Source organism: Chelonoidis abingdonii, chromosome 19 (genome assembly GCF_003597395.2).
Source record: "Chelonoidis abingdonii isolate Lonesome George chromosome 19, CheloAbing_2.0, whole genome shotgun sequence".
In the NCBI taxonomy this organism is placed as follows: Eukaryota; Metazoa; Chordata; order Testudines; family Testudinidae; genus Chelonoidis; species Chelonoidis abingdonii.
Genome location: NC_133787.1, coordinates 5,649,128 through 5,776,720, shown reverse-complemented (window position 1 = coordinate 5,776,720; position 127,593 = coordinate 5,649,128). Strand labels below are relative to the sequence as shown.

The following is a 127,593-nucleotide window of genomic DNA, read 5'->3' as shown; positions in this document are numbered from 1 at the left end:
TGGTGGCAGCGCTACAAGTACTAAGTTGGTAATTGAGCTTAGAGGAATTCATGCTGGTACCCCATCTTTTGGACGCTAAGGTTCAGAGTGGGGAATTATACCATGACAACTACCTAGGGCCAATGTCACACAGGGATAATATTTCTCTATCTCACAGAAGTGCTAAAAACAGATTCATTAGTTTCTGCAAAGTGCTCAGATATTACAGTGTTGGAGTCATGAGTCTCTAGACAGCCAGCTCCCACCCTCTTTATACCCAGCAGTTATTGGGGACTGGGGGATATTCCCCTCTCTAACCCCTACTGAGGCAGCTCTGCATGTTACCCCACTCACCTGCACTTCAAAGGTAAAGTATTTCTTTAGGTTCTTAATGATCATCACCAGGAAGGGCAGTTTGATGCCCAGTGTCTTCTTTGGGTCAGCAGGGCAGGTGATGTACGTGGTACTGGGAAGGAGAGAGAGACACACAATATTTCTAGCTCCTTATGTCAGTCTGCCTGGTACACAGCAGATGTATCAACAGAGCACATTCTGAGACAGATCCATGTGCAAGAAGAGTTAGCCAGGAAGCCCTTATATTAGATTACGCCTTCCAGGTTTAAGGAGTACACAAACCACAGGGTTTAATTGATTCCATATAACTTGGATGGTCTGAAGCTCCCACCCCCTTTGTCTGTCTCCTAGTCACTAGCAGAGGTAAAAATTGCAGGCCACTTAGAGACACTCTTCTGGTTACTATCTTGCATGGATGCGCTATGCTCTCCTGACCCCTTGCAATTTCACACGGTGCACCAGTTCGCTACCCTTTGCTCATATGGGGCACTAAGGAGTGCTCAGCCAATCAGATTACCCGAACACACCTAGCCAGGCAGATCGGACCAGTGGGGGCCTCAGTGAAAGAGTGGACTGTTCCACTCCAGTGGGTGGGGAGGGCTAGGACAAAACCACCATTCAGTTCAAATACACTCTTCCTTCTCCACCAGGTTAATAGGACACTCTACGGTTATCATGAGAGTTTCCTGTTCACACTTCAAGCCCACAGCACTAGACCCTCTCAGCCCTTGATCTAAGCAGGTAGTGCCCCCACAACAAAAGAGAAGCAACTCCCAAGCACTGCACATGTTTAAGGAAGAGTTAGAGCCAAACAGCCCCACAACTTTGGGCCAAAGATCTGACAAGCTCTAAAATTCATGTGTCTTGTAAACAAAAGCCTCTTATATTTCAGCTTCCTGCTGCAAGTCTTTCACTGAGGGAAGGAGTGGGTCTTAGGACAACCAGATGCAAGAGACAGTGCATTGCTTTTGCTACAATTCAGCTCTCCCCTGGCACTAGATAACCCATGGGCTACAATGCCCCAGATTGTCTCTAATAAGAAACACAAGTTATAGAAGGCAAATAAGAGAACAGCTGGATATTACTAGGACTTGCTGAGAGAGGGAAGACATCAATGACAGTCAGAGAGCTCGGTTTGCATCCAGAGCTCTATAAGCATTTTAAAAACTCCAGCAAAAACCAAAATGTCTGGGAATAAAAACAGAGCTAGAATGGGCCATGCCATAACAGTGCTACAGAAGGGGCCACTTGATAGAGAAGAATCTCATCAATAAGCTTTGGAGGAGATTAATAGTCTTTGGGAAAGACGAGATGACTGAAGTGGCACCATGATCGTTCATTCTGTTTGAGGAGCTAACGGCCCATAGCATGTTAGGGGAAAAAATGGCCTCTTACTCTACCTGACGTTTGTTCCTTCAATCTCCAGCACCAGTGACTGGATATCGTTATCAGTGATTCTTTTGATATGGCCATTCCGCACCTAGAACAAGAGAAAGTGGAACAGTTTGTTAGCCACGGGAGAGATGAAAGACAACTGCCATTCCTGAAAAGCAGGCGAGATCTCCCAGCCCAGAAGATCACTCTAGAAAGACATCTCACAAGAACGCCTCTCGGCAGTCACATGCAGAAATCAGATGGCCTCCTTCCGTCATCCCATGCAACTATAATTGCAATCACTACTACAGGACACGCTGCCAGCAAACGCCTTTACTGAGAGTCTGCAAGGTCCAACGTCATCTCCAGATGCTGACGTCAGAGGCCAGAAACAGTACCTTGACAAAGCACATCAATACACAACAAAATGCATGCTGAGTCACTCTGATGCATTTAAGTCTAGTATATGAAGGCTCAAAGAATGCTCAAGCCAGACAAGTACTAAGTTAAACCAAACCAGGGAAAGGAATGCAAGGTTGTAGCAAAAGCTACAGGAAACCCAGGTCTATTTCTTCCTTCATTAATCCATGACCCCTGGAGGCCAGTGCATCCACACCCAGAACACCCTCTCCACTGACAGGACTTTTACCTCCTGTGTGTTACTGCCCATTGGTAGGGCTGGATACTGCCGCCTGGTGCGCTCAGGCAAACAGCAGCAACGGACAAAGAAAGCTTGTTTTAAGTCACACTAATAATGGAGTAAGGCTAGAGGGAAAAAAAACCCCATGACTTAGAGGTGATATGAGCTCTCGAATGATCCAGTAAAGTTACTCACAGCCAGGTCCCTGAACAGTGCAGGAGGCCAGAATAGGAACTGGCACAGTAACTCACACTTACTCTTCTCAACAGCCAACTTATGCTGAATCTCAGGATTTGAGGAGTTCATTTTTTAACGAAAAAGCTCATTCCACATTAAAAAACACAAGATCTGCATTTAACGGCACTTCTGCTAATTAAATCACCCACTTCCTCGTGCAGAGTCAGCACACTGCAACCCTGTGAATCCACGATACCACCACTCTGCTGCTAAAATACAGAACCACATTAAACATCTAATGGGAAGATTCCAGTCATAGGTAATAAAATGATTTACAAAACCAGCAATTCATCTGCAAATTGCTTAGTCAGTTGCTCTAGATGGACCTATAGTGGATAATAATGTGTGTGTTTGCTAAAAGAGAAATAAGAATGGCAAACAGGAGCCCACCTCTCTCTGGTCTTTAAGGATGTCTCTATTCAGATCACCTGAAATGGATGCTGGGAATGGTCGGAATGCTAGCATGGACTGACAGACCACGTTTTTAATCCTATTCCGAGCCATCACAGATAAAGAAGACGTTAAGATGCCAGAGAGACACTCCTCAAGGGACAGTAGCGTATTCTTGTTCTCCAGTCCTATGCCTCTTCTGCATCAAATACATCTCCATTTATAGGTCTGTCTAAAAGAAACTAACATGGCTATGTTCAGATGATTTGATGTTTTTGTCAGCTGCAACTGGAATTATCCATTAGAAGACTAATGTGGAATTCTCTATTTTAGCAGCAGCAATAGGCTCTATCGAAATTAAATCCTGGAAACAAGGATGCAACATGCTGACCGAGCGCTGGGAAAGAACCATGGTTAGCCGGCTTAGAGAACAGCGCTAAGAATACCTGCTCGCAGGCTACATTACAGCTTTCATCATTGGTAGGCCCCTTTGTTTTCGGTTTTGATTTTATTTAATTTTTCCTGGGAATTTATCAGTGTTTATTACCACCACAACAAAAACAGCTGAAAAAAATCAGTGCAAAAAAACGATTAAAAATTGTTCTTGGTAAATATCAGGGTTTAGTTTGGTGGAGAAAGAACAGGGGGAAAAAGTATCCAGTAGATGAATGCTTTAACAGAATTCAATGCAGTTTGCTGCAGAACTAAAACAGAACTCAAAACACAATGTTGCCACTTCTGAGTTTAGGAAAACAAAATCCCTTCAAACCCCAAATAAAACTTTTTGTTTGAATAAACAGTTTACTGTTGTAGACTTAGAACTATATTAACATTTAATAATTGGACCCAATATTTAAAAATATTTATAAACACTCACTATCTTATGTGAAGTCCTTCAGTGTAACTTCCCAAAGTCCTGCGTAGCAGGGGCTCGCAGCAACCTTTTTAAGGAGTCTTTTCTAAGACCCATTCTCCTATAGTCTTGCATGTAGCTGAAATGTGTATGTGGCGGGCATGAGATTCATCAGGACATTCAGATGTGCACGCACTTCAGAGCTTGCCTGCATGCCTGTTTATTTATTGTGTGTATCTTCTAGACTAATACAGGGCCTTACTTCAACAGATGGCTTTGCATATACACAGACTGATATATTATTATAAGACACATCTTATGTAATGTATTTTATTTTCCTAATAAAATAAGTTATTTTTTATATATTTGAAGGACAATAGGGTGAAAATCAGAGGAAAAAAATATATACTTTTTGTTAAACCTGGGATTTTTTTGGTAAAAATCACTTTAAACTGAAAACGAAGGAGCTTAACCATTGGTAATCCCAGGACTGTACCATTGGTAGCCCAAGATTTCTTAGTGATGAAAAGTGGAGATAGGGAAGGTTCAGTGAGACTTCCACTATGGATGATCGTTCATTAGTTAATCAATATTTGACTAGTAAGAGAATGTTCTTTTCCTTCTGCCACCAGGTCAATTTAGTGTAACGTGAATTGACTAGTCATGGTCCACGAAACCCAGTTTTTCTCTCCGAACACAAGAGACACATTGAAGGATCACAGAGGGAATGCGTTTCTTCTCATATGACATTCCTAGGAGCAGGATGGAGAGACAAGAGGAAAGATATAAGGTAGGCAGGACAACAGAGAAAAGCATGGATGAGACAGCAAAGCAGGGTGGAGGGCATAGTTATGGTATGCATCCAAGGGCAGCATACATTAAGAATGACAAAGAATATAGGATGACAATGTTTAGAGATGAACAACAGTTTGCTAGCTAATCAACTCATCTCCTACCCTATCAAAACCAGCGTGGGGTAGACAGAGAGAGCAGCATAACACACACACACACCCTTCTCCAAAGAACTCTATTGGCACTCAGACATCGAGCTCCAGTCCTCCCCTAGAAACTGGGGTAAGTGTGGGGACAACCAACTTGTTTCACAAAGGCCTCCAATGAGTCATCAGAACTAGCTTAACAACCAGAGCTAATTTGACTAATGGCTATTAGCCAGGATGGGCAGGAATGGTGTCCCTAGCCCCTGTTTGCCAGAAGCTGGGACTGGGTGACAGGACATGGCTCACTTGATGATAACCTGTCTGTTCATTCCCTTTGGGGGGCACCTGCCATTGGCCACTGTCAGAGGACAGGATACTGGGCTTGATGGACCTTTGGTCTGACCCAGTATGGCCGTTCTTATGACTCTCAGAAGAGAAGAAAGCTGAAAGGCTCTGGATACCATTACTTAACACCCCACCCCTTGCAAATCACTCCCCCAGAGGCTGACATTCTGATAACAGTTAACACTGATTTCATAGGTTACAGCAGCATTGTTCAGCGAGGGATCTCTCGATGTCATGGAAAGAGAATGTTTATAACTATAGATTACAGCAGATGCTCTGCAACAACCAGTGCACTTAAAGTGAAGGGATTTTTGTCGTCACTTTCAATGCTCAGAAATTACACTTCCAGAAAAACTAATTTTGAGCTAACATTTTCTATACACTGTCACAACCCAAAGACGACTTTTTTGGAAGGAGAGAGAAAAAAACTTCTATCAAGTCCTATTTTATGCAGTTGTGGATACCATCATCCATATCAACATCCTATTCTGAGTTACACTAATTTACTAATTATTAACCTGCCTGCACTCAAGACAATAAAAGCTTATTCACACACTCAAAAATAGCTGGACTACAATCAACTTCTTAAAAACATCAGTTTCGTATGACACATTTTTTACCTACTATTGTTACTAGTAACACCTTAGAACAGTGTAACTAGAAGATTGGAGAAATTTAAGATTAACTCAGCCCTTGCTAGAAGAATTCAGGTTCAGTCCAAGTGGTGAATAGTGAATTAAATAGGCTGAGGGCGACCTCTAGAGGCGCCAACAAGTATTTTATTGCTGTCCAGCATCAGTGCAGACATGGTTAGGTCATTATCTGTGGCTGGAACCATGCTAGCAACAGCTGTGTTTATACTCTGCTGTTGCTAGCACCTTTCCCCTGACCACTGAAGCAGAGATTCTCCTCCCCCTCGAGAACCAAGCTAGTCTGACTGTGCAATATTCCACCCATACATGGGCTATGGCAGCGTTTTCTAATGTGGCTCTGTAGACGAGTGCCTTGTCGCTCGCAGTACAAATCAGCAGAGACCTCAAAACCCAGTGTCCTTTTATTTCCCTGTGTTCGTTCCCACCACCATCTATTCACAACTCTGTACAATTCAATAGGAGTTAGGTAGCCACCTGGGGGACAGCTAGCTCCTGTTGCTGGCTAGCAGCAGCGGTTCCTTGCTCCTCCCATTCCTACCCCCTTTTTCCACTTCCTTCCTGCCAGCTTTATAGACTCTCCCCCCAGCAGGCTCATAGGTGATTACTCTTAGGCTCCTTTAATGAGCCACACCCTGCCAGCTCCAAACAGTTCCCCTGTATGGGAGCTGCGCTAGCAGGTTCTGAGCTAGTAGGGGCTGGTTCAGTGCCTCTTGGGCCAGCACCCTGCTACAGGTTCCCAGAAAACAGGTCCTTCCACACTGGTCAGGGAAACCATGCAAGTAACAGCTATTTCTATTCTGTGGTCAGATTCCAAGAGTTATTTGGTAGTCAGGTGAATACTAAACACTGGCATACACTGCATTGCTAGAGAACAGCATTTGAAATTGCTCTAACTTTGAATCTTTATCTTTCAGTTTAAGGAAAGTCTCAGTAGTTGCGTACTTGGAGAAAGCATCCAGAGAATCAATCGATTTGATAAGTTCCTTTAACGGTTTCCATCCACTGCAGCAGAACAGCTTGCAATGAGTTCCCCTGAGATCCGAGAGCCAAGGGCTCAGGAATGAAGAGAGGTTTTGATTAAATAAGTGTTAAAATGGAGATAGTGACAGTGCCTTGCAAAACAGGTCTCCCAGAAAGGCCCGGATGACTCTGAAATGGCAGGGGATGCACTCCCTGGGTAAGTGATCTGAAGACTGATCCGCTTTGCACAAAAAAAAGTCTAAAAGAGCTAGAAAACACATTCTGTATTTAGGGGGCTCTGGTGGCTGTTCTGGCAGGATGGTGCTGGTTAGCAGCTAGCTCACGGGTTCTCAAACTGGGGGTCGGAACCCCTCAGGAGGTCACAAGGTTATTACATGAGGGGTCGCGAGCTGTCAGCCTCCACCCCAAACCCCGCTTTGCCTCCAGCAGTTATAATGGTGTTAGATATATAAAAAAGTGTTTTTAATGTACAGAGGAGGGGGGGGTCACACTCAGAGGCTTGCTATGTGAAAAGACTCACCAGTACAGAAGATTGAGAACCACTGAGCTAGCGCTTCCCCTATCTCAGGGAGCCAAGGATGTCCACTTCAATCTTCAGCAGCATCATCCACTTTGGACTCCAGAAGCGAAGTCTGTGAGCTTGATGCTAAGTACAGAGCAGATGAGTGAAAGAGCTGCCTCAGTGCCAAACCACCTGCTGAGAGACTAACTGCAGCCCACTGGGGGGTGGGGGGGGAGAGAAAGGGAAGGAATGAAAACTAACTCATAAGAGGAGCTGGAAGCCACACTGTTCACACAGCATAATCAAGGAAAGGTTTCCAGTGTCCACGTTAGTCTCTGTAAAGCGAATGCTTCCAAGATGTTTAGAGAGTCTTTGCCCTCCCCTTCCAGCTACATTAAGAAAATAGTATAGTTACACCAGTATAGGTCTGTGATGTAAACAACCTTAGCAGGGCTAACACCAGTGCAGCTTACTTTATGTTGCCAGTGCCCGTTTCCTTAACGCACGCAACACCTAACAAGACTACTAGCTCTTGACATATTACAAGTGAACCCAGATCTTCAGGAAATGCTAAACATCTCTGAAGACCCCTAACTAGAAGCAGAATAAGAGTGCAGGTGAAAGTGACAAACCCATTTACTTTTAAAAATAGATTATTAAAAGAGCATTTTAGGAGTAGCTGTAAGATGGAAACTGAGGTTCAGCTGTGTAGGGTGCCACAGATGAGAGCAATGTCCTGACTTCAGTCTAGTTCCAATAGACACTGATCCTCTCCCCCCGNCCCGCACATCAGAACAAGCTGGACCAGAGTTCAGCAGACTTCACCATGACAGACAAGTTCCCGAGTGGCCCAGCACTCGGAAGAACAACGGGTCAGCAGGCAAGGTAAGAGCATTTTCACAATTTCCAACCAGACTGTCTCTCTAACCAGCACTGTCACTCACTTAGGCCACGTCTACACTGGGAGGTGGTCGAGTTAGCGGGTCTAGTGAAGACCCAAAAAATTGACCGCACAGCACTCTCTAGTCGACTCCAGTACGAGAAGAGTAAGGTACGTCTACTGGAGAGCATCTCCCGTCGACACAGCATGGTGTAGATACTGCAGTCAGTTGATCTAAGCTACGTCGACTCCAGCTACGTTATTCACATAGCTGGAGTAGTGTAACTTATGTTGACTTACCTGATGGTGTAGACAAAGGTCTTCGAATCATAGAACCCATAGGTTATAAGGGACCGCAAGGGTCATCCAGTCTAACCCCCTGCCAAGATGCAAGACTTGGGAGCCCTTACATTGTAATGAGACCATTACAAAAGAAAAAAGAGAGGCTTATAAACCTCCTGGTTAGCAACATCCCTATGGGCACGAGTATTTTTCTTAGACCAGCACTGCATCCACTGGCTCAGCCTTCCTCTAGATCTGTTCTGTTTATTTCAGCCCTGATCCTGCAACCAACTGCTTGTGAACAGGCTGCTGCTGTTAACTCCAATGATGCTCTAGGCAGGCACAGCAGCCTTCTCACATGCAAGAAGTTGCATGACTGAGGCCTTATAAAGCTAGCATTTCCTACAGCATGGATGTTAGCTGAATAGCATTTAAAAAAAAAAACATTATTTCTTTGCCCTCACAGGCGTTTGCAACACATTCCATTGTAGTATACTCTGAAAGCACTACTGGGCTCTCTTTCAGACCACAAATAGGCCTTGTTTTATTTACTATATTTAGCCCACATCCCTGAAGCAGCACATGGGACATCTGTAACAAAACACACCTCCACTTTAAAGAGCACCTTCAAAAAGGAAAAAAGTTGCACTCTTGCCCCCACCCCACCTGCCTTTTCTTTGTGCTGCTCTATGACGTACAGAGAAGGCCTGAAATGGTTTTATAAATAACAGATGTTTTCCCGCCTGCGAAGTTACACTAGAATTTTAGGTCTTGTGAATGGACAGCTAGTGAAATTATGATGTCACAAAAGACTGAACACTGAAGCAATTGGGAGGAGAAAAGAGATTTAGTCAGACTGTTTCTAACTTATTTTAGGGTTGATTTTTGCAGAACATCAGTGACTAATGAGTACTTTGGGGGAAGGGATGTCTCCGTTAAAGGTTCAACACCTGCAAGAGCTGACAGACATCCCAGAGGCCTAAAAAGCATTGCAGCAAAACCAGGAAAGGCTAAAGTTGACATTCTTGCCATTTCTATGTAGAAAAATTAAAAGACACTTTCAATACTTCCTTATATGTCCTAAAGGGGGAAAAAACACCATTTTAAATGCCCTTTGCAGGCCATTTTTAAAAGGAACATAAACAAAACAAAATATCTTTGGCTGACATCCTACTGTTCCAAGTAACACGCAAGATGACTGTAACTGACAGAGCAAAAAATAATTACCTATTTTTTCCCCAGGTTGTTTACTCTGACCGTTTGACAGCATATTGCTTACAGTCACTTCAATTATTTCACTCTGACTAGCACCCCATGTTTGTGGGAACTGGAAAAAAATCAACTTTTAATAATAGAAACATGCTATTTTCAGACTACAATATTTGGCAAGGAGATTTTGGGGCAGATGTAGAAACTGGTACTTTATTTTAGAAAATGAGATACAAATAACTAGATTTCACACTGACTACTTCATATTTTATAGTGTGCGGAGGGAAATTTTTCTTCTCAAGGAACTCAAAGTGCAGTATGAGTCAAAGAGAAAACTGCAGATACTAAACTTGACATTTCTAAGAGATATTGCCTTCTTAACACACAATCACTCTTGGGACAAGGACAAGATCCCTGTATTGAGGATCAAAGCTGGTAGACGTTCTGAGGACTGTTTCTTATATTTCAGAACACTGTATGCTGCTGCTTATCATTAGGGCTTCTATTTTTCAGAATTTGTATTTAGGAATTCTTCAGTCATACATAGATGCCCAAAAACTGTGTGTGTGGCAGGGTTCCTGAGCTCTCTCTGATATACGGTAATGAGTAATAGTTATATACAATAGCATATACTACAGTAATGTGATGAGTAATCTCTTTGTAATGTCCTCTAGTGCACTTTAACGTAATACTGTTTCAAACAGCATTATTTTAAAGTGCACTAGGGAACCTTTAGTGGCACCAGCAGGGTCATCATGCACCAATTAATGTTCAACACAGTAGTGAGCTTTAGAAATCAAACTGTCACAGTCTGCATTACTACTCTGTGCAGATAAGCCTTTAGATACAAGTAACCATTTCTAGGGTTATGCAACGTAAACCCCTGATTTCTTTTTGGGGAAGGAGTTGGGGGGGGGTGGGCTGTTACAGATTAAAACTGAAAATCAGATGCGTTGCTTACTATTTAGTCAGCAGCCTCCATAACACCTGTAAAGGATGAGGTATGAAGTAGCTACATGGATGAGACAGAAGTTGGCTAGGTTTTGCAGAAGTGGCTCTGCAAAGTAGAAGGTTACAATTCTCTCTCTTTCAATCAAATATAGTCTTTTAAACAATGGTATTTGAATGCTTCACAGCCAGCTCCAGTAACTATGTCAAAGGACAAGTAACACACACGACCTACAAGACAACAGGAGCTCCCAAGTTTCCGTACTGAGACCCAAAGTAAGATCAGTTTGTGAATGTGCTTTCCCCCAATAGAAGACAGCCCTGGCCTGTCCTGGGCCACCTGCCCCATACATGAGGACATATTCCATTTGGAGGGCAGCTCGTCAGGAATTGGCTCACTCCTCCAGGAACTGTCCTGGAGCAGAATAGGCCCCCCCATAAACCTGCCAAGTAACTAGCGATGCCCAGGCCTGGGATGCAGGTTGCCAGGCAGCTTGTTGCCATAGGGACAGCAGATTACCGACCTCTTCGGATCTGACCGGGCACAGACATGGCACCGAGGCCCCTAAGCCCCAGGGGGGGGAGTCCGTGTCCCCCCCCAACACACACACATGTCCCAGGGACCTCAACCTAGAAATCGGAGCCACTAGCGGTTTCTTGCTGCCACCACCCTCGGGAAGTGGTGCCAGGCATTGGAGGAGCCTCCCTGCCCTCGGGGCCAGCCCGCAGACACCTTCTTGTCCCAGATCTGCAAGGGCCCAGCCCCGCCCCCGCCCAGGCCCGGTGCCTTCTTGTCCCAGATCTGCAGGGGCCCAGCCCCCCCCCCGGGCCCGGTACCGGTACCTTCTTGTCCCAGATCTGCAGGGGCCCAGCCCCCCCCCGGGCCCGGTACCGGTACCTTCTTGTCCCAGATCTGCAGGGGCCCAGCCCCCCCCCCGGGCCCGGTACCGGTACCTTCTTGTCCCAGATCTGCAGGGGCCCAGCCCCCCCCCGGGCCCGGTACCGGTACCTTCTTGTCCCAGATCTGCAGGGGCCCAGCCCCCCCCCGGGCCCGGTACCGGTACCTTCTTGTCCCAGATCTGCAGGGGCCCAGCCCCCCCCCGGGCCCGGTACCGGTACCTTCTTGTCCCAGATCTGCAGGGGCCCAGCCCCCCCCCCGGGCCCGGTACCGGTACCTTCTTGTCCCAGATCTGCAGGGGCCCAGCCCCCCCCCGGGCCCGGTACCGGTACCTTCTTGTCCCAGATCTGCAGGGGCCCAGCCCCCCCCCGGGCCCGGTACCGGTACCTTCTTGTCCCAGATCTGCAGGGGCCCAGCCCCCCCCCCGGGCCCGGTACCGGTACCTTCTTGTCCCAGATCTGCAGGGGCCCAGCCCCCCCCCGGGCCCGGTACCGGTACCTTCTTGTCCCAGATCTGCAGGGGCCCAGCCCCCCCCCGGGCCCGGTACCGGTACCTTCTTGTCCCAGATCTGCAGGGGCCCAGCCCCCCCCCGGGCCCGGTACCGGTACCTTCTTGTCCCAGATCTGCAGGGGCCCAGCCCCCCCCCCGGGCCCGGTACCGGTACCTTCTTGTCCCAGATCTGCAGGGGCCCAGCCCCCCCCCGGGCCCGGTACCGGTACCTTCTTGTCCCAGATCTGCAGGGGCCCAGCCCCCCCCCGGGCCCGGTACCGGTACCTTCTTGTCCCAGATCTGCAGGGGCCCAGCCCCCCCCCCGGGCCCGGTACCGGTACCTTCTTGTCCCAGATCTGCAGGGGCCCAGCCCCCCCCCGGGCCCGGTACCGGTACCTTCTTGTCCCAGATCTGCAGGGGCCCAGCCCCCCCCCGGGCCCGGTACCGGTACCTTCTTGTCCCAGATCTGCAGGGGCCCAGCCCCCCCCCGGGCCCGGTACCGGTACCTTCTTGTCCCAGATCTGCAGGGGCCCAGCCCCCCCCCCGGGCCCGGTACCGGTACCTTCTTGTCCCAGATCTGCAGGGGCCCAGCCCCCCCCCGGGCCCGGTACCGGTACCTTCTTGTCCCAGATCTGCAGGGGCCCAGCCCCCCCCCGGGCCCGGTACCGGTACCTTCTTGTCCCAGATCTGCAGGGGCCCAGCCCCCCCCCCGGGCCCGGTACCGGTACCTTCTTGTCCCAGATCTGCAGGGGCCCAGCCCCCCCCCGGGCCCGGTACCGGTACCTTCTTGTCCCAGATCTGCAGGGGCCCAGCCCCCCCCCGGGCCCGGTACCGGTACCTTCTTGTCCCAGATCTGCAGGGGCCCAGCCCCCCCCCGGGCCCGGTACCGGTACCTTCTTGTCCCAGATCTGCAGGGGCCCAGCCCCCCCCCGGTACCGGTACCTTCTTGTCCCAGATCTGCAGGGGCCCAGCCCCCCCCCGGGCCCGGTACCGGTACCTTCTTGTCCCAGATCTGCAGGGGCCCAGCCCCCCCCCCGGGCCCGGTACCGGTACCTTCTTGTCCCAGATCTGCAGGGGCTCAGCCCCCCCCCGGTACCGGTACCTTCTTGTCCCAGATCTGCAGGGGCTTGCTGCCGATGCTGTACAGCACGGAGAGGAAGCCGCTCTGGAACGTGTTCTTGAACATCCCGCCGCCGGCGCAGGGGAAGGGGAAGGGTCTCCCGGCCGGCCAGGCCCGGCTCCCTCCGCTCCTCGCTGCGGCCGCCCCACAGCCCAGGCCGCCCGCTTGCCGCGCGGAGGGAGATGTTGAGCCACTTCCGCTTACAGGGAGGCGAGGAGCCTGCGCGAGATTCTGCCGCGCCTCGCAATGTTCTCTGTGATTGGCTCTATGCCGCTTGGTTCAGCCCCTTCGGTCAGGTCGCGCACTGTCACCAAGGAACTACTTTCCCCCCAGCCGGAACTACTTCCTCCCCCGGCCGAGGGGCCGTGTGTTGTCCGCCTGTGCGCACTGCTATGGCAACCGCCCTGAGCCGGCGCGCCCCGCCCCTCGGGCTGGGTTGGGCGGGGGGAGGCGGAGGAGTCACAGACTCTCAGGGTGGGGAGGGAGCTCGGGAGGGTCTAGTCCCACCCCCAGCTCAAAGCAGGACCAATCCCCAGGGGACTCATCCCAGCCAGGGCTTCGTCCAGCCTGACCTTAGAAACCTCTCAGGATGGAGCTTCCACCACCTCCCTAGGGAGCCCATCCCAGGGCTTCCCCACCCTCCTAGTGAAATGGCGTTTCCTAATATCCAGCCTAGACCTGCCCCACTGCAACTTACAACCATTGCTCCTTGTTCTGTCATCTGCCCCATCCTCTTTGGAACCCCCCTTCAGGTAGTTGAAAGCAGCTATCAAATCCCCCCTCACTCTTCTCTTCTGCAGACTAAACAAGCCCAGTTCCCTCAGCCTCTCCTCATGAGTTCATGTGCCCCAGCTCCTTAATCATGTTTGTTGCGCTCTGCTGGACTCTTTCCAATTTTTCCACATCCTTGTAGTGTGGGGCCCAAAACTGGACACAGTATCCAGATGAGGCCTCACCAATGTCGAATAGAGGGGAATGATCACGTCCCTCGATCGGCTGGCAATGCGCCAACTTATACAGCCCAAAATGCTGTTAGCCTTCTTGGCAGCAAGGGCACACTGCCGACTCATATCCAGCTTCTTGTCCACTGGAACCCCTAGATCCTTTTCTGCAGAACTGCTGCCTAGCCACTCGGTCCCTAGTCTGTAGCACTGCATGGGATTCTTCCGTGCTAAGTGCAGGACTCTGCACTTGTCCTTGTTGAACCTCATCAGATTTCTTTTGGCCCAATTCTCCAATTTGTCTAAGTCACTCTGGACCCTTTCCCTACCCTCCAGCGTTTCTACCTCTCCCCCAAACTTAGTGTCATCTGCAAACTTGCTGAGGGTGCAATCCATCCCATCATCCAGATCATTAATAAAAATGTTGAACAAAACTAGCCCCAGGACCAAGCCCGGGGGCACTCTGCTTGATACAGGCTTCCAGCTAGACATCAAGTCATTGATCACTACCCATTGAGCCTGACGATCTAGCCAGCTTTCTATCCACCTTATAGTCCATTCATCCAATCCATACTTTTTAACTTGCTGGCAAGAATACTGTGGGAGACTGTATCAAAAACTTTGCTAAAGTCAAGCTATATCACGTCCACTGCTTTCCCCTTATGCACAAAGCCAGTTATCTAATAATAGAAGGAGGGGCGGGGGAAGCTGGAGGAAGCAGAGGAGAGGGGGGAGATGGAGGGGAGGGGAAGGCTGGGGTAGACAGAAGAGGGGAGAGAGGGGGAAGCTGGGGGAGGCAGAGGAGGGGTGGGAGATGGCAGGGAGGGGAAAGCAGAGGAGGAGTGGGAGATGGGCAGGGAGGCAGAGGAGGGGTGGGGAGATGGAGAGGCAGGAGAGGCAGGGGGAGATAGAGGTAGAGGAGGGTTGGGGAGATGGAGGGGAGGAGGTGGCTGGGGGGAGGCAGAGGAGGTGTGGGGAGATGAAAGGAAGGGGAAGACTGGGGGGGCAGGAAGATGGAAGGGAAGTAGAGGAGTTAGTTCTAGTTCTCAGTAAGTTTCCCCTGTGGGTTTATCTTCTTCCCTGTTGCGGTTCCTTCCTGGTGTGGGGCTTTGGGGAGGGAAATGGCTGGGCTGGAGCCCTGGTGCTGCATCTTGGGCTGTTGAGACACCTGCATGGGTTATGTTTTTTCCCTGCTTGTTTTAGCCTTCACAGGCTCTGGCAGGACAAGCCTCGCTTTCCTGCTTTTGCTGGGGGTCTCAGTGGAAGACTCAGAGCTGTGAGTGGGAAAGCTCTCCACCCTTATAAAAGGGAAGCGGGCTGCTGAATCTGTGACCAAGAGCTTTTCTCTCAACTTTTTATACAAGTGTTGGAGTTTAAATTAGTTTGTAACAAAACCAACAAAAAGTCTTCATAAGACTCTCATCCTCCCATCCCTAAATCGGGTCTCATGTGCATGCCCCCTCTTCTCCTATCCTACTAGCGCTTTGGTCATCTAGTGCAGGGGGTCTGAACCTTTTTCTTTCCAGGGCTACCCATTGGATTCAGGGGGCCTGGGGTCTTTGGCAGTGGGGGGCAGCAGGGGGCCCCCGGGCGTGTGGGAGGGCAGCGGAGTTTAATCGTTAACTGGAATCGAGAAGCATCAAGCTTATCAGTTAACTGGTTATACCATTACATCCCTACTCTGGGTGGCGGGGGGCAGGCTCGGGGCTTCGGCCAAGGGGAGGGCACGGACGGAAGGGGTGGAACCGTGGACTAGCCTCCCCAAAGGGGGGCTCCACCCGCTGCCCATGGAGACAGCCCCAGTGCGTGCCCCTTGCCCCCATTGCTGGGTCTGCCCTGCAGAGCCATGGGGCTGACACAAGCAGCTGTGGGGAAGCCATGGGGAGCCTTGGCCAGGTCCTGTCCTTTCCCTTAGTCTCCATGAGTAGCTGACTTGCTGGCATGGCATCAGGCTGGGATCCTGTGGGGAGCCAGGCCCGAAGGAGCTTTCCCCTGTCTGAGCCAAACCGGCTAGAGCCTGAACCTACCAGCGTGAAGCCCAGCCACGTGGCAGCCTACCTTGCTTGAACCTCCACTCCAATTGCCTTCCAGTCTAGGACACCTGGGCCTCAGCCAGGCCATTTTCTTTCAAACAGCGGTTGAAAGGAAGGGAAGAAAGTTCTTCTCTGCCAGATAGCCTCCCCCCCCGCCCCCACTTCAACTCTGCTTTTCAATTCAATAACGTCATTTATGAGAGTAAAGAAGCAGGAGGCATGAAACATGTAAAATTAATCTGAGGGGAAAGTGTCCAGATTTGCTATGCTAATAATGTTAAACAGTCTTAAATATATCTGTTCGTTCAGTTAGTGTGTAGGTAGATGGAAAAATGGCTAGCAACAATGAGCGGTTTTGAGGTTCCAGAATACCCCGTTTTACTCAACCTCCTTTTATATTTATTAAGTTGATTTGCTTTCACCACCAGTACAAATAGCTTTGTAAAATTGTGATGAAAATTAACCTGCCCAGACATGCCATCATTCATAATGAAAAACATTTTCCTTACCCATTTTCTTTGTTAAAAAGAAGATTTTGACGGGAAATAAAGTGTTAGAACTATTAACTTTGATGTTTTTCCTCTTTACTTGTAACTGTCAGTAAGACGTGGTGTTTGATCTTTTCTTACATATACTCCTGGGGGAATTCTGTAAGGAATCCATTTGTCAAAAACATTTCCAGAGATTTTTTATGTGGTCTCTATTGTTACAGACATACTTGCTAACAGGTATTTTGAAATAAGCTACCAAAATAACTGAAAGCGGCATGATTATATGGGGTTATTTTGACAAAAATATGCAGAATTTTAAAATATTAAATGCAGAATTTTTAATTTTTTGGCACAGAATTCCCCTAGGAGTAATGCGGGTGCATTTGTCTTGCAGGATCATGGCCTTAGAATGAAAGCTCCGTAGGGCAAGGATTGTCTCGCCTTTATGTATGTGTAAAGCACCCAGTATAATGGGGTCCTGGCTGGAGTCATTAAGTGCTACACCAATATTGTTACATGAGTAACAAGTTCCCTCCCAGGAGCTAAAGCTGCTTTTCTGGGACATATCAACAGGGGCAGGGGTTTATTTTTTAATGTTTTTGTGAAGTGTCTCCAAAATAAACTTAGAAGAGAAAAACACACACAGCCCTCCCCAAGAACCTAGATTCAGGGTCCCCCAGGCTCTCCATTATCTCTCCCCATTTATGAGCTATGAATACATTTCCTTTCCCTACCTGCTCTGCTCTTTGGCAACCCTGTGTTGCTGCAGATCTCTGAAGCACTGAGGTCCATAATTTTCAGGAGTAAAAAGATTCATGTGAAAATTCCTGCTTGATAAACCCAACACAGAGAGAGACCTTAAAAAGAAAATCCGATTTGATGTTTTGTCCCAGTGAGGGGGCACACTCACCTCTTGTGAGCACCTCCTGTCCAGTGTGTGCAAACCTGCACTCTCTTTCTCTGCTCACTGTGCCCCCCATCGCAGTTACCCTTGTCAGGAGGGTTTTCAGTGGCTCATCACATGAAGGAATCCCATCTGGGATAAAAGGTCCCATAGGGCCTATCATAGTGCCCTTGTCAGTATCTGCAGCCCTGTCTCTGGGCTGTTCTCAGCCCCTCCTGGGCTAGCTTTAAGTCTGTGTCTCCCCTGGTATAAAGCTGCATCCCTAGGGCTTTCTCCTTGGAGACTAAGTCCTGCCCTTCACTTCGGCTTCTAAACAAGTATTATCCCCTTCTTGGAGCTTACGCCACCCTGCCACTGTCCAGGACCGAGGCCTGTCCCCAACCCGGGGACCCTACAAATAGCAGCCACGTGCTGCTCCCTGTAATAGTTGCTGCTGCTGTTGTTCCCTGGCGCTTCCCCCGTAGCGCCTTCTACTTCACCCTTATCTCAGGGCTGAAGTTCTTCCTCACAGAATGTCAGTGTCACCAGATCCCTTAAACGCCAGCAAAGAGCACCGATCTTGCTCCTCTGGTCCCCGCCAGGAACTGACTAGCTCAGGCCTCGCAGCGGCTTTTCTCTGAGCCCGCTGAATTCTGATAGGCTGCTTCTCTGCAGCCTTTCTAGGTAGGCCTGAAGGACCCCCCTTTACTAGGACATGGGGGCCTCACGGGGCTCAGGACACCTGATCACAGTCCCCTTAGACACTAGCCAAAGAACCCGGGTCTAAGGAATGAATCACAAGTGCTTGATGCTGGAATGGATACAAGACAAATGCCTACTGATATAGAAGATAGTGTGAAGCAGCAGTTCTCAACCAGGAGTCTGGAACCCCCTGTGGGGTCACAAGCAGGTTTCAGGGGATCTGCCAAGCAGAGCCCAATGGTTGACTCGCTGCGCCTAGGCTGGAAAGCTGAAGTGCTGCTGTGCAGGGCTGAAATCTGGAGCTCTGAGAGCCCCACCCGGGACTGAAGGCAAAGCCTGAGCAAGGCAGCTTTGCAGGGCCTGCTGGGGCATGGTGCCCCAGCCAATTACCCTGCTTGCTACCCCTGAATAGAATCACAGATTATTAGGGTTGGAAGGGACCTCAGGAGACCATCTAGTCCAACCCCCTGCTCAAAGCAGGACCAATCCCCAACTATTGAACTTGAGGCCAATGCTCAAACCACTGAGCTATCCTCCCCCCAAATATAATTTGAGATATACCTATCTCATAGAGCTGGAAGGGACCTTGAAAGGTCATTGATTCCAGCCCCCTGCCTTCACTAGCAGGACCAAGTACTGATTTTGCCCCAGATCCCTAACCAGCCCCCTCAAGGATTGAACTCACAACTCTGCGTTTAACAGGCCAATGCTCAAACCACTGAGCTATTCCTCCCCCCATAATGTAGGCCCTGACTTTCATATGCAGAAAAACAGTTGTTGGGGCACAGGTGGGCTGTGGAGTTTTTATAGCACGTTGGGGGGGTGTTCTATGGGTGGTGGGTGAACCCCTGCTTTAGGGAGACTAGCCTGCCAGCGCCACCCCTTCTGCCCAAGGCCCCGCACCCGCATGCCAGAGCCTCGAACTCCCCTCCCCCTAAAAGGAGCAGCCCCAAGGGGCTCCCGCAATTGGAGAGGAGCTCCAGCATGCCCACCCCAGCCACAATGGGCCAAGCTGTCATCGCCCCCCCAACCCACCGCCCCCTGAGCACCAGGTCAAGCCACCAGCCTCCCTGAGTGCCAGATCTCTCCCAGTGCCGGGCCGAGCCAATGGCCTCCCAGAGCGCCAGCTCCTCCTGCCCCTGAAGGCCCCCCTTTCCCCCACCAAGCTGCTGGCCTCAGCGGCCAGCTGAGCCTCCCCACCCCCCATCCCAAAGAGGAGGGATGTGTGGAGCAGCAGGGACCTCCAGGATGGGGTGTGTGGAGTGGAGGAGGCAGTGGGGGTCTCGGGGAAGGGCTGGGTGTCCAACGGCAGCGCCAGGGAAACGTTCCCTGGCCTATTATACCCGCCACCCACGGGGGGCTCAGAAAGAAAAAGACTGAGAATCCCTGAGAGATGGTTGCAGCACAATGACTCCTAACTGGCTTTGGGTGGTGTCCAAACCTCTTTTTAAGTCTCAGGTCATTGCAAGCGGCCCCTGAGTCATAGCTGTACATTGTAATGACCAACGGACACAGGGATAACCAGACTGTTGAAATGACAGCCTGAGCGTAGACCTCCTGCAGCAGAAATGAACCCCTAAATGCACCATTTAGCCCTGGCTCAGGCAGAGTCTAGCCAACTCTGGCAAGCTGCTGTCTGTGTCAATACACCCCCCTCTGCAGTTTGTTCTGCCAGTAAAGTATTATTGAACTGAACTGAGCTGCAAGAAGCCAAGCCATTTTGGGGCAAGTGTGATCTTTCCCTTCTTGTGTTCACACATCCACGTTTAATAGCACACCAAGCCTGTTCCAGCCCACGTACCCGTGGCCAGAACATTGGAGCTAATGAAATGACTGATCTCATACCTAATGAACACTTATTGCCCTAACACATTGTTTAAATGTCCTACTTTTCCTTTTGCAGCCCCTGGCAGTTTTCTGCAGGAGGGTTTTTTTTTTTTTTTTCTGGTTTGTTGGTTTATAGCTACAGCAGCTCATAATTTTTGATTCCTCAGAGAGCTGTAGCTTCATGTGTTTTCGTAAGGTATCTGCATTCATTTTCTTCTTGCTGGATCAGCATGGAGGTAGCATTTGTGGAATGTGTTTGCATCACTCTAGACTTCACCTAGTCTGGACTTTTATGTAAAATGCCAGTGAATCCGCCAGAAAGTCTAGTTAATAAAAATCAGTCATTTAGACAGAGTGTGACTCAACGATCTGAATTTGAGGTCTAGCCTCTGACTGAACAATCGTAACATCGAGTTTAGCCCCTGGAGGGCAGCATCTCACATTGTTCTCAAATTATTCCCTTATTCAGTTCCACAAAGAGATATTTAAGAGTCAGTTCCTAGACCGCCTTGGCCAGAGGGAACAGGAACACGGGCACCTTTGTTGATGAATAGCAATGACCCTCCCTCTTCTAAATACCCAGTATGCATTTCCTCCAGCAGCTAGGCAATCTCACTGCTTCAGGTTCCCTGCCGGACTGGAGCCCCCTCAAGGCTGCAGCAACATGCCTGAAGCTTTGAAGTTCTCCCAGCCACCGATGCGGCACTAAGGGGAAAGCCTTAACACTGGAGGCTTCTGCCTATTTGGATAAGACTTTTTAAAATCTCTCTAAAACTACTGATTCAAAAACTAAACCAAACCCAGAACCTCCCAAACACTGAACAATGTGCAAAAAGCATCTCGCTGCAGCCTAGCAGTTGGTTCTTACTGGTGCATATCTCTTTAGTGAATTTAGACTACAAGCTCACAAGTGGCTTGATCCTGCACCCACTGACATCAATGGTAAAGCTCTCCTTGGCTTCAATGGGGCTGGGGCTGGGGCCGGCACCACGGAGCATATTACTAGGGAAGTGTTCCATATAAATAATGTTAGTCACGCTAATCCCTTGCCACTGGGAGACACTCCAGTGCCAGGCAAGGGCTGGACAAAGCGCCTAGGAGGGGAGCAATGACAATTTAGAGGCTGGGATGAATTTGGGCCTAGATACAGTGATCTTGTTTTGTTTTGTTCCTACAGCTTTAAATGTATGTAGGTGCATGGCTGGGGAAGTAGCACCAATACTCAGAAGAGCTGATGTGGCACTACAGAATATCAGGGTTGGAAGGGACCTCAGGAGGTCATCTAGTCCAACCCCCTGCTCAAAGCAGGACCAATCCCCAGACAGATTTTTGCCCCAGATCCCTAAATGGCCCCCTTAAGGAGTGAACTCACAGCCCTGGGTTTAGCAGGCCAATGCTCAACCCACTGAGCTATCCCTGCCCCCAAGAGTGATATAAGGTCAACTACAGTCATGGATGAGGTGTGCTTAGGTCTGCAAGTGATGGGCAGCAAGTTACATAAAAGGACTGGACAATCTAGCACCACCATCTTGCCATACAGACACAGGCAACACCCCTTCTCCCTCACCACAAAGAGGCTATTGGAGTAAGTCTCAATAATCCCCTTGCATTTGTTTAGCCTTCAAAGCCCTTTGCAAATATTAATGGACTGAGCCTCAAGACGCGCCTCCTGTGGAGCAGGGAGTATCATTCCCAACATATAGGTGGGAAATGGGGTTCAAGGAGGTCAGTAGCAGGTTCAGACCCCTTACTCACGTGGAGTAGTACCTTACTCTGTGTGTTGTTTCAATTCATTCAGGGGACTATCCACGAAGCAAGAAACTATTACTCCTGTCCCTAGGTGACTTGCCCAAGGTCATTCATTGAATCAGTAGCAGAGCTGTAAACAAAATCCAGGAGTCTTGAGCCCTCCTGTTTTAATCCCTACATAATACTTACTCCCTAGAAAACAGACAAGTGGTTACCTTATTTTTCTCTCTCTCTATTGTGGGCTTTCCATGAAGGTAGTGTTTTTCTTGATGTAATTCAAACAGCTCCTACACAGCCCCCTGAACCAATCTGACTAAACTAGCTATTGCTCTTGCTGAACCAACATGGTGGCTTTGGCAGTGTTCCTGAATCTGGACTCTAACAAAGACCCAGATCTTCCAAGGTAGTTAGGGATCAAAATCCCTTTGAGGGTCTTTGTGCTACTGCATCTGCAGTCATGCTGCCTGGGGATGGTTTATTTCCTCTAAGTCTCCATGGTAGAGGAACACTGTCCAAATCTGTTTTCATATTCAGAAACGTTCCTTATCTGCGTACTATCAAAAACGGTGCAGAGAATTAAACAACCCTGATTTTTCACACTGCTTGGACAGTGAAAGCAGAGTGATCACTTTCACTTTGCTTCTAATCATTTTCACTTTCAGTTTCCAATGCAACATCCCAGTGCTGCTGGATTTGCATTTCACCACTGCAGCTTGGGGAACATTTAAAATATTCCTGTGGAAAAAATCGTCATGCACACATTCCTGCTAGATCCCTAACAAATCCCTTCTCACACCCACCTCACTTTTATAATATGGAAACATCTAATATCCTAGTGCCATAGACAGACACAGCAGTAGAGCTGATTGAAATTCAGAACCTCCGCTTGCGGGAAATGTTGACATTTCACAATTTGTTTTTTTCAGAATTGGAATTCCTGAAAAATAGAAATTCTGGGAAAAAAATTCGACATTTTCCCCACCGAAACTTTGGTCTAAATCAATCCAATTTCACAAAAATGGCAATTTCCAACAGAAGATTCTATTGATAAAAATTTCCCAAGTAGTTTTAAGCATGTCAGTAATTTACATTTAAATTTAAGCATGTAAGTAATTTGAAGCATGTGTGCAGACCCATTGACTTCAACGGCTCTATTCCTGTGGAAAAGTTAAGCATGGAAGTGTTCGCAGGAATGAGATCTAAATTTTGGACACCAAATCAATTGATAGTGTTCCTGTAATTCACAAATCTTTTATATTTAATGATGCAGCATGGATGAGATGGGGTGTGGGGCAGCATGGATGAGATAGGGCAGGGGGAAGAGAACCTTTTAATGAAAAGGATTAGTTATGGGGTAACTGCTGTGCTAGGTACATATTTTGGCTTGACTGTAGCTAATACCTGACTGCCACTTTCCCAATGGAAACAGCTGGTCCCTTTTCAAGACACTGGGTTATAAATAATTTGCCCAATTTCATTTTATTTTTAAGATCAAAACTCTTTTTGAATTCCACCAGAGAAGAGAGCTCTTTAAAAGCGTGAGCATGCTCTGAAAGGTGACTATGGAAAAATGGCAGTTTCTCACTCAGGCTACGTCTACACTATAGGATAAATTCGAATTAGCTTAAACCGATTTTATAAAACAGATATTATAAAGTCGATTGTGCGCGTCCACACTAGGCACATTAATTCGGTGGTGTGCGTCCATGGTCCGAGGTTAGTGTCGATTTCTGGAGCGGTGCACTGTGGGTAGCCACTGTAAAATAATGAGGCCAATAACGTCGATTTGCGTCCACACTCACCCTAATCCTATATAGTAATATCGATTTTAGCTTTACTCCTCTCGTTTTGTAGGAGTACAGAAATCGATTTAAAGAGCCCTTTAAATTGATATAAAGAGCAGTGTAGTGTGGACGGGTGCAGCGTTAAATCGATTTAACGCTGTTAAAATCGGTTTAACAGAGTAGTGTAGACCAGGCCTCAGATCTGCTCTCTTTCTGTAGTAAGAGTCATGCCTGCTAACTTTGGCCCCCATCATGCAAACATTCACATGAGTAACCTTACTCACCCCAAGAGTCCCATTCCAATCAATCAGACTACTCACACCAGCAGAAGTGATTGCAGGATTGGGGACTAAAATACATTTTTTGCTGCTTTTTATACCTTTTAACCCTCCAGAGCAACGCAGCTAAGACAGCATGAGCTGGATTCAATTCCTCCATGTGCATCAACAACAGAACTGTTTACTAAGTTCCAATCAGTTACATCTGAAGGCAATGGGACCACATAGGTGTCACTGAGGACATAATTTAGCCTGCCAAACCTTTATTACTGGCGATGATGCATAAGAAAGATCACAGCTTGACTCTCAAAACCCAGGCTGAGTTTGAACAGCTGGCAGAAGACACCTCCCCCCATCTAATTACTTATAATTAAGCAGATTTGGTCCAGAATCACTGAAAAAAAATGCTAAATGAGGAGCCCCAAAATGCCATTTTTACAATAATTTTTCTGAGTAGACCCATATCTGCAGTTATTAGAGTTTGTCTTAAACAATCATGCATCTATTTCACATCTTTTTAAACTGATTTTTTAAAGCAATCCAGCAAGATCCCTTTGTTGTCAATTTCAGCTTGGAGTGGCATTTTTAAGCAAAAAAAAAAAAAGCTCCCAAAATAATTAAGACAGGTGTCTTTATCAAGACCAACTTTATCAAGACCAACTAGATACCAGGGCAAGATCTAAATGAATTAAGGCCTTGATTCTGCAACAACTTACACACATGCTTAACTTTATACACCTGAGTAGTTCCATTGCCTTCAGTGACAATTCACAGGCCCTGATCCAAAACCCACTGAAGTCAATGGAAGTAAGTCCATCAGTTTCAATTGCCTTTGGATCTAGTCAGCAGTCCTTAAAGTTAAGCACATACATAAATCTTTGCAGGAGCAGGGCCCTAAGTGGCTATTTCATCCCCAGTCACACTCTCTTACTGTCACATCTCTCACAAACCGAACCCACGCCCACCCTCCCCCACAAGTAACTAAAAACACACCAGAAGTAATAACACATTATTTAAAAATTAGAACTATATTTAGTCAATTGGTTAGAGTACAAACACTTTATACAACACAGTTAAATAAATGACTCCATAAATCCAATCTGTTAACACAAGAGATGAGGGCAAATATACAGCTGCCATTCCTGAATAGCCCAGCCCCTCATTCATCCATCGTGCAGATGCTGTCCAGACACTCATCTTACTGCTAGCTGTTTTGCGGGAGCAATATACACGGAAACATTTTGTGTTTTCAAACCATTTGTCCTAGTTTCTCAGTGAATTCTAAAGAAAAATCAAGGCAATTTCAACTTTTATCCAAGGCATCTCCATTCTCTCTCCTCCTCCCAAGAGACGTGTAATGCAGGAAACGATGCTAAAAACAGGCATAAAAAACACAGTCACCTAACGAAATGCTAATGTGTGTCAATATCGAAAGCTGGAATTTGTAAAGAAGCCTAAGGTAGGAAGATAGATCTCCAACACTCATGGAATTGCAATGGGATTTAGGCACCTAACTCCTTTCAGTGCCTTTGAAAATCCCAGCCCAGTATTGCGCTGGAGAGAAAACTGTTTTAACCTGTGTCCCAGTCTGGCTCCCATTTGAACAGGAGTAAGCCCCTAATCTCCATTTGTATAAAGCTGGCCCCTGATCCTGCAGGCTGACCTGGACCCTGTGTCTGTGTGGAGCCCCACTGAAGTCAGTGGGGAGCCCAGATCAGCACGGGCGTCTGCCCACTGGGAAGGATCAGGACCTTGCAGCACTCCCTGAGACCCCCGAAAATGGCAGACGTTTCTGAGTCCATCCGATCACCAGAGAAGCTGTTGGTATATTACACTCTCCCTTTCATTTCCAATGTGTGTGGGCACTGGGTTTTGGCAACTGTGCACTAATTTCTACTATGCTTTTTTCATATTAAATACACTAGGAAGAGGCCTCCATCCTGGCAGAATTCTGTGGCTCTGAGATAGTAAATGAAGGTCCATCTCCAAAAATAAATCCTCCTCCAAATAATTTGTTTTTTTTTCTACAGAATACCCTGGAGATCAGATGACTTTCAAAAAGTGATGAGACCTTCAGGAACCCTCCAAAATACTGGCATAAGACATGTCAAATCTAGGTACCCCTCTGAAATCAAACAGTGCTGGACATGTTTATGGAAAGGACTTATACAGATAATAAATCCTTCCTCTCAATAAATTATTCATCTATTGCTTATCCTAATCATACACACGCTTCACAGGACCTTGTAAATGTCACGTGAGTGAGGGCATGACCCAAAGCCCACTGAATTCAATGGGAGTATTTCCACTGACTTTGATGGGCTGGGGATCAAGCCCTGGCTGTGGAGGTCTGCAAGAAGCAATCGTAACAGAGGTTTTTCAGAATAACTCTGAGTCTTCTTTTCCCCATAAAGAGACGATACATGCTCATTGTCCAAGGACTAGCAACCCCTATACAAAACACAGCTGTGGGCATTATCTTGACCAGCCCTCATACCATCTTTGAAGAGCAAGGAAACAATCTGTATTTAACTACAGGCCAGACAAGCTCAACGTCTTGTTGTCAAAAGGGAGCCAGAAGATTTTCCATTTGCTATTTAATCCTACTGTCATGTGTTTTGCTATAGCGCCTCACGTGGCTCTTGGCTCACAACTGGGCTTGATGTACGTGTTTACTTCCTGCCCACCTTTTGGGATGGTACGGACAGGAGACAATATCTTTAATCTTTGTCCTGGGCAACAGAAAAGCTTAATCTACTCACACAGAGCCTCTATTCCCTCTACAGGGAATAGAACATACCCAAGACCAAACTAACCGGAGAACAAACCTTTGTCTAGAAGAGATACTGGAATCTACGCTGATATAAATGCAGGGATGGTGAAGACAGCAAGATACTTGTTTGCTTGAGCTAAAAATCACCGTGCAACTCACGCAGAGCAGAAATGCCACATGTGGTTTTGAGAGTGGTCATTAATCGCTCAATGAAGAGTGGATAGCATGAACCACCATTATTCCTAATGGAGTTATCTGCACAAGCCAACCAAAGCCAGACCAAAGCTTCTCAGCCACTGAGTCTACAAAAGCCTTAGAAAGGGAGAGAGAGAAACAAGCCTGTTTCTAGGCAGCTTTGTATTCCCTTTATTCTCCAGTTCGAACGCCAGCTGGGATGGAAACAGAAGGTGTTAAGCCTTCTGCTCATGTCTCACCTGAAGTTACAATTATGAGAGGGACAACAGTTATTTGCCCAGCAAATCGCCAGGACGTTATAACTGGTTACCAGCGAAAAAGTAGAAGCAGGAGCAGATTAACTCCAAAATCTTGTTTTCGTGCCACCATCCTTAGCAATAATGAAGGGAAAAATATACGCAGGTGGATGAGACTCCATAATATACCAAAACTTAATGAGATCATGGATTTAAGGGGCCAAAGCAGCAGAGCAAATCTTTGCCTAGAGGATGATGGTACTGGAATCTCACAGCACATTTCTCAGGGGACTTTTTAACAGAGTGTGGCTCAGACTTTTAGGTCTGATGCTTTTAAAGCCAGTAAAACAGCTAGTGTGATAGATGCAGCAGACTTTCATAGTTCAACATTTCAGTGATTTCAACTTGGAAATTAGATTTCTCTTTTTTAAAAAAAAAGTACGTTTACATGGTGACAGGAATTATTTTGAAAAAACGTAAACATTCCCCCCTCCCTGCACATAGTTCATATGCTGGGAACTTTCCGAGCTTGTTGGAATTGTATCCCGGTGGCAAGAGATGAAAAACCAACAAGTCACCATTTAAATGATATAGAGCTTTGACTAATTATAAGGTCTTTGGTTTTGCCAGTTTAATGGCCTGGGGATGCTTGCGAGAACTTTTCCTGGGTGAAGGTGACCACTGCAAAATGCTGCGGTGGTCAACAGGATTTTGAGTTCTACACTTTGTGTTAACTTTGGGGACGGGAACTAAGAAAAGGGAAAACATCGCCGGGCTGGATTTTGAGTGCGTCACCTCGGCTGAGTATCACCTGAACTCCATGAATGGTTCCATTGACTTCGGTGAAGTTAAATACTATTCACCGGGAGAAAAGGGACCAGAAGCTAGGCCCAGATCTACTAAGCTATTTAGGCACCTAATTCCCATTGATTTCACTGGCACCTCTTTGAAGATAAGGTAGAACCTCATGACCACACGGGAGAGAGAATGGATAAGGGCCCATCCAATAAGCAGGCCAAGAAAAGAACTTTGGCGGAAAGGAACATCTACAACATGATGGCAGGAGCAGCTGTCGAACAGATGGCTCCTTACTGATGGGAAAGTTGGACATAGAAAGACTAAGGATGGAGGTTCGGAAACTGTCGCAGTTGCTGAATCCTGACTCGCAGACACTCACTAAGCAGAGCCTGGGACAAAGCAGAGGAGGTGTGTCTGTTGCTGGATAAGAGCTCAAGAAGTTAAAGGGGAACTGTCAAGTAGTCCAAGTTCCAAAATTTGACCTAACTTAAAGATCAGTACTGGCCAGAAGGAAGTTCTCTCTTTTTATGCAGAATTCTTTCCTCTTAAATCCACTTTGTTGCTGAATTATTTTTTTTAGGCTACTTCCTAGTTTCACCAAACCCAGGCAAAAAGATAGATCACCACAGTGCTGCTCCTGCAGCAGCAGCCTATCAGGACAGGGCTAGCCCTGTGCGGACACTGACAAGGCCAGGAAGTGGGGAGGAGGGAAGTCACATTTGCCTGTGCAGGATTCGAAAAGACGAGCGAGAGGAGGAGGAAAAGGCTCAGCATTTTGATAAATGGCAAACAATGATCGTTAGGCAAAGAGCGGTTTATTTCTGGAGCTTCTCTGAGGGTGTTACAAATAAGGGAGTGTAAAAAGAAAATTAAAACGAAAAAAATAGTCAACAGTGCCCCTTTAAAGACAGGCGATTGAGGACGTATCAAGCAGGGGGCAGGGCGCACATGGTGAAAAGGCCGAGCAGAGGAAGGCCGTTGGGAGAAAGGTGAGTGATGAGATGGAGGCTGAGATGCAGTAGGAAGCCACTATCCTACGCAAATTGGCCTATTGTAACTGAAAATAGACCTGTTTCTATGCGGCTTCTGTAACACTCTGTATGGATGGCACATCCAGTTCCTTTCCTTGGTGAAACTGTTTCTCAGGGTCAGGCCATTTTAAGAAGGTGATGTTAAGCATAAAGGGAGGCCTAGGTTGGATTTAAACAGGTTGAGAGTCAGGTTACCGTAGTTACCAGGCTTTCCCATCTACACTACAAGACTACAGTGCTGGGGTACCCAGTTACAACACAGCAGGGCCATGGCATGTTTGTGCTGTGCCTGTGCAGATGGGACCCTGTTCTAACAGGTGTGACTGACACGAGCTACAGCCTGATCGGGCCAACAGTTTAGTTCTAGGTAAACAGGCAAGTCTGAAGCATAGACTGATTGCCTCTGGGGAAGGCTTACTGAAGACATCCCCAGGGACCCTTCCCCATCAGCTCCACGGCCCTGAAAAACCAAGCAGGGCTACCACGTATTCCTGGGAACACAACTAGGAGGCTGGTAAGTGGGGAGCGGCAGAGGCCACAACACATTAAAGGCATAGAGTCCATTTTAAGATTCCACCTGCATATTTTTTCCCCTTAAGCAAATCCCTCAGCTGCACACTCAGTGCCCAGCACTGCCCTAGATACACAGACCCACACGTGGAAACAGATGATAAATACAGAGTTTATATACACACGCACACATACATAGCACCACTTCTATAAGGCTTAGAAGATACTAAACGTACATTACAGGGAGGTGCTTGTTATAAAGAGGTATTTATAATGAGCTTCCAAAGAGCCAGGAGACACAACATACAGCAGATAGCCTTATATCAGAGGTAGCCTTACAACAGACAGCTTCAGTACCAAGGCGCTGGATAAAAACTATGCGAGGGGAGCTGGAGGCAGAGAGGAGGGCTGGAGAAAAGAAATGACAAAGTCCTGCTGGGATTTTAAAAAGTAGCTTCAAGTGTCTGGGTTTGTTAATTTCAAGCTCGAGCTCACTGGCTCGGAAATGCTGTCTGCCCAGTGCAGAGACACAGCTGGGATAAACACTTGACGACTGAGCAGGTGACGAGTTGGCTGCCATGACAGAGATCTCTTCCTTAACCGAGGGTGTTAGGAAATGCAAGTTGCACCTCTACTGCTAGCAGGAAGGTGGTTTGAGATGAGCAGGGTTAGAGGGATGGACGGAGCAGGGAGAAAGCCCTGGTTTACTCCACCAGCCGGTTCGATTCACTACCCAGATGGAGGTGCAGCTCAAGGCAGTGGCCGAGGAGGAAGTGAGAAGCACTCCAGGGAGCAGTCACTGAAGAGGAAGCATTGTGAGCACTGCTGGTTCTGCCCGGGGGTACTTCCAGAGTGGGGGGGGGGGCAGAAAGGAGGGCTCAGTGGTCCCCACAGAGAACTGTGAGGGTAAGGAGTCTACTGTGTTTAGGATTAATGAGAATGCCCCAGCCCTCCTGAGCAGGGGAGAGGCTCAGAGGACTGAAGTCACCCATTGTGTGTGTCCATGGCAGGGGTGTTGGTGCAGACACGGGGGCTATCTTTTTAAATCCAGCTGAGATCTCCAGGCAGCCAGACCCTGAACTAGAGTTGTAAAGGCCTCCCTTGATTAGAACATCTCTTGAGAGACCTCACCCTGTACCACGTCCTTCTCAGCTGGGGTAGGGAAGGAGAAAGCGTTCGCGCCTTTCCTGGCTCTGCCATTCATTCAGAGACAGGGGGGAAGGAGGGGGCAAATGGGATACTAGCTAAAAGTGGCAGCCAGTCTCACCCTCTGCTATGGTGCAGACACCACATGGGGGACCAAGTATCTAGTGTTTATCCAGGCCTCCAAAGGAGCTTAACACTGAGGGAAAGATGGCAGGCCCAGCATGGAGTTTTCATATCGATTTCCGAGCTCCCATCCTCCAGTAGCCCGGCTGCTTAAGCCTGCCCAGTAGTTGGAGGCAGCAGGCTCTAGCCTACCATCGTACAACAGATTCACATTCTTCCTCCCACAGAAAACAAGCAAACGGCAGGAGACAGCGCCAGGAAGGGCTCCAACCAACCTCGGCACCCTCCACAGCAGGGGGTACTCCCCATGGCTCCTTCCATACTGAATACTCTCCATACATTTCTTTTAAAACTTTTATTCAATAATATAGAATTCCTTTAATTATAATATAGAACTGTCCATCATGCCATATTCCTCCCCCCTCCCCCCACTGTCCCCTCCCTGCCGCATCAAATCTGGAGCCAGCTAGTTAATACGTTATGCTGGGGTTCAGGGGGGCAAAGGTCAGCATGGGGGGGGGCAACATTAGCCAACAACCGTTTTGCATACCCTTCACATTTTCCATGCTTTCTGGGTCAGGAAGAGGTCAACAGGAAGTCAAAGGCAGAGGAACCTTTTACATTCAGAAGTAAGGTTTATGTTTATAAACTGGTGAGTGCCATGGAGCCGGTGCGGTCTCTGGTCTCGTCCCCTGCCACCGCAACGCCGTCTGGCCGCCAGCTCCGTACACACGCTGATAAGACGTTTGATTTGGTTCTTGTTCTGCTTATGGAAAATTGGGAGGAACAGCATCGGACCTAGGGAGAGATGGGAAGAGGGAAGTGAGCATCGGAGGCGAGCCGCAGTTGATGCCAATGTGTTGCCAGAACTTTTTCCTTCTTCAGCACCTAGTAGATTGAATGCAGAGCCAAGGAGACAGAAGCAGGTTCTAATCCTTCCCCCACAACTTACTCCCTACAGAGGCTTTGGCATGTCATGGAACCTATGTCCCTCAGTTTCCCTATCTGTAAAGCAGGATAATACTAACCCAATTCCCAAGGGCAGCATGAGTCTTACGTGGTGCTTTGAAGACGTCAGCATTGTAGGAGAGCTAAGTTACTATTGCATGGAATGTCAGGTGAATCAAAATCTGTTTTTTCCACCTTGCCTCCCATACTTATGGTTCGCAATGTCTTCCTGGGATAACATTCTTATTGGGGGCCAGTAGGAGTCTCTCTGTGCCCCCAACATGTTATCTCACCCCACTGAGATGCCTGCATCACCGCAAGCCTCCCCATACACTAGTTCCAACGTCCTCTCAGGCCTTGCCGCTCTTGAGAACAAGGCATCAAGCTCAGATTCTGCACTGCAGCCCATCACAAGGTGCTGTAGCACTGGGCCAGGTTGGTAGGCGGGGAATTTTCACTGCACGTTTGTGAGCTCACCCGTCTCACTGCCATATCTGTGCCAGATTCCTGAGCAAACAAGAAGGGGTGTGGTCAGGGATCTCCCTTGCCCCCTTTCTTTCTGAAGACAAAGCGTTTTTCACCACCATAAGGAAAAGTAGATGTGAAATATTACTAAACAGTGGGAAGTGGCATTTCTGTCTCTGGGCACCTAACATACAAACAGGCTCACAGAGAGAACGGGATCAAGGTAGAGCTGTGTACACACATGTACTACTCACTGTACAGTACAGCAGCAAGGAATGCTAGATTGCAAGGGTATTTCCATAACCATTTCAATCAGCTTGCTCATTTCCTTTTGGGCTGAAGCTTCTCACATTTTGTCTCAACACCAGCTTTGAAGTGAGGAAGGTGGTGGGACTAGGCTGAATTTTCAGGGTGACTGGGGCAAGCCGCTTAACCGTTCTATACCTCACGGTTCCCCTTCTTTAAGACAGGAACATGATTTCTTTGGGATTGGAAAGCATTGCTGAGACTGCAGAGGAAAGGACAAGGTGTGTGCTGCACGTCAGTATGGTTGTGTCAGGGAAGAACGCGTGGAGGTCTATCAATAGGAGGTCTGATGTAGGGTCTTATGACTCTGGACCTCTCCCCCCAGAGCCTTCCAGCCCTTTTCTCTCTTCAGACTAAAAATGGGCTCCGGGTGAAGATTCTATATCCGCCCCCCATTAGTTATCAATGTAAAACAAAGGAGATGGGCAATGCAGATGGTTCCCACTGCAGTACCAACAGCTTGTCCTCACTGCTACAAGAAATGTAAACCCCTTCCTTTCCCAAACGTGCACATCGACACTCACTGAGCATTGGTTTAACGGGTTGGAATTTAATGCTAAATACAAAAAAACTGGAGTTAATGCAGCACTGAGGCTAAGAAGCCAACCAATCAGAAGTTAGGAAATTCCCAATGTTAAAGTCCTACCCAAACACTAACTTGACCTCATTGCCATCCGCTGTTTTACGGGGATAGATCAGAGGTTCCCCTTTCAGAGATACCTGTCTCATGCATGTCCCACTCTTTCTAAGCAAGGGGGGAGGGAATGATGGGTACCTAAGGGGGCACTCACCATGTGGCTGTTGAGGAAGCCACTTGCTACATGCATAGTCTAGCAGCCTTAGCTGCCGGGACACAGCTCCCTGCAAGCCTCCCTCCCCCACTGCGCAGGGGAAGTGAGACCCTTGCTGACCCCAGCCCTTCAAGTGCAGCCACGCCCGCTTCCCATGTAGAAGCTCTGTCCAGCAGGGAAGTGGATGGGACTCTACTCTGAGGCCACACTGAGGGGCCAGCGTCAGCAGAGGGGGGGTGGAGGGGGGGGATCAGCCTGGCAGGGGGCCAGTACTCCCAGGGTGCAGCTGTCAGCTCCCTGCTCAGAGTTCACATCAACTTCCCCAGAAGAGGAGAGTAACTGCCAGTAGGTGGGTGCTGCAGCTGTGCAATGGGGGAGCGAGACTGGCAGGGAGCGTGTTTCTGGCAGCTGAGATGTCTGCACACAGCCCCATCTGCTTCTCCCTGCCGGACAGAGCCCACTCCTGGCCCTTTAGCCTGGCCCCCCCCATCAGCTCCTCGTGTGTCCACTCCACCACGATAAACCTCAATGTGCCCCACAATTTGAAAGCTTCTGGTATAGATCATAGATTCTCAGACTTGGGGTTGTGAACACATCAGGCAATTGCAACTGCTCTGCTCATTTCATGTCTAACAAGGAGATGGGTCCCAGACAGGCAGGAGAGGGAGTGGGGAGGCGGTGGGAGGGATACACTATCCCAGAGTGAACATGGTTGAGAACCACTAGTACAGGTTCAAACAAACAGTCCATTAGAGGGTCATAATTAACAAGGAACCTCCACTTCTGAGATTTTCCAACTTTCAAGGGCTTGAATACTCAATTTGGCCACCGGACTTTTTAAGGAGTGGGACATATTGGGTTTCCTGGAAGGAGCGCTCTAGAAAACAACCCTGGTTTGACGTTTCAGTGGTGAGGGTATGTCTGTAGTTAAATAAAACCACAGCTGGCAGAATTCTGGCTCAGGGCTATAAAACTGCAGTGTCAATATTCAGGCTGGAACCTGGTCTCTGAGACCCTCTCCCAGCCTGAACACCGAGTCAGCCGACATGGGCAGCCGCGGGTGGGTTTTTTTTTTTTTACACTGCAGACATACCCTGAGAGTCTGGCAAGCACAAGAGTTTATTCCCTGGGCATGAGTGACTCCCTTTGAACTCAACAGCAGCTGAAGTGATTTTGTGGAGACTTTCACAGAATTTCACCTTTGGGCTGAGACCAAGCATGAAACGTATCAGGCCAAAAGGAGCTGGTGAGAGGAAGTTAAAGAGCTAGTTCTGATAAAAAGGGAAATTGGAACAGAAATTAGAACTCAACCCTAACTACAGGATGCAAAGCCTTCAGCTGCTCTTCATTTCTGCACATTCCCATAGACTAGAAGACAACAGAAGTTCATACGTATAGATATTTATTGGTTTCAGTGAATTATACAAATGGTTTTGACCTGCTATCAATGTCAATATAACTTTATTGGGATATGGAATGTAAACAGATGTTTCAAATAGAAACATTCTAACCTTATAAAAAAAATTTAAATATTTGACAATGCCGAAGAAGGAAATTCTGTGTTTAGGTGCTGGTGGCAAAACATGATCTCCGGTTTCTAGGTTTAGGTGGTTTCTAGAACTGCTGGATGAAATTACACACAGAACAAGTAGAGGTGGCAACTGTGAGTTGTGGGGCTATAAAGCTACCAAGGGATCGGATGAAAAGCCACAAGCGAACCACCCTGCCCCCCAACAGAATCTTAGTCCCAGAATTCAGCATTTGGTTGATTGTTAACACACTACATGGACCCAAGCTCTGCCTCAGTAGCTATAGTCACCCGAATAGTGCCACTCCCTCCCTGTTCCAACCACACTTCTGCTTCCTGATCCTCCCCCCTTGCTGTTCTCTCTCCTGCATCCCCAAGCTCTCCTACTGCATTTCCTCACATCTTCATTCAATGGTGCTGGCGTGAAACACTCCAGATTCACACTCTGGAATTGTACTTCAACTGGCGCAAGTTGTGTGTGAGCCATGAAATAAGTTACATGGCTGTATCTCTCATTACAGACAGTCTTGCAGGATCAGCTTTCCTGAGGTCTGTGGGAAAATATTTTGCCTGCTACAGAAAAAACCTTCTGCCTCTACATTCAGAACTTTCCATAACAGGCCTATCACATTTTCTGAATGCACTTGCAGGGGTGTTCACCTTTCTCTTAGCAACTTAGAAGGTGGCTGTTGGTTTTAAATGATCCAAACCAATCCTGAGACACACTTTTTCTCCACAACTGAAACCAAAATGAACGGGCCAAACTGGGACCTGGAGTGAGCAAGTGGGACTCCCAGACCTCAGAGTTGCATCTGCTTATACCCAGTCTGAATTTGGCCCCAAGTGTCCAGAGTCCCAAAGGGCTTACTTATATAGATGCATGCTATGGTCCACTGGCAGAACAGCAAATTTGCTCCACCAGCATGGTAGGAAAAGGCTAGACTGGGAAGGAAGAGCAGGCGCCATGGAAATGTGAACAAGAATCAGTCGCCGTGAGCCCTGGGTATCTTGCAAACCATTTGCCCAGGGCTTTGGTACCACAGGTTGAGTTACATTATCCACAACCACCAGAGAGGAACAGAGGTGTTAGCCCCCCACAGGTTAGATTTCTGCTGAGTATAAATGGGGGAGGGGTCTTGGTTAGTCCCTTTACTGTGTGACTGAAGGTTATGTTTTTATTTGTAAACATCTTGAGTTACCCGTTGTTTTCCAGTCTTCATCGTGCTGCTGTCAGGCCACTGGAGAGCACAGCATTTTCTGAGCTGGGCTGGGACTGCTCCTTCACCACTGGGTCTGCAAGAGACATAAGGATCAGCCAGGGATGGGAAGCAGCATTACAACGAGCAATATCAAAGCTTCACTTTCATGAAAGCTTAGGTTCTTCCAAGAACCCCCCTTCAAGCAGCACAAGCTTCCATTAGACTTTGGAGAACCTGGAGTTCCAGCCATCAATATGACAGCAAGATCCATAGGGAGGTACTGAATGGAAGACCCACCTCCCACCTGATCAACAAACTCTTCTTCCCTTTTCCAGCCCAACCATGTGACTCTGACCGCAGGTCTTGCTCCCCCTAGGACTCACAGAAATATGGGTGCTCCATAGCCTCTTTGGCAGTCAATCTCTGTTGATGGTCATATCGCAGAAGTTTGTCCAGAAGATCCAGGACTTCAGGACTGACCAGGTGTCTGTTCTCACTATGGATGAAGTTCTCCCAGCGTTTTCGCGAGTGCCTGTAGCAGAGGGATGTCTGTCACTGTACAGATCAATCTCTGAATGGCACAGCAGCTATCATCAGACCCTAGGAGGGTTCACCTACCACACCCAATATGTAAATTTAAAAAGGGCAGTGTTGGGTTGGAGCTAATTAGAGCTACCTACCAACCCCCTCTACATGCAGAATCCAGCATTTCACTAGTGACAACCAACAAGGGCAGTGCCACTCAAGCTTTTTCCTTCACAACCCAGCATACTTGGCTTTTGGCAGCGCTGGGCTTGAGGGATAGCTCAGTGGTTTGAGTATTGGCCTGCTAAACCCAGGGTTGATATTTCAACCCTTGAGGGGGCCATTTAGGGATATGGGGCAAAAAGTGGATGGATGATTTAATTGGGGATTGGTCCTGCTTTGAGCAGGGTGTTGGACTAGATGACCTCCTAAGATCCCTTCCAACCCTGATATTCTATGATATCCCAGTGAGAGGGAGAGAACCACACAGCAAGGCTAATTTAGACGTGCTCTCTTTATGAGCAGCTTTACAGATGTCCATTGCTGTCAAGGGTTCCATTCAATAAAGAACAGGCATGATTTCCAAACATGGGTGATAGCTAGGTTCTGTAGCCTGCAATGTGCAGGAGGTCAGACTAGATCACGACGGCCCCTTCTGGCTTTAGTCCATGAAATACAAGGATTTCAAAAGCAGGCTCAGAATGGCAAGAATGTCTCTAGTTTGAAGCCAGCCTTGTAAATTTCTACTTGCTATCACAAGAGGTGGATAATTTTACTTTGACAGACCAGTAACAGATCATTATCAAGACTTTAAAAGCAATGCAGTGGATTTTACTGGAAGATGTGTGATTAAATCCCTTGCTCTGTTTAGAAAATATCAACCCATGTTTCTCACTATTATCATGGGAACGGGTGGCCAAGTAGATCCTGGGTCCAGGCTGGCAAATTTGTGTGACACTTCTGCAAACTGAGAGCATGAAGGCAAAGCACGTTCTGGGATCGAAGGAAAGCACAGATAGCCATATGTGGTGTCAAGAAGGAATTTTCCCCCAGATCAGATTGAGAGTGGCCTGGGGGATTTTTCGCCTTCCTCTGCAGCATGTGTTTGGGGGTCACTTGTCAGGATTTCCCCGCCATTGCAGGGGTCTCAGACACTGGTGCACCTCGGTCTCATTTTCTGCCTGCTCGTCTCCAGTGGGCTATAATCCTTTGGTTTAATTTTGGTTGTTGGGGTTAGCAACAGGATGCTGGGTGGTGGTAGTGCTGGTCTGTGATATGCACGAGGTCAGACTAGGATGATATGATGGTCCTTTCTGGCCTTAAACTCTATGACTGATTCGTAGAGGGGACAATTCCCACAACCTGTGTTAGATTCCCCCCAACCCATTTCAGTCATTTTACTGGCATCACGAGGAATAAGAGATGCAGCCCCTAACATGGGGAGAAAAATAAACCTAGACGAGCTCTTGGAACCCAGGAGAGGTAGAGAACCAAATCTACTATGAAAATCTAGTGACTAGTTCAGTGCATAGACAGCCAGAGGATAAAAAAACCCTAAGTTACATCAATAGCTAGATAAGAGGCAGACAAATGACACTGCAGCCTAGGAGACCTAAAGCATCACTTGTGCTTTGGAGTCACTCTTGGGATGGATGTTTAAGGTAAAGAAACCAAAAGTCACGTTTTGCTTCTTGCCTCCCCTACTTACTGTCCCAGGATATCATTGAAGTGTGGATCCAGTTCTATGTGGTACTTCTTCAGATACCCATACAGTTCATCTGTGCCCAGAACCTTAGCAATGCGAACCAGCTGCAACAAAAGACAGATTTACAGAAGCAACAAGAGAAGGGCAGGTCACTGACTTAAGAGAATGTCCTGCCACCACTGTACTGGCTGGCTGGATAGAAGGGCTGCTGCATCCACGTTAACCACAAACAAGAGTGGGAAGTTAGTCTGTTAGGACAGCCAGAGATTAGGAGCTCAGCATTGCGGAAATCCTGCGGTCCAAGGAAAGCTCCCTTGCAAACTTGTTTCTCCAGCACCGCAACAATTTGTGCCACATATCATTGGGCCTTCCAGAAGGCACATGCTTTCTACTGTGCGAGTCCTGACACCTCAGTTCAACCAAATGCATAACAATGCCTTGCCAATCAGATGGTCCCAGCCCAGGAACCTCACCCCCAACCAAAGGAAAGACACAAACAAGAATTCCCCCTTTCAGAATCACAGCATCTCCTCACCTGGTCATAGTTGTCCTGGCCATGGAAGAAGGGCTCCTTTCGGAAGATCATGCTGGCCAGCATGCAGCCTAAACTCCACATGTCTAAGCTATAGTCATACATCTGAGGAGAGGAGAAGAAATAATCAAATGGAGAAAGGCCACACTTACCTTAGGCCCAAGCCCCAAAAGACCCCTAAGTCAAAGGAGGTTCTCAGCTTTCCAACTTCATAGCAAAGCTGCTCTAACCTGGTAACCCCCAGAGGGCAAATGGACAAACCCAAAGTGGCCTGAGTGCAACGACAAGCAACGCACTAAGCAGCAATTTGGATGCAAACTCTTACTTGGTAGTCCACAAGGAGCTCTGGTCCTTTGAAGTACCTCGAGGCCACGCGGACATTGTATTCCTGAGCTGGATGGTAGAACTCTGCCAAACCCCAGTCTATGAGCCGCAACTAAACATGCAATAAAGAGAAACACACAGAATAGGAGCAAACGAGTTTAGTTGCCAAATACAAACAAGTCAGGTGAAGCCAAGTCTGCCAAAGCCTTTTTCAATGGTTTGGTGAAAGCAAAGCCCTTTGTGCAGCGATGCGGTATCGTCTGGACTCTGCTCATGCTATCACCTCACTCTATTATCTGCAGTGCTTTGTAGCATTACCATGGCTCAGAGAATTCTCTGCCTTGCAACCCTAATCAAATAATCTATTGCTGGGTGACTCGTGCTACTAACGCCACCAGTCAAATAAATAGACAGTTAATTGGATGCTAGGGAAAAAGCAGGAACCAGCCGCATTAAACAAACAGCTGGGCGTGAAGGCAGCATCAATGCTAACAGGTGGGAAGAGCTACGAGAGAGTCACAGGCTACAGCAGAGGGGATGAGCTGCCCTTTCAGGTGAGAAATGCAGACTGCACCACACTTGCATGGACCTCCAGATGGCGTTATAATTGCCAGGGAGACTGTCAACCCCTGAGCTGCCAGCATCAGCTGGGAGACAGCTACTGCCGATTCACAGGGAGGGAACTGTGGCTTAGAAGCTCAGGAGAAATGTGCATGTGGGAGGACCCTAAGGCATCACTTGAATTGGGCAGATGGAGGGAAAGACCCTGAGATACCACTATCCCTTTACTATATGCAGCATCAACCCCAAATGGGAAAGGGGAAAAATCAGCAGTTCACTGCCACATGCACATGAAGTTAAGATGGCACTCCAGTGCTGGACATTAGGTTTCTGACACAATGAGCAAGTACCCACTAAGGTATTTTATCCCATGGATTGACCAGTGTCCATCAAAAATGACAGAGGACATGTAGAAAAAGAGGTCACAGTATGGCACATGGCAGGCCAGTGCAGATAAGCCACAGGATTTCACCTAGGAGATCAAGCCAGTCTAGTGACTGCAGGTGAAAGGAGGTTATCCACTAACTTCATCCCATTTAGAAAAGTCATCTGAAACCTACAACAGCTTCAGAATTCAGAGGGGGACGCAGCACTCATGCCAGTGGAGTGAAGTTACTCAAGGGCTCTGAAAATGCTGTGGTCTCACATAATACCACACACAGATGAGCCAGGGCTAGAGCAACATCCTTTACTCTGAGCCTCTTGGCTTTTAGGGATTTAACTGTGGGAAGGATCTTCTACTCAGCAGATTTAAAAACAAACCAAAAGCTAGAGAACTGGTAGATTCCATCCACCCCCATGCACTAGTATCACCTGTCCCTTAGGAAAGCAAAACTCTGTACTGAGACTATAACAGGAGAAGCTTATGGTTCCAGTGTATAAAATCCATGTACTCTTCAGACAAGATAGGATGTCACAACCGATCACAACAATCACACTATCCACCAGAGGAACTTCTGCCCCTCTGTTCTCCCACTGGTGCCCCATTGCCCTCCCTCTATTTCTCTTACTCCTCTGCCCCTAGCTTTCCAGGCGGTAGCAGTAACCCTTCTCTTCTAGCAAAGGTTGGAAACCACTTCCCAAATAAGCAGAGGAATTGGAGTAATTAGAAGCAATCCCCTCCTCATCCTGGCCAAGTCAGACCACTTTGCTTCTGTAGAGCTCAGAGAAAAGGCAGCAGCAGTAAAGTATGCTAGCTCAGACAGACATTCCCCAATACATGCAGAGTACAAGTTATCTCACTCAGGGAGGAGAGAGTGGTTGGGGGTGGGAATAAGAAAGCAGCAGCCTAGACTAAGGACATTGTGGTGGCAAAGTTTCAAGCTGCCCTGAAATCTCGATAACTTTGTGCCCCACTGCAGCAGTACCTTTTTCTGTTGGTGGTCTATCATGACGTTGTGGGGTTTGACGTCCCTGTGCATGATCCCCATGCTGTGACAGTAATCCAGGGCCTGGCAGATAGACAATATACATTCATGTTAGACAGACCAGTAAACACAGACAGAAGTCCAAGATGTAGCACATGGTTCTCCAGCCAATAAAGTAGGTGTGCCCGAATGAAGAGAGTACAGAACCTGAAGGACTACGAACAACCAGGACCCTTGTTTCGCTCACTATCCTAGTTGCGGCAGAAGTGGCATGTTGCTAGTAGAGAACAAGAGGACTATGCAGCTGCCATTCTACACTTGGTTCACTTGTCGTACAACGCCCCAACTCCTGGATCTGTGTTCCCAGCATGTACTTTAGAGCTCAAGAGTCAGTGAGACAGATGTCCCATCAGTAGATAGGTCCACAACCACAAGTGACTGTCCGTCGTTTCCGCTGTCGCTGATGGTAGGAGAGGAACTCCCCAGGAATGCAGTGATTTCTACCATTTACTCAATCTTTCAGGGCCTTTGAGGATGGCTTTTCTTCTGAGCCTCCAGAATTTGCATGGATCTACCAGTAATTTCTGGACAAAGATCACATGCGTGCAAGGCGCATAATGACTTGAACACTATGGGAGGAATGACGCTGTGGTTCAAAGCACAAGACACGAAACACAAGCAGAGAGTGCACAGACCTGAGTTCTACTCTCAGCTTAAGAACCTTGGGCTAGCTTTGTCTCTGTGCAGCTGTTCTCCGTGTATTAAGTGAGGAGTATGCAGCTTCTCTACCTCTAAGGGATGGCGGAGCTAAATCTATCAAGGTTTGTCAAGTGTTCGGAGATCCTCACATGGACGACACTAAAAGAGGAGGATGCATTCTCTACCTTTACTATGTTTGTGAAGCTGAATTCCTTATGCAGTCTGTCTAACCAGCCTTGTTCCTCTCCCTCATTTCTATAAAAACAGAAGCAGCCTGGAGCTTCATAGCATGCCTTGAATTCAATCAGAAGGGGACTTCCCTCCCAGACAGACACAATCATTCCCTGAAAGGACTGGGAACGTGGATGGGTAACCGCAGCTTGGGCTGGCTAGGACATCTATCCCAAGTGGTCCTCTTGAGTCACTGACTCCTGGAGTGGACACTCCAGGGCTCGGACAGCCTTCTCTGACACTTCCAGACCCGAAGCCAGCCCAGAAGGCCTGGAAATGGCAGTTTTAATAATCCATTTGCCCTGCTGGGAGCCAAGACAGACAACAGCGGTTGCCTTGGCAGAGATTCAACAGAATAGTGCCCAGAGCACGGCTTTGAGAACAGAAGTGTTCCACTAGCTCCTTCAGACTGAAGCTTGTCCCATAGAGACAGTTCAGCAGATCTCAAAACCTGCCACATGATAGTACACAAGCCTCTCGAAAGAAGGGATGGGGCAATCTAATGAAACCAGAAGAGCGTAAGGGCACACACTGCTCATTTGAAGATGTCATTCATCCTTTTTCTTCCCTCTCTGTCATTTGGAAGAAGACCCAGCCAAACAGGTGCCTTACTGTAAGTTTCTAGGTCTGGTCTCCAAGGGCCTTAGTTACCCTAACAGAGGCAAGTCAAATACCAGCAGAACCATGAGGGTCTAAAGCCTCAGTCCCACCGACAGAAAAAAACTTCAGGGGCTTTGAAAGATTTCAAAGCATTTAACCAGCCAGCTTGTTTCTGACCCACAGGCTCATTCAGGGGAAGGAAGATTTGAAGCCACCTACCTCCCACCCAACTCCCTAATTGCCCTGGTGACTCTGGACAGTTGAAGCTACCAAATCGAGTTCTGTAAAAGCTCAGGAAAATGCCCTCTTGGGCATGCACTCAGGTTCTGCGATATCAAGACAACACAGGGTTGGTGATCCACCCCCTCTGGCTTTGCATAATGCCAACCACGCCTAGCTCACCTTGGCTACTCCCTTCATCCCACCCACTTCCAGTGCTTGTCCCTGGTGCTTTACTCCCCACTTACCTACACAGTCACTACTGACAGGGAACTCCTTTCTGGAAAAAGACCAGATACCGACAGTATAAAAGACAACTAAAGAGCCCCAGTTCATTTCTGAACTTCCCACATTCGTCTCTCCTCCACGGGGGCTGGTTAGTTTGATCTTCTCATGCCAACACTCCCAAATGGGCTCTGTTATGTGACAACAATTCTGCATCAACTACCAGAGAGGAAACAAGCCGAAGGGTCAATTTGCCAGCGGGCTGCTCCAGGAATTCTGCCATTGCCTCAGAGACATTCATTCCCCCAGCCCAGACTCTTTATGACCATCACTCACCTTGAGCAGCTCATACATATAAAACCGAATATCAAAGTCTGTCAGGATCTGGTACAGTTGCTGAAACAGATTGTGGGAGAGAAAGAGAAGGGAAAAATAAATATTCAGCTCTTGATTGTTTTAGTCTAAAACTGCACCTCTTAGTTCCTAACCTCCACTTCCTCAAGTACTGAAGCCACTCTGCATCCTTTTCTACCACCAGAAGCCAGGGTCTGAACTCAAAGGGAGCGCCAGGGATCCGTGTAGGGTTACTTTGGTTAACAGGATATGGACATGGAGACGTGGGAACAGATTCCACAGCGGGGAATGTTGGCGTCCTACAGACCCATCATTGCCCCTTTGCCTCCCCTAGACTAGATGATCGCCTACAACATCGGAAAGCAGACAGACACGCTTATGAGAATATTAGCTTTCCCATTTCAGATGCATCTCAAGACTACCTATGATAATCAAGAAGGCTAGAGTGACAGCTGCTGCAAAGGGACAGAGAGGGTAACATGGAAGGGAAAGTAGTCCAGAGACTCCATCACAAGGTAGGAAAGACATCACAGTACTGAGTTCCTGACTTGCAGTGTAAATTATATATGCAATCTCACTCTCTCCTATTGGGATTACTAATCACTGCCATTGTAAAGCAGCAGGGGAAGCATTTAAGACCCAGGGTGCACTTTAAGGCACAACTCATCGGCAATACCACTAATATCTTTGTCACCCAGTCACGCCCAGCGTGAGCCACCCCTTGGGTCATGATTAGCACAGATTTAGCATTTCACTTTACATCCATCATCAGCACCTTCCTGTTCCACTGCTCCTACCCCATGGGGGCAGTTCTTCCCAAGAGGCCAGCATGGTGCTAGGAAGCAGCAGCTATGTGAAGCATGACATGCACATTGAGTTTTATAGGAAACAGCAGGATTTAACCTTTTTTTCTTTTTAATAAACAAGCATCTCCTCAAAGCCCAGTCAAATTGTTTGATTTCATTAACTTCAAAGCCAGCTGCTGGCTCAGGGCACTGTCTGGTAGTTTCAAGAAAACCCCACAGTGGCAATTTGAAATTCACATTCCAAGAAACTAGAGCTGATCCTGAATTCTCTTCAACTCTGGAGCTGTGTCCGGTTAAAGGCTGAAGAGTGATGTAAACAAGTCACCGCCTATGCCCAAGGCACCCTCAGCAACACACCTGAGCAGCCCAGCCTTCACCATCCCTGCTCCAATAAGCTGCCTATTCATCCAGCAATGTACAAAGAACATTTACAAGCACAGGAACCGTTTAGTGCCTCTTGGGGTGCAAACTCACTTCTGTTTTCATGAGCTAGGGTGATTCTAACATCCAGACGCAACTCACTGAAGCAGGCACAAGTCAGCAAGGAGGAGACAAAAAGATACAGCAATATGCTACAGCAGGCTGTCTGTTGGCTACTGGGGCTCACCGGAGAACCTTCTGCTCTCCTCCAGCACACCAGCAGCCTCCTTATGTGTGCCCTGGAGCAGATTATTGCTAGTGGAGCACAGCTCTTTCATCTGAAAATTTCTTTAGTTTTCAAACAAGCCAGTTTGAAAAGTTTGGGGGTTTATGAAATTAATCTTTCCATGAAAGACAGACCATAATCATCTTCACGAACATAGCACCTTTCCTCTGTAGATTTGAGACAGCTGGGACAGATTATTCTTCGCATTTTACAGATGGAAAATTAGAGACTAAGGCCCAGATCCTCAAAAATACTTTGGCAACTAACTCCCATTGGTTTTGATGGGAGCGAGGTACCTAAATGACCTTCGGGGCTAAGCAACTTGCCAAAGTAGCACAGAGCATTGATGTCAGATGAGGGGATAGAATAGAGATGGGCAAACTTTTTGGCCTGAGGGCCACATCGGGGTTCCGAAACTGTGCGGAGGGCCAGGCAGGAAGGCTGTGCCTCCCCAAACAGCCTGCCCCCACCCCCTATTTTCCCCCCTCAGAATCCCCAACCCATCCAATCCACTCTGCTCCTTGTCCCCTGATCCACCCTTCCCCAGGATCTCCCACCCTAAGCACCCCCCCAGGACCCCACCCTCTATCCAACACCCCCGCTCCCTGTCCCCTGACTGCCCCAACCCCTATCCACATCCCTGACAGGCCCCTGGGACTCTCATGTCTATCCAACTGCCCCTTATCCAACCCCCGCCCCCCTTCCCACTCCCTTACCATGCTGCTCAGAGCGCCAGGACTGGCGGCTGCACCGCCCGGCCGAAGCCAGCTGCACTGCTCAGCAGGAGTTCACAGCCCCGCTGCCCAGAGCGCTGGCAGCACAGCAAGCTGAGGCTGCAGGGGACAGCAGGGGAGGGGCCAGGGGCTAACCTCCCAAGCTGGAAGCTCAAGCGCCGGGCAGGACAGTCCAGTGGGCCAGATGTGGCCCATGGGCCATAGTTTGCCCACCTCTGGGATAGAACCAAGTGCTCTCATTCCTTAGTCCCATGTCAGGCTGCCTTCTCCCAAGAGCCTGACAAAAGACTTTGTAACTATTATCCCGTCCCAGACCTCTCCCCATACTACTCCCCTGAAGCTAGGCTGCCTTTTCAGCTGAAGTTGGTTGCCCAACAGCCTCTTTCAACACACTTCCTCGTACAAATGGAATACGAAATACAGAACAGCTCCCTACGTTTTTACAAGAGAAAGTCAGAGAAGTTGCTAGAGATGCTCACGCTACTTCTGAATGGACGGCTTGGCACAAGGTTGGAATGGGGCATTTTAACACTCTCTTCCTGAGCATTCCTCTCTCTAGCTGCCTTGTACCGTTTTACGCCCACTGATTGTTTCCACCACCCTTTTAACCTGCTACGCCAGAGCCAAGGTCTCCACAGCATGGTGCATCAACAAGAACATAGCTTTGGGAAATCTCGGTCCACGGAGAGAGAAATAAAATGAACATCCTCCCAGCAGGGTTCCAGGCCCTCTTTTTTAAAGCTATTTACAGAGCACTGGCAGCTCCCTTCATCACCAAGCTCTCTCCAGAGCTCCGTTCTCACACTCTGTTCTCAGTGTGGTTTTAGTCTGGAGGGTGACAAACATCACTGTGTATCTCGATGATTTCAGTTAACATCTGCTCGGTTAACTGCCAGGCCATCAAACTGAACCTGGGCTCTGCTCTGCCAGTCAAACTGGTCCCTTTTCTTCTCGTGCACCAGCACCAGCACCAGCCCCAGCAACAAAGGCTCCACAGGTCAATCAGGCCTTCAGAGGCACCTGTACAGCCCTCAAGGGCTTCCAGTGGGTTTGTACAGATGGAACTGATTGTCGTTGAACAATTCTATTGATGCCCAAGAAGGAACCAGCAGGGCTGAGAGGAGTTAACCAGTAAACACTTTTTCTCACTACAGTAAGCTAGTCTCCCTGCCTACACAGAGGGCACAGATTTCTGGAATAAGGCACTGTTCTTTTTATGACTTTTCAACATAGGACTGCATTTAAGGGGTGCTGCTTGGAGGTGTAAAGCATTCAAATGGGATCACTTGAAAACAATTTGCCTGTTGGCTGCTAGTGTTTATAGCTAAGCTAAGAAACAGTTTTATTTCATGCCTTTATATCCCATGTATGTGCTGCAAATGTAGTGGGAGTCTATATTTATTCTCAATATGCAGAAGTTTGAGTGGGAAGGTGCAGGGAAGCTGTCACTCAAGAGGTGAAAAATAAAACTAAAGGGAATCCCAGGACATAGGACTCCTAGCAGCCTGCCTGCATCACCCAATACACAGAGAAAGAGAAGAGACCAACTATCCCATCCTCATAGTCTATGATCATCTCCATCCTGGGTAGAGATGTAATCCCTGCTGCTCCAAAAGGGATCTGGATAAAGCTCCTTCACTTTTCTTCTACTCTGCCCCATACAGCCTGGCTCTCCCTTCCTGATCTGCTGTGCACCTCTACCATTTCTGCCTCTCAAACACCTCTTCTAAACAGCCTGTCAACTCTACTCCTGCCTTTCAAAGTGGGATCTGCAAAAAATAAGATAGCACAACTTGTGCAGTGCTGCTCAAAAGAGACTCCATCTTTCTCTTCGAGGCAGGCGCCATTATCTTGCAGACCTATGAAGTACCACACATTCCTGCGACTATGCAAATATGCATCATTTGAAGGTTGTTGGGGGAGAAGGGAGGAGTTTGGGAGCATGGAGGCATGTCAGCTGTTTTAACTTCCAGTTGGAAACAGAAAGACAATGGGCACTTTGTGCCTCTACCTACTGACCATTTGCCTGACTTTACCTTAAATTGTGACTTCAAACAAAATGAATCATTTGCGGGTAGCTTGTGATCTCAAAGATAAATTTTGTTCTTACTTATGGTTAAGAGAAATGTTGGCCATTCATTAAGACGCAAGTAGAGACATTTTGTTTCACATGAGAAAATAATTTAAATGTGATTTTTCAAACTCCGGTTCATCAAGCCCGTAGATATACAATGAAGCAGTTTAAGATTATAATTTGACCAATCTACTTAAGGTATTTCTAGGGAAGCCTATCACCACAGAATCCAAATATCATTTTAAAATGTTTAAATTCTTTTGATTCTAAAGTTTGAGAGTCTCTAAATCTGGGAACTCCAGTAGCTCTTCTTTAGGTAGAACCTACTATGTTTTAGGCTTCACTCGCAAAGACAGACCATAAGGCAGCTGAGGGAGTCCAAGCACCACTATTCACAGGGTTATGCAAATACCATTGGCAATGCTTGTGCTCCAAAGAAAGTGAAAATAACCAAGTAGCATAACAAGCAATTAACATTAAGCAAAAATGTCATTTCACTGAAAGCACAAGGGAAAGTATTTGCCAGAAAAGAAGCTCAATAAAGACATTTTCTAGCTTCAAAGAGGATATTACAAATGAGAGAGAGAGAAAGATAAAAATGTAATACTGTAAGGTATTTGGCAGTGGCCCATCATAGTCAAAACAGTCACTTGGAACCAGCTTGAGAACCCTCCACTCATGCTCTGACAACTTTTTCCTGAGACACAGACACAAGGTTGTCACACTGCCATTGGATGTACAAGCAATTACAGCGATCACAAGTTCAAGCATTTAGCATATGGACCAACAGCACCAAAATGAGTAAGAGGACAATTCCCCATCACTCGAATTAGAAACATGGAGCATTGAAAGAAAGAAGGAAAAAACTGAAACAAGTTGGAAAGCTTCCAGTTTAAGTCTCCAAACATCTTATTAACAGGGTTCAAGGAGAGCCAGCGAGAACTGGCATGAGGATTCTTGGACCGGTTGTCACTCAGCCCTCCAAGCACGTTGCTCCTGTCTTAGCAGAGAGAGAGAGAGAGAGAGAGAGAATTTGGGGCTTTATTTTAAAAGGAGAAATCCTCTTGTGTGTTTTTGCATGTGCATCAGCTACATAGGCACTCAGTCTTCTGTGCATGTAAACACATGAACTTGCAAACTCAAAAAGTGCAGGTCCTAAACAAGGACATTGAGGTTTAGGCTACAAATCTACTACTCTCTCTTTGCCAGGCTGAATGTCTCATGATGTAGACAAGATTTTCATATTTTCAGTTTGAAGCAGAGTTTTCCAGGTCTAGCTCATATCAATCAGCAGAAGTCAGACAGTAAAATAAAGAATCTTTAAAATTTGAACTCATATTTGTATCTTGATGAACCTCAAGATTCAGGCTTTTATATTTACTCGTTAATGATTCATTTTAAAACAATTTAATTTCTTCTGATGCAATGGCCACAACTCAGCAATGGAACTTCTGACATCCTGTTCAGATACAAATGACATGGGTAACAATGCACAACTTAGCTTGCAATCACTGGGGAAAATAAAGCAAGCAACTATTCCTGTTCTTGGCGGGAATGACAGTTTGCTAGGAATGTGGCACATGATCCATACCAAACCATCAGGAGAGACCATTTAACTCCCCTGCTACTGAATCCACTGACCATAATACCCAAATCTCTTTATGTTTGGAACAGTCTTTAGGAGACAGCATTATCTGGTAAGAACTGGGTAGGTTTTCATAGAATCATAGAATTGGAAGGGACCTCAAGAGGTCATCTAGTCCAGTGCCCTGCACTCAAGGCAGGACTAAGTATTATCTGGACCATCCCTGACGGGTGTTTGTCTTGTGTTGATAAATGTAATATCTCCCCACCACCACGCTATACCAGCTGGGGAAGTGAGAATCAAATCACTGACTTGGAAATATGCCCTGGTTTGGATTTTTGTGTAGAGACATTATTAGGCACACGTGGCTTTTCAGTATAGCAAGAAGGGATCCTTGTTAGAAATAATTTGATTTGCTACCCTAGGGCTTGGCTTTAGCTCATGCTGTTTGTTAAAAAGTGTAAATGAAGTGTAACAAGTACTGCAAAAGATTTTCAGCCTTCAACCAAAATGGCTATGTCCTGGGGGCCAAATGCCTTGAGGCAGCACGCTTGGTGTGTACAGAAGTCCATAGTTCAGAACAGCACACACTGTTTGCACAATCCAGCTGATTCAAATTAAGGTAATTTTAATTAGCCCAGAAAGGCTGCTGCATAACCCTGCCCCTGTTGCCATTGACTCTAATGGGGCAATGCTCACTCCCCCTCAAACACTCGCAGGACAGATTCTCTTGCATGTTACTATATTCTGGTCTCCCTGCTAAATCCCTACGTGGCGTAAATAATGTCCAAAACGCTGCAGCCAGATTAACCGCCTGCACTGGTTGTGGTCAGCACATTACAGTAGCACTTGACTCACTACACGGACTCCCATGTGATGGAAGCCATGCATGCCATCTTGAACCGCAAGGCTTAGAGAACTTTGCTGGCCATGTGAAAGACCTGCTACTGCTTCCTTATTCCTTCCAGCATGTTTTCAGTGACTGCGGCCAAAGTTGCTAGTAGCCCCATCTTGAGGGAAAGGGTTCCAAGGCTGGGTATGAACCTTCTTGGGAAACCACAGGTTAGCAATGCTATGGGTGGAACACAGGGAACACTTATTCTCTAATCTCCGAACTCAGGAGGTTTCTTCTTTTTACTTCTTCTCCTCCTTTTCCCCATATTCTAGCAACTCTACCTTGAGAGGCCTTGAATTTGAGCTCTTTTGGGACCATCCTGGAGTGCCGAGAAATTCATTAGAGAGCAAAGGGATGCAATGTAATAACCTTGGGACCAAAGGTGTCGAAGCACCAAAGATACATAGAGGTGCCTAGGTGCTTAACTCCCACTGATTCAAATGGGAGCTCATTAGGTGCCTATCTGTATCTTTAGGCACCTACATACCTTTAAAAATCTGTCCCTTGCTGATCGGGGAGTGAAGGACCAAGTTCTGCACCTCTCCATAATAGCAAGTTGTACTGGCAACAGCCCAGTGACATTCCTTGTACATTTCTTGAATACTCTGAGGCCTAAATCCTAAGAAGCGAGCATCTCCTAACAGTTCACACACTCAGTCAAGTTATTCGACATCACAGGACAGTATTTTCCTACATATGGAGTAAGAAAACGGCTCGCAGACACTGGGGTGCTAACTAACAGCTGTTAGAATTAATTATGAATGACTCATTAGAAGGTCATCTCGCACCTGGAGCAAGGAGGGATCACCACACCCACTTCAGAAAGTTACTAACTACACAACTCTTTTGCAGATTAGCTCATTTCCCCATGCCAGAAACTGTCACAGTAGCAAATATACTCACTGATGGACCAACTTAGAGAGGTTCACCAGAGGAAAGAGAAGAGAAATATTCCACTCAGCTCCCCAACTAACAGAAAGGCAGAGAATATAGAGCAGTCTGGAAAAAAGCTTTATGTCTCCTCCAACATAGGTCATGTCAGACCTTGGCTATGATCTTTCCAAGTGAGAAAACTCACTCTCAGACCTTAAGTCACGACTCTACACATCAGCTCCACGGGATTTCTATGCAAATCAATGCCACCATCTCCATCAACAGCCCTGCCATAAATAGAGTATGACAGCAGAGGGATTAACTTGGATTTAAAATACAGCACAGCAGCAGTTGCTATGTTGAGAGAGGGTAACTAGGAAATGCAATAAACTCTCCCATTTTCCTGTATCCTTGGAACTCACACCTCAAAGTCACAAGGAGGGACAGCTGGGCAGCTTAGAGTTTTATTTCTCAGAGCCATACTCGATCTGTGTTGGCTGAAGTTACAAGGGAAGGTGGTGTACAGACCAAATCCATTATTTCCCCCACTGTTGTCAACAGCAACTTGGCTTTTCAAAGGGCCTCCAGTCAACCTGGTGTATGGCAATTTTAGAGGACCTTGAGTCCTCCCACCTCCCCCACTTTGGTACAAAGACAAAGACAGACTCACCTTAAAATCTGTATTATTGATGTACTCAAACACTAAAGCTGGGGTCTTTGACTGCAAGAGAGAAAGGTGAATGGTTTAGCCATCTTCCTGTAAGAGCAGTAACTTCTGCCCTTTCTGAGCCCCGTATTTCTGACTGACCAAAAACACACTTGCATTCACTTTCCTGCCCCAAGCTTTTGCCCACTGTTATGCCCCACACAACAGGGTAGGAACACCATCCCCGCTCTGCTACCGAAGCATGCTGGAACAAATCATGCTTATTACCTACACAGCAAGCATCAGCTAGGCATTTCCCACCTTGCTTTTCCCCCCTCCAGTTGGTTGATCACAGATAGCATAAGATGTTAGTGCACAGCATGGTGAAATTTAGCAGCTCAGCTGTGAGGCGATAAATGAAATTGTATCATTCTCTTGCTAATACTTAGAACTTGCTAATCATTTTCTCTTGTAGTTGTCAATAAACTATAAGGGTCATGTGACCCAGCCCAATGACCCCTTCCCTTACCATCCCCCAATCAACAAAGAAATCATTCTGGGCAAACGTAGCATTTAAATACCAAACCAGACTAAACAAGAGAAGTATTATTTAGGAAGGAAGGAAGGAAGAGGAAATAAGCAATAAGCTGTTAGGTAGGAAGACAACAAGATGTAACCAAGTGGGAGGATGAGCACCCGCTATCAACTCACCTGGACAAATCTTACCATTGTTTAAGCCACAACTGGCCATGATGCAGAGATGGCGTGTGTGTGTGTGTGTGGAGTCACAAAGCCTTCCCCCCACCAATCAATTCAAGAGGCATCATTAGATACCGAAAGGGAATCAAGGATTTTGGGGTACAGGGAAGACTACCAAGTCATCCAAACCACAGTATTCTCAAAAGAACCTAAAAACCCAGAACTACATCTTCCTTCACTGAAGAGCAAACAGCAAGATGAAAACTAAGGTGACAAGATAACCAGCAACAAACAGGAGTTTTGCACTCGAAACATGTATTCTCATCAATTACCCTACAGACTACAGCTCAAGACAAGCCCAGCACACAAGATACCTCAGGACATACTGATACCTACCACTGGATCCTTGACAGTGTCAATCAGCTTAATGATGTTGGTGCCACCTCGCAGATTCTCCAGAATCTTAACCTCTCGTTTTATCTTCTTTTTCTTCACTGGCTTAAATACACAAAAGTGATTAGAAGTGAGACCCTTTCACAAGATACCACCAGTTATCATCCAGTGATTTATACTCAACTACTTCCTGCCTCTTGGGGGAGGGCGAATGAGAACACCCCTAGCAGCAGTTTTCAGAAAAGGCTGACACAGGCAGACCGGCGCCTCAAACAGTGAATTCCCTCTTGTCAGTATGGGTGACTTTCCATTACATGCAATGGCAGAGCACTTTACAGACAAAACCAGCCACCTGTACTGTGGTGGTCATCAAGTTTAAAAGCACTTGAAAACCATACAATACAGAAAAGGTTACAGTTAATTATGCATTATTGCATTTATCATCATATGACAAATATGGCAGATGTTGTACCACAGCCTGCGTTTACTGGTTTAACACATACGATTTTTCATTCCATCACTGTGCAGTTCTTATTTCTTCCGGAAGTAACCTATCTTGAGTCATTCTTCACTTACTTAATTTGCTGAAATTCCAGTTATCAACATTTATGAAGCAGTTTAGACATAAGCGTATAATTACACACCATTTAGTCCTTCAACTACCTCAGGGAGTGTGAATACCCAGTAAAACTGCACCTGTCGACAAGTTATTGCTTTCATACACACTTCAAAATATCGTTACAATTTTTTTAAAAAACTGTTGTAAACTTGTCTTCAAACATACACACTCCAAAAAACCCTTTTTTGGGAGCAAACTTTACAAAGGAGGGTTCTTATCAAATAAAAGGGTTTTTTCCCCACCCAGACTGATCGACTGCCCATTTCAAAACTCAGCATAAGAAGAGTTACAGTTGTTGACTCTCTATTCCTGCCCCCTGCTTGGAGGAAAAAGCAGCACAGCAAGTAAAATTTTAAGACAATGGCTATAAACAATGGTTCATGGGCCAGCAGTGATCTGCAGATGGAGCCATGGAGAACCACAGTCAGGTACTAAGAAGGGGTTTCAGTTCATGAAAAGCACTCTCTCCTACTCACATATTGCTCCCTCCCAAAAAAATGGCTTGTAGAATGAGAAACTTTAGAGATCCACCACCGTAACATTGAATTGAAAAACTTTCCTTTTTCATTTTGGCTGCCTCCTGAAGCACTGAAAGTTAAAGATCCCTGAGAGGCTTTTAAAGTCTAAGTGCTTTCAATCTGAAAACAAAAAAGGACACAAAAACCCCTTACTCACAGGTATGAGCACTAACCCCCGTGTCAGATCCTGCTTATAACAGAAACCATATCATAAACACAAACCAACGAATTCTCAGTAAACAGACTGCTCAAAAAGCAAGAAAGCCAAAGGAAAAAACTGAAGTTTCAGTTAAGACTCCCATTAAACATGTTATATTTAAAATCTACATCAAGAAAACATTAAAGTAGAACCATTAAACACCCACAAATCAGGAAAAGTTAAGTTGCACATACCACCTTAACTCTACCCCCTTGTGAATACACACTATATACAGTTAATCACGATCTCAAATTCTCTCTCAAATTAAGTCATTCTAGGCTTTTGGAAAGATAAAATTCCATACAGTAACTAGTCAAATAGTGTTCTTGTTGCGTGACTGTGTCCTGAACACCTTAGGAGGATCTGGCCAGGTTTGCAAGATGCATATTGAACGAGGCAAGGGCTTCTACGTAGCCCTTTCATAGATTCAAGGACTGGAATGGACCTTGAGAGGTCATCAAGTCCAGTCCCCTGCTCTCACGGCAGGACCAAATAAATACTGTCTAGACCATCCCTGATAGACATTTATCTAATCTACTCTTAAATATCTCCAGAGATGGAGATTCCACAACCTCCCTAGGCAATTTATTCCAGTGCTTAACCACCCTGACAGTTCAGAACTTTTTCCTAATGTCCACTAAACTCCCTTGCTGCAGTTTAAGCCCATTGCTCCTTGTTCTATCTTAGAGGCTAAGGTGAAAAGTTTCTCCCTCCTCCTGATGTACACCCCTTTAGTACCTGAAACTGCTATCATGTCCTCTCAGTCTTCTTTCCCAAACTAACAACCCAATTCTTTCAGTCTTCCTTCATAGGTCATGTTCTCGACACCTTTAATCATTTGTTGCTCTTTTCTGGACCTCTCCAATTTCTCCACATCTTTCTTGAATGCAGTGCCCAGCGCCGAGTAGAGCGGAAGAATGACTTCTCGTGTCTTGTCACACACACCTGTTATTGATCCTAGAATCACATTTGCTTTTTTTGCAACAGCAACACACTGTTGACTCATATTTAGCTTGTGGTCCACTATAACCCCTAGATCCCTTTCTGCCATACTCTTTCCTAGACAGTCTCTTCTCATTCTGTATGTGTGAAACTGATTTTTCCTTCCTAAGTGGAGCACTTTGCATGTCAAACTTCATCCTGTTTACTTCAGACCATTTCTCCAGATCATTTTGAATTATGACCCCATCCTCCAAAGCAGTTGCAATCCCTCCCAGTTTGGTATCATCTGCAACTTAATAAGCGTACTTTCTATGCCAATATCTAAGTCATTAATGAAGTTATTGAACAGAGCTGGTTCCAAAACAGACCCCTGTGGAACCCCAATGGTTATACCTTTCCAGCAGGATTGGGAACCATTAATAACTACTCTGAGTACAGTTATCCAGCCAGTTATGCACCCACCTTATAGTAGCCCCATCTAAATTGTATTTGCCTATTTTATCGATAAGAATATCATGCAAGACCGTATCAAATGCCTTACTAAAGTCTAGGTAGACCACATCCACTGCTTCTGTCTTTCCTTCAGTGTGAACCTGCAGCAAATTTTGCAGTATGTAATTAAATTTTAGATACAGACGTGCTGCAAAGCCTACCTTCAAAGAGTTAAAATATCATCCCATCTTTACTGCATGTACACAAAGAAAGAGTCGGATCTCAAGTCAGTCAAATCAAAACAAACCCCATTTTCACCAGAATTCTCCAAAGCCATTACCCCTCAATAAGGGCTATTTCTCTGCCAGATTACGTTGTTTTCGCTCTCCAACCATTTTAGCTTTAGAGCTGTTCCAAAAGCATTACAACTGTATTTATTTATATAATGAAGCGAGTACCTCCTCTCTCATATGCTGTCAAACACGGCTGAACCATTTTGACTCAAACTTTCCAAAACAGGTCATCTTCCAACAGACACCACAGTTAGAAATTTTTCATTTCAAAAGGTGAAAGCTGCAGAAAGTTAAGAACTACTGAAAACATGGGTTTACTATGGAAACAATTAAGCAAACCCTCACAGAAAACAGTTACTGAGGCTCCCATAACACATGAATTGCAGCACAAGATATAATGCAACCGTATAAAATTGCACCATGCCCATCAGTGCCGCGGACTGTCAAAACTCTCCAGTGTCCAATGGAGAGATGACAATGGAAGGCAAGAGTCACACACGTAACAATGACAGAATTGGAACATCTACAGCAGCAGGGGAAGGGAGCAGTCACCTGTGTGTGTCATGGACCCAGCACTGTAATTAGTGAGAGAGAGTTCTTTGTTTTTAAGTCACCAGGAAGCGGTTTCATTATGGGACTGTAATTCTGTCCATAAGAGAATGGCTACGTAAACCTTCTAGCTTTGTTCCTGTGGTTTGATCATCATCTAAAGACCAAGATGGAATTAAACGGACATAAATCCAGTTACTGTATTTGTCCATCTGTACTCAGGTACATGCACACCCTGTGCTGCTAGTAATTTGAAAGAACTAACTAGGTTGTCACTCCATCCTCATCACAAGCCCATTAAGCCTGGCCACGAACAAAGTCTCAGGACAATGCACAAGCTGCTCCGTCACACACACTTCAATATCTAGGCCCAGCCAGGAAGCTGAAGAGGCATCCTTGACTTGTCAAAAGGATAAAAATGATCTCATTTGCAGTGTGATTGCAGTTGTGTTGGTCCCACAATATTAGAGACACAATGTGGGTGAGGTAATAGCTTTGACTGGACCAACTTCTGCAGATGAGAGAGGGGAGCTTTCGAGCTACACAGAGCTCTTTTTCAGGTCAAAAGCTTGTGTCTCACACTAACAGAAGTTGGTCCCAAAAAAAGATATTATTTCACCCTCCCTGTCTCACTCTCAAAGTGACGTCAGACAGTAAACGTCTATTTCATGTCCTAGTCTAACAGGGTGGAGGTGTAAAACCCACTTTCCCCTGACACTGTATTAACTCCGAGGTCCTTAGCACCAGTCTAAGCAGAAGTACTGTGGTTCCTCCATCCTGAACCTTTTATTAAGAGTCTTCATTACAGCAGCAATGACCACTCTAGTTAATGAAGAAAGGTTTCTAGTCTAAGCCACTTCTCAATCACTCATACACGTCCCAACATCTTGCCTTTTGTCATGAAAATCTCCAGGCTTGGTCTCTGGCTGAAAGTGGTTTTTCTTCTTTTCAAAATGTGAGCCAACACTGTTCGGCCACTTTTCAGATCAGAGAGAGTGACTAAAACCTTTGTAGCTGAAATGGCAGCAGTTAGATGTTGAAATCTGACAGGGTTATCGTTGTCATTAAAAAGAAATTGTTTGGAAAGCTCTAGCAATAACTGGTTTCAACTTGATTGAGTTAGGACCCTTTCAAAACTGCATGCAGTGCGTGTACAGTGCATTTGTACTGCTAAGCTCATGAAGCGTGTAGCTAAGGCCAGACAGTAGAGATAGCTAACTCAGCCCTACACTTTACAAGGTGTGTGTGGACAGAGGCAAGGGCTCCACCCAGCCCTGCAAACCTTAGCACAGTGCCTTGCAAACTTTTATACTGGTGACCCCTTTCACACAGCAAGCCTCTGAGTGCAACCCCTCCTTATAAATTAAACACACTTTTTTATATATTTAACACCATTATAAATGCTGGAGGAAAAGCAGGGTTTGGGGTGCAGGTTGACAACTCGTGATCCCCCATGTTATAACCTCACAACCCCCAAGGGGTCCCGACCCCCAGTTTGAGAACCCCCACCTTAGCAGGTCTCTCCTCCACACAGACAGGAGCTTCTACAGCTGCTGACCTATTAAGGAGCACCAGAGGGAAACCCTGCTCTCATGCTCCTTGGCAATGCCACAGCTGGGGTATAAGCCTGCCCTGCTTAGCAGTATTTAAGGTTAGACGGAGAGGGCTCTCTGCTTGATACTTTATCAAATGATTGGCACAGAGCATTCTGGCAGTATTTAGCTAAATTGACAAGATTATGGCATTTGTGTCTATAAGTTCTCCTTCAAAAAGAAGTCCTAGGAAGTTCCACTAAGTACTACATTAGGGGAATCAAAGGGTTGCACAGTTAATGTTCAAGGGTCAGGAGCTGCCAGCCTGAAGGTCACATGTGTAACTTTCCCTCGACCCCCTTGTACATATGCATTATGCTCACGCTCTCATATACATCATACAGGTTTCTCCTACAACCTTAAATATCTGCATACCCTCTTTTACTACTATGGTACTAGCCTCAAAATGCCAAACAAAGCCCACTTCAGCCCTTTGGCTGAAGAGGACACAAACCGCACATAATACTGGATGTCCCCTTGTATATGCAGAAGGGCACCTCACTTTACAGCTAAGGCTGGGCTACACTTCCAAGTTTAATAGTATAACTGTTCTAGGTAGAGATGTGATTTTTTTCCCCCTCATTCTCTTTCTAACTGAAATAGCTATACTGGTAAAAGCCCTAGTTATACCAGTATTAAGGTGCCTAAGGGTACATCTATACTACCCGCTGAACTGGCAGGTAGTAATTGATCTATCGGGGATCAATTTATTGTATCTTATCTGGATGCGATAAATCAATTCGTGAATCGACGCCCGTACTCCACCTCGGCAAGAGGAGTAAGCAGTGTCGACAGAGGAGCCGCGGCAGTCGACTCGCTGCCGTGAGGACGGCCAGGTAAGTCGAACTAAGATACGCAACTTCAGCTACGCGAAGTATCTTAGATCGATCCCCACTTCCCCCAGCGTAGACCAGCTCTTAGACTGTGATGATTATTCTCTCTCTTGTACAGGAATACCTATTACCACTATAAAGCATCTTTATACCAATGTAAACATGTCCATGCCGGGTGTTGTGTACTACTTTAATGACATCAGTATAGTTAATGCAGCACAACCTTCTAGTGTAAATAGGGCCTCACTTTTGTAGAGAACTGCCTCCTCTCCCAAACTGCGTCTACACAGAGAGGCATTAAGGACTGAAAACAAAATGTGCAGTGCACGTCTGCTGATCACATTTAATATACCTTAGAGCAGGGGTAGGCAACCTATGGCACGCGTGCCGAAGGCAGCACGTGAGCCGATTTTCAGTGGCACCAAACTGCCGGTCCTAGCCACTGGTCCGGGGGCCTCTGCATTTTAATTTAATTTAAATGAAGCTTCTTAAACATTTTAAAAACCTTCTTTACTTTACATACAACAACAACAGTTCAGTTAATATTATAGACTTATAGAAAGAGACCTTCTAAAACGTTAATGTGTGACTGGCACACGAAACCTTAAATTAGAGTGACTAAATGAAGACTTGGCACAGCACTTCTGAAAGGTTCCGACCCCTGCCTTAGAGACGAGAACAACGAGGAGTCCTTGTGGCACTTAGAGACATGTTTTTTGTCTCTAAGGTGCCACAAGGACTCCTTGTTGTTTTGCCAATGCAGACTAACACAACTACCACTCTGAACCTTAAGACAACCTTAGGAAGCTAGAATATGACAAAGACAGTGTAATACATGAGAATGAAAAATACATATGCTGCAGCCTGTGTAACTAAAGTTGTAGAGAATATTGTTTAGGAGAAATATCCTGGCATGCAATTCGAACCTCATCGTAACACAGATTTGCGACTGCATGCGTGATGGAGTGGGGGCTGTCGGTGTGGGGAATGGGAGAGCAGGGGATGTCTTTAGGTGAGGGACAGGATCTTTAAGCCTGTAAAACCCCTTGCAAAAAAGCCCCAAGCGGGGCCAGGGGGGGTGGAAACACCTTTTTTGGGGGGCTTGAAAAAAAAAAAGGGGAAACTGGGAAAAACCCGAAAGGAATCGGCCGGTGGGAGGAGGGGCAGGTCAGTTTGGGTTTTGGGGCTGTGTGGACGGAATTCAGGGTATCCTAGCTAGGATCCAAGCACCCTGAAAGCGCAGAAGGACTCGATGGAGGGGTCCTGACTGTGCCTGCAAGCTCTCCTGTAACCTGCGTTCCTGTTGTCCAATAAACCTTCTGTTTTACTGGCTGGCTAAAAGTCACTGTGGGGACCAGGAAGAGGGGTGCAGGGCCGGACTCCCCCACACTCCGTGACAGCATGCAACTTTAATCACTCAAGGCAGGAAGTGACAACGTTAATCAGGCAAACTAATATTTTCAACCTTTAAAAAAAAAGGAATATTCTTTGTTCTCCAAATCCTATCGGCAGATGCTGTAATGATTCCAACGAATCAGTACGCAAATCTTGGTGTGCAGAGTCCAACCTCAGAAGAACTTGCCTAGCACCCATATGACAATGTTTAATAGGTAGATTGTACTAAAGGCCTGTTTATAGCTAGCAATTGTTACCAAGGGGGTTATAACCAACCTACTAAGCACAACATTGATTGCTCAACAGGGAAACTGGCTTCAGGACAGCTGAATTTATTTTGTCCTTAGCAAATGTTAGCTGGAAAACCAAGTAATACAGATTTAAAGCAGTTGTGAAAATGACCATTTGTTTTAACAATAACTTATGCCTTGTCTGTCTTGCAAAATATCCTTTACAAAAAAGTTAAAAAGTTTCCTTTTAAAGTCCTAAGAGCAGCACGGGGGGTGGGGGGGAAAGCATTTGAAAATCCAAAATTGTTTTTGCCTTTATAATTCTCCTCTCCCACCCTCCAAAGTTGCATACCTGTAGCATTCATCCTTTCCACTGGAGGATGGATGGACAGGGCTCCAGCCAGGACACTTCAAGACTGCTGCACCTGAGATATTCAGGACCCAAACCTGGATCCTCCTTGCTGGACCAGCCTAACAGAACTTATTTACCAAGGTTCTGCCCAATGCGAGTGTGAACAGACTGATTACACACCCACTTTGCAAATGCCCAGCTATGAACACTCTCTTAGTTCTTAACTAACCAATTGATCATGTGGTGTGAAACCAGCAGCTGCTTGGTGCAACTGAGTGACATCTTTGTTTTACCACTTTAAATCGAGTACACAATTTTAATCAACACCACCACCATTCAAAAAATGGGACTCTGGCAACAGAATAAGCTTTAAACCGCACAAGGCTAACAGCCTAGATTGCTACCCCACCTGGGTATCTTGTAGTTTCTCTGGGTATTTTAGCTACACATCAGTGACGTGTTTAAACGAATGTTGTGGAATATGGAACAGGCAGATGACTTGGGCCAAGAGAAAGGAGGCTCATCTTCACAGCACAACTGAAAGAGCAGAGGGGAAGGCATCAAACTTTGGTGTGAGCTCAGTTTTTACGATGGAGATAGTGACTGAGTTAAAAGCTGCAGCCATGAGAAACCAATGACATATCTGATCCTACTCCAGGCTCTCTTCTTCACACCAATATGAAAGTCATTTAAGTATCTTAAAGTTAGTTTCTTCAAAAAGGCTTATAAAGACTCTAACCTTCAAATAAAATCATATAGTGGTTCTCAGAGAATCTAATAAAACAAGACGGATAAGGAGTTTTTCACCCTACTGAGAGGATATTATAACCCAAAAAGATGATAAAATATATGACTGTACAGTAGTCTGTAGTGCCCACTCATCAAAACCGCTGCTTAGAAGTAGCTTTGGATAGGACCGTCCCCCCAGTAACTCTGATGGGGGGGCGGGAATTGACCAAACTGTCACATTGCAATTAGGCGTACGAGCTAATGCAGCAGCTCCAGGGCTGAAAGCACCAAAATGAGCGAGAGAACAATTCCATTCTCGCTAGAAACACAAGCCCTTACACTTTACCACTCGATCCCTCTGCTTTTTATTGCAGCCCTTCCCAATCCTTCATGTGGATGCTGCCTATTCAGACTGTAAATGCCTCAGGGGAGGAACCTTTTCCCTTGTGTGTCTGTAAACACGTAGCAAACTGAACAAAATACACAAATCTAGAGAACAGAAGTGGGAAAAATCCTACATAGAGCTGGATATAGAGATGCTATAGTCACTGCCTTGGGCAGAGACCAGTATTGGAGATAACAGGCACAAGAAAGAACTCAAACTCATAGGCTGTGAACATCAGCAAGGAAGTGGGACTATAGGTGTGCACTGACAACTATAATGGTCCCAAGTATTCCCATCTTCTTTCACTCATTTGTAACTCTCTCAAGGTTTTACCTTTTGGGCTGCAATTTGCTATGCTTATTCTTACCTTCAGAGAAGTGGGAGGAGGGTCTCCCTGCAATTTTAGCCAAAACAGATGAGACATTTTCAGGCACAGAGGGATTGGGGGAAAAAAAAAAAAGTCATTTTCTCCCCCCTTAAGAAAACACGATTGCAGCCAAGTTTTGTGTTGTTTTTTAAAATAGCTTTAGCACCTCAGCAGGTGGTGATGGAAAACTGAAATTTGGTATGTGTACAGCACCTAAATTGTAGATGGGCCTTTCCCTGGTCCAGTGAAAATCCAGTTTGACTGGGTTTGAGTTTTTGTTTTAAACATCATAAGATTTGGACATCTGCACTCGACTATCTTAGATAATTGATATTCCATTGATAACGTGTATGCACATTACATAAAACTTAATGGGAACTGTCACTGAATAGATGATGCCCTGATATTCCTTTGGCTGTGCAGCAGAATTTCAAGGCTCAATCCTTGGTCCAGCTGCGCTGTTCTTGGGCTAGGACCTGAGTGGGAGGCAACAGTGGCCATATGCCATCTTTGCATGTCTCTTGATCCTCAGATTGGTTCAGCCCTTCGCATAAAATTAGCGCATCCTAAGGCTGTTCTAACTTCAATTGCTAATGTCCCCCACCAAGAGGCAGATCACCGGAGCACAGTGGCACCCTGACCATACTCCCCTAAGCTGAAGGACATGCCTTACACACACCCTAAGCTGGCAGAGAACTAAGTACCTCACCCAAAGAATACTCCATACTAGGAAAATCCTCAATAGCCTGGTTCATAGATGGTGCCTGCTTAGGGGGGCCTTACAGATTCTTTGCACCACTGGGAGAGTGCAAAGGCCAAGCAAATGAACCTCACTTTTAACAGCCAATTGCTGTGGAATGTGATCTCTGAAAGCGCATGTGAGACAAGGCAAAGGTTCCTGCCTCACTGACTCTACTTATGTGCACCACCAAGCCTTTAATTGTTGTCTAGCTACAGTGGTATGTGGAGGAACTCATTTTCTTCGTTTGCTTAAAAAAACCCAACCACACACTTAGGACGTTTCATACAAAAACATTACATTAAAAGAGCATTAATGTTGGCAAGTGAAGCATTCAAAAGTCAGGACGTGACAAAGTTAAGGTTACCTGCACAATCTTGTGCAGACGCATTATGACATGCTCCAGGTGAATGAGGCAAGGTTTTGTAGTGAAATGGTATATGGTCCAGAGCATCTTGCCTTATTCACCACACAGTTGTACGGTATGTCTTGAAGTAAAGCTGGAGCCCACAGCATCCTGTTCTCATTCACCAGAATAGTTGTTTGGCATGTAGCAAATGAGGCAAGAGGCAAGAGGCTATGGGAGAAGAATGGTTAAGGCAGAGGACTGGGACTTAGGCAAGAATACAGCCTAGATTTCCTCTTTCACAGACTTTCTGTGCGACTTCTGACAAGTCTCTCTCTCTTCCCACCCTACGCCCTCTGTGGCTCAGTTTTGCATCTGAGAAACCATGATAAACTTCCTGATATCACAGAGGTGAGGTCAGGAACTCAGACATTATGGTGATGAGAGCCACAGAAAAGCGTATAAACACATCCTTTATTCAGTGCAGTGTACAGCAGATAAGACATGGGGCTATATTGAACGGTGAGGGTAAAAATATTGAACACTTGTCTAGTTCACTAAGCATGGTGTCAACTTGCACACTGAATGAGGCATGGGTCCTGCAGTAAAATACTAGGTGATTATGTCATTAGAGAGTACAGCAGCACATACAAACAGCTTTGCACTTCAGGAAACGTTACAAAATTAAGATGTTAAATAAGTTTATCCATCAGCAAGTGATTTTTTTTTAAGCCACACACACAACTTATTAAATTCTGGTTTAATTTTTCCTTTCACAGACTAGAGGCTGAATTCAGAGGGACAGAAAGATGCATCCTATTACTAAAACTCAAGAATACACCAATAGACTTAATTAGTACAGATGTAGTGACAGGAAACTAAGTAATCCATGTAGATCAGATTGTAACATTATCTACACAAGCTATGATTTCGCATCACACACAAGGTGGCAATGTGAAAGTTGCCTTTTACTGATCCAGTTTCCACTCTGAAGAAAGCTCATCTTTATCTTCCTGTACTTTCTGCTTTCACAATGTGACTCCAGGAATGCTGTTGACACACTGAAGTGAACAATGTCAGCCTGAGGCCTAAGGGCAGCACAACACACTGACAGTTCAATCTCACTGCCAGGCCCAGAAGACACTAGGTGCGTTGCGGAAGCAGCACACTCAGACTCTGGGGAGAGGGAACGCCTTGCCTTGCTCAAATGACCTCTCCAACTCACTCACAAGTGATGCTGACAGGCTCCCAAAATGGACATGGATCCAGTCTACAACAGGAAGAAGATATCATCCCACTGCAGGCCCTTTGGCCAGGAAGGGGGAGGAAGAGAGACAGGAAGATTTCAGAAGACCCTTTCCTGGCAACAGTGGCTCACTGGCACCTATTTGCATACAGTGACACATGGGTTCTCCTGGCACTGGATCAGCCATCTGAGATCCACCACCAAAGCCATAGGGTGGATTTGCCAGACTGGTGGTGAATAGAAGCCTATGATTTCCTGTGCTGAGTTAAGTATTTCTTCTTATTTCTAAGAGACATCTCTTCATATAACAATTATATGCTGGCTACCTTTTAATGTTTTCTCTTTAAATGCTGACTTTTCTGCCTCCAGAGTGACAAACAAATTCTTAGACCATGGCAGCAGCACCCAAAAGAGGGACAGGTCTGAACAGTAAACCAAAAAAATTCAGTTACAATATGCAAGCCTCACTTCTATATATGAATATGTCCAACCAGCAAAGTGTTTTGTATGGGGACTCTCACTGAAGATTCATATCACTTTGACACCTTAATTCTGAACCCTAGTTAAGCTATTGAGATAGCTAACTTCTCAGAAGCAGCTGGGAAGTCACACCCTACCCAGCAACTGTTGCCAGGCAGAACATAATCCATGGCAGAACAAGTTGAGCGCGGAGAAGAGGCAGAGGAATCAGAGGCCCTGGATGAGCAGACCACCTGGTCCTGAAGGAGAAAGGAAACGAGCAGAGCCAATGCTAGCTGGCCTGGGCTACCAAGGGGATTTTGTCAGAGCAAACTGTCAGACCTAGTAGCCAGTTCACAGGCTGATAGATACATGCTGCTCTGCTGAAAAGGGCCAGTTAGCTACCAGCCACAGCAGTTGAGGGGCCACTTCCTAAGTACAGCCAGCCTACCCCAACTGTAAAACTGAGGACTGATGCATGTCTGAGTTCTCAGCATTTCTAGTGTTGGAAGCAGGCTTCTGTACATTAGGGGGAAAAAAAGCAAGAAGATGATGGTGGACAAGGACCACAGCTGACAACCATTGTGAAGCCAAAGCATTTTCTTAATTCACCAATCTCTTATTTCTCTCCTCTTTAAATATCCTTCCTTAATCAGCTAAATGGTCTGCTGCTAAATAATGCAGTTATCACTCCTTTCATAGGCTGAGCATGCTGCTTCCAGTGCCCACAGACATCAGTGATACCAGAAACTGCGCTCCCCACATGCCAGTATGGGGCACTTGGCTGTCCCAAACCATTAGGATTTTAATAGCTACTTCTGTAGTTGTGTCTTTAACATGAAACTATCATGGGGATGTTACCATATCAGAACATACCATGCAGTGAGCAACAGTAAACAAGTTTCCTCCTTTGCCTTGATTTTCAATTATGTTTATTCCTAACATTAAATATCCAGGAATTTGCCATCCAAGATACTTTCTAGAGTACCAAATCCAAGATTTAGTTTGCTTTCCCAAAATCTAGGCAGCCTGGCTCTCTCACAGTTAAATGCCAATCATTTAAAGGTTAATGGAAGGATTCCCCCTCAAGGCTTCACATTACTGTTGACAGGACAGTTCGCAAGCCATTTTAGACAAACATTGCCAGATATTATTTACCAAGTTCAGACAACACATCCAGTCCGATTCATATATCAGGACATACAGCATTTCTGTCACAATTGCAATCTGACAAGCAACCCATGACTCCTACTACCCAGGGTGGGAGGGGAGAAAGAGATCAAAACATCACTACAGGACAAGTTGAAAATGTGTTTCCAGAGATGTAATCCAGCACCCCAACATCAGAGAGGGCAGGGCTGAAACCCAGATTTATCAGACACTGAATGAGACTTAAGGCCTCCCCATGCCCCCAATAAACCTAGCAAGATGTCCCCTTCCCTATACGTTTCCAGCTTGAAAAAGACTAATGATCATCAACTGGACACTCACCTTGAGGATTTTCACAACCACTCTCTCATTGTTGGTAATGTTTATGGCCTCAAAGACTTCGCTGTATTTTCCCCTGCCGAGTTTCCGAACCAGTTGGTAGTCGTCCTGATTACTGTGGACAGCAAAAAGGAAAATAACTGACAGGCTACTGGGCTGGAATTCTCCTTTCTCCCTGCCCGATTAGCCCTTCACATCCAAAGCACCTGGAAACAGCTTTGTGCATTAAGTGATCTGCTTTCTGATGAGGGGGCAGGCTTGAAACTGCTACATTCTCTCTAGTTTGAGAGAGAAACTAGTCTCTCTAGGTTGAGAAAAGCTTTTAATCAAATAGCTCAGTTTGCAGCACAGGTGCCCACAACCACCTCCTCTCTGTGTCACAACCCCACAGAGAAGAGGGGAGGGGGCACTGTGACACTCCCTCCCATTCTTGAGCCTGCTCTTTCCACAGCCTTTAATATTCTTCTCAGGGAGGAGGAGACACACACTGGCAGCTCTGAGATCTCCACCCATCCCTGGACATCTGCTCTCACGGGGAGTCTACTACAAGGTTGTTTCCGGGCTGGTTTCGCTGGCAGGTTCACAGAACCGTTATGAGGGGCAGTGCCAACTTCCCTAATGCATTTCCTTGGGGGCTCACTCGGTACCACACTCCACCACCCCACAGTGCGATCTGAGCCAACTCCCACCTGAAGAGCTAGTCATGGGGGGGCGGGGGGCAACTCCCATCCATCCACCCCTGGCCCTGCATCTGGCAAAGGGGCGAAAGCTCAGCACACTGGGCTCCCCCTTGCCCCAGCTCTGCAGTGCGGGTGAAAGCAGCGAGTTCTCCCTAAGACAGGATTTGGGGAGCGAGCCCTGAATCGTGAGAAGGATCTCCAGCCTGCCCCCCTCACTCACCAGATCCCCAGAGCCCCCGCCCGCCATCTCACCCCGGGCTCCCACACAGCGTCTCAGCCCAACCCCCTCACTCCAGTCCCCTGCGCCTCAGCCGGCTCCAACCTGCCCCAGCCCCACTCGCCCCTCCCCGGGCTCCATCCCAGCCCTCCCCCGGCTCAACCCGCCCCCCCGGTCCAACACCGCCAGCTGCCGGCTCAGGGCGGGGGCGCTTTTACCCCCCAGCTCGACGTGCGCCTCGTAGTCCCAGTACTCGCGGCTCCTCGAGCTGTTCACCTCGCGGTAGACCCGGGCCTATGCTGCCGGCGCGCGGGCCGGGCATGGGCGAGCGAGCGGCGCGGGCGGCTGAGGCAGACGGGCGGAGGGGGCCGCGGCGGTGCGAGGCGGGGCACCGGAGCGCAGAGAGGCGCCGGCGTGGGGCAGTGAGCCGGGCCGGCCCAGGGGGGAGCGGGGCGGGCGGCCGGTCCCGGCCCGGGCGGGGAGGGGAGGGGGCGGCGCTGGCGGACGGGCTCCGGTCCGCGCCTGTCTCTGCCCGAGGCCCTCCCCAGCGCGGCGGCGAGCCTGAGCCGGCCCGAGCGCAGCGCAGCGAACCCGGAAAAGGGGCTGATCCGGCGGCCGCGGCCCAGCCAGCAAGAGAGTCCGCGGCGGAGACCGGCTGGGCGGGCGCGCGGGGCACAGCGACCCCTGCGGCTGGGGGGACTCACCGCAGCCGCTCGCGCTCTATTACGCCCATGAGCCCCACCTACCCCTAGAGCCCCGCCCACCCCAGAGCCCTCTAACCCCGCCCCATGACTCCCCACACCCCTCCAACCCCACCCACCCCTAGACAGCTATAACCATGCCCCCAAATCCCCATGAACCCCAGTCTCCCCACCTATCCCTAAAGCCCTATAATCCCTTTTACCCCCAACCTCTGCTCCTACTCCTAGGGACCTGTAACCCTTCTCCAAACCCAAGTGGCATAATCCCTTTTACCCCAAAACCTATAAATCTCCCACATCCCTGCTACCCATAGAGCCCTACAATCCACAGTCTTCTCTGTCCTGCGATTCCCCAAAGACCTACCAACCCCAGTCTCCACCACTAACTTTCAAACACTAAAGCCTTATAACCCCTCACCTCCCTTCCTAATCCCCCTAGTCCTACAGTCCCCTATGCTATTGCCCCAGACTCTGAGCCTTACTGAGTCTCCACTCCATTCCAGCTCCATAACCCTGAAATACATGCCCCTAGAACCCCCTACAAGCCAAAGGTCCCAGAGCCCTGCAACTCCGCATCCAACCAGCCCCCACCCCACGTCTCAGAGCCTAAAAACTCCTTCCCAGTTCTTCAGTCCCCCCAAAGTCTCCATCACACATCCTCCATCACCTACTCCTCCATCTCCATCAAAACTTACTGCTGCTTCTACACCATTACCTCGTGCATATCTCACCACCATTTCAAGCTAAACACCATTGCACCTCTCACACCATCCCCAACATGCAATGGTGGCTAAAAGACACAATGGAGCTCAAAATAAAGGGAACCATTTTAAACCTAGCCTGACCTGGTCTCCTTTGAAGCCTTTCTAAAGTAGTTTAGAAGGGTACCCACCCACTCTTTTCTCTTAGATTACTGCAGTTATTACAGGGAATCCAGGTAATATATAGGGTTCAGTTGGTATTGTAAGCCAAAAAATTATGATCCCCTGATTCCCCTATGGTGTCTCTCAAAGAAGAGGAAATGAAGTTGGCTGATTAATACGTAGCAGGAAATGTTCTCTCTCTGGAACATACGCAACACTAAAGCTTATGCTCAAATAAATCTGTTAGTCTCTAAGGTGCCACAAGTACTTCTGTTGTTTTTGAAACACAATATCAGTAACTACTACCTAACTCGTGGCTGCTGCCCCCAAGTCCCTCTTTGCAGTAAATCAAACACAGAGTTAAGATTGACCGGCAGTGCCATATCCTTCCAGAACATCTAATGCACCTACACTTAAACATCTGAAAACTAGGAAATGCAGCATTGAGATTTGCTATCTGAGATCAATCCCAAGTGGGTGATACAGACTTTAAAGTCAGAAGGGACCATTATGATGATCTTGTCCAACCTCCTGGACAATGCAGGCCACAGAATCTCACCCACCCAGTCCTGTAACAAACCCCTAACCTATGTCTGAGCCACTGAAGTCCTCAAATCATGGTTTAAAGGCTTCAAGGTGCAGAGAATCCTCCAGCAAGTGACTCATGCCCCATGCTGCAGAGGAAGGCGAAAACGCACAGGCTTTCCAATAACCCTAGGTCAGACTGAGAACCTCTTACTCCCACTGGTGAGTAATTACTCACGCAGTCCCAAGGACTTCACTGGGACTGTTTGAAAGAGTAAATGCTCACCAAAGTCAACAAGGGCTCCACAGTCTGACCTCCTACACCCACATCTCTAATTCTGGCTGTTCTGCAGGCTCTTCTTGGTAAGGTCTAACTTTTGCCTAAGTATCTTGTGAAAGTAGGAGGCCTTGCCATTAACTGATGTAGTTTTCTCAAAGTCATGGGTTTCTATTCTATGACTTGTTTTCCTTAGTCTCCAGTGCAACACATTCCACTTCCCCCTGGAACTTATACGTAAAATGTTGCTTTATGCTTAATCCAATTTCTTAGACCTTCAAATGAGTCACTGAACTCTGCGTGAAAGAAGCATTTGTTTTATGTAAGACCTTGAGTCATTCACTCCAGGGAGCCTATACCATGCACTCTTGGTTTCAAATGGGTAAACCCATTATTCTAGTGCCTAGAGCAAATCGGCTTTGAATTCTCTCTCTTTTTTTATTCTCCTTATCTTGACCCAAGGGCTATAAGTTGCCACCATTACTGGGTTATTTCTAGAGCTGCTCAGAAAATGGTGTTTTCTGTGAATAGTTTTGAAAGACATTTTTTTTAATGGTTTTCCATTTGTGGGGGGGAAAATTAAATTTTTGAAAATTTTTTGAAAAGTTTTCAGTTTTACATTGAAAACCAGGAACTTTCTAACACAACAATCTTTTTTTTTCCTGTGAAAATTTTCATTTAGAAAAAAAGGCAATTAAAAAGAAAAAAGGGTTCAATGGAAAATTTTCATTCAACTCTAGTTATTTCTCATTTGACCTGGGAGTTCTTGTTTACTCATATATACGACATCAGATAACATATTGATTAACGCCATCTCGGTCTGTAGGGTGACCAGATGTCTTGATTTTATAGGGACAATCCTGATATTTGGGGCTTTTTCTTATATAGACTCCTATTACCCCCAACCCCCTGCCCCAATTTTTCACACTTGCTGTCTGGTCAGCCTGGCCAGTGAAATGTCTAGCTGAATACCCTGTCTCTTATATTGGCTAGTACCAGCTGCTCCTGGGGAAGGAGCAAGAACCACATAGTGGACAACTATGGAACAATCTGCTCATAAGGGAAAATTCTCCCTAACTCTCTTCAGTTAATGTTTGGCTTTTGTCCTGCAGCATGACAGTTATATTTCTTTTTAAAATTATCCTAACGTATCTATGCATGTTCTCATTATCCATATAAATGGTTCTTTTTTTAATCTTCTTAAACTCTTGAGTTCTATGATGTCCTGGGGTGGTGAGTTCTGCTGGTTAAATAAGGGTACATCTATACTACCTGCCAAATCAGCAGGTAGTGTTCGATGTATCGGGGATTGATTTATGGTATCTCGTCTGGATGCGATAAACTGATTTCTGAATCGACGCCCATACTCCACCTCAGCAGGAGGAGTAAGCGGAGTTGACGGGGGAGCCGCGGTAGTCGACTCACTGCCGTGAGGACGGCCAGGTAAGTCAAACTAAGATACTTTGACAGTTGCATACCTTAGTTCGAACCCCTCCGCTAGTGTAGTTCAGGCCTAAGGTGAAAAGTATTTCTTTGTCTAGACCCACGATTCATTGGTTTGTCTACTTTATCTTGTCCCCTCACCATTCTTCTTCTCTCTGAACTAAGACTGACTGTGGATGTTCCCCTTGATTTTTATTTCTTTGACAAATTTGAGTTGCCTTTTCCTCCTTTCCCATCCATAGCCCTTTGCTTTCCAAGGGCTTCACTTCCATAGCTGCTCCATCTGGTGTTTCTGGCTTCTCTGTTTCCCTTCGATCTCCACGTGCCCCCTCTGTTGCAGGGGGGGAAGCTGGTGCAGGAGTGGCTTTACGCTGAGAGCTCCCCCACCCTAGAAGAGAATTCTCCATTGGTCAGTTAGATCTTTAGTGGGGCATAGGAGGTGGATCAGAAATACAATTCTGGCCTGTTCTTTGAACGCTGGTTTGCAGATGACTACCACTAATCATTGTGTGACAAGGCCCTTGCCCTCACTTAGGCAATGCTCCCACTGAAGTCAGTGAGAGGGAAAAGTGCTAAGGGTCCCATCCCCCATCGTCAGGAGTTTTACCTGAGCCAGCCTGTCAGCACTTGGCTCTGTGACTTTCATGTGCCTGTTTGTTTCCCCCATTCTTGGTGACTCATGTCAGGGAGTTGTTATATCCAGCCTTCCCCACGACCTCATTCTCGGAATGAACATGCAAACGATGTCAAGAGCTTCTGAAAGGTTAAACTGTTGGTTATTTGGCAGCTTTTCCAGCCTCCAGCAGCTGGGTGTGGAGAGAGGCTGACTGAGCTGATGTTTTATCCATTGATGAGGCTAATTTGCAGACACTTAAAACTAGCCCTTCTAAATACAGCCACTGTTTGCTGGAAGCTTCCCAGCTAAGACATCATGATTATCATCTCAGACCTCACGAGGAAGCCCTTTCCTAGAATTCCTCTGATGGAAGGAAGCGATAGGGTGACCAGATGTCCCAGTCTTATAGGGACAGTCCCGATTTTGGGGTCTTTTTCTTACATAGGCTCCTATTACCCCCCACTCCGATTTTTCACATTTGCTGTCTGGTCACCCTAGAAGTGGTGTTGGGGCTGGGAGCTGGCTTTCAGTGACAGGCCTCTGTCATCTGGATTTAGGCCCTGGAGCCCCTCTCAACTGCTAGACATGGAGGAGAGACAGTAAAAATCAAAGGAAAGGTGCAGAAATGCCCCAGAAGCAGCGGATAGAAGGAGTGGGGAGTACAGGCAGTGCTGCTTGTTCCCTGCTCCCCAGGAAGGTCCCTCAGGGTGTGTCTACACTCCAGCTAGGAACCAGCCTCCCAGCTTCAGGAGAGGGATTTCTGCTAGCAGAGCTTGAGCGAATGCGCTAAAGATAGCAGTGTGGATGTGGCAGCTCCGGCTCACAAGCCCTGGGGTTGAGTGGAGCTGCAGCCTGACATGTAATGTTCACACAGCTATTTTGAGCACTCTACTTGAGCCCAGCTAGCGGGGGTCTAGCTCCCTGGGCTGGGACGCTGGGTCCCTGCTGCAGTGTAGACATACCTTAGGCCAACAGGGCTCTGAGGAGGGGTATGTTGGAGGGTGAAGATGTGGAGCACTGCAGACAGTTTATGTGGCGGGTTCCCTAGATTAACCCAGGTAAGTGAAAGCAGCAGGGGTTGTGGCCACTAGGAGCAGCATTAGCTCCGGCTCTGTGCTGTCCTTTCCCAGGGAAGGGCGAATACACTGCATGTGTGGCCAACAGCAGCACTGCTTCTCTGGGAGCTGTGAGGGACCAGGTTCTTGAATCCAGAACAGAGGGGCAGGCAGCCCATCAGTGGGACTGGAACAAACCCATCTTTCTTTCCCCTGGAAGGGGCATGTCCATCAGGATCTCCGTCTAGTAGGCTTGCGATGGATTTAGGGTGACCAGACAGCAAGTGTGAAAAATCGGGACGGGTGGGGGAGTAATAAGAGCTTATATAAGAAAAAGGCCCTAAAATTGGGACATCTGGTCACCCTAGATGTATTCCTGGAGGTTTCATCACATGACATAATCTTTAACTGAAGCTTGATCTTTAGTTCCTGGAGACTCCAGGACAATCCTGGAGGATTAGTAACCCCACTAGGGAACCTCCTGCAGTGTCCTGGGATCTATGTCCAATTCTGCCTTTGGGCTTCATCTCAAGAGGGGACAATATGGACTGGACAAAGGGAAATGGAAAGAAACGGAACAGAAAATAAAGGAGATATGGGGAGGGGGAGCTGGCAAATGGGGACAGAAAACATATGGGGAGAGAATCAGCTTGTTTGGGCATTTCTGTGCTTCCCTGGTGCATCTGTTTTTCAGCATTCGCAAATGCTAATTGGTACAAACTCCACCACGCTGATGCTTTCCATGGGAACGTCTGTCTTCTTTGCCTTTGGCTGGGCCTGGAGATTATGTTTAGGAGTTTTACAAGTACCAAAGGATGGCGCCCTTCATTCTCTACTCAGAAACTAGAGTTCTATTTTCACCTGAAGAAGAAAACAGAACTCACTCATGCTTTGCTTCAACCAGCACCCAAAGACCAATCAAACCAGTGAAACAATGGTCAAGCCAGTGTAGGTGCCATTTGGGACCTGTTACCTAAGGGCTGGGAGACAGAGAGAACCTCTGGCTGTGGTGTGTAAGGCTGTTATCATTTAGAGGGTCAAACTCACTGCTGGTACAACTCCATTGATGCCAGTCATAGAATCATAGGGTTGGAAGGGACCTCAGGAGGTCATCTAGTCCAACCCCTTGCTCAAAGCAGGACCAATCCCCAGATTTTTACCCCAGTTCCCCAAATGGCCTTCTCAAGGATTGAGCTCATAATCCTGGGTTTAGCAGGCCAATGCTCAAACCACAGAGCTATCCCTCCCCCACTGAAATTGAGCCTGCTTGTGCCAGGAACTGCCAATGGTGTAGGGTCTGCTCAGAAAGGAGAGTCAGCCAGAGAACAGATGAAAGAGTAAGTGTCCATCTCTAGCTTCAGAGAGGAGCTGGGGAAAGGAATCAGTATCAGTCACAGCACAGCAATGGCCTTTTTTTAACCCACCAGCCTCTGGTTCCCAATTAACAGGGCTTTAGGAAGTGCAGGGCCCAATTCAAACATTTTCGGCGGGGCCCTGGCAGGTATGACTAAAAAAAAAACCATGTAAAAAACATCCTCTCATTCATTAGCAACCGGTTCCCTCTAAAAAGTTCTGATTTAAGGGATGTGCACAGTATGTATTTTTTGTACAAATAAGGTTCCCATTCATCTGTATTTTTAAAAATTCCTCCCAGATGGCGATTTAAGAACCAAAAAGCCTGACATGTCTGGGAAAATACGGATGTATGTGAACCCTACCTAAAGTTATTTTTTAAAAAGATGGGTCTGAACTAGAAATGAGCTCCGTTTCACATGTGTGGGTCCCTGCCACTCTCTGGGGGTGCGCTAGGGTGACCAGATGTCCTGATTTTATAGGGACAGTCCTATTACCCCCCACCCGTTCCAATTTTTCACATTTGCTGTCTGGTCACCATAGGGTGTGCACATGTGAGTCCCAGCCGCTCCCTGCCCCCGCATTGAAGCAGGTGTGCAGGGTTACTGCCCTGGGAACTGCAGGGCACCAGTGGACATGGGGCCAGCTGGAGGCAGGGCAGGGACTGACTAGAGGTAGGGTCTTGGTGCAGGCAGGGCAAGGGGTGCAGGGCTGGCTGGAGACAGGGGGTGTAGGGTGGGCTAGTTGGCGTCAGGCAGGGCCACAGGGGGGTGCAGCATGGGTTTGCAGGGCTGGAGACAGAGAAGTGCGGGACTGGCTGGAGACAGGGCAGGGGGTGCGGGGCTGGTGCGGACAGGACAGGGGGTGCAGGGCTGGTGCGGGAAGGGCAGGGGATGCGGCAGGGGCTGGCTGCGGGAAGGGGCTGCGGGGCTGGTGCAGGCAGGGCAGGAGTTGCGGGGCTGGTTGGAGACAGGGGCTGGTTATGGGGTGGTGTGGGCAGGGGGTGCAACAGGAACTGGCTGCGGGCAGGGGGGTGCGGGGTAGGGGGTACAGCCCACCCTGTAGGGTAAGTGCCCCCTTCTCCTCCCTTGCCCAATGGGGTAGCAGCAGCAGCCCGGAGCTCGGGGGCTATTTATAGGGCCCGGGGCTCCCCTGCTTCTACTGTCCCAGCCCTTGAAATAGCCACAGGAGCCCTGGGAAGCGGTGGAGCTTCAGCAGCTATTTAAAGGGCCGGGGCGGTAGAAGCATGGGGAGTCCCGGACTTTTTAAATAGCCCCCAGAGCTCCACAGCCCTACCCCAGGGCTCCAGCAGCGGGGCTCTGGTGGCAATTTAAATGGCCTGGGGCTCCAGTCCCCTGCTGGGAGCCCCAAGCCCTTTAAATTGCCCCCTGGGGAAGCTGGGCCACCCTGGTACAGCGCACCGGTGGGGCTTGGGCACGGGGCCCTCTTAGGCATGAGGCCCAATTCAGGGGAATTAGTTGAATTGGCCTAAAGCCGGCCCTGCCAACTAACACACTGTTCTTTTACTGGTAGGTATTTTGGAGCAATGATACGGTATTGTTAGTTACCTGGTATTACAGTGCTTTTGTTCCTGAATAGCCCTGATGCAAACTTAGACTCACCTGCTTCCTATTACTGCTGCTCTGTCAATGAACACCTGGGAGGCATTCAGCCCTGCATAAAGGGACACAACTCTATTGACCTCGAAAGAGCTGTGCCTGCTTATACCAGCATTGCATTTGACCCACGATGATGCAGAGGAATCAATTCTATTTCTCTTCAGTTTGGTGTTTTACACCATGCCCATCAATGAGTCACACTGGTCAGATTTAAAGCTTTGTGCACCTCAAGAAGGAAAGGTGCAATAGTGGCTTTAAGTCAACTTTACTGCCTGCCAATCCTGGGCTTGTCCAAACACCAATTCAAACCCTGCTGGTAATTACAGCAGCCGCGGGGCTGCTCTATTTAATGCTGGCTACCCATAACGCCCATATGGCCTTTCCGGCAATCAGCTCATAGGGGCTCTCTGGCCCAACCTCTTTCCCTGGAGACATCCCATATATTGGAAGCTACAAGGAGGATGGTGTAGGAGCCTTTACAGTGGCTTTATGCTACCCAAGAATTTAGAGCTGCTTTGCACTGCTGGAGGGCCAAAAAGCAGCCATAGTGAAGCCGAGGATCTGGCCCATACAGTACATCAAGTCCTGGAGTGCATTCCCTTACAGAGAAAATAGCATGGAAAAGCACACAGTGGGCCTGATTCTCTTCTCACGCTGGTGTAAGTCCGGAAGAACTCTAGTGAAGTCAGATGAGTTGGATAGTGTGACCCTGATGTGAGATCAGAATCAGGCCCATGGAGACTTCTGGGATGAGAGCCGAGGCAACGTCGGAAATATTTCAAAAAAATAAAAGAGACAAACAGATGGAATCTACCGTGCACCGGATGGCAAAATCCTGTAAAGCTTCCGCTTCTTGAAATTGACTAGAGAACCAAATGAGACTTTATAATAACAGACATCAGGGCCTACCTCGCCCCGATGTGGGACACAGCATTGAAGGGAAATGTCAGAGCTATGTAGCACTTAAAGAGGCCTTCACAAAGGAAATGAAGAGTTGTCCAAGCCCTTGGAAATTGAGGATGAGATGATCAGGTGCTGTGTACGGTGGAATAAGAATCTGAGGGATACAGAAATGCATTATCTTTGCTTTTGATTAGAGAAAGGGATTCAGTGTTTCCTATCAGGGTCAATTAGATTTCATGATAGTGTATGAAAAGGGTTGATTCATACCACCATATGGTGTAAAATAGCTCTGTGATATTGGCATGTCTGAAGTCTTGCTCTTTGTATAGTATAGTAATAAGGCTACAGCAACAATACCATATAGTTGAACAGTGCATATGACACAGGCAATTCTAGCTAGTGATGAACCCAAATCAAAATCCAGATCTAAACACCCTCAGTCCTTGAGAAGGTTTGGATGCAGGTCCGGACCCAGCTTCCCCAAATTCAGTTCCATTCCTGCTTCTGTCCAACACCAGAGCACGCCGATAATATTCCGAACAGTCATATTAGCAGACTGACACAGACTTGTATGTTGCAGCACCTTCAAGTTAACATTAGAGAACTCACATCACCCCATGAACGTAAACAAAGTATGCAGGTAAGTGTGTCTAGCTGCTATGGCTGCATGTGCAGATCGGGCAATTGTACATACAAATGACTAATTATGGTAACTTGCGTGCACAACCACTGACCCGTATGTGCAGAGTAACCAAGCAAACATGTTAGGCATGAAAGTACAAACCTTATTTAAAAATGAGGCTAAAACTGTCCAGCTTTTGGCTACTCTGCTATTTGGAAGTATGTACTTGTACCTATTAGTACAATACCAAGGGATTTTGAGGGACTCACAGAAATATAGGGCCAGTTCCTCAGCTGATGTTAATCATCTAGGGGTGACCAGATGTCCCAATTTTATAGGGACAGTTCCAATTGTTGGGTCTTTTTCTTATATAGGCTCCTATGACACCCCGACCCCGTCCCGATTTTTCACATTTGCTGTCTGGTCACCCTAAAATCAGCATAGCTCCGTTGCATACACTAACATAAATTCCTGGGGCTGGATAAGACTCCTTGCCAAATCTTCCTTCAATACCAGTCTGACTTTCTCCTTTGAACATGCTCTGTTACTTTTTACTGAGGACCAAACTGAACCTTTTGCTTAGCTTGATGTTTGATCATCACCTCTCCATACCCCCAATTTGTTCCCCCTGAATAGTGGATACTTTAATGTCTAAGAATTGACTTACTGTATGTTCTAGTTCTTGATAATTTGGAGGCCCATATTGCACATGGTAACCTCAGGAAGGATCCTGAAGTAATTTTTAGTTAGCTAATGGTTCAGGTCAATGTATATATTAGTTATTAAGGTTGCCTGGCACTTCTCATTATAAGACCCTGTTTTGAGCTGTTTATAACTTTGCCAAACTTTAACCTTTTGGGCTAAAATTTTACATACTGGGTTCCGTCTCAGGCTGATTGTTTTTGGTAAGTTCGAGCCAGAATGGTTCAGCCCCTTCTGAGAACAAGGCCAGGGAAAAAATATATTTTTTTGCCATTTAAAAAGTTTGGATTAACTTTTATTTTTAAAAATGCTAGCATCCCCTTCAGAACATTAAGGTTGCAAAGCACCCAAAGGTTAGGAAATGCCAACCTTGTTTCAGCTCCCTGGACATACATGATCACATACTATTTTTCCACAGGACCTCTGCCTGATGCAATACACAGGATGGACTTGCCTTGGGGATGAATCAGGGTTGTGTAGCGAAGGACGCTGTTGTCTGTAGGACCCCTGCCTCATTTGGAAGGTGTGTAGTAAATGAGGCAGGGGATTGCAGGAAGAGAAAGGATGGTATCAGGTTAAGGCAGTTGAACGCTGCCCTGGATTCTGTCCCTACCTCTGCCACAGAGTTCCTATGTGGTGCTGGGCAAGTCACTTAAACCAGACTTTTCACTAGTGGTTGCTAATTGGGTGTTCCACATTTTCTGGATATCCAGCTCAAGACTCTGAGGTCTGATTTGGAAAAGTACTAAGCATTCACAGTTATGACTGAAAATCAATGGGAGCTGCACTTTGAACGTGTAAGTGGTTTATAATGCTAAGTAATCTGAAAAATCAAGTCCTAGGTGGCTCAAACTGGGCACACAAAATCAATGGATACTTTTGACGTTAATCTCTGTGTGTGTCAGTTCATCATCTGTACAATGGGATTAACACCACCCTCTCACCTCACAGGGGTTCTGTGAAGATCAATTCATTAATATTTGTGGAATACTCAGCTGCTATAGCAATGCACACGATAGAAAAGACCATGAAGAAATGAATAATTCTGTCTGCATAGTGTGAATGGTGTGCAGGCAATAAGGCATAGGGCCACACATTGAACAATGAGGATAAAACAAAATATAGAATAGCTGCTCAGTAATTAAGCACTGTCCATCTTGTGCACTGAACGAAGTTGGGTTCCTATTGAAAAAATAGTATGTGATCATTAATTAAAGACAGGAGGGACAAATTAAGGTTGCGCAAGCATCTTAATTGTGGCATTTCCTAATTTCTGAGAGGTTGATTTTTGCAACCTTAATGTACTTTTAAATTAATTGTTCTGTATGTCCACACACACACACACACTCCCATAACCTTTTTATAGAAAGCGTATCTTAGAAAGCTTTGCTACGTTCATAGCCAGTCTCTATAAGTGATATAAGACCACAAGTAGGTGGCCATCTTGCTGGAATGGTAATGAGGCCACAGAGCTTGTTTCTTTGCTGAAGGATCAGATCCAATTATTCCTAAGATCTGTTTCGTACATGGGTTTTGACATATTCTGGTCATTCTGTGCATATGCAGTATCCTTGCTCGGCTCCTCTGCAAACATGATGTGAACATAATTGTGACACAATAAATCAAGTTTTAGCAACAGACCAGAAATAGGGAGAATGTTGCCACTGTCCTGATCCCACAGTAGTTATATAAATAGATTAACAACACATATCCCAACTCCAGTAGGGCTGGATGAATTTGTCACTGTGCTACGTGCGGAGGACAGTGATGTCTATTTACACTGACTTTGCAAACACATTGTTGGTGCTGCCACTGCCCTCCTACTCAACATAGCTGCGCAAAAGGCCTTGCATCTGCTTACCCCAAGTTTGAATTTGATTCAGTGATATCACAGTGGTGAGACACAGGCCCAGATCTTCAAAGGTAGCTAGGCGCCTAAATCATTGGGAGCTAGGCACCTAAATGCCTCTGAGGATCTGGGCCTTAGATCCTACTCCTGCACACAGTTATTCTTATGCACAAACCCATTGCTCCTGGCAGTCAACATACACACAAAAGGAACTGTTTGCAGAACTGGGCCTTGACAATTTACCTTAATTTTACTACTGGTATCATAATAAACATCAGCTCCATAGTCTGAAACAAAGAGATCTGGGTCAGAGGGTAGCAGGGCTCGGGGGGTGGAGGGGGCACAGGGAGAAGCAGAGCTCTGGGGTCGGGGGCAGGCAGGGCTCGGGGGGCCAAGCAAGGCTGGGGGCACAGGGGGATAGTAAGGCTCGGGGGGCAGCAGGGCGGGGGGCAGCAAGGCTGGGGGCAGGGGGGATAGTAAGGCTCGGGGGCAGCAGAGGGCGGGGGGGCAGCAAGGCTCGGGGGTGGGGGGGGCACAGGGAAGCAGAGCTCTGGGGTCGGAGGCCAGCAGGGCTCGGGGGCAGCAAGGCTGGGGGCAGGGGGGATAGTAAGGCCTCGGGGGGCAGCAGGGCTCGGGGGGCAGCGCGACTGGGGGCAGGGGGGACCACCCAGAGCCCGGGGCAGGCCATTGGTGCGCCAGAGTAGCTCCGCGCGGGCCGGGCCGGGCCGGGCTCCGGGTTCCAGGCCGACTGGGGCAGGGAGCCCAGGGCCGCCGCCGCCGCTGCCATGGTAACCCCGGGGCGCGATGGCGGACGAGGACTCGGAGAGCGTCCGCACCGCGGAGTCCCAGGAGCTCGCAGCCCTGCACCTGCCGCAGCTCGAGGCCGTGGTGCAGGAGACCAGGTACGGGACGGGGCTGGGCACAGCGCCCCCCAGCTCCCTATCCCCTGTGGGGGTGGGCACAGCGCCCCCCAGCTCTCGTGTGGGGTCCATAATGTCCCCAAATCCCACATTGGGTGGGGGTGGATACAGCTACCCCAGCTCTCATAGGGGGTACAAAATGCTCCCTATCCCACATGGGGCCCTGGGCACTGGACCCCCCCCCACACTCTCATGGGGGGGGTACCTTATGCCTCGAATCTCACATGGGGGGAGGGGCGCTGGGCACAGCACACTCCCACTCCATAGAGCACACTCCTACTCAGACATAATCTCCCCCCCAGTCTTTATAATCAGGGCAGGCTGAGGCAATACCTTCCCTATGGCCCTTATATGCAGGACTGTTTGAAAACCCCATCCTCTGTACACAAGAAAGCTGGATTATAACATGCTCCTCTTCCCCCTCAGTCTGTTCATATCAGCACAAGCTTGGCTCAGGTTTAATGTCCTCTGGCCCTGATGAGAGAGGGGTTTGGGGGTTATGTTTTCTATGTAGATCAATGCAAGGCTTGAAGCTGCTTCCATCCCCTTGCCTTTGGGTGCCTGTCCCTGTGATGAAGGGCGAAGCATCGTGATGTATTTGATAGTAAAGGAGGCATCTTATGTGTATTTGTGAGCAAAGTCCATCGTTCCAGACTGTTCAGGAACCATCTGCTAAACATTTTCTTCCCTTTATAATGAGTTCCCAGTAGATGATTCCATCTGTCAGTCGCTGGAAATAAAATGATGGAGCAAATATAATAAAGAGGAAATATACCGGGGACGTGGGTGGGTGGAGCTGTACAAAAGTCATGGATCACATGGGGATTGGGGGTTACTTGTAGTTAATTCTGAGGTCTCAGCACAGCCCCCTCAGAAAGGTGTGAGCCTTGTATGCAGTCAGAAAGCTTTTAAGGCTGGTGGGTTTTTTGATAATTGACAGGAGCCCAGTGGCATTCTTCTGTAATGATGTTCTGGGCTCAGCCCCAATCAGAAACATGAGAAAATAAGATCAGTTACTTTATCTACATCCTGACTGTGTGTGTCACTAGGGTGACCAGATATAAAGTGTGAAAAATTGTGATGCGGTTGGGGGGTAATAGGTGCCTATATACAAAAAATTCCCAAATATCATGACTGTCCCTATCAAATAGGGACATCTGGTCATCCTATGTGTCACTCACAACTGCTGATTTACCAGCTGGGGACATCTCCACAGTGAGTGCTGCTTGTTCCAGCTGGGAACGCCTTACTGGGATCAGGACTACCAGCAGGGATCCTGTATATGAAAGATCAGCCCCAGCTGCCCCAGCAGAAGATTTGAAGGGGTGCATTCAAAGTCCCCTTCCCCTACAGCCTGAGCTTCCATTGACATCCATAGGAAATCTCCCATGGATTTCAGTTTGAACGGGATTGGGGCTTTAATGAGCATGGGCCTGATTCTTTCATTTACCCCACTGTTGCATCAAGAAGAGAGTCAAGTAATTTGTCAAGTATCAGAGGGGTAGCCGTGTTAGTCTGGATCTGTAAAAGCAGCAAAGAGTCCTGTGGCACCTTATAGACTAACACGTATTGGAGCATGAGCTTTTGTGGGTGAATACCCACTTCATCGGATGCATGCTAGTCATTTGTGTGCATCTATGGATGTTTATGGTGCCCCACCTAAAATTTGCACTGCTATGAGCCTTATGTTTCCCCTCTGGTTTCATACACTAACTATAAGCCCTCTAGTCTCTTGTACCTGAAAGTCAGAGCTTGCTCATTCCAACCTCCACCTCCTTGCAGCCATGCCCTCTCCATTCTCAAAGTCGAGACAGAAATGTTTGAAAAATACTACAACAAGATGGAGCCAAAGGATCTGGTCAGCCATTTGTTGCCAGATATACACGGATCCTCGCTGGACCTGGGGCAGGTACTGTACAGAGCTACAGCAATAGTTACTTCTTGTTTGCAATGCAGCATTTCTGGGTCTGCTTGTCAACATGGCTCCGATTATCCAGCCGCCTCCCTCTCGCTGAGATTCTCATTTAATGCTTGCGTGAGAAGGGGTTCAAGGGGAGCAGTTACCCATAAACACATCCAATGGGTTTCCCTTTGCATCTCACCCAGTTTGAAATGTGCCCTGGAATATTTGACAAGAAGTGAGTGGAGCCGGAAAGTGATGTTTACCAGGCAACTTCTCTACTGTACAGCCACAGTGCTCAAATGTCCTAGAAGGGAATTAATCACATACCTGAGGTGAGATGCCGCTGCTCTAGCAGGCATCAGGGTTTGCACTGGCCCTTGCTGCAGCTGGATTCAGTCTGAAGACCAGTCCAGTTTTCAGTTTCCCATTCACCCCAGAGATGCTATTCTTTTCTCTTATACGATAACACTTTGTCCTTCCTGGCACCTGCCAGAGATCTGAAAATACTTTATAAGCACTAATGAATTTCTGTAAGGGAGGTTTATCCACATTTCACAAATCAGGAAACCAAGGCACAACAAGATCAAGAGACTTGTCCGAGGCCACACATCAAATCTGTGACAGGACCCACCTCTCCCAGACTCTCCCTCCTGTGCTCCAGCGAGCACTTTACTTGCCACTGTGACCTGTGATCCATGAGCTGGGCAGCCCCTGAGTTTGAGTTTCACCTTCTCAGCAACGCCTCAAGGAGTGGGAGCTCTGGCACTCCTGGGGGTAGATGGCGCTGTCTCCAAGCCTCGACCTGAGACGGGAGTAGCCTCATTGGCAGCCCTTTCCCAGGTGGAGTGGAGTTTAAACAGCAATCAGAACAGCCCCAGAGGGGTACAGATGGACATCACGACTAAACCGTCTACAAGCCTGATTCTCATTTACTCTAAAGTCACTTTACATTGCTAATTTACACCCTTTTTAAGGCCCCTTTATGCTGCCACTATGGGTCAGGCTTCAATGCAGAGGTGACTCATGATGGGCACCTGGGTTAGAGTAGCGCAGGTGTGAGCAGTCACACTTCAGAGCCCTGTTTGAGTTACTGGGTCCTCACTTGTTCTGCACCCACCTGTATGTTGTGGGGACTTCTGGGGGCACATCCCATGTGTCTTTGTGCTGCAGTGCGCTGAGCTGCTCTGTGAGTCTTTCCCAGTGAATTGGGGGAGAACTTGTCTGTCCTTCTGGATAGCCGGGGGGAATTGTGGGAAGACATTGCAGGAGTATCAGCACTCGAGGGATTTAGTTTTCATCATCACTGCCGAGTGGGTGCATTACCTGCTCATGTGAAAGCCTCCCTCTAACTTTAGCCTACTAGCCCAGGTTGAAGGCACCACCAAATTTGGGTGAGAGAGTTTTGTATGTGTACGGGAAGGGAGTTGGAGCAAGGTGAGGAAGTGCCTGCAGTGAAGACATACTCTAAGTGTAAATGACAATCAGGCCCATCATGTGTCTACAGATCCCTCACAGTCACTGTGGTTATTTCCTGTTCTAAGTATAAGGAGAATACGGTAACCATTGGCAAACATTGACTTTTTAATGGTGACCACTTTGAATGGGTCCTGTCACTGTCTGCTTGCTGCTTCAGTCCTTTGTTTCTCCGGACTGCAGACACGTACCAGACGTAAATCTAAATCCCGCGCTGCAGCAGATCGTTTTATAGGCCTGACAGTGGAGCAGAAGAATGATCTAGCGCAGCGGGAGCTGGATGCGACGAAGGAAGAAATTCAGCAGACCAAGGGGGATTCTGAACGGATTATACAAAACTACCAGGTACAGTTTTCCATGTGTTGTAGAATCTCTGGTGTAGTTAGTAACTTCATTTATCCTACCTCTTTTTAGCCTCATAGCACTTATGTTGTGAAGAAAGGATTGTTCCTCTGAGAAAGATGATTTGCTAGAGAAATGTGTTAATTTCTCTTAGATGCCTATAAATTGCTAACCCAGAGAGGAAGGTTAGTATGATTTATTTAGCTTTAGGGTTTTTTCTTTGACTGCCTTGGAGGATGCAAGTTGAGGATTGGTCCTGCTTTGAGCAGGGGGTTGGACTAGATGACCTCTTGAGGTCCCTTCCAACCCTGATATTCTATGATTCTATGATGCAAGAGCTGGTAGATGAACTAAGACAGACTACAGGAGCACCAAACACTTGCCTCATGCCCCCGTTAGATCATTTGTCATGGTGGCATTCCATTGTGTTACTACTCGTCCAGTTTGCATATCGGCTTCTTTAGGCTGCACAAAGAACAAAGGGGCTGGAATGTCATCATGCCAACATGTAGCATGTGTGCTGCTAAATGCTGTGATCACTCCTCTGTGAGCCTACAGCTAGCTACTGGGCAATAGCAACTTCTCGGGAGGCAACAGGAGGTGCGGGGCTGCTGCTTTAAAGCAGCTGTCCCAAGAACTCTGAAAAGCTGGTCCTGCTTTAAAAATGGCACGCTGGGCTTCCATGTTGTCTCAATGACTCTTTGTCAGTTTTACCCAGTTTACAAGTGTTACCCAGTGTTTTTTCTTAACTTCAGTGTCACAGACTTGCCCAAATCTGAGGGCCAGGCTCAGGGGGAGAAGGGCTCTTGTGCCTCACTAGTGATAAAAGGACAGAATTTTGATCTCACACTGATGATACCAGAGTAACACCATTTAAATCAATGGAGATAGTGGTGGCTCCAGGCACCAGCACTCCAAGTGCGTGCCTGGGGCGGCAAGTGGGGGAAGAGGCGCTCTGCCAGTCCCTGTGATGGCAGCAGTCAGGCCGTCTTCAGTGGCACGCCTGCGGGAGGTCCACCGGTCCCGCGGATTTGGCAGCAATTCGGTGGTGGATACACTGAAGTCGTGGGACCAGGGACCTCCCGCAGGGAAGCTGCTGAAGGCAGCCTGATTGCCATGTGTCAAAGTTAGACTCAGGACTCACAGTTTGTCAGACCACTCTGTTTTATTAGCACAGTGCTCTGCTAATAACTTCCAGATAATGTGAGCATCATGCAAGACACGAACTATCTTATTTATACAGATAAAAGGGCCTGAACTTGACAAGAAAACAAAGGAAGCAGAATCTGATAAGTTTACCTGGGCTAGACATGCATAGTTAATTTCCTTACTAACTTTTACCAGTTTCCGGTTAATGTTTCACCATTAGCTTAAGTGGGCTCATTGTTTATGCCGTAATGTTTCTTTTCCTGAAACCTGTATTTCAACATTTATTTCTGCTTAATTTCTTTAATCCATTCTTATTTTTAATTAATTAATTCTACTTTCACATGTGCTTGGGGTGGCTAAAAAGCTAGAGCCGTCCCTGAATGGAGATACTCTGATTTTTACACTGGCATGGCTGAGATTCATCTCACAATCTATGCCAGGAGTTGCTTACTTGCCACACCTCATAGTTCAGGGGAGGAAATGTTAGGATTTTAAAGAATCACCTTTGCTTAACTGAGTAGGCAGGTTTGCTTGATACAGCGCTGCAAGTGTCAGATCTGCTGATCCATGTGCCCCTTCATCCAATAAGGGTTTGTTTTTTGAGGTCCCTAAAAATTGCAAAAAGGTCTTTAAATGGCAACGCTGCCTGGATCCTAATCCAGAACATCAACACAAATCAATTTGGAAGGGCTTCTTCTACGCCAGAGGTAGGCAATCTATGGCACAGGTGCCGAAGGCAGCACGCGCGCTGATTTTCAGTGGCACTCGCACTGCCCGGGTCCTGGCTATCAGTCCCCGGGGCTCTGAATTTTAATTTAATTTTAAATGAAGCTTCTTAAACATTTTAAAAACCTTATTTACTTTACATACAATAATAGTTTAGTTATATATTATAGACTTATAGAAAGAGATCTTCTAAAAACATTACTGGCACGCGAAACCTTACATTAGAGTGAATAAATGAAGACTCAGCACACAACCGCTGAAACGTTGTCGACCCCTGTTCTACACTATAAAGGCATCTTTCTTTTCTTTCATCCCACCCACTTCTGTGTTGGGAGAGTGAAATAGAAGCCCTTTGATTAAGCTAAATGGTTAGAACCTAACTGTATCATCCTGACAGGTTTCAGAGTGGTGGTAGCCATGTTAGTCTGTATCAGCAAAAACAAAGAGGAGTCCTTGTGGCACCTTAGAGACTAACAAATTTATTTGGGCATAAGCTTCCATAGGCTAAAACCCACTTCATCGGATGCATGGAGTGGAACATGCAGTAGGGAGGTGTAAATACACAGCACAGGACTTCTCATTGTTTTTGTGTCATCCTGAATATTCATATGTTCTTATCAAAAACGGTGTTTTGAACACAACCATTCCTTCAGACTTAGTAGATCTGGAGATATTTGCAAGTCAGGCAGGACTGGTTAACCCTGAAACTCAAGTACAGTAGATGCTTTGCTTTTTTTGTTCTTCAATGAATGAGAGATTGATATTATTACCAAAACATCACTGCCACAGGGCAAATAGGGCAAAATTCACAGATGTCAATGGATTCATGCCAACAGAGAACTTGTCCCACTGTTCCTATATGTTGTTCTCCACCCCAAGGCCCAAAAAATGAATGGGAGATGACATCTCTTTACTATAATGTGACTTTGATTCTACAGGCTGTCATGGAAGAAGCAGATATTCGGTGGGCTGATATTAAGAAAGCCACATGCAACTTTAACAAAGACATTATCCAAACGATATCCAAGAAGAAAGGGAGTGTCATAGCTTCTCAGAAGGTGCTGAGATATCTTGAGGAGAAGAACCACTACAGGGTCAGTTCAGAGTTATGTATTTATACATTTATTATATACCAGGCTAAATAGTTTAGACAAAATCCTGATCCATGAATAATCTCTCCCACGTTTGGGGCCATATGTAGACCTACCTTGGCAAGTCTGTGTGGATATCTCCCATTACCTTGCAATTCACTGTTACAGTAGTGCATTAGAAGCCAGCTTGGGGATTCACCAATGACATATCCAGCTATGACACAGGAGATATGGTACGTGAATGACTTCATAGCTCACCTATGCACAGCCTAGTGGAGGTTGGAGGAGTTACACAGCTGATGCATGTGGGATTTGAGGCAGGGTGCTCTCCCGGTTACTGTCAGAGCATTTCTTATTGATCGATTTATATAGAGGGGCGTGAACGACAGCCTCGTGGGGGTGCTGCCTCCCCTCCTTTTCTGGCCAGTGATAAAGTGTCATGAAAGTTACACCATGGCTTGGAAGAACAGGAGTGTCACAATAAGAAGTGGAGCCCGGGGGCTCTCTCACGTTGGGCCCCACCGTACCAATGATGGAGAGAGAGCCATGACCATGACAGTATATCCCGGTGTCTTTTTCAGGATGCAATGAAAGAAAAATTGCGTTTGAAAAATGATTCTCTCAAAGTGCAGAAGAAAAAGTTGCAGCTGCAGCTCAAGCAGGTGTGTAAAGACCAAAGAGAAACAGGGAAGCTGCAGCCCTTTGAAAATGAAAGGGGCCAATGGCAGCTCGCTGCAAGCAGGCAGGGGGATTCCAGGGGCTCACCTAGACAAGGGGGTCTAATGTTTCTGTGTATTTTCTCTGCTTCTAATCTTAACTCCTGTGACTGGCAGAGATTGTAGTAATCTCTGAGTTTATTAAGAAAAAGCCCCAACCTAGAGCACCTGGTATGTTCGAGGCAGGCCCCAAAGCAGCTTAATACCTGTGAGAAGGTTGTGCAGAGATCCTGCAGAGTGGGGATGTGCAGCCTTTCTGTGCTATGGAGAAGATCTTGGGTGGATTTTTGCAGCTCCTCATGGAAGGGGTAGTGTGGCTGTCGCAGGAGAATAGCCAGTGGTGCTGGAGTCAGGCACTGCATGGACCCTCTGAATGGAAACCCAGATTAAGAAGGAAGCAGCAGGTTATGTCCACTACTCCTCCTCATTCCCTGCGTTAGCAGCCTGGCCAGGTTGAGTTGAGGATTCCATCCTTCAGGGGCCCCCCACGTGCTATCCCCACAGAGCAAAGCCCTATTATGTGGCCTTTAGCCTCAGCTCCGTGATCATCAGCCTGTGTCTTTGCTGGCTTACAGAAAGAAGAGATGGGCGAGGCACTCCATGAGGTTGATTTCCAACAGCTGAAGATTGAGAATGCTCAGTTTTTGGAGAAGATTGATGAGAGGAACCAGGACCTGCTACAGCTAAAACTGACAGCGGGAAACACTCTTCAAATCCTCAATTCCTACAAAGTGAGTCAAGCCCATGGCACCTGCATTCTCTTTTTCTCTTTATCTCCTGCAGGGTAAGGGGGGTGGGGGGAATGCTTAACGCTGTCCCTCTCTCTCACACACACTCTATTTCCAGGCCATCTCTTTCAATCAGAGGCATTTTTACTCCTGTTTAACAGCTGCCTGGCTTGCCTGCGATATACATTGCAGCAGGTGGGGGCTGGGAGTTGGCACCTGCCCTGGAATTTTTGGAACCATTTCTTTGTTGATGGATTTGCCTGCCTACAAAGATCCTTACATTTGCTGTGGCTGCTAGGGTGTGTTCTGATACATCCTCCTGATGTGTGTTTTGTGGCATCCACACAGGGCCATCCTTACCCATACACAAACTATGCAGCTGCATAGGGCACTAGGAAATTTGGGGCACCAAATTGCCCCAAACTTCCTGTGCCTTACACAGTTGCGTGCTGCTCCTGAGGCTGGCCCGATCATCCTGCCGGCTGAGCCGGCCAGGAAAGCTGCCCCCGCCCCTGCTCTGCCTATTCCCCAAAGCTCCGCCCCTGCTCTACCCCAGCCCAGCCCCCGCTCCACCCCTTCCCCTGAACTACATCCTGTGGGACTGCATCAGGGGTCGGCCCTGCACTCACCAGGCGGTGAGAAGTGGAGTGACCTGGCCCTAGCCAACTCCGCTCCGCCCCACCGGCTCCCAGCTACCCCGCCAGTGAATCCTGGGGGGTGGTTCCCCCTTGGCCCCAAGTCCCAAGGCTGGGAGCCAGGGAAGCAGAGCGGAGGGGGCAGGGGCTGGGGGCAGGTCACTCCACTTCCCACCACCCAGTGAGTGGGGGGTCAGGCCCACCCTGCAATCACCAGGCTGCAGAAAGTGGAGAGACCTAGCTCCAACCTGCTCCGCCGGCTTGTGTTGGGAGGGCAGTTTCCTCCTGTCCCCCAAACCTGCTTCTGACCCCCCGCAGAGGCCTGGGGCCAGGCCCCCCCGTGGCGGGGGGTGCTGCATAGGGCACCAAAATGTCTAGGTACAGCCCTGCATCCACATGTGCTGGTGCAAAGCTGCAAACATTGCAGTGTAGTTATTTTGTCCCACAGGGCAGTAAGCAGTAACCTTAGCACTGACCTACCTAGAGACTCTTGTGTATCCTTACTGCTGTGATCTCGTCAGTTACGCAGGGTTAAGACTACCCAGTCCTTGGAGGGATGATCTTCAAGAAAACTCCAGGTGCTGCTGCAGGTGGTGGAGGGGACTCATTAGGTGGAATCCTCCCCTCTGAGTCAGTACTAACGATGGGGCACTGTGCTGCCGCAGATTCTGTCTCTCAGCGGTCATATAAAAAAAGAGGGATGTGGTCATTAAAGGTTCATCCCGTGGCAGTTTTTGCAAGAGTTGGGCTATTGGGCATAGTATCCTGAGCAAAAAACACCTTAGGCATTTCTAGTGCACTTTTCGCTTCCCTTCCACTCCTGCCTGCAGTGGGTTTACTGCATTCCACCCTAGAGCTGGCTGCACCTCTGGGAGAGGAAAAATGAAAAGCTTGTCAGTCCATTGCATATTTTAGGATCCCTGGGTATGGCTACCTTGTAAACCAAGGGGGAGATTTTCACAGGCATGTGCAACTCCCACCGACAGTCAATGGCTCTGGATGCTTTACTCCTGTGGAAATCTTCCTCCGAGTTATTGTTAAACCACACTGGGAAAGGCCAGGGGGAAGATTTTTCCTTTTCCTTTTTCCTGGAGTAAGAAACGTTGGGCTGCAGCAGCAGCTCCACCTCTCACAGTGTTAGGACACAGGCCTACCACTCCTTGATGGCTACCAAGTAACATTGTGCTAGAACGTGTTAAACAAAGGCTAGATCCCGAGGCTGCCATCTACAAGGGAAACTCAGAAATGAGATGCCTCGTTGATGGATGCATTCTGTGACGAACTGGCAGTAGGGAGCGGAGTCCCAGAAGGCCAGCCCAAGATAAAGCTTAAGAGCCTCGGTGTAGTGTAAAAGGACTCCAGCCTTCCTTGGTCACTGATGAGCCGTTGCCCTCCTTTGGGCTCGCTGACTTTACCGCACTGTGCTGTTTCAGAGAAAGCTGCAGAACGCCACCGCAGCATCCGCCCGCCTGATGAAAGATATCTCCCAGAGGAAGGAGGCGCTGGAGAAGATGGAAAGGGAAACCATTCTGGTGGAGGAGGTAGTAGGAACATCAGAAACAATCCATACAGGGGTTGTGGGTTTACTTGGTTTTTAAATCTAGAAATTTCATGTTATGAGACCATTTCTTTTAAGATTTTCTAACACTGGATTACTGCATAGACTAGTAAGTGAGGTTGGTGTTGAATTACACGCACATTTTGATCCCATTTCCACGGGTGTAAGGCTGGAGTAATTCCATTCAAGTCAGTTGCCCCCATTCCGATCACACGCTTGTTTTGCACTGTGGGTAACTGATGACCTCAGCGGAGTTACTCTTGAGTTATACTGATGGGATCACAGTCTGTCCCCACAGCTCTTTGTAAGCTGCCCTTCCCTAGCGTAGCAGTGGGAGTCATTTTCACTCCGGCAGCAGTCGGGAGGGAATTTAAAGCACAAAAACCAGGAGATGAAGGACTGAAGATCTCAGAGCTGTGTTAACTTGGCCACATACTTAGCTTGGAAGCTCTTTGAGGCAGAGACTGTCTTTTTGTCCTGGGCATGATCTCTGATTAGGGCTCCTAGACACAACCCCATACAAATAAGAGATGATCATAATAATATCATAAATTGTCTGTTACATATGTAATTAGCAAAGGAATAGTTCATTACAGTATATTTAATTGTAGTACTAGAAGCTGGGTGCCTAAAGTTATGCTGTGAAATTTACATTCAGGCACCTGCAGGCAAGTGCCCTGGTACCAGAATGCCTGTGTACCTGCAGCTTTGATTGAAGTCAGTAGGATTTAGTGGTGCTCTGAAAACCAATGCTCACTTTAGGTGCTGAAGGATGGAGTTTGGACTTTAACTGCAGGCACCCAGCTTCGGCAAAACTTCCTGCATTTAATATCCTTCCTCTTTTTAGAGGCAATGCCCTTCCCCCTCCAAGGAAGGCACGAAGGAGGGCCCCGGCTGTCACTGTTGCAGGCTGTAGCTCCAGGGAGTTGCCCAGTGAGTTCAAGCAGCTCCGGAGTGCCCCTGGCAGACAGAAAACCGAAACGCTAATATCAGCTGCATTCTGCTCATCTTAGTCACTCGACCTTCAGTTTTAGGAGGATGGGGTTTTTTTTTTGTTTTTTTGTTTTTTCCAAATTGCTGCTTTGCAGAAAGCAGTGTCCCACCTAATCTACCTGCCTTGGATCCTTTTCCTCTCTCAGGAGCGAGCCAAAGCAGAGAGTGTGAATAAGCAGCTGCGGCAGCAGCTCTCAGATTACAGAGTACCCCCAGTGGCGAAGTATGTCAATCAGAAGATGGCCATCTGTGACCTGGAAAACAACATTAAGATATGGGAGAGGAAGGTGGAGATCGCCGAGGTACAGTAAGACAAGAACTCCCGGAGTCTGTAGCTGAGCATAGATGGTGTCTGTGTCCTTCCCTCTACACAGCTGGGGTTTAACTTCAGAGGGCACCTGTCTGTGCCCACCCACGTTCATGTGATTATGGTGAAGGGGTCTGTTGCTTTGCAGCAGGAGTGGGCGAGTTGAGTTGTGGTTTTAACTACAGTATAATTGAAGAACTCAACGAACTTCCTGTTTACAAAGCAGCGATCGTGTCAGAGATTGAACTGAATATATTCAGTGGGCAGAGTGGGTCTCACAGTTGAACTCTGAGGCTGGAACCCAAGGGGTTTTAAGCCAGAACCTGGTTATTAGTGAGTTAATAGGAAGCATCAGCAGTTATTATTATCTTGACCTTTTTAACAGCTATCAAATACAGAAGAGCAGCAGAGTAAACGTCTCACCTCTGCCCATGTAACCAGTGTGGGCCTTTTCAAACACCCACGCTCGCTCGGGACTGTTTGAAAATGTTCTGGGGCTGATTTCTGATCATCTCCGGTAGCACGCTCCAAGCACTTTACAAGCGTTCGTTATCCGTGACTAATCACTACCCCTGTGTCACGCTGGCTGGAGCAGCTGATGACTGGGAGCTCCAGCCTCAGGGCAGATGGTCAAAAAGCAGGGCAGAGACATCCCAAATTGGTGGTATGGTCTGTAATTAGATTTCACCAACCTAGTAACAAGTGTGAACTGCTAAAGCGCTGGAACAGCCTTACCATGGAGTCGCTGACAGTCGCCTTGGGCATTCCAGTTTATCTTGCCACCCAGGGAAACTGGGTTATGTGATAGATAGTCACTGTCACCTGGGGTGGCTGGGGCAGGCCTCACTGGGAATATCAAGGTCAGGGCAGGCTGCAAAGAGGAGAGTGGATCCTCCCGAGACTGGTAGGTGACACTGATGTTAAACTCCCCAACCAGTCACAAACCGTGCTCCTGATCCCCTACATTCGTTATCAAGAAGCAAAAAAATACAGCCCCCTTTCTTGCATTCCAGTTCTCTGGCTCTCAGTCAGCACCTAGGTGCAGCAAGGTGAGGAGTTCTTTAAAAACTCTTCTCACTATACAAACTGTTCTTCTGACCCCAGAGGGCCAGCCACATTGCCAGTCAATATTTTAAGTTGGATCTTACCCTAAATCCCACACTGCCCGCCAATCCTTTAGTATCTAAAACGAAAGGTTTATTATAAAGAGAAAAGAAAGAACAAGAAGAGAGGTGTTAAATAGTAAAGCAGTCACACACATACATAGACTTCAAGGTCCATATATCAGGTTCTTGGTGAGTTTGCTGGCTTAAAAGTCCCTCTGGAACACATCCACAGCTACGGTATATTCAGTACTTTGTTCAGAACTTCAGTTTGTAGCAAAGTTCCTCCAGAGGTAAGAAGCAGGAATGAAGACAAAATGGAGATGATGCAGTTGCCTTTTATAGTCTTTTGCCATGTGGCTTGTATTTCCTTTGTTCCAAACAGAAACTGCCCAGCACATGGCATGGAGGCCTTAACCTTCTCTGTCCACAGGCTTTGCTGCTCACTCATAAGGTGTCTTCCCTGGTTCCTTTCAGTTGAAGTCCCTTGATGGGCCATCAAGCAGGCTAGGCAGTGCAGATGCCAATCTGTCTGGGAGTGTCACCCAGCAACACAGCACAAGCTTGGAAATACAGCTATACCCTACATATCTATAACGCAGAGTACAAAGGAGATACAAACATATAAACAAGATCATCATACTTGGCAAATTGTAACATTTTTGCAGATGCCTCACATGTCATATCTGGCACAGTTCATTGCAATTTTACAATATTGGCATCCAAAATATCATAAAGTGTCTCCCATATTCCATACAGTGTCGCAGTCACTTTCCACCAAAAATCCCAACAATATTCAGGCTGTACGTATCCCAGGCCAATTGTACTCAGATCTCAATGCAAAGACAATGCCTGTAGCCAATCCTGTAATTAACTAACTAAAGATTTATTAACTAAGAAAATAAATGAGAGTTATTGACAACAAGGTTAAAGCAGGAAGCACACACAGTCTTAGATTTTAAACGGTAATATGAGCTTCTATAATAAGCAGCTCTCTGTGTCCTTTAGGGCTGACCCATGCGAAGCAGCACGGCGATCTCTTGCTTATGTTTTGCCTCTCAGAGTCCAGACAATATAAAGAGACCTGGTTCCTCCTTGCCAGGGATTTTTATCCCCTTCCCTCCAGAATCCAAGCTGATGGGATAAGTTCATGCACAGGCCTCTGCTTCCTGGAGGGAGTGAGGAATGCAGTCAACAAGGTTTCTGTCCTTCGATGAAAACAACGAGGAGTCTTTGTGGCACCTTAGAGACTAACACATTTATTTGGACATAAGCTTTCGTGGGCGAGAACCCACTTCATCAGATGCCTGGAGTGGAACATGCAGTAGGGAGGTGTAACTACACAGCACAGGAAAAGATGGGAGTTGCCTTTCCAAGGGGGGGCGGCAGGGGTCAGTGCTAACAAGGCCAATTCAGTTACATTGGATGTGGCCCATTCCCAACACTTGACATCTTGCCCAAATAAATGTGTTAGTCTCTAAGGTGCCCCAAGGACTCTTCCTTGGTTTTGCTGATACAGACTAACACGGCTGCCCCTCTGAAACCTGTCCTCTGGTGCTACACAATGCCTCATTTGTCTTCAGTGGGCCATCTTGTGTGCAGGACAACCATTTTTACCTTAATTAATGCTTCTCTCCCTGTCTGGTGAGTTACACAATTGCAGAGGGTTACAATGCAAACTTATAACTTTATACCATGGGAGACAGATATTGTAAGTTGGATTAATACATGCAGCATCCTACAAGCATTCCAGAAAGTCTAACACTGACATCTGTTTGAACTATACTAACCAGACTGGTTTCTAGCTGCGCATTTGTCAGTGTTCAGTGAGGCCCTGGGCCTTGGCAGGAGCTGGTACCTGGTCTGCCAGCGTCACAGCCCACTTTACTGATGAAGAAACAAGCACGCATGCCATAGGTTGCCTACCCCTGCCTTAGATCATGCCCTGTTACGCAGTGAGCATAACAACAATAAAGGGGAACCTTTTAGTGCCTAGTGGGAAGTTCTCTGTATTGAAACACAACCCTTGCCCCACAGCTAGTGAATTCAGATATGCAGTAGTGTGATGAAACCCGGGCAGGTCCCTAGTAATCTCTTATGTTCATGGTACAATCTCCCCCCCGTTCACTAACGCAGAGAGATGGCCCTATGTTGCATACTTAGGTTGTAGGGTCTTTGGGGCAGAGACCAGCTTTTTGTTCTGTGTGTTGTACAGCGCCTGGCACCATTGGTTCCTGGTTCAGGATAGGGCTCCGAGATACTAGGATAATACCAATAATATTAAGGGTTAGATCCACCCTGGGAGCTGAATCCAGCATTCCCCAAAGTTCAGTGTTATTCAGGTTCAGAGTCCTGAGGTTCAGATCCCAGTATAAACAGCTGTGGGGCATCTCATTGCTTTCTATATAGTGTTCAAAGGAAAGCCTTGGGAGGCAGTACCTACTCAAATGCCCTGGGTTTACAGTATACTCCATGGCAGTTTGCCATTGGCTTCCTATTTCTCCATTTTTACTTCTGCAGATGTCCTTGCAGAGCTACCGCAGAGCTTGGAACAAGGTCAAGGTGGCCAGTAACCAGCTACAGCTTTGTCTCCCCCTGCAAGGTGGCCAATGAGAGATGTGGCTGGGAGCCAGCCACATGAAAAATGAAGCTATGGACTGGGGGAATGCAGAACACTTTCTACTGCAGCTTGGTCTGGAGGGAACCATTTCAGCCCAACTGATAAAGAAATCAAAACCGCCTGGGTTAGGACTCCTTTAGTTTGTCCAGTCCCCTTTGTCGGAGAGGCTGGAACATCCAGTGGGCTCTGGCACCTGGGTTCTTTGTGGGGCTCCTGAGCATCCCTTCCCTCTCAGCTACGTCTGATCAGTTACTCTCTGGCGATTGTATCTGGACATGTTTACAAGCACTGTCCTCTTTGGACTGGCCCTTGGGATAAAAGGAATCAGGAGAGTTTTGGGGGGGAGAAGTTTAAAGTTTAATAGCCTGAGTGAGTGCCAAAATACAGAGGCGGATTCACACACAAGGGCGTTGCTGTGGGGGGAGGACGTGTCAGCACCGTGCACATGGATCATGCCACATAGTCGCTGTCAACAGCACTAAAACGGAGGGAGTGCTGGGAATGGTCCCCGAGGCCAGTCACACAGGTGCCTCGGTTACAGTGTCTCATCTAGTAAAACAGGAGCCCGAGCAGAAGGAAGGCAGAGCTCATTTCCATGAGGCTCGGCGGCAGATGGACGCACCCCTGAGAAATGGGGAGCGTTTCCCCACTGTAGTAATCGTAGTACACTGGGTCGGACTTGCTGTAAGCCCTCGCTAGCCCTTCCTGGGCGGGCTTGATGTCCTTCGGCCGCTGCTTGGCTTGGTCACGGCCAGACCCAGCTTCTGCGATGACTGAGGGTTGAAACACTTTCTCTGCTGACTCAAACGACCCTTCCAGATCCTCAGTCGGAGCTTGAAAAGCAGAGCGCCCTCTGGCAAACGTGGGATATACGGGGACTCCTGCGTCAGCTGTTGTAGCTGAAATCCAGTCGCTGTAATAGGCCACTTTGGTGTAGAGAAATGGTCCGTAGCATCGCATGCCGCCCTGGCTCAGCACTCCATTCAGAACCCAGGCTCCAGTTCCCTTAGCCTGGCACATGACTGGGTTCCCTGGGTCCCCCTTGAGGAGACAAAGGGCAGGTTTCAGTCAAAACACACCAGTTTTCCTCCAACGTGTGCTCTCACTGCTCCTGTATCCCATGGGCACCTCTGTACTAATCCTAAACGGGAAGGAGGACAGATCCCACCAGCTCATTGCTTTATCTGCTCCAACAAGCCACCAGTAAATCAAGGGGCTGGCTCTTCTTAGAACACCCCCATCACCAGGGGCGGCTCTAGGGATTTTGCTGTCCCAAGCACGGCAGGCAGGCTGCCTGAGGGAGGTCCTCCGAAGCCGCAGGACCAGTGGACCCTCTGCAGGTTCGCCTGAGGAAGGTCCGCAGAAGCCGCGGGACCAGCGGACCCTCCACAGGCAAGCCACTGAGGGCAGCCTGCCTGCCCCCCTCGTGGCGCTGGCAGAGCGCCCCCCGCGGCTTGCCGCCTCAAGCATGCGCTTGGCATGCTGGGGCTGGAGCCGCCCCTGCCCATCACAGATGAATTGCCCAGGAATCTGCTCCCCACACATAAGCATGTGGGCTGGACAGGGGCCACGTTCATGCAGGGGGACCCAGTTTAGTTTTCCCAGGCGAAGGCTAGTACATGTGATATGACAAAGCCTCAGGACAGAGGAGAGTGAAAAGTGACCTGTGGAAACGAAGGCCTTTATTATGGCCCAAGGCTGATGCGGGCCCCGGATCTCATGGACAATACAGTAGCTAATTGCGGAATAGTGCGTGTGAGGGAAGCAGAGGCTGCCCCCATTCTTGCAGAGCTCAGATCCCCCTGTAGTTCATACCCTGCATCAGAGTCAGCGGCTGGATCAGTAGAAGCTCCTTACCAAACATCCAGTCACGTTATCAGAGTCCTGGTGGCTGCTGCACTCGGTTGTAACGATTCTCTTCAAGGGGCAGGGATCCACATCCACTACTGAGAGCTTCCTTAGAAAGCTTGCTGCCACGTGTCTTCCTATCTGAGCCAAGAAACCAAGAGATCAGAGACCCCCCCAGTCTAGGGCCTAGGAACTGGAAGTGGCAGCGTCACATGTGCTGCATTTCTTCCTATTGTACCGTACGACTGGAGAATTGCTAACATAGTTCCTATTTTTAAGAAAGGGAAAAAAAGTGATCCAAGTAACTATAGGCCTGTTAGTTTGACATTTGTAGTATGTAAGGTCTTGGAAAAAATTTTGAAGGAGAAAGTAGTTAAGACATGAGGATCCAAGATCTGGGAACAATTACCACATGTTTACAAAAGGTGATCGTCAAACCAACCTGATTCTCTTGAGAAGTGACAGATATCTAGCCAAAGGAAATGCAGTAGAGCTAATTACCTCGATTCAGTAGGCATTGACACGGTCACCTGGGGAATTATTAGGTAAATTGTAAAAGACGGGATCAATATGAAAATTGAAAGTGGAAAGAACTGGTATATACATACGGTCGTCACGAAGGGTGAACGTCAGGCTGGAAGAGGTACTATGGAGTTCCCCAGGGATCAGTTTGGGACCAATCTATTTAACCTTTATACTGACCTTGGCACAAAAGGGGAAGGCAAGAAAGTTGGCGGAGACCCAACTGGGGGTATGCGAACACAGAAAAAGGATACGACAGCAAGACCTGGATGATTAAACGAGTAATAGAATAGATGAAATAATAGAAAGTCGAAGGTCCATTTAGGATAATAATAAGAAAATTTTAGTTAAACTTGAGGACCACATCATGGAAGTAACAGAGGAGAAGGACCTTGAGTATGTATCACGGATACATGAGCACCAATGTGAACTGCTGTTTAAAAAAGCTAATGCGGTGAGGCATCATCAGAGAGGTATTCCAGTAGAGATAAGAGTGTAGACGTATACACGCACGGGAGACCCATCTGGACTAATTGGTGCAGTTCTGTCTCCCATGTTAAGAAGGATGAATTCAACGGAACAGGTGCAGAGAAGGCTCTAGGAGATCCGAGAATGGAACCTGCCTAGAAGAGCCTCAAAGAGCTGCGGGTTGAGCTGGCCAAAAGAAGGTTGAGGGGGGATATGATTGCTCTTTATAAATATATCAGAGGGATTAATATTAGGGAGGGAGAGGAATTATTTAAGCTTAGTACCAATGTGGACACAAGAACAAATGGGTATAAACTGGACTGTAGCAGGCTGGCGTGGCTCCCCTCCTGCCCAGAGCTTTCCTGCCGGAGCTTTCCCACGCCCGCTATTCAGAGGAGCTGCCGGAGCTTCCCCATCCCTGTTGTTACCCCGAGGAACCCCCGGAGCAAGCCTGGCCAGATTTCCCGGAGGAGCTGCCGGACCTACCCCCCAGCCCCGGCCACGAGGAGCCTATGGTGGTGGACTTCCTGGGAGTTGACACCACGGAGCAGGTAGGCCTGGAGGGGGAAATTGGAAGTAGCCCGGGGGCAGCCGACCCCAGTCAGGCTGCAGATTTACCTGTGCCTATGTCAGTGTGTTGCGGTCAGGATCCCCACTGACCGTCAGCGGTGACAGCCGCTCTTAGGGCCGTGGGCTGGAATGCAGTGGAGTGGGAGGGCCTGCGTTCCCCCTGCCACCCTTCCAGGGCTGGCAGACTCCCCCTCCCCCTGGCCTGAGGAGGCCATTCAAACTGGTTGTTTGCTCAGCGCCTCCTGAAGGGCCTGAGCCCTGAGTCGCTTGTTGCCCCGCCCTGAGCCAGGGCCTGGGCTTCTAGACTGTTTGTTTGCTCAGCCCTGAGCCAAAAGGGCCTGAGCTTTGCCTTTGCGTTTGGTGCCCCACCCGAACCTAGGGCTGGGCCCCTAATTGACGGAGTATTGTTGCTCAGCCCTGCAGCAGAAGGTCTGAGTCCCGAATTGACTGTGTGTGGTTGCTCAGCCCCGAGACAGAGGGCCTGAGCTCCCAACAGACTGTATATTGCCGCTCAGCCTTGCAGCAGAAGGCCTGAGCTCCTAAGTGACTGTATATTGCTGCTCAGCCCTGAGGCAAAGGGCCTGAGCTCCCAATTGACTGTATACTGTTGCTCAGCCTTGCAGCAGAAGACCTGAGCTCCTAATTAACTGTGTGTTGTTGCTCCGCCTTGCCGCAGAAGGCCGGAGCCCCCGAGTGACTGTGCATTGTCGCTCAGCCCTGCAGCAAAGGGCAGGACCCGACCACGTGTAGCAGGCCAGTGTGGCTCCCCTCCGCCCTCAGAGAGGATAGAGCCCCAGTCACACACCTCTCCATGGACACTAGGAAGTTTAGACTCGAAATTAGACGAAGGTTTCTAACCATTAGAGGAGTGAAGTTCTGGAACACCCTTCCAAGGGGAGCAGTGGGGGCATGTCATAAATGGATAGGTAGGTAAGGGTTAAGTTTCTTTTACCTGAAAAGGGTAACCGAACACCTGACCAGAGGACCAATCAGAGAACTGGATTGTTTAAAGTCAGGGGCGGGAATTTGTATACTCGGGGTCTTTGTTGTTTTCTTGCTCTTATAATATCTCAGGTTATTTTCTCTGCTGACTCAACGACCCTTCCAGATCCTCAGTCGGAGCTTTTGAAAAGCAGAGCGCCCTCTGGCAAACGTGGGATATACGGACTCCTGGTCAGCTGTTGTAGCTGAAATTCCAGTCGCTGTAATAGGGCCCACTTTGGTGTAGAGAAATGGGTTCCGTGCATCGCGATGCCGCCCTGGCTCAGCACTCCATCAGAACCCAGCTTTCCAGTTCCTTAGCCTGGCACTAATAGACTGGGTTCCTTGGGTCCCCCTTGAGGATACAGGGCAGGTGTTCAGTCAAGAACAAACACCAGTTTTCCTTTCCACTGTGCTCTTCACTGCTCCTGTATCCCATGGGCACCTCTGTACTAATTCCTAAACGGTAAAGGCGGACAGGATCCCACCAGCTCAGTGCTTTATCTCTCCAAACAAGCCGACCAGTAAATCCAAGGGGCGGCTCTTTCTTACGAACACCCCCATCACCAGGGGCGGCTCTAGGGATTTTGCTGATCCCAGCACGCGCAGGGCAGGCTGCTCTGAGGCGAGGCCTCCGAAGCCGCAGGGACCAGTGGACCCTCTGCAGGTTCGCCTTGAGGAAGGTCCGCAAGAAGCCGCGGGACCAGCGGGACCCTTCCACAGGCCAAGCACTGAGGGGCAGCCTGACCTGCCCCCCTGTGGCGCTGGCAGAGCGCCCCCCGCGGCTTCCGCCTCAAGCATGCGATTGGCATGCTGGGGCGGAGACCGCGCCCTGCCCATCACAGATGAATTGCCCAGGAATCTGCTCCCCCACACATAAGCATGTGGGCTGGACAGGAGGGCCACGTTTCATGCAGGGGGACCCAGGGTTTAGTTTTCCCAGGCGAAGGCTAGTAATGTGATATGACAAAGCTCAGGACAGAGGAGAGGTGAAAGTGACCTGTTTGGAAACGAAGGCCTATTATGGCCCAAAGGCTGTGCGGGCCCGGATCTCCATGCGACAATTACAGTAGCTAATGCGGAATTATGCGTGTGAGGGAAGCAGAGCTGCCCCCATTCTTGCAGAGCTCAGTCCCCCTGTAGTTCATACCCTGCATCAGAGTCAGCGCGTGATCAGTAGAATCTCCTTACCAACATCCAGTCACCGTTTATCAGAGTTCCTGGGCTGGCACTCGGTTGTAACGATTCTCTTCAAGGCAGGGATCCACATCCACTACTGGGAGGCTTCCTTAGAAATCTTTGGCTGCCACGTGTTCTTCCTATCTGAGCCAAGAAACCAGAGATCAGAACCCCCCCAGTCTAGGGCCTAGGAACTGGAGTGGCAGCGTCACATTGTGCTGCATTCTTCCTATTGTACCGTACGACTGGAGAATGCTAACATAGTTCCTATTTTTAAGAAAGGGAAAAAAAGTGATGCAAGTAACTATAGGCCTGTTAGTTTGACATTTGTAGTATGTAAAGGTCTTGGAAAAATTTTGAAGGAGAAAGTTAGTAAGGGGAACATTGAGGTCAATTGGTAATGGGACAAATTACAACATGGTTTTACAAAAGGTTAGGATCGTGCCAAACCAACCTGATCTCCTCTTGAGAAGGTTGACAGATTGTATCTAGGACAAAAGGAAATGCAGGTAGATCTAATTTACCTCGATTTCAGTAAGGGCATTTGACACGGGTTTCCACAGGGGAATTAATTAGTTAAATTTGGAAAAAGCGGGATCAATTATGAAATTGAAAGGTGGATAAGGAACTGGTTAAAGGAGCTACAACGGGTCTACTTAAGGGGAACTGTCAGGGCTGGAAGGGAGGTTACATATGGGAGAGTTCCTCAGATGGATCAGTTTTGGACCAATCTTATTTAACCCTTTTTATTATGACCTTGGCACCCAAAAAAGCTGGGAATGTGCTATTAAAGTTTGCGGATGGACACAAAGCTGGGGGTATTGCTAACACAGAAGGAAAGGCATATCGGTACAGCAAAGCATCTGGATGACCTTTGTAAACTGGTGTTTATGTAATAGTAATAGGATGAAATTTAATAGTGAAAAGGTGCAAGGTCCTGCATTTTAGGATTTAATAATTAAGAATTTTAGTTATTAAATTTGAGGACCACATCAGTTGAAAGTAACAGAGGAGAAGACCTTGGAGTGAGTATGGTTGATCACAGGAGACTATGAGCCACCAATGTGATATGGCTGTTAAAAGCTAATGCGGTTTTAGGATGCATCAGGACAGAGGTATTTCCAGTAGAGATTAAGGAGGTGTTAAGTACCGTTATACAAGGCACTGGTGAGACCTCATTCTGGATACTGTGTGGCCATTCTGGTCTCCCATGTTTAAAAAGGATTGAATTTCAAACTGCGAAAAAGGTGCCAGAGAAGGCTGCTAGGATGATCCGAGGAATGGAAACCTGCCTTATGAAAGGAACTCAAAGAGCTTGGTTGTTTTAGCTTTGGCCAAAAGAAGGTTGAGGGGGGATATGATTGCTCTTTATAAATATATCAGATGATTAATATAGGAGGGAGAGGAATGATTTAAGCTCAGTTACCAATCGTGACACAAGAACACAATGGGTTATAAACTCGGACTTGAGGCAGGCTGGCTTGGCTCCCCCCTGCCAGAGCTTTCCTGCCGGAGCTTTCCCACGCCCGCTATTCAGGGAAGCTGCGGAGCTTCCCCATCCCTGTTGTTACCCCGAGGAACCCCCGGAGCAAAGCCTTGGGCCAGATTTCCGGAGGAGGCTGCCGGACTACCCCCAGCCCCGGCCACGAAGCCTTATTTGGTGGTGGACTTCCCTTGGGAGTGACACCACGGAGCAGGTAAGGCCTGGAGGGGGAAATTGGAAGTAGCCCGGGGCAGCCGGACCCCAGTCAGCTGCAGATTTACCTGTGGCCTATTGTCAGTTGTGTTGCGGTCAGGATCCCCACTGACCTCCATGCAGGTGACAAAGCCGCACTCCTTAGGGCCGTGGGCTGGAATGCAGTGGAGTGGGAGGGCCTGCGTTCCCCCTGCACCCTTCCATGGCTGGCAGACTCCCCTCCCCCTGCTCTGAGGAGGCCTTCAAACTGGTTGTGCCTCAGCGCCTCCTGATGGGCCCTGGAGTCCCCATGAGTCGCTTGTTTGCCCCGCCTGAGCCAGGGCCTGAGGCTTCTAGACTGTTTGGTTTTGCTCAGCCCTGAGCCAAAAGGGCTGGAGGCTTTGCCTTGCGTTTGGTTGCCCCACCCGAACCTTAGGCTGGGGCCCCTAATTGACGGAGTAGTATGATTGCTCAGCCCTGCAGCAGAAGGCTGAGTCCCGAATTGACTTGTGTGTGGTTGCTTCAGCCCCGAGACAGAGGGCCTGAGCTCCCCCCCCCCCCAAACAGACTGTATATTGCCGCTCAGCCTTGCAGCAGTAAGGCCTGAGCTTCCTAAGTGACTGTATATTTGCTGCTCAGCCCTGAGGGCAAAGGGCCTGAGCTCCCAATTGACTGTATACTGATTGCTCAGCCTTGCAGCAGAAGACCTGAGCTCCTAATACTGTGTGTTGTTGCTCCGCCTTGCCGCAGAAGGCGGAGCCCCGGAGTGACTGTGCATGTCGCTCAGCCCTGCCAAGCAAAGGGCAGGCACCCGACCACTGTAGCAGGCAGTGTGGCTCCCCTCCGCCCTCAGAAGGGATAGAGCCCTAGTCACACACCTCTCAGGACACTAGGAAGTTAGACTCGAATTAGACGAAGGTTTCTAACCTTAGAGGAGTGAAGTTCTGGAACACCCTTCCAAGGGAGCAGTGAGGGCATGTCATAAATGGATAGGTTAGGTAAAGTTTAAGTTTTCTTTTACCTTTGAAAAGGTAACCGAACACCTGACCAGGAGGACCAATCAGAGAACTGGATGTTTTTTAAAGGTAGGCGGCGGGAATTTGTATACTCGGGTCTTGTTGTTTCTTAGCTATGAGGAAACAATCTTCTTCTAATTCTTCCTAATACTTCTTCTAAATCTTAAGTACTCCCAGGAACCGCAAAGTTAATTCGCTATGATTGGTCTTTGGGTTATTACCTGTATGTTAATTTGTTGTCTGTTTAATGGCTTTTTTAAATCAGACTGTTATCTTTTATTTTCTTATAAGCAAGAGCCTGTATTGAGTTTCTTAATGCATTGATGTTTTATATTTTCTTTTTCTTTTTCTATAAACTTTTCTTGTAACCTGTGAAAGTTCTTTTCCTAGGGAGCAAAGGAAAACCCAGGCTGTGAGCCTATTTCTATTGGGCCAGGAAAGAGCAGACTACGGGGAAGAGCGACGAATTCTCTCTGTTCCTGGGTTACAGTTTTTCCCTCGTTTCCTTGAGCAAGGAGTGTGCAAGCCAGCTGTGGTATTTTGCATCTCCATGTCCTGAGGGGAAGCAGAAAAGCTGTTTCTGGTCACAACGTTAGCCGCGAGCAAGCTGATAGAGGGAAAAAGAGGTATTCCTGCTTTTAGCATCCAAGATTTGGGAATCTGGGTGTCCAGCCAGGAGGGTTGGGGCACCAGGGGGAAGGGGGATAGGCCCCATAGATAATTCCTATCTTGTGGCAGCCGAGAAATCCAAGCTGGTAGTGAGCTTGGGGAGTTTCAGTAAGCCCAATTGGACGCAAAGTCAGGTTTGGACAGGACCAGACTGTGGACACTAAGCAAGGTCTGGACTGGTACGGCAGATTACCACATGGTTGTGCACGGATTGGGAATAAATCCTAAGCCAAGCCACATTAATTATTCCCTGCTAGGCATTCAGCAGTAGGCAGTAGTTTTAGGGCAGACAGGGAAAAAAAAAAATTTTTTTTTCTTTCCCCTGCGTTTCAGCAGTGCGCTTTGTTAGTGGCTCATTAGAGAGAGCCATTAAGAGTTCATTTGAGTTGGAAATAGCCTCCTTTCAGGCTGCTAGCCAATCACACAGTCCAGGAGGAGAGATGGTTTATACGACAGCAAATTTTTTTTCTTCTCCTTGCTGCTCTTGCATCTTACTTTAAAAGCCGGGTTTAAGCGGCTAGAGAGCGTATTTAATTTTTTCCTGAACTCAGCTTGCAATATTTTTTTTCAGTCATTAAGAGGCCCATACGGATCTTTTGTTAAACAATTGAAACTAAGTACCCGCAGGCAAACTCCACAGGAAATACCAGTAGCTTGTTTGTTCAATTCCAATCCAACGTAGGACATTAGCACAGACTCAAGCAGAAAGCAATTCTGACAACAGCGGCAGAGGGCACTCAACACAAGAAAACAAACCATGAGTTCAAAAATGAAGCAGAAAAGAAGAGCCCGGCAACAAGCCCAAGAAACGAAAATAAAACATAGGCACTGGACTAATAGGCCGAACAAGATGCCCAGGAGGCAAGCTCACCGAAGAGATCAAGAGCCAAAAGAGCGATCACGAAAGAAAACAACAAACAACAGGCGTTTTACGAAGAAAACAACAAGAAGAAAATTGCAGTGTTACGAAAGAAACACAAGAAGAAGAGCATTCACAGAAGACAGGTAGAACTCAAAGAGAGGCTCACCAGCAGGGCCTTGGAATGAACGGCTAGCAGCAGACCCCAACAATCCAACTCCGCACGCCCGTGTGTCTGTCACCGCCCAGGAAATTCCCAGCTACAAGGCAGGGGACCCGGAGACTTCTTAAAGAAATTTCGAAGGTCATGTTTGGGACACTCCCTGAAACATTACAATGCTAGAGCTGAGGTCACACTCAGTGGACCCTTCAGATGGCGGCTAAAATGCCAAAGGAACAATGAGATTGATATAAACTGTTTCAAACCCAAACCAGAATCAGACTGGAAACCCCGGATCACGCCCGTCGCGATCAGAAACCCAAAGTGGAACCAGAGGCGGTCCTTTTCCCGACCACGCCCATACCGGTGGAGCATTGCGACGCCTGGAATCAGCCCAGAGTTCAACCTTTGAAGAATGGCCACCTCATATGCATGGAGCAGTTCTTGTGTGTTCCTGAGATAATAACACGTACATCCTAAATGGCAAACCCAACTCTCCCACGGGGAATTGAGCCAAAGATGGCCGTGGCAGAGAGCAAGAATCTACTGTAAAGGGGAGTTAAACCCCAGGAGCCACCCCGAGCAATAAACCCTACAACGAGGCAACCCAAAACCCACCTACAAACAAGAAAAGCCGCAGACACCCTATCCTTCACACTCACCATCTCCAGTACTTCTCTTCAATCATAACCTTATCTGGAAAATGCTATCACTTGTTAATGAACGGGACATTATCAAGGCCAACTGCCGAATAACCCCCACCCTGCAAGTCATGCACCCCCCAGCGACCTAAGACCCGGCCAGTACCTCTCAATCCCTGGAGCAAAGGAAAAGCTGACGACTGGGCGGAAAGAAGGTATCCGCGTGGAGAGACACGAGCCAAGTGTCAGCTATCCACCAATCTCTCGATTCCCAAACTCATCAACCCAGGGGCCAAAGTGACCATTTACCCCTTCATTTCACAACTTGTGGACTTACCTACACTGAACTGCTGTCCAGTTCACAAGGCTGTCAGGAATTGGACTTGCATCTATTGACAATTTATCCCATCCCCCAGCACTGGTGAAGAAGACTGGCCAATCAAGTTTACAGCAGTCCCAAGAGAAGGAAATGTTACACGCAGCCAAAAGACAAGATCCAATACCTTCTATTCCTGAGCTGTCCACAGAAACTGTCTGTGTTACCAAGAACCGACTGAGGTAGTGGACCCGATCCATGTCAACGCTGAACCAGCCACACACCTCCATCCCAGGACCGGAACTGGATACAGCAACCAGCACAAGCAAGCGCAACACACCTTCACCCCATGCCAGAAGGGACCAACAGCTGAACGGCGAAGCAACAACCACCATACCCAAAAGGCTTTCAGCGAGCCTGAAATACCACCAGGTGCACCAGCGACGCGGATCAAACCCAGTCAATTTCTCATTCACAGAGGACCAAGCCCAATTCCCAGCCTGAGGAAGAATTTGGTCCCCAGCTTCAAGAACAGTTCCCGGACTGAGCAGGGAAGCAGTGTAACCTTTCAGCCAGCCTTGAGCGGGGCGCCGGAGCACCACCGCTCTCAGCTCTTATGACCGATCCCGGTTGTATAGACCAGACTTTTTATCAGGGAAATTCTTTTGTGGACGCCAGGAACAAGGCAACTTCACAACGGTTTGGTGGTTCCACTAAATACGGGGGAAGCTCTTGAGCTTAGCCCATGATCATCCCAGTGGTCATGCTGGGGTGAACAAACCAAAGACAGGTTGGGAAGTCTTTCTACTGGGAGGGGATGGGCAAGGGAAGTTGCCCGGTATGTCCAGTTGTGAGCTGTGCCAAAGAGTCGGAAAGCCTCAAGATCCTGGCCAAGGCCCCTCTCCAGCCACTCCCATAATTGAGGTCCCTTTCAGCGAGTAGCTGTGGATTATTCTGGGTCCTTTTCCGAAAAGACACCCAGGGAAGCAGTACGTACTGACTTTCGTGACTTTGCGACCGATGGCCAGAAGCAGTGGCTCTAGGTAACACCAGAGCTAAAGCAGTGTGCCAGGCCCTAACCGACATTTTCCCAGGTCGGTTGGCCCTCTGAATTCCTTACCGATTCAGGATCTAATTTCCTGGCAGGCCACCATGGAGGACCTGTGGAAAAATCATGGCGTGAATCACTTGTTGCCCCCCATACCACCATCAAACCAATGGCCTCGTAGAAAGTTTAATGGAACCTGGGGGCCATGATCCGTAAATCGAAATCTTGAATACTCCAATGAACTGGGACCTAGTATTGCAGCAGTCTTCTTTCTTACAGGCTGTACGCATCCCAGTTTAGGTTCTCCCTTGACTTGTGTATGGCATGAGTAAGGGGCCATTACAGTGGTGAAGCACAATGGAGGGATTTACACCTTCGCCAGGGCTAACATTTCTGGATTTTGTGACAACTTACAAAACACCCTCCGCCATTCTCTAGCCCTCGCTAGAGAAAACCTACAGGATACTCAGGGAGAGCAAAAGGCCTGGTACGATAAACATACCAGAGACCGTTCCTTCAAGACAGGAGACCGGGTTATGTTCTTAAAGGCGCAACAGCGTCCATAAGATGGAAACATCCTGGGAGGGCCATTCACAGTCCAAGAGCGCCTGGGAGCTGTTAACTATCTCATAGCGATTTCCCGATTCCTCACTAAAACCCAAAGTGTACCATGTTAATTCTCTCAAGCCCTTTATTCCAGAGACTTACAGGTTTGTCAGTTTACAGTCCAGGAGCAGAGGAACGCAGATGGCCTGATGGCGTCTACTTATGACGCGCAAAAAAGGACGGCGGCGTGAAGAGGTGAACCTCCTCAACCACCTGGAAGTCTGTCAGCGGCAACAATCCAGGAAGCTGTTGCACCACTTCGCAACCTTGTTCTCAGCCACTCCAGAGCTGACTGAACGGGGCATACCACTCCATCGACACAGGTAATGCTCACCCAATAGAACACCACCCTACCGGTGTCCCTCACGCACAGGCTGCTATACAGCGGAAATCCGAATAGCTAAGTATGGGTATAATCCGCTCATTCTACCAGTGATGGCATCTCCAGTTTATTCTGTACCCAAACCAGATGGGGAATACGCTTTTGTGTGGACTACCGTAAGCTAAATGCAGTGACTCGTCCAGACAATATCCAATGCCACGCACCGATGAGCTTATTGGAAAAGTTGGGACGTGCCCAGTTATCTCTACCATAGACTTACAAGGGGTACTGCAAGTACCACTAGATGAACCTGCAAGGAAAGGTCAGCATTCGTCACCCCTGCAGGGGTATATGAATTAATGTACTCCTTCGGGCTGCGCAGCACCACCACCTTTCAGAGACTGTAGATGGTTACTAGCAGGATGGGAGATATGCAGTTGCCTACCTCGATGATGTGGCCATTTTTTCTGACTCCTGGCCCCACACCTAGAACACCTGGAAGGTCTTTGACCGTATCAGGCGGGCAGGACTAATGTTAAGGGCAAAAAGTGTCAAATAGGCCAAAACAAGGACTTACCTGGACATAGGTGCGGTCGAGGAAACATAAACCCTACAGCCAGGTGGAGGCTATCCAAAAGTGGCCTGTTCCAAAGTCAAAGAGAACAGGTCCAATCTTTCTTAGGCTTGGCCGGTATTACAGCGATTGTACCACACTACAGCCAATCGCTGCAACACTGACCGACCTGACCAAAAAGCCCCAGCCAACTACAGTTAAATGGCTGATGAGTGTCAGGAAGCCTTTACCCAACTGAAGGCACGCTCACGTCTGACCCTGTGCTAAGGGCCCAGACTTTGACAAACCATTCCTAGTAACCACGATGCATCTGAGCGTGGTATAGAGCAGTTCTTATGCAGGAAGGACCGGATCAGAACTTCCATCCTGTCGTGTTCCTCAGCAGAAAAACTATCTGAGAGGGAAAGTCACTGGTCAGTCAGTGAAAAGGAATGCTATGCCATCGTGTACGCCCTGGAAAAGCTACGCCCATACGTTTGGGACGGCGGTTCCAGCTACAAACTGACCATGCTGGCTAAATGGCTTCATACAGCCAAAGGCAAACAACAAGAACTACTTCGGTGGAGTCTAGCTCCCAAGATTTGATTTCGAAATCCGACACATTTCAGGAGCTTCTAACAAAGTAGCTGATGCACTCTCCCGTGAGAGTTTCCCAGAATACACTGGTTAAAACTTTTCCTGACAATGTTGAAGTCTTGTACTTTGCATGCTTTTATTTCTTATGTGCATGTGTGTATTCCTCTGTTAGTTTTAAAGTTTTAGGTAGAAATCACCTCCAGTGAAAGTTTCTACTGTTGGTGATTTGGGGGCGTGTCATAATGGATAGGTAGGTAAGGTTAAGTTTCTTTACCTGAAAAGGGTAAACCGAACACCTGACCAGAGGACCAATCAGAGAACTGGATTGTTTAAAGTCAGGGGCGGGAATTTGTATACTCGGGGTCTTTGTTGTTTTCTTAGCTATGAGGAAACAAGTCTCTTTCTAATTCCTCCTAATACTTCTTCTAAACATCTGTAAAGTACCCAGGGAACCGCAAAGTAATTCAGCTATGATGGTCTTTGGTGTATTTACCTTTATGTTAATTTGTTGTGCTGGTTTAATTGGTTCTTTAAATCAGACTGTTTCTTTTATTTTCTTATAAGCAAGAGCCTGTTATGAGTTTCTTAATGCAAGATGATTGTTTTTATATTTTCTTCTTTTTTTCTATAAAGTTTTCTTGTTAAACCTTGTGAAGTTCTTTTCCTAGGGAGGCAAAGGGAAAAGCCAGGCTGTGAGCTATTTTCCTATTTGGGTCCAGGGAAAGAGGCACTACGGGGAAAGAGACGACGAATTCTCTCTGTTCTCTGGTGGTTACAGTTTTTCCCTCGTTCCTGGAGCAAGGGGGTGGCAGAGCCAGCTGTGGGTATTTTGCATCTCCATTGTCCTGAGGGAAGCAGAAAAGCTGGTTTCTTGGGTCACACAGGTTAGCCACGAGGCAAGCCTGATAAGGAGGGGAAAGAGGTTATTTTCCCTGCTTTTAGCATCCAAGGGATTGGGAATCTGGGTGTCCACCAAGGGAGGGTTGGGACACCAGAGGGAGAAAGGGGGATCAGGCCCCATAGATTAATTCCTGATCTGGTGGCAGCGAGAATATCCAAGCTGGTAGTGAGCTTGGGGGATTCAGGTAAGCCCCAAACTTTGGAGCAAAAGTCCAGGTTTGGACAGGATCAGATGGTGGACACTAAAGTCCAGGTCTGGGACTGACGGCTAGAATTACCACAGGGCAAAAGACATATCTGGTCTTTAAGACTAAGCTTGAAAGTTTATGGAAGGGATGGTATGATGGGATAGCCTAATTTTGGCAATTGATCTTATTATCAGCAGGGTAAGTGATGCCGTGGCCTGTGATGGTGGATGTTAGATGGGATCTGAGTTACTGCAGAGAATTCTTTCCTGGGTGCTGGCTGGTGGTCTTTGCCCACCATTGCTCAGGGTTTAACTGATCACCATATTTGGGGTCGGGAAGGATTTTCCTCCGGGGCAGATTGGCAGGGGCCCTTGGAGGTTTTTCGCCTTCCTCTGCAGCATGGGGCATGTGGGTCACTTGCTGGAGGATTCTCTGCAGCTTGAGGTCTTCAAACCACAATTTGAAGACTTCAGTAACTCAGACATAGGTTAGAGGTTTGTTTATAGAAGTGGATGGGTGAGATTCTGTGGCCTGCATTGTGCAGGAGGTCAGACTAGATGATCATAATGGTCCCTTCTGACCTGAAAGTCTATGAATCTATTGACACGGCCAGGAGGCAAAAAGGAGCGCTATCTGCCTCAGTCCAACAGGGATTAGCCTTGCTGGGTGGGCAGGGATAGGTCCCTGCACTGCCAAATGAGAGAGCTGGGTTTGAAACATGGCTCCGGCCTCTCCTTTCACCTGGGGGCTCTGCACCCCCATCACCCCCATCCCAGAGACTCCGATCCAGCTGCTGTTTGCTGAGCAGAAATGGATCTAACTGAGCTCCCTGGGGAGCACTGTTTGGCCTCCCCTAGCATGAGAGGATGTGTGGCTTTATGGTGAGGAAAAGAAAACAAAGGCCTTCGTAGTTGGGATGCTACACTGTGTACCCAGACCAAAGCCCCTCACCCCACTACTAGGCACTGGATTTCATACCTTGCCCATCTTTCTTTATCTGCGAGGACCTGCAGGTGCATGAGGTGCGTGCTGCCCCTGAGTGGGATCCACACAGACAAGACCTCTTGAAGAACCACAGTTACTATAAGGCAAGTCACCATTCTGGTTTCTCACCGGCTTGTCTAGCTGGAAGAAGCCAGCAGCTGTCATTGGCTTTTGCAGTCTCCCTAAAAGCACCCAGACTTTTGAATGCAGCTCTTGAGGTTTGCCCTTCTCCATGGGTGCAGTTTGGGGAACCAGGGGGGTGTTTCCCCCCTAACAGGGCAGCCTTATTGGGGGTGCTGTAGTCGGGAGGGGATGAGGCTCGGTGCATTTAACAATGCACCAGGATGGGGGCCTGCCAGCAGCCCCGCTGACCCCTGACTTCCTCCTCCTCACCCTCCAGCAGCCCAGAGTGACGGTCCTAGTGGAGCCCTCGCTGCCGTGTGTCTCTGTGTGGTGTGACGGGGAAGCAGCCTCCCCTCATTAGCAGCTGCAGCAGCAGGCCACCGCAGCACCAGGAGGCACTAGAAAAGCAGCAGCATCAAGTCCTGCTGGTGCCAGAGCGGCCGCAGCTCCCGCGCTTAGGTCGCTACAGTGGACAGCAACTGCCGGTAATGTGCAGCCTGCCGCAGCCAGAGCGCCTGCCCCTCCAGGCAGGAGAGAACCAGTGAGCCAGGGGGACTGGCTTCAACATGTGTGTGTGTGTGCATACCTCCATCTGTCCCCCTCACGGTCCCATTGGCCTGGCTAGAGCTGTCCCCCCAAATATAGCAGTCAAACTTAGCCTGTGCCCTTTTCTAGGACAGGTCACCCAGGAAAATGAAGGGGTTACCTGCAGTGGGGTGAAGCCACCCTGACACCCAGCAGTTCTCCAGGGTGTCTGTGGTGAGGTTCCTGCTGGGGAAGCAGATGGGCTGAACAGCATCACTGAACTCTACGGGGGTGGCTGTCTTCAGCAGGGCAATGTTCTTGTCCAGCGTGATTGTGTTGAAGTCTTCGTGGGGAATGATGGTGCTGATTGAGTACTGCGACTGTGGCTTCCTCTGCGTGTTCATGTCTGTTATACCAACCCCAGCGAAAGCCGGCTGCCTGAAGAAAGAGACCAGAGGAGCCTTAGATGTGCACAGAGCTCCAGGAACTGAGAGCCCCTTGGCAGTGGGAATTTGATAGCTCAGTGGGCGCAGGGTGACACCAGCTCCCAGAAGACTTGAGGCCACTAGGCAAGGCAGTTTATACTGGTGCAAAGCCAGTGCGAGACCAGAATTGGGCTCCATGCCTTTGACTTGGTGGCTCAGGGTCCAGATCCCAGCACAGCTCAGGAGGGAGATGTGTGCAAAGGTGATTTTTAGCCCATCCCACCAGACCCGGGTGGCCCAGCCCATCTGGTCCCTCAGACGTGTAGTCCAAGGACTGCTGTAAATTGCACAGCCTGTAGGGACTATTCTACCCACATGCCCACCTACCCCCGTTTCCCTTAGCCATGCCTCCTACAGCAGGGGGATGGAGCGGGGGTGGGCACAGATGTCATAGCAGCTCTGATACCCAGGGATTCCTCCACTGCTGGCTTTATACCATCAGAGCACTACATCTGAGGGGAGGATTGGGGCCTAGTTGTACCGTGTCTGGGAGGGGCAGGCTGAAATGCTGAGCATCTGCTGACTGAACGCTGGCACGCTGTAGGTGGACACTGTGTGGCCAGCAGCTGGGTGGCGTGTGCAGGGAGCAGGTAGAAGGCAGTCTAGGAAAAGAGGCTGGGTGCCAGCTTTCTGTCCCTTGTCGCCGAGCGAGGGAGAAGGAAAGAGAGGAAGCCTCACAATCCCTTGCCTGGCCTTCCAAACCAGAGCAGATTTTCTCAGAGGACTAAACACGTGAGGGGCTGGCAGATGGGAAGCAGAGCCCAGTGCAGACGGCAGCAGTGCGCAACTAATCGTGTGCATAGGGCTGTCTCTGTTTCACTGGAAGTTCGTTACAGCCACAGGCTCGCTACGAGCAACCCCAGCTACTCGGCAGGCAGAGATAATTTAATCTTCCGATTGGCTCCGTTCCTGGTCTCTTTCTACAGCAAAGCCTGCTGTCAAGGCTGTGCCAGGGGCTGGTTCAGAACATGGAGGATAATGCACTGAGGAACTGGGTGCTCCTGGCAGCCTCCGGCCAAGGAGGACCTCTGAGAAGCGGCATCCTCCAGAGTTGAGAGCAAGGCCGCCCCATAAGGGAGAGCGCCATGGCACATCATACCTGGTCTGAAAAGTGGATGCAGCGCTCAGGATCCAGTGCTCACTCAGGATGGAGCCAAAAGCCAGGTGGTTGTGTTGTAGGTCCTGTATTGACACCACCCAGGGGAATTCCCCCACAGCTGCAAATGCCTGCATGGAACTAGATGGTGCCAAGTTCCTCTGTGTACCACATCCTGCAAAGCAAATGGAGGGCACAGTCCCTCTGGGGCTCTTTCAGGACCCGACAGACCTGTGCTTCCCAGTCTATTACCACCCTCTCCTCTCTGCTTTTGCTCCATTAATACCTCATCCTTTCCTCTGCTTCACTTGCACTCTACCTCCCTTCTCCCACCCTGGCCTCTGTCGTCTCATTCACTAGCGAGTAGTTGCTGCTGGTGCCTCCTGAGATCTGAGCAGGCCCGTCAAGCAGCGCCACCGTCCCATGAGTACCAGCTGTCCAAATTGCTGACCTCACTTGGGGCTGATTCAGGCAGGGCCCAGTCTCCGTCACCCTTGGCAGCAAGCTGAAGGCACTGACTGGGGAGGGGAGTGCAATGGTCAGGTCGTGGTGACGGGTTAGATCACAGAAACCCCCTTGGGGCTGCCAACTGATTACTTCTGCCCCTGCTTTCCCTGCCAGCCTGGGACTCCAGAGCCCTGCCTGGTTGCACCAGACATGATTGTCAGCCACAAACACAGACCTGGGTCTGAACAAAGTCTCACAAACTGCAGGCTTAACTGAAAGCAGCTTAAGAAATGTTCCTGTCTTTAACACTCAGATGCTCAACTCCCAATGGGGTCCAAACCCCAAAGAAATCCGTTTTACCCTGTATAAAACTTATAAAGGGTAAACTCAGAAATTGTCCATCCTCTGTAACACTGACAGAGAGAGGTGCACAGCTGTTTGCCTGCCCTCCCCAGGTATTAATCGATTCTCTGGGTTAAATAAGTAAAAAGCGATTTATTAAATACAGAAAGTCGGATTTCAGTGGTTCCAAGCAGTAACCGACAGAACTTTTACCAAGTAAAAGAAACACTCAAGTCTAAGCCTAATACAGTAATAAACCTGAATACAGATAAAACTCTCACCCTCAGAGATGTTTCAATACGTTTCTTTCATAGACTGGCTGCCTTCCTAGTCTGGGTACAGTCCTTCCCCTGGTACAGCCCTTGTTCCAGCTCAAGTGGTAGCTAGGGGATTTCTCATGACTGCAGCCCCCTTTGTTCTGTTCCACCCCCTTATATATCTTTTGCACAAGGCGAGAATCCTTTGTCCCTCTCTGGGTCCCACCCCCTCTCCCTCTTCTAAATGGAAAAGCACCAGGTTTAAGGTGGATTCCAGTTCAGGTGACATGATCACATCACTGTAAGACCCCAAGCCTTCATTCCTCCCAGCCGGACTCACAGGAAGGTCTGCCTGCAAACAGAGCCATCCACAGTCAATTGTCCTGGCTGACGGGAGCCATCGAGATTCCAAACCACCATTAATGGCCCACACTTTGTATAATTATAATAGATCCTCAGAGTTATATTTCATATTTATAGTTTCAGATACAAGAGTGATACATTTATACAAATAGGATGACCACACTCAGTAGATTATCAGCTCTGTAATGATACCGTACAAGAGACCTTTTCCATGAAGCATATTCCAGTTACATTATATTCATACTCATCAGATTTTCATAAAATCATATGGAGTGCAACATCCCAGTCGCATCTCCCAGACACAACTTCACTCACCAGCTGCTGGGGAGCGTGAAATGCACAGCCATAGCAGCACCAGGCCTCTCGTCCTGCTGCCCTGACAAAAAGATGGAACCGTTTGGCCCGAACCCCTAGGGAAACCAAAGAACAATCCCTCCTGCCATCACCTGCCTGGTGCACCTTGGCTGCCTAGACCATCCCGGCATTGCCTCAGCCCCTGCAAAGGCAGCCACACAGCGAGGAGATGGGTTGTTAGTGTTTCCTCCTGCTAGGAGGCCCAGGCATCTGTTTGTCTCCCAGGCCGAGTTTGGAAACGACGTTTTCTCCCCAGCGCCGTCCCAGCTCCGCATCCTTCCCACACTCGGGCTCTGCACATCCTGATGTCCACCCTGCGGCCTTGCTGCGGCTCAGCGGTGAAGCCAGGGCCAACCAGTGCTGGACTCGCCCGGCTGGTCAGGGGCTGCACAGACCAAGAGGCAGGGCCTACTGTGTCGTGTTCATTCTTACATAAATCAGCTCCTGCCGGTGGGTGCCTCACTCTAGCGTATTCTCCATCAGCTCTGATCATCTTCAGCTCCCCATTCCTTCTCCCCTCTCCCTCACCCCAGCCAGACTCTGGCTTCTTCACCTATAAAGTCTCCAAAACCCCAGCCTTCCCTCTCCATCCCACTTGCCAAAACCCTGGGACTATTCTTGCCATTGCCTAGTGTGAGCCCCAATTCCCCAGCAGAGAACAGAACTCCAGCTACTTCCATCCCCACCTTTCCCCCGCAGCCAGCGTTCGCCCTGGTCTCCTCTGCATCGTTCTCTCTGCAGCTGCTTTACCCAGGAAGAAGGTTCGTCACTTGGCCTCGCAAACCCTCGCTTCCTGAAGTCATTGTTCATCTGGGCCAACCCAAGAAGCAGGGCTGGCAGGGTTCTGATGCTGCATAATCAACCACTGTTAGATCATTGTTGCTATGGCATCTCCAGCCACGCTTAGGAAGGAGGCTAATGCGAGCCAGTTTGACACCCCAGTGCCCCAGGGTAGCTCAGCGAGCAGCCTGGGGCTTGGCTACAGGACCAGGAAGCATGAAAATCCCCAAATAATTCTATTTGGATTAGCATTAGGTACAATCCCCCCCATCCAAATAGAGACCAGCACCACGGGCCGCTATTCAGTGCCCATTTGCAATGTGCAGCCAGCCAGTGAGGCTCTCTCATCCTGCACGGGGGCATGTGAAAGGGATCTTCTTTCATTCCCATCAAAGAGCGGTTTGAAAGTGGTAGGGCCAGCCCACCACTTAGCATTGCCACACCAGAGACTGGGATGTGACTCATGATCCCTGGGGCAGGTACTGATCCCAGCGACGTTGGTGTGAATGCAGAGCGCACTCCATTACCTGCCTGAAGGAACTTAATTCACACTGCTTCGCGGGAACGGAGATCAGACAGCAACCTTGGAGGCAAAGGGTGTCTCTTCTGTAATTCATCGACAGGCACCCTGGCAGAGTAAGGCGCAGAAATGAGATGATGCTCCAAAGTGAATCCTTTGCCCAGTCCTCCAGCAGGAAGGATCAGGTGTTTAAAACAGAGCCTTGATGGGTTTAAAGCAGGGGGAAAGGACCCTTAAAATGGGGCCCCTTCTTGCCTCCTACACTGGCTTCCTGTGTGAACTCAGAGTCAATTCTGCTCAATTCAGCTACAAAAATAAGCATTTGCTGCACTTTATCTCTGCCGCGGTCAGTCAGCTGGAATCTATCCCATCTCATGCATCACCCACAGAGCAATTTAGTAAATTCCAACCTGCTTATTGAAGGCAGTGGGGGTGCATGGATGTAACAAAGGGCAGAAAATTTGGCTGGCAGCATCTTTATTGGTGGTGATGATGAGCAAGAAGGAAAGAACCCAGCTTGACTCTGCTATGCCAGGCTCAGTGGGCAGGGCTGGCAATCAAACTTTTAAACTCAGCACATTACAGAAACCATGGACAAACCCAGAGCACCATGGTGCCATTTCTAGAGTCACTTGTCAGAGTAGGCCTGTGCTGTGATGGATACTTCTGGGGGATCTGCCAGGGGGGAAATGTTTACCAAATTGTTCCATTTATGGAGTGTCTCTGTTGGTGGAATCAGGGTGCAACATCTCTGTATATGTCATAGATTCATAGATTCATAGACTTTAAGGTCAGAAGGGACCATTATGATCATCTAGTCTGACCCCCTGCACAACGCAGGCCACAGAACCTTATCCACCCACTCCTGTATCAAACCCCTGATCTATGGCTGAGTTATTGAAGTCCTCAAATTGTGGTTTGAAGACCTCAAGCTGCAGAGAATCCTCCAGCAAGTGTCCTTAAGGGAAGCTTAGCATTTCACAAGGCCCAGGAGATGCGTGTTTTAAACTCTGATTGCGGCTTCTATGCTGGCTGAGCCGGTGGGAGCATGGCTTGCTGCTTTGTTACTGGAGAGACTGCCTTCAGGTTAGAGGGAGAGGATGTTGTCTCCATGAGCAGCAGTTGCGTCTGCAGACCACCAAATTAAACTGAGCCATTTTAGCCTCACAGCTGAGCTGTGACAGAGACAGCTCCTCATGCAGGGACAATGCAAAGCACAGAGCAGCTTGTTCGCGTACAAGGCTGCATAAGCAGCCTCCCCAGCAACTGAAGGATCATTGCCGTGCCAGAGTTTGGGTCAGGCCCTGCCTCAGGCCACAGTTTACTAGTTAAACTGATCACACAAGCAAAAGACCCAAATAAAGCAGGTCCTCTGCCCCACATGGGCTCGAATGCCCAGAGACTTTCCCCTCCAGTCCTTGCTCGGACCCCGGCATACCTGTAGTTCTCATTCACGAGGTCATCTGCCTGGGGACCACTTACTAGCTAGAGTCTTTCCTCTGCTCCAGCAATCTGCTCCCTGCAATTCTCTGGCTCAGCTGAGCGCTCACTGGCCTTTAAAGACCCAGGTGCTTTTAGGGGTCACTTGACCCCTAGTCTCACAGCTTCATTAGGAGGCAGCGAGCTGATCAGTCACAGGTAGGGCTGGGTTCTTCTTCCCTTAAAGGGCTGATCACACTGTGACAGGCTGTTATAAAAGTCTTTAAAAGAATGGGCCTCTGCCTTGTCTCAGCTAGGATTTTGCAGGGAGACAGCTAATGTGGGTTAGCAATCTTGTAGTAAAAAGACACCTTTTTGGCAGTGAAGCCATAGCCTATGAATTAATCAGTTTTAAACCCCTCTTTAGATAAACCAGCACAACTCCTGTATGTAGACAGGCCTGTGGTGCTGCTTCCACCTTTCATCCTACTGAAGTTGGAATTGAACAGGCCGCAGTTACGAAAGCCAGCCCAGGGCACCAAGCCTTCTCTATTCAGACTGAGAGGGTTAAGAGCATTTGTCCAAACAACTGATCTACTTGGCTGAATGTCTCCTTACGCTTTATCGTGCTTCGGGCTCATTCACGGTGTCAGGAAAGATTTAACGATTAAGTAGGAACTACTCAATAAAAATCTATTGATCCCAGAAAACCACTAACCCAGCAACAATTGCACACACAGGACCATCTCCAACTAGCTTCTGAGATGCATTCATTTAGTTTTCCACCTGGCAAAATAAATGCAGACATTTTACTTACCACATTTGACAGGACAAAAATCTTGATTAAGTTAACAAAACAAAGTGAGACATTTAAAAACTGGTTTCTACTTATTTCCCAGAACTCTGTCCCCTGTTGTGCAGAGTTGTACAGCTGTGCCCTGCCTCTTAAATTATCGGCTCTGTGAGGCTGCTTTGCATCTCCAGATTAAAATCACATCCCCCTCACTGCTGGCCTTACCACTGAGAAACATTGCTCCTGGTGACCTTTAAGGGCAGATCTCAGATACAGCCCCTTGTGACTCACCCCTGAAGTCTTGGCAAGGTGCCCTGCAGAAATGCCTCCATGAGCACAGTTTCTCATGCTGCTTGGTGACTTCCAGCAAGTTTTACAGATGGAAGCATTTGGCCTGCAGGCAAGCCAGAAACCGGCAACTTCCTTGCTTAAAATGTCCTTATTTAAGATGCAAACAGGCAAAAATTTTCATGCAGCCAGCCAAATGTACCAGGATCCCTGCAGTTTCCAGAAGAATTTCCTGCCCACAGCTGTGCAGGAAAAGCTTTTGAGTGGGTTTTTTTGTGACTCCAGCCACAATGTAAACAGCCGCAGGAGGTGAACAGAGTTGTTATACCCTTTTGCTCAAGGGTGATGGACAGGGGGTTTTGGTTTGTTTTTAGCATTCATGAAATGTGCCAGGTCGAGGGCCTTGGAGACTCACGCCCTCGCTCCACAGACCAAGTCCAACACAAAGAGTGGCGGTGGAGATTCCCCCACAGTAGCCCATGGCCTGGCCTGTAGGGATGACAGCTGCCTCTTTACCCGTCCATTCCTTAGCCCTTCTATTATCTGCCAACATGGATGTTGATTAGTGCTGACTGTGGTGATGGTTTTGTTATGTGGACAAGTTTCCACTAGGAACTAAATGGAGACCACAGCCTTATTCCACGTGGACTACTGAGCAGCCACCAGAAGGTACCAGCCTTCAGTTACTACTGCCAGGGTCTGTGTCTTAGATGAGAAAGGTTCCATCTCTCACCACCAGTTGCCTGAAGCATCCAGTCCAGTGATGAATTGGTTTATTTTTGCTCCGAATACACTGACTGCACAATGAGAGAAATGGCAGCTATGGAAGCCCTGTGGAGAATGCTCATGATCTCAGGGCTGACTGGAGTATGAGGACAGGAAGGCCTCAAAAACTTCCCAGTGTTCCTGTTGACACATTTCTCCCACTAGAAAATATACACCAGGAGTATGTCACACATGCTGAGATGATGACATTCATCTTTGTCACACTGGGTGACCTTGTAATGAAGAAGTGGTGCAGCCAGGCACGACCAATGACTCAGAGCAAGTGCAGATATATTTCAGGATAGTTGATTGACACAACTGCCCATCTTTAAAAACCTCCCTGGATGGAAAACCCATCTGCTCTTTTGCCTACTGCTTCTAGCCTGCAGAGGTTCTGTGTTCCTCTGAAATGGCCTTACAAGTCCTGCCCTTCCTATGAGAAAAGAGGACAGGCAGGAAAAAAACGGCCAGAGAACAAAGGCTGGTCAAAACAGGGAGAGGGGTGTGGAATGGAGACACATTTTCAGCAGCTCTGGTGTCCTCAAAGGCCATACACACAGCAAGAACATTTTTCACCTGGAATACATCTAAAACATCCACACGTTGCCAGTTATGCTGAAATCATCATCGGTGTGGAGATCATGACAGAGCAGTGGGAGCCCCTAGCCCCTCCGTACAGAAGCTGAGGGGTCAGGATAAGTAATGGCCCCCCCTTGGCCCATAACTGCTTTTAGCCCCCCCCGATCAGGAGTGCTTTTCTAGCTCTGATTTTCTGAGGTGCAGAAGTCGATGGGAGCTGCTGTTCAGCCCCTCTGAAGGTCAGACCATGTATATCTTAACATCCCCATGGAAGTGCCTGAAATGCATGAACAGTTCTTTTTATACACCCAGATTCCCTATGAAACCCTGTGTTAAAAGAGCATTCTGACTGCAGTGACACACAGGACATGGCAACGTTCGCAGCCTCCGCACTGTGCCTCTGTGTGCTCGCACGGTGAGAAGGGTTTTCCTTAAACGCTCGTATACTGTTGCTACTGCAGACTCCCGGCCCCGGCCAGGACATGGTTGGACAGTGCCCAGTGAGCGAGGAAGTGGCGAGACATTTCTGTTTAAATAACTTCTTCAAACAGAAGCAAAGAGGAAGGCTGCATGCAGCACCGTCACCTCTCACTGCTCAGTGATCGTCTTCTGGGGAAATGGATTACCATTACACTGGTTAAAAATAAATCCACTGGTTGTAATCAGTGCTCTCCGAGAAATTCTCTTCACCCTCACTGTTCCCTGTATGTCATCTGTCCTGCGCACACCAGGCCTGTCCTCTCCCTTCACTGTGTATTTGGAGTAACTCTGATACCATTACTCCCTGTCTCAGAGAATTTACAGTCTAAGCAAATCTAATCTAAGGACTTTGACTGTTGTCAGTGGGTGCTTGAAAATCAGGCTGCTGGTTCAGGATCTGTAGCAGGGCGACGACTCACTGCTGCGGCGCCTCCCGATGGTCATCCAGGGAATTAGCTCTTTCCACTCAGGAGCGCCCTCTGCAGGTTGGTGTCTCGCCTGCTGCTGGACCTGGGTGCCCCTTACCTCGGGGTTCTGCCCTGTGCAGTACCCACAGTCTCGCTGGGTCTCCCCTCCCTGGGGAACCCCCAACCTCCTGTCCTGTCCTCACCTCAGTCTTGGCTGCTGCCAGTCACCATCTAGCCCCTGCTCACTGGGGCTGACTGCAGTGTAATAGCCACTCATCACAGGCAAGGAGGGTTTGGACCTGCTGCCTCTGCCTACCCATGGGCTGTCCTCTGCAACCCCAGTACCCTTCTGGGCCTTTAACAAGGTCTGCAGCCTGGGGGTTTTCCAGGCCGGAGCTCCCCAGCTCCTCTGGCCTTTCCCCAGCCCTGCTCCACTTTAGGTCTCCTGCTCAGCTCCCAGCAGCCAGGCCCGTCCCTCTCAGCATCTAGAGAGAGATTCTGCTTGAGCTCCAGCCTAGCAACCCCTTTATAGGGCCAGCTGTGGCCTGATTGGGGCATGGCCCAGCTGCAGCTTCTTCCCCAATCAGCCCGGGCTTACTGGTTCCCCACCCTGGCCCTCTCGCTGGGCTGTTTTAAGCACTTCAGGGCAGGAGTGGGGTTACTGCCCCGCCACAGGCACCTATGTAGGCTAATGTAGCCTGCTGTTGTGCTGGGACCCTGTCCATCATGCTGAATCCTGTCTCTCCATTTCCTTGTGCTCCCCTGTCTGTACCCATCTATTGTCTCTTGCTGTAGTCAGACCATAAACTCCTTACACCTGGGCTGGCTTGTTGTGCTGCGTGTACAGTGCCCAGCCCAGGGAGTCTTGGTCTGCAACCGGAGCACCTAGGTGTAGACACCCACGTATGTAAACGTTGGCCTCACTCTGTGGTGAGACAAAGAATGAGCCAGGCAGGTTCAGAATAACTTTGCCTCCTTCAGGAAAGTACTAAAGCCCCAGCTGTAAAGTTCAGCAAGGGCTGAAGTGCTTTCCTGAACAGGGATGTTTTGGTCACCTACTGGTTACTGCTGTGTGCGCTGTGAACGCTAACTCCCTTTAGTACATCAGCTGATCCTTGTATTGGTAAAACAATCTACTGACCCCCAAAGCCTCCTCACTTGCCAAATTCAAAGGGATTCTCCCCAGAACACTGCAAGGCACCTCGCTAGCCTTGGGGCTACTTCCCTGCCAAATGGCTGCTTTCTAGTTCCGCCCACTTCACTGCCTCCAAATAGCAATACACAACTTTTTTGTCTTGAGAGTACTGTACTTGGAGCCTCAGTTGGGTTGGTCATGGGGATAGGGGGTGTGATGCAAGTCCCACCCCCCGCCAGGTCTGGAGACAGGAGGCAGCTGTCTGTCTTGCATGGGAAGAGTGAAACCCACACCTTAGGAACATGTGATGCATTCAGAAAGCAGTTAGTCATCCATTAGCAATTGCCAGTCCACTACTGCATACAAAGGGCTCGGAGCTGCCATCTTAATTCCACAGAGTAGAACAGCATTCTGCAAGGACTCCCCTGGAGTTTACTGAGACTATTTGAGGGGCAAGGGAAGTGTTCAATACAAGTTAGGGTGGCAGAGCTAGGCCCAAAATAATTATACCTACTGTACAGCAGTCACTTGGGATAAAAGAAAGAGAATGTTTTTAATAAACCTTCAATGTCCCCTGCTGTGAACAGAAATGTCTTGGCTTCACCTTTGCATTTCTCTAGCGGTGGGAGCCCATTCTCCGGTGACAACCTTCTGTTCAATTGCCATTATCTCCTCATTAATTCAACTCTCCCATTTCAATCATTGGATGAAAAAAGTGAGGAAACACTATTAGGTTTTACCTGATTCTTCAATGCACTTCCCAGGCAAGATGTTATCATAAACAGCAGGACTTTAATATGAATAAAAGAGCATCTACTACAATGTATATTTATCTCCAGAGCTGTTACCAGACTTTTCAGGGACCTTGTGCAGGTTTCTTTAAAGTCAATCCTGCGGGAGCCAAAGACCAACTTTCTATTGAAGAGACAAATGGATCAGAGGTGGCCAAAGTAAACAAATACATGTGGCCCACACAGCTCTGCGCTCACTCCTCTTCAATATGCGGGGGAGACCAGCATGCAATTCTCTATCTCCAGCCTAGTGGCCGGATGGAGCATTGCAGGCCCGGGTCACCCCTCCCATATTAAAGAAAAGGGTGGCTTCAATCTGTGGTTCTAATTTTGAGCCAAGTCTGAGTGCCTCTGTCGTACATAAAGACAGACAGACAGACAGAGAGCACAAGGGAACTAGGACTGGGGTCGATTAGAAAAAAAACAGTCTCCAGCTTGAATCCTTCCGATGGTGCTGGATGTAATAGTCATGAAAATACAAGAGCATCATGAGGGGAGGACCCAAGACCAGACTGATCCACATGAAGATGTTGCCAAAATTACCACCAAAAAGCCTTTTCATTAGACAAGCCAGTGGGACCTGTAGGGAGAAGCAAACGCAAGTCACTAACAATAGTCTTCCCAGTAGTTCCTACCATTTTCTAAATGGTGCAAGTGCCCTTAACTAGAGAATAGGTTCAAAATGAATTTGCTTTTATATAACAACACTGACTCATTTTATTTCTAACACGTCCCTTTGTCAAAGTGTCCTGAGCCTGTGCACAGAATAATAAAACAATTAACAAAATCATTAAAGAGACCACCTGCTAATAGCTTAACAACTAAACAGTCACAAGGAGAAAGAAAGGTCCTATACAGAGAGCCAACAGATGTCAAACTAGAAGTCACTGTTGGAACAGAAGGGCTTGAAGATGGTTTTTAAAGATAGGGAGAGATTAATGAAGAAGATTTCAGGGGGGAACAAATTCAGCACTACACAAACCATCACAGCAAAAGAGCGATCATTACATTGAGGAAATTAACCCTCAAAATGTAACAGGTTTTAAACCCAGGTGGAGCTACAGTGTAGAACAGGTGGCCTGAGCGAGTTTTACCTAGCTGGTTACAAGACCACAATAAGGTTTCTTCTTGTTGGCTTAAAAAGATTTTATAAACTGTTCAGGGTTAAATTACTGCAGAATTTGGCACATTTCTTCTCAGATTGCCAACGGCTCTAAACATTATACCAAAGAAACCAAAGAACAAGGAAAAATTTCTCTGCGAGGGGTTTAGAAGCCAAGACTTCTGATGTTTGGCATTTTTTGCCATAAAAATAAAACTGGGGGGCAGGTTTTTTTAACATCTTTACTGCATGTCAGAAAGGGACAGCTCAAAAACATTTTGTCGTGTAGCTCCTCGGTGTGAACACCAGAAACCCTGGACTTGGCAAAGCTTTTACTCGTGGTTTAAAGTAAAAAGCTTCATGCCTTAATTATAGAGATCATGGCTAGTTAGCAGCAACAGCACAAAGAGCTTGGTAACCACTCCCCTCTTAGATTTACATTCACTGGCAGAGCTTCCATCTTAGCATACCTGAGCTGCCATAGCAAAAAACATCCAAAACCGGAAGATCTTCAGTGGGATGGCAATTAGATACTGAAAAAGACAAAAGCAGGGATCTGAGGCGCACTGCCCTGAAGACTACGAGACTCTGCTCTTTATTATAATAAGCAGTGGATATGGGAGTGTGACGGGCCCGATCCTGACATGATTTCAGTAAGGCTTTTTCCTCAGGAAGGAATGATGTTGATAAATTCCCTTCATATTCAAAGGAGTGAAGAAGGGGAAAGAGAGCCTCCTCAGATGCATAGCTCGTAAAGAACTACCAGCCTAGTAGACTGACCATAGGGACCAGGGTGCGGCAGAGGACAGCCAGCATTGCTGGCATCAGCCTGAGCTCACGTGCTCTGTCTAGTTCTAAAGCACAGGCATTCGGACAGCTAAATGCCAAGCACCAAGAGTATACACAGGGAAGTCTCCTTAGCCCGCCGGCCCCGTCCCTGCATGCAGCAGCAGCAGTATGGCTTGCACATGTGCTGGGCTGCCTCTGGCCAGGGCCCTGTCAGCCTCGGGCCTAGTTCCCCCATGACAATCTCTGACGGTCTCAAAGCAGGTGTTTCTGGTGTCTAGGGCAGCTGTAACTGCACCTGTGCTGCACCCTGGCCATGGAAGCAAAAGAGGCTGTGGCAGGTGGGTTAAGTAACAGGTCATGCAGCCATCCACCGTCTGCAGGAATAGGGTTGTTCTACTATCCCCAAGGCTGCATGAGTCCACAGGAGCAGACACCTGGGCAGGCCCTTCAGAACTGGGCTCACAGTGCCAGTGCAGGATATAGAGTGACTCAGAACCTTTTTATGAAATGTTAAAACAATGGAATTTCCCAGGGGCCCAGTGCTAGAGTTAAGCTCTGAAATGAGCGAGAGAAAACTGGGAACGATGAAAGCAGCACAGATCTTAAAAAAAATCTGCGCACCATCAGCACTGTGGGGATCATCAGTTACTAGTGACATATTTTTCAGTGGGAAAGAGTCCCATATTCAAGGAGTTAATTATTCCAGAAAAAATTTTAGACTGGGAAGTTGGCATATCTACACCTGCTAACCTCCTCAGTAGCACTTACCTCTGGCCATGCCCTCTTTTTAATGGACCACACCCCATTTTATAGCCACATCTCTTATGAGGCCCTGGGTCGCTGTCTGACTAAGTGGAATGAGACTCCTTCAGCACACCTGATGGATTCCAGACCGGTGAAGCTTAGCCTACTTTGGCACTTAAGCCCATTTTCTGTCTAACTTACACTCATAGATTCATAGACTCTAGGACTGGAAGGGACCTCGAGAGGTCATTGAGTCCAGTCCCCTGCACTCTCGGCAGGACCAAATACTGTCTAGACCATCCCAATAGACATTTATCTAACCTACTCTTAAATATCTCCAGAGATGGAGATTCCACAACCTCCCTAGGCAATTTATTCCAGTGTTTAACTACCCTAGGGCAGTTTCTAGCATCATAGACTCAAACGCCTGGAAGGGACCTTGAGAGGTCATCTAGTCCAGTCCCCTGCACTCTCGGCAGGACTAAGTATTGTCTAGACCATCCCAAGAAACCAAACACGAGAAGTCATTCTTCCGCTCTACTCTGCACTGGTTAGGCCTCAGCTGGAGTATTGTGTCCAGTTCTGGGCACCGCATTTCAAGAAAGATGTGGAGAAATTGGAGAGGGTCCAGAGAGAGCAACAAGAATGATTAAAGTCTTGAGAACATGACCTATGAAGGAAGGCTGAAAGAACTGGGTTTATTTAGTTTGGAAAGAGAAGACTGAGAGGGACATGATAGCAGTTTCAGGTATCTAAAAGGGTGTCATCAGGAGGAGGAGAAAACTTGTTCACCTTAGCCTCTAATGATAGACAAGAAGCAATGGGCTTAAACTGCAGCCAGGAGTTAGGTGGCATTAGGAAAAAGTTTCCAACTGTCAGGGTAGTTAAACACTGGAATAAATGCTAGGGAGTTGTGGAATCTCCATCTCTGGAGATATTTAAGAGTAGTTAGATAAATGTCTATTGGGATGTTAGACAGATATTGGTCCTGCCGAGAGTGCAG

At 47.9% G+C, this 127,593-nt stretch overlaps 5 protein-coding genes across 14 annotated transcripts in view; 1 reads left to right on the top strand and 4 right to left on the bottom strand.

Moving 5' to 3' along the window:
• Nucleotides 1–13,253, bottom strand: part of CFAP20 (cilia and flagella associated protein 20) — an 18,398-nt gene extending 5,145 nt beyond the window's left edge. For 2 of the 4 annotated variants that reach the window (XM_032785031.2, XM_032785024.2), the window contains exons 1-3: nucleotides 13,055–13,253; nucleotides 1,734–1,813; nucleotides 334–445 (exon numbers count right to left, since the gene is read on the bottom strand). In XM_032785031.2, the coding sequence (XP_032640922.1) occupies nucleotides 334–445; nucleotides 1,734–1,813; nucleotides 13,055–13,138 (276 nt within the window). In that variant the 5' untranslated portion in view covers nucleotides 13,139–13,253. Of the gene's footprint in view, nucleotides 1–333; nucleotides 446–1,733; nucleotides 1,814–11,298; nucleotides 11,329–11,352; nucleotides 11,372–13,054 lie in introns of those variants that run through there. The other 2 variants (XM_075073635.1, XM_032785040.2) reach the window with 2 other exon arrangements.
• Nucleotides 13,254–24,769: 11,516 nt separating this feature from the next.
• On the bottom strand, nucleotides 24,770–67,845 carry CSNK2A2 (casein kinase 2 alpha 2). The gene is made up of 12 exons (XM_075073835.1): nucleotides 67,817–67,845; nucleotides 66,219–66,399; nucleotides 52,506–52,607; nucleotides 51,435–51,485; nucleotides 43,134–43,193; nucleotides 40,824–40,907; nucleotides 38,897–39,007; nucleotides 38,575–38,676; nucleotides 38,043–38,143; nucleotides 36,193–36,341; nucleotides 35,810–35,903; nucleotides 24,770–31,370 (listed from the first exon to the last, which is right to left on the bottom strand). The coding sequence occupies exons 1-11, from the start codon at nucleotides 67,843–67,845 to the stop codon at nucleotides 35,827–35,829; spliced, it is 1,047 nt and encodes a 348-aa protein (XP_074929936.1). The 3' UTR covers nucleotides 24,770–31,370; nucleotides 35,810–35,826.
• Nucleotides 67,846–80,421: 12,576 nt separating this feature from the next.
• CFAP263 (cilia and flagella associated protein 263) lies at nucleotides 80,422–96,432 on the top strand. The gene is made up of 9 exons (XM_032785106.2): nucleotides 80,422–80,542; nucleotides 82,343–82,469; nucleotides 84,120–84,281; nucleotides 87,092–87,247; nucleotides 87,826–87,906; nucleotides 88,536–88,691; nucleotides 90,757–90,864; nucleotides 92,021–92,176; nucleotides 95,805–96,432. The coding sequence occupies exons 1-9, from the start codon at nucleotides 80,445–80,447 to the stop codon at nucleotides 95,895–95,897; spliced, it is 1,137 nt and encodes a 378-aa protein (XP_032640997.1). The 5' UTR covers nucleotides 80,422–80,444; the 3' UTR covers nucleotides 95,898–96,432.
• An 11-nt stretch (nucleotides 96,433–96,443) lies between these two features.
• Nucleotides 96,444–114,372, bottom strand: PRSS54 (serine protease 54). The gene is made up of 4 exons (XM_075073834.1): nucleotides 114,239–114,372; nucleotides 112,836–113,092; nucleotides 97,762–97,907; nucleotides 96,444–96,945 (listed from the first exon to the last, which is right to left on the bottom strand). Exons 1-4 carry the CDS (start codon nucleotides 114,370–114,372, stop codon nucleotides 96,454–96,456), a joined length of 1,029 nt encoding a protein of 342 aa, XP_074929935.1. The 3' UTR covers nucleotides 96,444–96,453.
• Nucleotides 114,373–123,974: 9,602 nt separating this feature from the next.
• LOC116827482 (diacylglycerol O-acyltransferase 1-like) overlaps nucleotides 123,975–127,593 on the bottom strand; it is a 42,563-nt gene continuing 38,944 nt past the window's right edge. For all 7 annotated transcript variants that reach the window (XM_075073748.1, XM_032785074.2, XM_032785082.2 and 4 more), the window contains 2 exons: nucleotides 125,528–125,590; nucleotides 123,975–124,535 (listed from right to left, as the gene is read on the bottom strand). In XM_075073748.1, coding sequence (XP_074929849.1) covers nucleotides 124,368–124,535; nucleotides 125,528–125,590 — 231 coding nt within the window. In that variant the 3' untranslated portion in view covers nucleotides 123,975–124,367. The remainder of the gene's footprint in view (nucleotides 124,536–125,527; nucleotides 125,591–127,593) is intronic.

Bases quoted from the DNA above. Each gene is read 5' to 3' on its own strand.
- CFAP263 (XM_032785106.2), top strand. From the start codon at position 80,445: ATGGCGGACGAGGACTCGGAGAGCGTCCGCACCGCGGAGTCCCAGGAG. The intron at 80,543-82,342 runs GTACGGGACGGG...ACCTCCTTGCAG, and splicing joins GCCGTGGTGCAGGAGACCAG to CCATGCCCTCTCCATTCTCA. The intron at 90,865-92,020 runs GTAGTAGGAACA...TTCCTCTCTCAG, and splicing joins AAACCATTCTGGTGGAGGAG to GAGCGAGCCAAAGCAGAGAG.
- CSNK2A2 (XM_075073835.1), bottom strand. From the start codon at position 67,845: ATGGGCGTAATAGAGCGCGAGCGGCTGCG. The intron at 38,677-38,896 runs GTAAGAGTTTGC...TCCTCTCCTCAG, and splicing joins AGCTCCTTGTGGACTACCAA to ATGTATGACTATAGCTTAGA. The intron at 38,144-38,574 runs GTGAGGAGATGC...CTTTTGTTGCAG, and splicing joins GCCAGGACAACTATGACCAG to CTGGTTCGCATTGCTAAGGT.
- PRSS54 (XM_075073834.1), bottom strand. From the start codon at position 114,372: ATGCAGGCATTTGCAGCTGTGGGGGAATTCCCCTGGGTGGTGTCAATA. The intron at 97,908-112,835 runs GTAACCCCTTCA...TCTGATCTCTTG, and splicing joins GTGGCTTCACCCCACTGCAG to GTTTCTTGGCTCAGATAGGA. The intron at 96,946-97,761 runs GTAAGGAGCTTC...TGTCTCCTCAAG, and splicing joins ATAACGTGACTGGATGTTTG to GGGGACCCAGGGAACCCAGT.